The sequence below is a fragment of the Aulonocara sp. 'chitande type north' Nkhata Bay genome, linkage group LG7, assembly GCF_057382095.1.
Source record: "Aulonocara sp. 'chitande type north' Nkhata Bay isolate Kocher_YH1m ecotype deep benthic linkage group LG7, A_spYH_male_GT1.1, whole genome shotgun sequence".
NCBI lineage: Eukaryota > Metazoa > Chordata > Actinopteri > Cichliformes > Cichlidae > Aulonocara > Aulonocara sp. 'chitande type north' Nkhata Bay.
Genome location: NC_141350.1, coordinates 62,259,146 through 62,402,625, shown reverse-complemented (window position 1 = coordinate 62,402,625; position 143,480 = coordinate 62,259,146). Strand labels below are relative to the sequence as shown.

General features: G+C 41.3%; 7 protein-coding genes across 13 annotated transcripts; 5 read left to right on the top strand and 2 right to left on the bottom strand.

The window, feature by feature from the left end:
* Positions 1 to 5,100: 5,100 nt before the first annotated feature.
* Positions 5,101 to 7,266, bottom strand: cryba4 (crystallin, beta A4). Its single transcript, XM_086301837.1, has 6 exons — positions 7,192 to 7,266; positions 6,548 to 6,591; positions 6,076 to 6,194; positions 5,774 to 5,915; positions 5,488 to 5,630; positions 5,101 to 5,340 (listed from the first exon to the last, which is right to left on the bottom strand). The coding sequence occupies exons 2-6, from the start codon at positions 6,584 to 6,586 to the stop codon at positions 5,193 to 5,195; spliced, it is 591 nt and encodes a 196-aa protein (XP_086157963.1). The 5' UTR covers positions 6,587 to 6,591; positions 7,192 to 7,266; the 3' UTR covers positions 5,101 to 5,192.
* Positions 7,267 to 12,106: 4,840 nt separating this feature from the next.
* Positions 12,107 to 15,984, top strand: crybb1 (crystallin, beta B1). The gene is made up of 6 exons (XM_086301838.1): positions 12,107 to 12,260; positions 12,621 to 12,764; positions 13,464 to 13,582; positions 13,752 to 13,884; positions 14,364 to 14,506; positions 15,593 to 15,984. Exons 2-6 carry the CDS (start codon positions 12,642 to 12,644, stop codon positions 15,768 to 15,770), a joined length of 696 nt encoding a protein of 231 aa, XP_086157964.1. The 5' UTR covers positions 12,107 to 12,260; positions 12,621 to 12,641; the 3' UTR covers positions 15,771 to 15,984.
* Positions 15,985 to 22,456: 6,472 nt separating this feature from the next.
* On the top strand, positions 22,457 to 32,213 carry acads (acyl-CoA dehydrogenase short chain). The gene is made up of 10 exons (XM_086301836.1): positions 22,457 to 22,630; positions 24,704 to 24,864; positions 25,188 to 25,337; positions 25,430 to 25,541; positions 26,533 to 26,684; positions 26,768 to 26,938; positions 28,296 to 28,433; positions 29,488 to 29,583; positions 29,661 to 29,717; positions 29,809 to 32,213. The coding sequence occupies exons 1-10, from the start codon at positions 22,603 to 22,605 to the stop codon at positions 29,959 to 29,961; spliced, it is 1,218 nt and encodes a 405-aa protein (XP_086157962.1). The 5' UTR covers positions 22,457 to 22,602; the 3' UTR covers positions 29,962 to 32,213.
* A 1,997-nt stretch (positions 32,214 to 34,210) lies between these two features.
* On the bottom strand, positions 34,211 to 35,689 carry cldn5b (claudin 5b). The gene has a single exon (XM_086301839.1). It carries the CDS (start codon positions 35,566 to 35,568, stop codon positions 34,921 to 34,923), a length of 648 nt encoding a protein of 215 aa, XP_086157965.1. The 5' UTR covers positions 35,569 to 35,689; the 3' UTR covers positions 34,211 to 34,920.
* A 29,994-nt stretch (positions 35,690 to 65,683) lies between these two features.
* septin5b (septin 5b) lies at positions 65,684 to 82,626 on the top strand. Its single transcript, XM_086301835.1, has 12 exons — positions 65,684 to 65,912; positions 66,045 to 66,055; positions 68,797 to 68,887; positions 71,335 to 71,421; positions 71,553 to 71,676; positions 71,991 to 72,125; positions 72,208 to 72,325; positions 77,066 to 77,167; positions 77,418 to 77,514; positions 77,624 to 77,759; positions 78,366 to 78,468; positions 78,658 to 82,626. Exons 1-12 carry the CDS (start codon positions 65,870 to 65,872, stop codon positions 78,718 to 78,720), a joined length of 1,110 nt encoding a protein of 369 aa, XP_086157961.1. The 5' UTR covers positions 65,684 to 65,869; the 3' UTR covers positions 78,721 to 82,626.
* Positions 82,627 to 84,719: 2,093 nt separating this feature from the next.
* mctp1b (multiple C2 domains, transmembrane 1b) lies at positions 84,720 to 127,581 on the top strand. 6 transcript variants are annotated; one of them, XM_086301827.1, is made up of 22 exons: positions 84,720 to 85,376; positions 100,876 to 100,990; positions 101,084 to 101,226; positions 101,330 to 101,409; positions 103,239 to 103,362; positions 105,778 to 105,819; positions 110,203 to 110,241; positions 111,612 to 111,776; positions 111,870 to 112,000; positions 114,714 to 114,900; positions 114,990 to 115,083; positions 115,196 to 115,298; positions 117,932 to 118,034; positions 118,823 to 118,924; positions 119,166 to 119,240; positions 120,395 to 120,514; positions 120,606 to 120,716; positions 120,799 to 120,852; positions 121,423 to 121,532; positions 121,680 to 121,789; positions 122,478 to 122,575; positions 123,387 to 127,581. In XM_086301827.1, exons 1-22 carry the CDS (start codon positions 84,882 to 84,884, stop codon positions 123,456 to 123,458), a joined length of 2,673 nt encoding a protein of 890 aa, XP_086157953.1. In that variant the 5' UTR covers positions 84,720 to 84,881; the 3' UTR covers positions 123,459 to 127,581. The 6 variants fall into 6 exon arrangements, with proteins under 6 accessions (XP_086157953.1, XP_086157952.1, XP_086157955.1 ...); XM_086301826.1 differs by having other exon boundaries at positions 111,609 to 111,776; XM_086301831.1 differs by lacking the exon at positions 84,720 to 85,376 and adding an exon at positions 91,144 to 91,497 and having other exon boundaries at positions 111,609 to 111,776.
* Positions 127,582 to 129,297: 1,716 nt separating this feature from the next.
* Positions 129,298 to 137,932, top strand: LOC147326548 (arrestin domain-containing protein 3-like). Of its 2 annotated transcripts, none has more exons than XM_086301834.1 (8): positions 129,298 to 129,828; positions 132,716 to 132,797; positions 134,286 to 134,433; positions 134,750 to 134,852; positions 134,966 to 135,222; positions 135,701 to 135,854; positions 135,941 to 136,105; positions 136,150 to 136,553. In XM_086301834.1, the coding sequence occupies exons 1-8, from the start codon at positions 129,549 to 129,551 to the stop codon at positions 136,275 to 136,277; spliced, it is 1,317 nt and encodes a 438-aa protein (XP_086157960.1). In that variant the 5' UTR covers positions 129,298 to 129,548; the 3' UTR covers positions 136,278 to 136,553. The 2 variants fall into 2 exon arrangements, with proteins under 2 accessions (XP_086157960.1, XP_086157958.1); XM_086301832.1 differs by lacking the exon at positions 136,150 to 136,553 and adding an exon at positions 136,560 to 137,932 and having other exon boundaries at positions 129,301 to 129,828; positions 135,941 to 136,095.
* The last annotated feature ends 5,548 nt before the right edge of the window (positions 137,933 to 143,480 follow it).

Here is a 143,480-nt window from a genome sequence, read left to right as displayed (position 1 = left end):
TCTCTTAAAGAGGTTAAATTACACCAGAACACCAAAACTGGACTAAAACTCAGTGGCAGCAGGTGTGATGGAGGAACGGATCCAAATTGGAAGTTTTTTGCTTCATATCTTGTCAGTATGTATGGAGGCTGTCAAGAGAGAGGTCCAACAGTGAAAGTCTGCAGTCATCTGAAAAACACGGTGGAGACTGTCATGGTTTGGCGCTGGAGGGCTTGTCAACTTTCAGATTTGCATCCACCATATTATAGCATCTGCAAAATATCTGATCTTTCTTTTTTTCAGCATAAGAGTGGCCCCAAACACTTTTGATTGATTGATTGATTGAATCTTTATTTTGAACATGTTGAAAAAGTATAAAAAAAAAATAGAATTAAAAGAGACAAATGAACAAAGCAAACAAAAGGAAAACGAGCAACCACAACTCCAAATAACGTCCATGTTCAAAAAGGAGCAGGAAGAAGCATAAGCTTATTTAATCCCACCCCTTTTCCACTATCTAGTATCAATAGACTACAGAAATACCTCCTTGTAATTACATTATATGTTATGTGTAATTTTTTTTTTTTTTTTTTTTTTTTTAATATATACACATATATGTTTCTATCTATCCATACCTACGTATATACACACATACGCACATATACACATCTTCAATAACCCCATTAACACCTGAAGGATACACAACCTACAATTTTATATATATTTAATATATATATATATATATATATATATATATATATATATATATATATATATATATATATATATATATATATATATACACACATACATACACACATATATATATATATATACATATATATACATACATATATACATATACATACATACACATATACATATATATACATACATATACACATACACATACACACATATACACATACATACATACATATACACATACATATATACCCATACCAACAAACCCGTGCATGCGCACACACATGAAAATATTAGACAAGAACACCCTATCAAATCTCTACCTTTTCCCTGTACCCTGTAAAAACCATATCCTTAAACCGCTTTTTAAACTGCGCCATGCTTGGACATTGCTTCATATCTTTACTTAGTCTGTTCCACAGCTTCACTCCACACACAGAGATGCAAAAACTTTTTAATGTTGTACGGATACGAGGATGTTTTAAATTTAATTCCCCCCTCAAATTGTATCCCCGTTCCCTTTTAGAAAACATTTTTAGAATATTGTCAGGAAGCAGGTTATTTATTGCTTTATATATAATTTGTGCTGTGAGAAAATGAACCAGATCTGTGAATTTTAGAATTTTTGATTTTAAGAATAGTGGATTTGTATGATCTCTGTAACCAGTTTTATGGATTATCCTTATGGCCCTTTTTTGTAATATAAAGATTGATGATAGCGAACATTTGTAAGTATTGCCCCAAACCTCTGCACAGTAATTCAAATACGGTGCAATCAGGGAACAATAGAGAATGTGGAGTGATTTGTGGTCCAGAATGTGTTTTACTTTACTCAAGATTGAGACACTTCTTGAAATTTTGTTATGTATATGATTTATATGAGACTTCCAGTTTAATTTATCATCTATAATCACACCAAGAAACTTATGTTCAAGTACTCTTTCAATTTCCACACCATCTACATGAATCTGCACTTGTGCATTTCTAAGGGAATTCCCAAATAAGATAATTTTAGTTTTACTTAGATTTAGCGATAGTTTGTTCCTGTTAAACCATTTTTTAATTTTGCACATTTCTGAAGTAATTGTATCCAGCAGCTCCTTTAGATTCCCCCCAGAACAAAAAAATATTTGTGTCATCTGCAAATAATACTAATTTTAATATATCAGATGCCTTACAAATATCATTTATATAAATAATAAATAATTTTGGACCCAGTACAGAGCCTTGTGGAACACCACAAGCAATGTCCAAGCATGATGAGGAATGGACACCCAGCTTCACAAATTGTTTCCGGTCACTTAAATAATTTTTCACCCATTGCAGTACAACCCCCCTAATCCCATACCGTTCCAGTTTATTAATTAATATGTCATGATTGATTGTGTCGAATGCTTTCTTGAGATCCAGAAATACTCCAGCTGCATACTGTTTCTGATCTATAGCATTCGTAATCTCCTCAATTGATTCGATTAATGCCAGAGATGTTGATCTTTTTGATCTGAATCCATATTGACTGTCAGAGAGTAATTTATATTTATCTAAGAATTTGTCTAATCGTTTATTAAACAGGTTTTCTAGGATTTTGGAGAATTGTGGTAGTAAAGAAACAGGCCTGTAATTTGTGAAGTGGCGTCTATCCCCGGTTTTATACAGCGGCACAACTTTAGCTATTTTCATTTTGTTTGGCACTTTTCCCGTCTGAAATGATAAGTTGCAAATATATGTTAGAGGTCCTACAATTCCTTCAATGACCTTCTTGACGATTTTCATGTCAATATCATTACAATCAGTGGATGTTTTATATTTACACATGTGTACAATGTCAATTATTTCTTTTTCCTCCACTGATGTGAGGAACATTGAGTTAGGGTTCCTATCAATCAGGTTTTCACTACATTCTACTGATGGCAGTGACTCAGGAATTTGTTCTGCCAGTTTTGGTCCAATATTTACAAAATAATGATTAAAGCTGTTGACCTTATCAGCAGTGTTTTCCATAATATTGCCATTATCGATAAAGTATTGTGGATCACTTTGTTGTCCAGAATTATTTTTAATGATACCGTTTAAAACATCCCATATTCCTTTCATATTATGTTTATTGTTGTTCAATATTTTACTATAATACTCCTTTCTACATACACGTATAATATTGGTCAACTTATTTTTGTATTTTTTATATTTATTTTCAGCTTCTTTTGTTCTTTGTTTTAGGTATTCCCTATAGAGTGTATTTTTCTTTTTACATGCATTTTGTAAACCCTTAGTGAGCCATGGTCTATCTGAATATTTGTGCTTTCTGTTGTATTTTATTGTTGGACAGTTTTTATCGTACAACTCCATGAATATTCTTAAAAATATGCCATATGCAATATCAATATCAGCTTCTTTGTACACCTTGTCCCAGTCCTGATTTAATAGATCGTTCTTAAATGCAGTCATAGTTTCTTCTGTCCTTACACGTCTGTATCTCAGTTGTTCTTCATGCTGATTTTTCTTATAATTAGTGTCATAAACTGCAAAAACTGGTAGGTGATCACTGATGTCATTAATTAATATTCCGCTCACAATGTTGTTTTCCATATTGTTAGTGAAAATATTGTCAAGTAAGGTGGCACAATGTGGTGTAATTCTGCTAGGCCTGGTTATTTTAGGATGTAAACTCAAACTGTACATAGTGTTTAGGAATTCGTCGGTCATTTTATGCTTTTTTGGATTCAACAGGTCAATATTAAAATCACCACAGATAAACATAACTTTTTGATTTGTTTTAGAGAATATTTCCTCTATGAAGTCATTAAATACTTGAATACTAGAGCCAGGTGTTCTATATATACAGCTAATTATTAAATTTTTTTCTTTTTCCTTATAAATTTCAATTGTTATACATTCTAGTAAATTATCAATTACAGTTGTCATACTTTCTACCACCTTGTAGTTTAGGTTTTTATCCACATACATTTCAAAGCAACGTCAACATTATTGAAGCAGTGTGGGCTCATCCTGGCTGAGAACAGAACAAGAGGCAGAAGAATCCAAAGTAAAGCTTTTTCCTTCAAGAAGGAAACATTCTTGAAGGAAAAAGGAAGGAAACGTTATTTATTATCTATCAATTATCAATCAACTATCAATTATCTATCAATTTATATCTTAAAAGAGATTTTTTTCCCCTTTTTTGGTAAGAATCAGAAAATGGCTTTATCACTTTAAAAACAGATATTTTAATCATTTTTCAATGGCTAAATTCAAATATAATTTAAACCAGGCTATGACTGTCATATTTATTCAATGTATAGACTAATGTCATTGTGATTTTTTTGATTCCTTTTTTTTATCATTTACTTGACAACCACCTTTCCTGTTGGAAGGCGCTCTTAATGCTAAACTATATACAACATGTTTGGAATGTCACGCTGCCATCGAGGCCTCTTTTTAGAGGGTCTTGCTTATTTCAGCAAATTTTGCATGAATTCCAGCAGCACTGTGGTCAAGGTCCCCAGTGGAAACATCTTTGGGAGTTTCCAAACAATGACAAGGTGTATGAGACTGAAGCCAAACAGAGGGGAAAAAGCCCCAGCGTTTTATTTTATTTTCCTCGCTATATAATTCTAATAAATGCAACTGTATTTCTGAGTTTTGCACAATGTCATATGTATAGGCTGAAGGTTGTGTAATTTTCTTGTGTTGAAATGTGGTGAATAAATTAAATGGGCTGTGGTAACCACATAGAAATTTTGAGAGCAGCTGAAAGGACCGTGTTTCACCCCCATGTGCTGGGAGGTGTTGCCTTTTATTCTAAATGAAAATGAATCTTTAAAGCACATTTTGAGCATAAAATCATAACAGTTTCTTCTTCATAGTTCCTTGATAGCTTTCGTGAATTTAAGTTTAAAACTATATTTCAAACATTGGAATACTTACCATTAGTGATTACTGACTTATCAAAACTGATTATTGAATTATCAAAGATAATAAGACAGCAGCATTTGTCCCTCCATAGTGTAGTGGACACAAATCCCCCCTGGAGTTGTGCCAGGAAGGGGGGATTCTGCCAAATCAAACACACGGGGCTGCCCACGGTCACAAAGGAAAGCAGCTTCTTCTTTAATAAGACAGCAATGTTTGATTAGCACATATCTTAGAAAAAGATATGTGAAAGGACTTGCAAATATTTGTTACAGTTTGGTTCACATTTATTAATCTGGTTGACATCGAGCACTTACATAATAAGCTAAAGACTTGGTTCTAAATGACATTTTTTTTCCTCACATTCACCCTTATTAGCAGGTAACCTCTGTACACCGTCATGTGAATTATACAGAGGTGATCGCAATTCAGAGGAAAACACAAGTGTGTGATGTATAAGTGATTTAGTATGTCCATATGATAAGCACATACACTGGTGGAAGTCAGTAAGGTTTAAGAAAAACAGTTTATTTAGCACGGGCAAGCAGCAGGGGTCAAAGGTGAAGGGTCACATGCTCGAAAGGGTTTGGTGTAAGTTATTACTGCTGAATACGGCGGATGGACTGGATCTGAGGGGTCTGGCAGTGAGAGCCAAACTCCCTGAAGTGTTTGTACTCCCCACAGTGACGATCGCACTCCATGATATATTGGTATCCACGATAACCAGGATACTGGTAGCAGACAAATCTGTTGAGAATTGACAGACGTGGAAATGCAAATGTTGTGAAATGTTGCAAAGCATATTGTGAAAATCTGAGTAGGGTTATTTTTTGAACTGCTGAGAGGATGAGGAGGGGGAAATAAGGAGGCAAATAAGCAGCTGGGGACACTCACGCTCCAGAATGGATCCTTAGAGAGCCAACTTCATTGTTGCACCAACCCATGGCCTGGAGGGAGGGGTAATCGTCGCTGAGCTCACCCTTACGGCCCAGGAAGTTCTCACGCTCATAGATAGTCATACGACACTCTCTGTGGTTCTGGAGGTGGGGGAGGTAAAGAAAGAATACATTTGAGTAGTTTTTCAGGTCAGGCAAGTCTACATTATTGATTTGTCCGTCACAGCAGCATTCGCTCACAATGGAGGTTTTTCAGTGGAAAAAAAAGCTGAGAGATAACTTACAGCACAGGCAATGGGTCTGAAGGAGGTCAGTCTCTCAATGTGATAGGCATTGCTACCTCCAAAAGCATCACACTGGGGGTACTCTCCCCGCTCCAGGACAAACTGCTGTCCCTGATAGGAGGCATGCTCATAACCCACCCAGCTGGAAGGAAGCATAGAAAAAAAGAGATTATTCCATCATCCCAAAAGTCCTTAAATCCACTTATACAGAGGTTAATAACATCCTGTCATGTTAACCGTATGTCACTTAATGATGGTTTTCTGCTGCATGTCTATCTGTGCGCACATATCTGTTTACTCACGCTCCACTCTCCACCCTGAGGGAGCGAACGGTCTCAAAGCCAAACTCCATCACATTGCAGCACTCAGAGGTGAACTCATGGCGGCGTCCCTGGAAGCATTCCTCATCGAAGACAATGATCTAATGGGAAAAAGGACATGCAGCTGATGGCTGTACACACCATCCACTTAAACTTGATGTGTGATGTCTGAAATCACTTCAGCAGCTCACCTCAAACATATAAAACTACATTAGCTAAGCTAATCACTCTGAACTGGGAGATAAACCACGTTTAACAAGCCCTAATGCACAACTGTGTGATATTCCAATCCCAATGAAGTCTTTATAGCGTCCTAATGTGGTGTGACTTCATTGGGCACTCTCCCTGATGCTCAACTGTATGAGGTGTTTTACAACAAGCAGCTCCTGGTCACATCTGAGGGAAAATTCAAAGGTGCTGATGAATAAAGCTGCTCTTCCATCTGCAGACTCACCTTCCAGTGGCCGGAGAACTTGGTGCAATGGTGAGTCATCTTGTCTGGAAGGAAGAAAGAATTTTATCCACGAGTGCTAACAATGAATAGACAGCAGTGACAACAGGGAAGCCACACACTCTGAGAGGTAAGCAGTCATTTTATTCTGATGCAGAAACTAGCCAGAAGCTAACCAGTAAAGACAGATGTGTGAACCAGAAATCCAAAAAGTGAAGAGCAGGAGATCGGTTCTATTGTCAGACCTATGAAAAAACAAGTCTGTGTCGCAGGTACAGTGTGTACTTTACACATAATGGGCAGGATACTGAAAGCAGCCTGAACTTGTAATTGCTAGATGGAAAGCACCAGTGTCTATTTATAGTTTGGATACCAAACAGAAGAGGGTCACAGAGGCCACAGGCTTCATTTGGCTACTCTAACTTTTGTCTCTCTCTTTCTAGTTTTTCTGCCCATTTCTAAGATTGTTCCATCATCACCACTGTTCATCGCAGCCACTGGGTGCAGTGATTTCAGCCTGGATGGTGTGTGTTTGGAGTGGGAGTAGATATGGATGTGTGAATATGGGGGATGCTATACCCTGGCTGTGGTACCCTGGCTGACCGTGCTGGATGGCTGTGGCGGCTGGGCGAGGGACAGGAACTCACCTTGCTTGATGCCCTTGGGTTGTCCTGCCGTGAGAGTGAGAGGAGCCACACGCCCCCACCCTTTTAAAGCCTCCCCTGGCAGGGGTCCATGCTGAAAGCCCCGGCTCAGCAGCAGGGAGGGGCTTTTCTTTGTCCCCACCTGACAAAAGCATCGTTAATCTATGGAGGGCCAGAAGTGCAGACACCACATTATCACTGGGGGCAGTGGACACAGAGACCAGGAATATAAGAAATGAAACATAGAGTGCAAGCTGAGAAAATACTGAGAGCCAACGGCATCAGAGAGGGAAGAGAAAAAAGCTGGAGCTGGAAGCTCTTTAACTCTTTATTTCAATTTATGTCTGCAAGTAAAGACCAGTCATTTTCTCAGTTAACTGGTGCTTCATTTTTGCCATTAAATGTGTGAAATTTGCAAATACAATAATGACCTGTCATACCATTAGAATTTGTTGATGATGTGAGACCAACAAACACAGACAGAATAAGCTCTGTGTGCATGCCTGCTCATGTTGGTAATAGCAGTGAAGCGTTGATGGTGATTCAGAGGATGTTTTTTTTTCCACAATATGTTTGAAAATAGTAGAACAGAAAAAAAGTTAAGAGAATCGCAAGATCCGATTTTAGTATGGGACATAAAGACCTTAATTTGTTATATCTATTAAAAAAGGTTGGTACCAGAGTTAAAGCACTAATTGCGCCAAATATGATTTTTTTTTTGCAATGTAGTGTCAGAAAATAGGAAGAGTACTAGATGGCTCTGTCTGATATATAGCTTATTTAGCCTAAAGCTAAGTCTTAAGGCAAAAGACCTCAAGTTTTTAAAACGGTTATAACAAAGGATTTTTATTTGCAAGATCATTACTTGGAATCTGTTCTCAGTCGCTTTGATGTCACTTTCAGGTGAAAAAAAAAACAGAAAAAAAGCAATGTCATGCATGTGTCAAGGCAGATTTTCAGTGCAGATAGTATTCTTATGAAAGCTTCCAATGTGTGCAGTGAGAAATCTAACCAGTGCAGAGGAAGTCCTTCATCCAATTATGGCAAACACTAATACTTACACCAGAATGCTTTCTAACATGAAACACGTCTCCACATCTCAAATCTGATCATTTGAAGTGTTCTAGCAAGAATACGTGGTTGATCACACAGATCATAGCAGCACTCTTTCTTTGTGTGTTTTATTTTTTTTGTCATATTCATAATTACAGTAACAAAGCCTTGTTTTTACGAAATGTTCAACAGTTTAATGAAAAAATGTAAAAAAGCCCTCAATAGTAAAAACAGGTTTAACCTGCATGCTGTAGTGTAATACACTAGCTAGGACTTGTGTGTTAGTGTGTGTGTGTGTGTGTGTGTGTGTGTGTGTGTGTGTGTGTGTTTAAGTGCTTACATAATCAACCACATGTAAACAGGAGCGCAGAGGCACTCGTCCTTATTTCCAGTGAGCCTAAAGGAATTTCAGCTTATCTAAAACTTTTAGACATAATTCACTGCCTCAGATCTTCATATACAAGCCTTGCTTAATCAAAGTTCATTTCTCTGAAATCAAAACAGAAATTGTAGTTCAGAAAGACCAAAAGTCTCAATGAACGTTCAATCATCCAGATCCAGCAAATCCCAAAAAGTTGATCCCGTTCATCTGGATGTATCAGTGGGGAAATGTTTCATCTCTCATCCAAGTGACTTTTCCCCCCATCCTTATAAACAGTGCTTTTGTATAATAACTGAAACTAGCACCATGGACTAACAATGGGCTGTGAGGTCAGTTTCATGATCGTTAAGGTTGGGGAACCCTGCAGTCAGTTGAGAATGAAGAAGTCACTTATAAGAGTGACAAAACATTTTTCCCACTGAAAACACTACGTCCAGATGAACAGAATCAACTTTTTGAACAGAGACCAAAATGTTTCCTGCCTGAAAAGAGTCACATTTCAAAAATATCAAACAGGTTTCCTCATCAGATTTTTTTTTTTCTACACAACACAAGAAAAAAACTGATCGGATTCATCTTACATTAGAAGGACACTGTTCACTTACCAGGGGAATTGTGTAATCAGCCATGATAATGATGAACCCCTCTGAAAGACAGACTAAATATTTTCTTCTTGAGAAAGCCGGGGAGGACTCCTGAGACCCCTGGCAGTCATCAGAAAATGGACATTAGAGAATGAAAGAGCCAAGGGCTGGTCAAAATCAATAGGTTCCTTTCATTTGGCAGGACATTTTGTGGCAGTGTCAGAAGATAAAAATGACAGTGGTCAATGCATTTAAAAGGCCATGTGTGTTTTCTGCCTAAAAGTGTAAAGCAGTGACAACCACTCATCTAATCTTCTTCAGACCTCGCAAGTATCATCATCAAAATCATTATCATCATAAAATGAAGTCACAGATATAAGCTCTTGCTCTCTTTTATTTCCTCCTAATGATGTCAGCAGCACTAACATTAGCTATCATTAGTGAGGAACGCTCACACAATAATTTGTTCTAACTATTAAAGGAACGAATCTCTTTGGTTACAATATTTAAATTAAAGTGTGCTATGCTATGTTGTCAGCTTCACTGGCAAAAGGTACAGGTGTAACACACAGGTACACATACCTGTTAGTAGTAAGAGACTAATAAAATACTAGAATTTCACTCAAGCTTCATGTGTGTGCCATAACACACAGCAAGCCTGAAGTAGTGAAAGTTTCTGCTCCTTACTTCTGCATTTGAAACTTCTGCATTGTGGATCTATAAAGATGCACTTGCTTTTGGTGAAGTCTTTAACATTATTTTTCCCATTTGATGCTAACATGTTTAAAGTCAGCCCTACCAAGTAGGATCATGTCCATTTAGTGACATGTTCGTTTATTACCCCAAACACATTTATTTCAACTAAACTCCACATACTCCATCCTGCTGTCTGAATACTCACTAATGTCAGTCTCCTGTTGTCTTTATCAGTTACTTTGCTAAAAACGCTGGTGACTTTTCTTTCTTACAAATGAAACCATGTCTGTGTAGCATTCTGAAATATCAGGAAAAAGTCTGACTAAGATTAAAAAATCCCTTTCTCAGGAAAGACCTGACCAAGAGGGCAGCAGAAATTACAACAAATATAATCACAGCATGGAAGCCACCCAGATTACACTGCAGGATTAGTTCACATATCAAACGCAATTTAATCCTGCTTCCATCGTGGAAATGATCTCAGCTGAAGTGATATAATCCACACATAATCCATTCGCCATAATCCCATAATTATTACCACCAACAATGACCTTTATTCAACCTCTGAAGATGACCAGGAGGAATTCTCATGCACGGCTGTGTGGCAGTGCTTTTTTGTCTAGATTACCCACCAGTCAAGAACTACTCAATATTATCCCAGCAAATTTAAAGGAAGTGAACATGCTGCATATGCCCCCTTTATCTTTTAAATGTACCGGCTGTAATAATAATAATAATAATGGATTGCATTTATATAGCGCTTTTCAAGGAACCCAAAGCGCTTTACAATACCACTATTCATTCACTCTCACATTCATACACTGGTGGAGGCAGCTACAGTTGTAGCCACAGCCGCCCTGGGGCAGACTGACAGAAGCGAGGCTGCCATATCGCGCCATCGGCCCCATCGGCCAACACCAGTAGGCGGTAGGGTAAAGTGTCTTGTCCAAGGACACAACGACCAGGACAGATAGCCCAGGGATCGAACCGGCGACCTTCCGGTTACAGATGCGATTCCCAACCCCCTGAGCCACGGTCACCCCTACAGTAATGACAGTACTGTAGTTCATGGACAAAATGTAAAGCGTAAGGTTGGGGTGAGGCTAGTAAAACCCAGGCTTCTACCCTACTTGGCTCATCCCATTGCATTGATTTACATTTCTACTGTTGATTTAACACGATACCACAGAATAACTTAAAAAATGCTGCCCATACTCTCTTTGACAAACACCTGCTTTACACGGGCACTGGATTCATAATAAAAGTGTCAAATTGCTGTCAAAGCCCAAATTTATCAGCAGGTTCTCCACAAAAACATCTTAACATGGACACTGCAGAGAGAAACTGTGACAGAGAAAGGAAGATGTCTGGACATTCAGAGTGTTTGTTACACATGAGAAGCTACAGAAACAGCGCGCACAGAACAAAAACTGTTCTGGCTCTTTCCTTACCTATATAAGGTAAGTCTTATTGTCTTTGGTTTCTGGTACAAGAATTAAAGATTTAATATCTGGCTAAACAAACAGGATGCTGGTTTTGGAAAATGTCAGATGCCAAACCTTATGTTGATTGGAAAGATGCTTTTGCGATATGAATGTGTTTATCATCTGTTAAGTAGTTGGCTAACACTAGCCAGAACTAGAAGTAGATATCAGTAGTAAGTGTTAGTGCAGTGCCAAAGCATTTAGTGGAACAGCTCTGGTGAACCTGAATGTCAGTGGGAGAAAGAGAATCTCCAGTAACTCAATTATCTCAAAGTTTAATAATGTTTAAACAGCAAAATGTCCAAAAAACCAAAACACTTCATTTGAAATGCTGTTTGATTCTTTGTATGGAGAACACATAGAAGATCAACATGAACGAATAGATCACTGCCTTTTTTTTGTTTTCTGTCTGTTTCTGTTGTAGTGATTCTCCAAAATCAAGAAATGGCGGTGAGTTAAAGTAGAAAGTCTGAGTTAAAGAATATGTTGTATTTGTGTGTGTGCCTTTTCTGTGTAGGTGACAGAGAGTGTGGATTACCTCTTTGTGTCCTGTGGACCTTTGCATTCCTCAACTCTACATGCGACTACAGCTCACAGGCCTACCAGCCCAACACACAGCAAAGAATGCTGTGTCAGTGGTTTCCTTTGACAGCAAAATGCTTACAGGCAGGCCCGAGGGGCCAGCAGTGTTTCCAGGCTATGCGATGACCTGCTGGCTTTGGTCCAGGCCAACAGTGATGACGAGAGGTTTTCTATTGTGCTGTGAGCCTCTACGTTTGGCCTTTGCCAGAGTATAAAAGCTTGGGTTGAGCGTTGAAGGGACCAGCACGAGCTAGCCTCCCTCATACGGCACTGCAAGCTATACTGACGCAGGTAAGCACACACAGACGCAGACATACAGGCCAGAGCATCCATCATGGTACAGTAGGACACCCACACATCCAGAGCCAGGGCCCACTCCCTGCCCACCGCTCCCAGCTTAAACTCTACCGTCCCAGGGAAAGGCCAAAACAACACCCAAATGAACCTCCAACATAAACTTCAGACTTGTGCTACTAGTCCAAAACCCTCCAAACACTTCTGCCTACCAACCCTCTGTCTATGTTGACACCTTGCCTGGGCCACATTTAACCTCACTTCTCCTTCCCTTTCACTTTCTCCTCTGAAACCCTGTCACTTCAATTTACACCTCTATTTCTGTTCACCCCTTGTCTTCCTCCATCTCTCACCCAGACTCTCCTGAAGCCCCTCACCATGTCTCAGACTGCCAAGTCCGCCTCCAGCCAGGGCACTGATGCCAAGGACAAGGGAGCCCCAGCTCCAGCTGCCTCCAGCAAGGCCACCAAGACTGGCGAGCCTGGCATGGGATCCTTCAGAGTGAGTCATTGCAGAGACAGAATGTGTGCATTTTATTTTTTCCTAAAGGGCAAAGAAAGTAGACTGCATGTTGTCCCATGTGTTTCATCTAGCAGGGCAGTTATATGTTTATTTACTGAAGGTTTGAATTAGACATTAGAATTTCAGATACTATGGAGGTGAATGATAAAGAACAGCAAGAAACTTGGTTAAAAGACCAAAAATAACCACTTTGAATTTAGATACTGATGCTTTGAGCAGTACTTTTTTTTTAAATCCAAAATGTATTGAGGCTATTCTTTCTGATGTGAGTACCTATGTACTTTAGACTCTTTCTGTGAAAGCCACCGCATCACAGGGCTTAAGAAATGTCTCTGAGATGGAGCAAAAATTAAATGACCTCATATACTATAGTCTAGTGAAAAATAATGTATATTTGTAAGCTCATAATCTTTAATACTGGCATCATTTTACACGTAGCCACGTTAAAAGTGACATGTTTCTAAAGTATAAGGTTGTTTTGGAAATCTAAGTGATTAGTAAGTTCAGTCAGTGCTGAGGACTTTAAAGGGGAAATTACAGTTTAAGAAGTTGCCTTTTTTTTCATGCTCCATCCAAAAATGATTCCAAATCCAAAATTTGTTTTAAACCTTCCACATGAACTAAAGCTATAAACATAGTGTAAAGAAACAGCTATGACTCTATGTGTCCTCTGTGCAGATCATGCTGTTCGACCAGGAGAACTTCCAGGGCAGGATGATGGAGGTCCAGAATGAGTGTATGAACGTGTGTGACCGTGGCATGGATAGAGTGCGTAGTATCATTGTGGAGTGTGGCCCGTAAGTGAATACACACACACACACACACACTTGATTTAAGCAGCTGCCTGCATATCTTCTCTATTCATGTATATGTCACTTTTATCTTTCTTCCAATTCTTCTCCTGTGCCTCCCCACTTAACCCTTTTGCCCCCCCCAATCCTGTCCATGGTGTCCCCCGTTCTCCAGCTTTGTTGCCTTTGAGCAGACTAACTTCCGTGGGGAGATGTTCATCCTGGAGAAGGGAGAGTATCCTCGCTGGGATACCTGGAGCAACTCCTACCGCAGCGACTGCCTCATGTCCCTCAGGCCCATCCGAATGGTAAAATGAGCTGTTTTCTTCGTTTGTTTTTTCATAAAATGGGAGAATATAGTGATTCTAAATTCTCAGACCCTACGTTTTGACTGACTAACAGTCCAGAGCTAAACTTACAGCAAAGAAAAGCAGCAAATCAGCAAATATGACGAACTGGAACCAGGAAAAAGTTTGACATATATGCTTGAAAAAGCACTGAAAAGGTTAAGTGACTATCAACACAGTTCCTAAAGAAAAAAAATCAACAATATTTTTCACATGCTGATACTATAGCATATCACATCATCAGCATGACATTAGTAGGCTTTGGCCCCTAATTTAGCACAAAATCCATTCATGGATTCCACTAACTGCTCATGGAAGCAGTTCAACATTGCCACCCACAGACAATTTCTTACAAAATGCAATCAATGAAAAAGCAGAGAATGCACATGTAATGTATGTTGTATAGAGACTACATTTTATTCTTCCTTTCCTACCTGCAGGACAGCATGGAGCACAAGATCTGCCTGTATGAGCTCTCTGACTTCAAGGGCAACAAGATGGAGATCCAGGAGGACGATGTGCCCACACTCTGGGCGCATGGCTTCTGCGACAGAGTGGGCAGCGTGAGGGTGCCAGGAGGAGCGTGAGTAGACACGTTTAGTACTTGTGCTCTCTCACAAAACAAAACACAAATTAGCAGAGTATCACAAATATCATCAACATGCAGGCCTGTGTTAAGGCCTGTGAACACTGTGGAAGTCAATTTTGTAGTACGTCATATTACTATAGTAAAAAGTACATTTTCCATATATAAAATGGACTGCCAACATGGTTTCAGACACACCTAAGAGGATTCCACAGACTTGTTGGATTATACTACAAATAACAAGTGGGATGAGATGTCATTAAAAGGCTTGTCCTTTTGTCTACAAATCTTTTTTTTAGCCAGAAAATTTGCTTCATTTCATTATGTCCTCTAGGTCACCAATACAAATCTGTTCATTTGTATTGCTGACCGAAAGCCTCCAGAACAGCTTCAGTGCCTTTATCATACACCTTGAAAGCCTTTACACTCTGGATTAGATAAATGCCATCCTGACCAGAACATTCACAAATCTAATTCTTCATTATTGGAGTTGGTAATGCTCCCATAAATCCACTTCAGGGGAACTCAGAATCTCCTAGTTACCACTGCAACCCCTTGAAGGACTTCCAGAACATTCTGTCAGACAACTAAAACGTTGTAAAAGAACCCCAGGTTCTCCTAAAAAGAAACTCAGAATCATTTAAGAGATCCCTGGAAGGAGAACCAGGAACCTCACTGACGACTAACTGAACCTCCTTAACCGAACTCTTCAAGCTCCTAAATGTCCACTTAACCCTTAACTTAAGCATTTCTAGAACTCCCTTATGGACTCATCAGAAAACCTCATTAAGACTTGGTATCTCCAATGTCCTCCAGACCTCCTAATTCACTTCTGGTGTCTCCTAGGTGATCAGTAGAATCTTTTCACCACAAGAACTTCAACAGTAAACATTAAACTTCTTAGGACTTAGCATTATAACGGTCTTATTCTCTATTATATTATATCTTATATTCTCTATCATAACCCTATAATTTCATATACCATTTTTTTTTATTTGTATGGATATCAGCCAGTAGTACACTACATGGACATCCTATAATAAACACACAACCATGACCTTTACCTTATCATGTCTCTCTCAGGTGGGTGGGTTACCAGTACCCTGGATACAGAGGCTACCAGTACCTGTTTGAGTGCGGTGACTACAGACACTACAATGACTTCTGCGCCTTCCAGCCCCAGATCCAGTCCATGCGCCGCATCAGGGACATGCAGTTCCACCAGAGAGGATGCTTCACCTTCACCTCCGCCAGCAAGTGAATGACATCTGCTGGCTGCCCGGTGCTGTTGCAGCCATGCAGCCCTCTCAGCTTTTTATCTCTCCAAACAAGCCCTTTCTCCAGTCTCCAGTGCTTTCCTTTATCTCCACATCATCGCTCCATCCCAGAGGAAAGACAGAATGAGAGCAAACACACTGGACAACATTAAGTGACTTTTTATGGTGCTAAAAATAAACATGTTGTGAAAAACCTAACCCTTCCTGCCTATACTATCTTTATTCATTTTTCAGAAAAATGTTCGGATGATGTTGTAACAGAAATATATGAAGCGTAGGCAATTTTGATATGCTAGATTTAACACTGCAATTGAGGGTCCTGTTTGGAGATGGACCATCCGATATTACGTATCGGTATCGGTCCGATACTGACCTAAATTACTGGATCGGATATCGGAGAGAAATAAAAAATGTAATCCGATCCATTAAATATCACAAAAGCAGCTCACAAAACTTGCGACATGGCGTAACTCGGCTCATAACAGTAGCACGTTGGAGCAGTATGTCACGCGATAGAGCAGCTGTGGCCTGCTCTATCAGCGGTCTGGTTGAGCATTTGGAGCCTGGCATTTTATCTCGGAGGAAGTTATCCCAGAGAGAAGTAAAGCAAGTGTGTAAGTTCATCTCTGAATGTTCGTAAAGCATTCCAGCTTTAAGCTTAACAACCGATATATGGAGCAACTGCCTCTTCTCTCCCCTCCCTCTCCTGCTGCTACTTCAATCCAACATGAAACTGATTAATGATCAGCTGATCGGCTTTTCTGTCGTTAGTCCATCTCTCTTCTTTGTTTATCGCCCACTTCGCGCCAGAAAGAGGAAACCAGCGGCTGAACAACAGCTTGATAATCTGTTGTTAGAATTTATTTAATATTACTTTCTACACCAGGATCCTTTTCTAGGCAGCTGACGGCTGGTAACTGTGCAGGGGCGGATCTAGCAAAGTTTAGCCAGGTGGGCCAATAGGGCATTAACAGGGAAAAGGGGGGCACAAAGACATACTTTTCTTTCTTATTCTCATTTAAAATATCTAGCTTTTAATAAATAATTATCTGATAATCATTATTACACCCAAAGTTTTAATCTGATGTAAAAATGTATAGAAGTCCATTACTGTATATAGTAACTATTAAGTCTAGTAAGCTATAGTACTTTTTCCTTTGGGAAGGTACCATCTGTGCAGTCTGCAATTCTGTTGAAGAAAGATGTTGAATCTATTTAATTATCCTTGAAAAATAATTGATTTCTGTGCATTTTTTCACCCTGCATCAAATTAAAGTTGATTATGTCGATTAAGCATCATGAGGTGGGGGGTGGTTCCCTATTTTTTTTTTTTTTTTTTTTTTTTGCTGGGAGTTTGCAACCCTATTAGTTAGGTTGCTTACTCTTTAAAATACCAGAATAGGGAGGATGGAGAAGGTTTAAGTTTATTAGATTGATCAGTTTTGCTGAACTATGAAATATTTTGGGTGCAGTGTATTTTTTGCATACAGGTATAACAGAATAGCTTTAGTGTTTGTTTGTTTTTAAACTTGAGTATGAACTTATACAAAATGCAGCAAGATATTAAAAAAACAGTTTTATTGATTAAAAAACACTATATCGGATTCATATCGGTATCGGCCGATATCCAGATTTATGATATCGGTATCGATATCGGACATAAAAAAGTGGTATCATGCCATCTCTAGTCCTGTTATATAGTTGCACTATTTTTAGATTTCTTTTATTGGCATGGCTTTTTAAATTTTTAAAAAAAGACTCGACAGTATTCAGTTTATTCTCTAATCTTAAAATACAAGAATAAATATAAATGCAGTATAGAAGAAGTGGTAATTGAATTTTACACAAATTAATACCAGGAATACGGATAATTAAAAATAAAGTAACTAGAAGATATTCTTCATAGTAAATAAAGCAATGGGTTTACAAAATAGCTTGCACTGACTTTCAGAGTCAGAATCACCTTTACTGTCATTGCACAGTGTGATAAAAACTGCAGCACAACGAAATTGTCTTGTGCGTCCTTTACATCAGCACCCACATTCACACAGATCTATTTACACAAAAGTTCAGTTTTGTAATGATACTGGGCAAATAAAACTGTTTTGCAACCTGGTGAACGGTAAAATCGAATTAGTTCCCAGAATGTGTCCTGAACAATATTGTTTGCAGAGGCAGCCGGTCATGAAAAGAACACCCAGTGAGGGCAGAGGGAGTCCAATTATATCTTTCAGCAGTTCTTGTTACTCGTTTGAGGGATTTCTTGTGGTTCTCTGTGCAGTCAACGTACCATGCTGTTATAGAGGTTTTGCACATGATGTCATGTGCATGTCGCTTAAGAGCTGTCCGCCATACTGGACATAACGATCACATCCAATCGCTCATAGGTACTTTATATAGAAATTATCATTACTTTTTCCCTGCTTACAATGGCTGTATTCTGCTTTGTGGTTGGGTGCACACAGCAGAATACAGTTTCAATTTAAAAATTGTTACAAAAGCTTTAAAATTAATATGGTGTAACACGCAATATCACCCTTTAGACTCCCACGTGTTTGTTGAAAGTATCACTTCAATGTAAAATCGGACCGCTGCTGTTAGCCTTCAGCAAGTTGTATGATTTAATCAGTCTAGTATATCTGTAATCTGAAATCTCCATATTTTAATGCAACTTCTGGAGGCTTAATGCAGATTTTTTGCTACGTAAAACAAACTGCGGTTTGCATTAATTCAGTGATTACAAGGCCCAGTTCAAAAGACTCTGGTAAATAAAAAGGAAAAAGGGAATCCTTGCACCTGGCAATGCCTAGAAGCAGCAGGTATGCCCCAGTTGAAACTGGGGTAAAGTGGTCACATGTTTTGAATCACACTTCGGAGCAGTGTTTCAAAACCTCTGTGCTTCTGAAGCTCGATACAGTATCGAAACGTCTGTTTCAACCTTCCCATCCCTACAAATGAGTTAAATCTGCAACATATAAAATATAAAGCACCATGTGACTGAGTAGTCATGGCCCAAATGAAGCTTTCTGAAGCATGTATTGAAAAAGGGTTCATTACTTGAAGCTCGTCAACATAGTCCTATATTTGGTGTCTTCTTGTAGCTAAAAGCAAAAGCTGTGTGAAGAGCAGCTTGAAATGAACTGCTTCATTATGATTGCCCATTCTACAGAGCTCAGTTGACAGCATCTGTGTGATATCAGGCTACCAAGGTGGTGCTTTGAACATCTTTTTGTGTTTTTTTGTGTTTCTACAATGGTGTGGTCTCCCATTGTTTGACTCCTTGACAGCACAGTCTTATAATACATTGGGAGTATGCTTGTGCTGTGAGGTCCTCTTTCACCTTTCTTTTGGAACTATCCACTTGTCATACAGATCTCTCATGTCTGTTTTCAACTCTTTAGGTGCCTCACTACCCTCCAGCCTAGTGGAGTGAAATCTGAGTCTGTAAGTCTCCGTACGTATTTGAAATTTTTCAAGAACAGCTTTCTTGACCTTTACATAATCCATAATCTGACCAATGTCTATGGCTACAAAAGCAGCTCATGCCTCACCAGTGAGAAGGGGAGCACATGGTAGTCTTCCAGTGGCTACTGACATCCACTTGGAATCCTTTCAAAAGTTCTTAGGGAATGTTCACTGTCTTCATCCTCATTATAAGGCTGCATTTTAGGACCTTTCCAAACAGACTGTCTCGTTAAACTGGAAGACTGTAGTGCTGCTGTAGTGGCTTTGATGAAATTAGGTTCTGTCTGAGTCAGTGCAGGATGCTCCAAAGTTGGACTAAGATGTATTTCGGTTGCATCTTCCAAATGCAGCTGGTGCTCTCTGCGTTCTGATGGCACTTCCTGCTGGAGCTGAGTGAACTGTGCTGAATCTTTTTTACCAACGCTCTTCTGCCATTGCTTATCCAGTTCCCATCATGCCTTTCTGTCATTTTGCTTCCTTATAAAGCCACGCAGGAGGTTAGAAAGTTAAGTAAGGTTTATGTGGTTCAATGGCTGGCTCTTGCTCTACAGTCTCTAGCTGACTGACATCTGGAGGCTCATCCCTCACAGAATCTATTGGCACTTGGTGCTTTTTTGTCTAGCCCCTTTCTGCATTACTGTCACCATTGCCACCATATGTAAAGTAGTCTGACACCAGTGTCAAGGAAGTTGGCAGGTAAACATACTCAGCAAACATTTTGATAGTGATGGCCAAATAAAGGTTTCTGAAGCATTGACACTTGTATTAAAAAACAGGTAAGAAACACCCCTCCACTTGGTTTACCCTAGTGATATCAGACATGACATCATCAGTACTTGAAAAGCCAGGAAATTCTGGGCGGGCACTTTTCTACAACTGACCTACATGAAGACTCAGAGCAAATGAGCTAAATCTGCAACATGATAAAATATAAAGAACTATCCATCCATCCATCTATCCATCTTCTTCCGCTTTATCCGGGGCTGGGTCGCGGGGGCAGCAGCCTAAGCCTAAGTCTATTTGACTGAATTTTTGATTTAATCTGCTGTATATTTGATTTTGACAGCAACGTAATGCTTAAACAAACAAAGTCGGGATAGTAACCATAGCAATGTTACTTTGGCAATAGTGCTTAATGTGTAAAACGTTCACATTTCTGAGACAAGTGGAGAGTGTACCAGCTGCTCATCCACTTTGTCTTTGTCTGGTTTCTTTGTTGCAAATGTGAAACACTTGGGTTTACGTCATTTAATACATTAACATGCTACAGAGGTGTGCATTAAACAAAGTATTGCATTTTTTATAACCTAATTATTTGAATTACTCGATGAATCATTGCCGCCCTACCTGCCATGGTTGTGTCATCTGCAGTGTTGGGCAAGTAACTTTGAAAATGTAATTAATTATAGTTACTAGTTACTTCTTCAAAAAAAGTAACTGAGTTAGTAACTGAGTTACAAGATTCTAAAAGTAATTAATTACTTGAAAGGTAACTATTGCGTTACTTAAAAAAAAAACCCTCTGGGGTCCAGGGTATAATTGGCCATTTTTGACTACTTTTGATGTTTCCTCTACATTTGACCTTTAAAAACTATTTGCTTTGCCTTGTTTGGTATCATCCTTTTCAGCACAACCTCACGTGTCTGAATTTACAGTTATGTTTTCATTTTGACATACTGTATTAACACAGTCTAAAATCAGACAAAAACATAAAATCTGAGTAGAAAAAGTGATATTTTTTTTACTGTAACAACCACAAACATGTTTAATGAATCATATTTCATAACTTTAAATGCAAATATAAATTGCCAGTTTTAAAGTCATATGCACAAGTTTTGCAAACAACAAAGTTATTTGCATCCATTTACCTTTTACCCTTTCTTAAATAACCATTTCAAACTATTTACAGAACAATCAGCTGTTCTGCATTCAATAAGATGTCACACAAATTATTTGTGCCACTCCAAATATTTCTGTCCACTATAAAGGAGAACATCACAGCCTGATGCCTGCAGGTCTGACAGCAGCAGGTGTGTCACTCCTGTTTTTTACCTGGAGACAGCAGTCGCCTCATTGTTCTGACACACAACACAAAACTATCCACAACACTACACACTAACTACACAAGACAACACATTAACTACACACTCAAAACACGCTAAACATCACAAATCTCTCAAAACTCGATTTCTCTCTTTTTCTGCTGTCTTTCTTTCTCTCTCTCCCTCTCTCTGTTGCTGTCACTCCTAAAACTTCCCCCTCTTACATGGTCGACATGGTGCATTTTTCCACCAAGTGGGCAGTTTTTTTGTTTTGTTGTTTAGACCTCCATGGTCATCCAGGGCCTCCTGTCCCGGTCCCGATATGCAAACCAGGGAAAGATGAAACAAAACCAGATAATTATAGACCAATAGCACTGACTTCTAAAATATGCTAAATAATAGAGAGAATGATTAATGATATATTGGTGTAGAAATACCAGACATTTTAATTGAGATTAAATATGATGGGACTGACAATTAAATTCGTATGGATACCAGCACATTATGGTGTTATTGGCAATGAGGTGACAGATAAAATTGCAAAGAAGGCTGCTAAAGGAGATCCAGTTGATTTAAATATCAGTATTAGTAAAGCTGAAATGAAGAGCATGTAAAACAGAAAATGAGGGAAAGATGGCAACAGCAGTGAGAGGAGGAGGGAGACAGGGAACATGAGAAGCACAGGGAGAACCAGGAGAGAAGAGACAATTATATCTCGATTCAGATTTGGACACGCTGGGTTAAACAGCTCACTATTCATTATAGGGAAACATCAAACAGGGAAATGTAGTCACTGTGGAATTACTGAAACCACTGAACATGGTCTGTTGCACTGTCAAAATTATCAGGAAGGAAGAAGCCAACTAATTCCAAATCCTGGGGAAAAACAAGCTAGATAGAAAGAATTTATTGCAAAGGAACTCCAGTTGTGAAAGTTTTATTGCTTTATTTCAGTTTCTAAAACAGACCAATTTATATGGAAGGCAATTTTTAAATTTTGTTTATTTTCATTTTTATTTATTTTTTGATTATTTGGTATGAGCGAATTTTTGTCCACACTCCAAGGCACTTGGTGGCGGTAATGCACCACATCGTTGTTTGCCAATCGCCAAAAAAAAAACGACGACGACGACGACGAAGAAGAAGAAGAAGAAGAAGAAGAAGAAGAAGAAGAAGAAGAAGTAAAAGGGGTTTAGTGCTTCCCCCGCAATAGTAATAATAGTATCCGACAGTACGTGAATGCAGCAGTGGGCTTCATAACAGTGCTGTTGAACTCGAGGGCTGTGCTTCGAGCAGAGAGGACGGTAACATGGCTGCACTTTTCAAAGCAAGAAGAGGTAGGAACATTATGAAAGAAAAGACCGAACAATGAAGGACTTTCAGAAGAAAATTTACCTGTCACTAGAACACGATATTTCTCTAATGTTAGCTGTGCACGAACGGCAATATCACACCAAGTTAGCTTAGCCCAACACATAACCACTGGTCACACGTTTATGTTATGCCAAGCATATGTTTCCATCATTGAACACTATATATGACACTATATATGGCAGTAAAAATCCACACGTCTGCCAGCTTTGAATAACTGATATAAAAGGCGACGTATCTTAGTGGTAAGCATGTTTGTTACTGTTACTCCTCGGCTAAAAGGGTTACAAGTTTGTCGTCTAGCTATGATCAATAACTCTAACAGCACCGACTCCATTTTCGAGAGGAACTTCTGTGTTATCAGAGTCTGAGTGAGAGAGATTTCTTTCTGTCAGGATTTTTAGAAGTGTCAAACATGCGATGGTGAGCTCGACCTTTTACCTAAATAACGTGACGTTTACTGGTGAGCCGGTGTCCTGTCTTCTTCTTCCGGCTGCTCGCTGTAGGGGTCGCCACAGTGGATCGTCTGCCTACGTCTCACCCTGTTCCAGAATCCTCCTCTATCAGACCAACCCTCTGCATGTCCTCCTTCACTACAATCCCCCCCTGAGAAATTCCTCTTTTCCTCCTGCCTCGCGGCTCCTTCTTCAACATCCTCTGTCCAATGAATTCATTATACGCATGTCGAAAACCATCTCAGCCTTACCTCTTTAACTTTATCTCCACATTGCTCAACCTGTACGGTCCCTCTGATGTCCTCTTTTCTAAGCTTGTCCATCCTGCTCACTCAAAATTAAGATTTGAACATCTTTAGATGAGTGTCCTATCTTTGTGTCAGTGCCACTGTCTCCCAACCATCCTTCTGTCACAAATCCCTGACACTGGTGTCCACCCTGTTCACAGCACTGCATTAAAACAGAGTATGATTCTGTGATGGAAATCAATGCATGGCCCAAGAAGACTTCCAGAAATTGCTGTCTGTGAACACGGCTCACTGTGCTGTCCAAATGCAGAGAAGAAGCCTTTTATCAAAAGTGCTTGTGGAACTGGCAGCTGCTGCACAGGTCTTAAACACAGAAGATGATTCTGAACCACATCCTGCATCTATTCCAACAGCATGTCCTCCCTGGAGTTCAGCCTTTCACCAACTAAAAACATTTGGATGTGAACATGAAACCAGAAATGGGACAAAGTAGACCCAGGACTACTGAGCAGCTAGAATCCTCTGTCAGACAAGAAATGGACAAAGGTCCAGCATCTGCTCTCCTGAGTTCACAGGAAAAAAGAGGGGATTCGAAACAGTGGAAATATAATCCCATCCTAGCTTTTTTTTTTTTTTTTTTTTTTTTGACAAGATTTCCACCAAATTCTGATGCATTAAATAAAATTTAATTGAACAGATGGAATTTGATGTGGCGGTAAGATACCTTCTTCATAATATGGGCATGTTTGAGCTCTTTTTCAGGCTGTTAGGACTGCAATGTTTCCAGAGCTGTGTTATTGAGAGTCTGCTACAACAAGCACTGTTAATGCATCATAGCACTGATGAAATGTCAGTGTAGTTAATGAGCTTTGCACTTTCAGCTGTCCTTTGTCCTGACAGTTCACGTAATAACATAGCAAGAAAACTGAACTTTATGAATCATTACACTTGTAATAATAACATGTCACATCTGGCTCGCCCGGGGTATGTTTGAAGCTGCAGCTGGGGCTCATTATTAAGTCTTACCATCAAACCAATTAATTAAAGGGTCACATGGCTTTTGGAAAACGTGCTTATGTAACTGCTGCTGGCCCTGAATGTCCTTCAAAGTTAGCAGGGTTCATCCTCTGGGGATCATGATGGTTTCTACACTCACTATGAAGTAATTTATTAACTGACTGCTGAATGGCTTAACAGCTTTTGAGGGTTTTCAGTCTGAATCCAAGTGGCTAGTCGGATGATGCTGTCACCTATAGCACACACCACAAGCATGACTAAATATTGATAAAGTTGATTTATTGAGTATTCAAAACCTTTTTCTTCTTCTCTTCCTCAGCTCTCAGCTCGTTTTTCACTGGTTGTCGAAGCCTGTCTCAGCTCGCAGAGTTACCAGAAACTCATCAGATACTCAGACAGACCTGCAGAGACTACGCTGACAGAGAGCTGTCCCCCATCGCTGCCAGACTAGACAAAGAGCATGTTTACCCCGCTAAACAGGTACCCGCACAAAGCTGCACAGTGACTATTATCAGGCAAAATGTGTAGTTCATCATAAGTTTGTGTCTAAAGATACCAACATTTTTTCTCGAATCCTGAAAGTTTCTGAGTTCATCTTTAATATCCATCTGTCCTGGTTCTTAGACTGTGAGTAGGCTGCACTGGGACCAGGAAGTTCATGAAATACACAACTTTTAAAATCATTATAAAACTGAGAAGTGGAAGAACTTTGGAATAATGAAGAAGAATAATAGTGCGAGATAGTAATAGAGATTCAGTGCTTTGGTGAATGCATAGCTGTAAATATTCTTTTGGCCGTCCAGATTCAAGAACTGGGGGCAATGGGTGTGATGGCCATGGAAGTACCAGAGGAGCTGGGTGGAGCTGGGATGGACTACCTGGCGTACAGTCTGGCTATGGAAGAAATCAGTAGAGGCTGTGCCAGCACCGGAGTCGTGGTCTCTGTTAACAATGTGAGTACAATCTGTCAGCAAAGAGAGCCGAGCGTGAACATGGCTGTGTTTGTCTTCTGATTGCTGCCTGTTCTGTGTTATTTGGCCTATAGTCTCTGTACATTGGACCGATACTAAAGTTTGGTACAGAAGAGCAGAAAAAGCAGTGGATCCAGCCGTTCACCACAGGAGAGAAGGTGGGCTGCTTTGCCCTCAGTGAGCCAGGTAAATGCGACCTGTCTGACACAAAAGTCTGCTTTAATTTTGAGTCGTGTAGTAGAAGAAAAACAGCCCAGTCAAAGTCCAGATCTAAATCCAATCGAGAATATGTGGCAAGATCTGAAAACTGCTGTTTACAAACGCTGTCCATCTAATCCATAGGTGTCAAACTCTGGCCCTAATTACATTTGGCCCGCGAAGCCATACCAAATTACTATTAGAGATGGCCTACTGGTATTATACAGCTAATATATATATATTTTTAGTATTAAGCTTTGCTTGTTCCAAATTCAGTTTTTCAGCAAAACTTGTTGGAGTCCATAAGAAAAGATTCATTTTTATATCTGGAGGAAGATTATTATTATTATTATTATTATTTTTAATAAATATTAATGTTAGCCCGCGACTTTGTTCCAGTTTTGAATTTTGGCCCACTGTGTATTTGAGTTTGACACCCCTGCTCTAATCTGACTGAGCTGGAGCTGTTTTGCAAAGAAGAATGGGCAAAGATTTCAGTCTCTAGATGTGCAAAGCTGGTAGAGACAGACCCTAAAAGACTGGCAGCTGTAACTGCAGCAAAAGCTGGTTCTACAAAGTATTGACTCAGGGGGCTGAATAATTACTCACACCCCACTTTTCAGTTATTCATTTGTAAAAAATGTTTGGAATCATGTATGATTTTCCTTCCACTTCTCACGTGTGCACCACTTTGTGTTGGTCTTTCACGTGGAATTCCAATAAAATTGATTCTTGTTTGTGGCTGTAATGTGACAAAATGTGGGAAAGTTCAAGGGGGCCGAATACTTATGCAAGCCACTGTATGTATATATTGTATATACTCAGTTCATTCAGTTCAATTTTATTTGTATAACACCAATTCACAACAACAGCCGCTAATATATGTGGATGTGATATATGTTTAAGGGTTGTCTGGACACATTTTAGCACACATTTTTCTTTCTTTCATCAAACTAAAGTAATTGAATTAAAATTCCAGGCAATGGCAGTGATGCGGGTGCAGCCTCCACCACAGCACATCAGGAGGGAGATGAGTGGGTGGTGAACGGAACCAAAGCTTGGATCACCAACAGCTGGGATGCCTCTGCTGCCATTGTCTTTGCCACCACAGACAAGACACTGAAACACAAGGCATGACGCAGCACATTTCCACGTTCTCACCGCAGAGATGATGTACACCTGTAATGATGGGGAATGCTGTTTCTATTCTGTAGGGAATCAGTGCTTTCCTTGTCCCCATGCCACACCCAGGGCTTTCTCTGGGGAAAAAGGAAGACAAATTGGGCATCAGGGCCTCATCCACTGCTAATATTATCCTGGAGGACTGCAGGATACCACTGGGATACATGCTGGGCCCACGTGGATCAGGATTCAAAATCGCCATGGTTAGCTCTGGATATTTTCTTTGTAGAGATGTAATGAAACAGACAATGATGCTTTTTTTATGTGAAAGGCTGGTGGAGGCAGACTTTGCATTTTTAGAATTTCATTCAGTCATTTTATTCAATCTTACTCGTGACTCCATTTTGGGTCTTCCTCTTTTTCTCCTGCCTAGTAGCACATAACACGCGCATATAACAACTGGGAGACTTGTTTGTGTATATGCTGTCATTACAGTGAGAACAAAGTTTATTTGGACTTGACATACCATATGTATGTTGTGTAGCTAAGTTACTGCTAGCTTGTATTTCCACTAACATGTGTTTGCTGTGAATCATGTTTGCAAACAAGATGGGTTCATTGTCCTGTAACAACAGGAAATGAAGGACAGGCTTTATTAGAAAATACCTGAAATTTCCTGGCTACTGTTAGTTAATGTTAGCTTACCCACTTACACAGCATGGGTAGATGGCAAAAGTTGGTCTACTTACTCACTAATGTTAGCAGCAAAATACTGACTGAAGCCACATCAGTGTTTTTTAAGTTACATTGTAATGTATTCAGATTTGAGCAAAAACCATTCAATACAGGGCTGCAGCTATCAAATATTTTAGTAATTGAGTAATCGATCTATGAATGGAGTAATTGGATAAGAAATACTTTTGCCTTATTAATCAGCAATGATAAATATTCAAAAGATAAAAAATACAGGTCTTTCAAAACAAACTGGTCATTGATTTCCATTTTAGAGATGTTTTTTGTTTCATTCCTCATCTGATTCATTTGTCAAAAAACAAACCCTTTGTGGTTTTTTCTGCAATGTTAAATGTTATTTATTTAATTTTTTTTAGAGAAAACCTTTTCTTAAATGCAAAAATATATACATGCTCTCAAGTAGTGTCAAAGCCAAATAAAATAAGGTAAATATGTAATCTAAAATAAGGCATAAAGCATATCAACATTCTGGAGTTTGCCCTGTGTTTGGAAAGTTTTTGTGCCACTGAAAGCAAGATGTTATGATGGTATTTAATTTTTATATTTTTAAATATGAAAAATATTGGGTGTGGGTGAAATGCTTGCATTTGCATTTCCATGATGAAAGTGGCGCGTACAGAGACGTGCATTAAACACAGCATCGAAACAAGAATTTTTTTTTTTCTTTATAATCGAATTATTGAAAATACTTGATGGATCATTGGAGACCATTGTATATTTGGACATGGTTCCTTGACATGGTTTAATATAAATCAAGGTGAAGGCTTTTCTCTCTTGGCTCATTCAGAATTGTGTGCATTGTTACAGTTTTCCCATTTTATACAGGGGGGGAAAGTAACCGTAACCTCCCATCTTTGTGTTGCACAGCAAACGCTGGACAGCGGGCGGATCGGCATTGCAGCTCAGGCTCTCGGTATCGCTCAGGCTTCTCTGGAATGTGCTGCTGATTACGCACACAGACGAACTGCATTTGGAGCTCCCATTGGCAAGCTGCAAGCCATTCAGGTAACAGGAGAGTTATAACAACTGTTATTTTACTGTATTTAAAACCTTTCTAAGTGATGTTCACTTCTGTTGCTTGCCAGGATGTTGAGAAGTTTATCTTGGGACACATTTCCACACAAAGCCCTGATTTTAGCATGTAGCAGTTGTCTCTGAAAGAACATTTATTCGAGTTCACGGGAAGCCTTGATGTCACGTTTCCTCTGACAGGAAGCTAAAAACACAAAGCTTTTTATTTTAAGATATTCAAAGTAAAGCCAGAAGTATATTTATACTGGAAGACCAGGTTGGACTCATCAACTTTAGATGCTCCATTTCTCATCTAATGTATCGGTCTCTGTTTCCACTGTGTTGTGGATGGTGGGGGCTCATTTATAAGCCTTTTTTATATATGAGAAAGCTGTTGTTCGGAGCTTTATGATTCATATCTCATTCTTTATGGTTCAGGATGTAGTGTCTTATTTGAAAATATCTATACAAGTCTTTAGAGGGGAGTTGGAATTGTTCCTAAATGACTTGAGCTTTGTTTTGTTAGATAATTGATTTATTGTATTAAGGAGATTTGTGCATTTAGCATATTAAAGGTATGATTTTGGAGTATCTCCTGAATTTAGTGCATACACACAAACGCTACACAAGGACTAGATGGGCATTTATTTGCTTGTGATGCTGGGTAGCTAGTGAATCATTTGGGTTAGCAAGTAAGCTAGGATTAGCTAATATAAGTCAGACGAAGGTTTGGTTGCTTACACAAAGAAATCTTCCAGGGTTTTGAGGCAACTGTTGTTAATTGGAGCTATAGAAATAATACTAATTTGAACTGAATTGAAAACAAATTCAGGGCGAAATTAGAAACGGCTTCAGTACAGTATTCTGCTGCTGCAGTCAGATTGCAGGGTTAGACTGGTCCATCTAGTTTCTAGCAAGGCGTAGCTAATAAAGTAGCGTGTGTGCGTATGTGCTGTATACCTTCCTCCCATTCACTGCAGGGCAGTATATATGGTGCTTGGCAGTGTTGTGCTGAATGTAGTTTTCTTGATGCTTTTAATTCATGTAGTTCAAACTGGCAGACATGGCTGTGGCAATAGAGGGCGCTCGGCTGCTCACCTGGAAGGCTGCGCTTCTTCGAGACTCAAAGAAAGCATTCACTAAGGTACCGTCACCTCTGAGTTAAGGTTTGCATTTGATAGAGAATATCAGACATCACTTTTGGCTCTTCTTCTCCTGCAGGAAGCTGCAATGGCCAAACTAGCAGCGTCTGAAGCTGCAACTTTCTGCTCACACCAGGTAACAAAGCGGTTGTAATGCAGAGTCAAGAAATGAACACATACAGACCCTTCTTCTTATCGTCGTATATTCTTTTTGCACTTCAAATCAGGCGATCCAAGTTCTGGGTGGGATGGGTTACGTGACAGACATGCCTGCTGAGAGGCACTACCGTGACGCCCGCATCACGGAGATCTACGAAGGCACCAGCGAGATCCAGAGACTGGTGATCGCTGGCCAGCTGCTGAAAGAATACCAGTTATAAATGGACTGCTATCGCTGTCTGTCTACCTCTGATGTGTGATCAGTCAGCTCAGACTCCACCTCATCCTTTAAGACAAAGAGGCCTTTCTCATCTTACTTGACAGCTTTGAAACAACTTTGACGCCAGTTAGATTGGAGATGACACTTTTCAGGTTATTTTATGCCGTCATGGCTGGAGGAAAAACGGGAACCAGTTCAAATCTACTAATCTGCCCACCTAGCCTGACCTAAGCGTCAGTTCACCCACATTTAAAAGAAGGCTGATAACATACTCGTATCCAATGATAAAAGTAGATCTTCTTCCTAAGTGATTTTAGGATATGAACCACCACAGAGAACCTCATCAAAGCTGCTAAAGGACAGCACTCCCCACCACAGTCAAAAAACAACTGGGGCTCTCTTTTGGATATGAATGCAGTTCCAGAGACTTGGAGAATCCACGCTAAGAAGCATCAAATCTCAAACAGACCTGAAATATAGTAGAAAACTTTGAGCTTCAAATTTCAGGAGAGGAAATGTGGCATTGTAGAGTGGTTTACAAATGCAAATAAAAGTATGAAAATTGCAAAAGACTAAAAATTACAAAATAATTGGTGAAATGAAGAAAGGGAGAGTGTGTTCCAAAAGTATTTTGCTTATAAAGGTTCTTCACTGAGAGATGTGACCCAGAAGTATCTGTGTGGTGGTCATAACACTAAGATCATATACATAATAATACAAATACTAAGGAAAGGAGCTTCCATGCTTCCTTTATTGCTTCCATATGACTGTTCATTAAAACAATTAAAGGCAATCAAATAAGCCCAAACATGGAGGAGGAAACAAGTTCCACTGGATCGCAGCAGGAAAATATAAGAAAATAAGATGCATTCTATTTTATAGGCGTCGCAGGGTGAACCGCTGTAATTTCTATACAAAGATGCAGCCAGTTCACTTCAGTGAAAAGCAGCATTCTGCTTAGAGCATGGAGAGGCCTAGCGACCAGAATAATCCAGTGTGACCTCATGTTTAATACGAGAGCCTCTTTGAAAACAGCCGTCACTGTATTGCTGTGCCATGTGTGTGAAGTAGCTGTGACATACTGGTATTTTTATATGTCACAGACTTTTTCATTCACATTTGCGTGACTCGATTAAAAATTCTCCTGAATGTCAAATTCATACAAATACACAACAAATTCGAAATTTAAATTTGAATTTGGATTTGAAATTCATACAAATACATCTACCGTATGACCGGCCACAAAAATTCTCCTGTTTACAACTGTCAGTCACAAACAGACACAGAGTCTCTTTATTAAACCCAGCAGATTTTTAACGCGTGAAGAAGGCTTTCGTTTTCTGTAGATATTAGTCTGGCACTAAATCTTCCTCCTCCTTGAAATTGCCAACCTTTGTAATCGTGGGATATTTTTCACAGGCTGTTCTGGTTTATTCGACCTCCATAAACAACAGTGTTTGAACACATTGTGGCCATGTAAGGTGCACATTTTGTAATCTATCCTCTGCATATTGCAGTTTCAACATAGCGGACATTCGTCGTCACACTGATGAGGAGAAACAAGCGAAAGGCTGTTCCAATTCTCAGCTCACCAAGCTTCACTTTTCCTGAGTCCATAGCAATTTTCCTACCTTTAAAAAAAGGAAAAGTAGTAGGAAGGAAGAGAGGTTGGGAATAGGAAAAGGAAGGTACTTTTTGAACACACCCCGCACGTATTATGTGTATTGTACGTGTTTGGAACCCTTTTGAGACACATTTCTCTCCCCATACATGACGACCTTTATTGTCATTAGTTACTATTGGGCTTGTCAGTGTGGGTTGGTGCTATGAGCAAACACTGTGTAACGAAACCCTCTGGGATCATGAATATTACCCACCTTTGATGGGGTGTCATACATGAACTGGAGGACAAATGACTCTTTTCTTTGGCCTCCTATGAGGAGGTTAAGCCACCAGTGGGCGACAGAGTGCCTTCATCCGTGGCTCATTAATTACTGATTGAGTCATCAATCACTGCACTATAATCACAGACACAAGATCAGCGAACTCCCACTTGCCGACTACAGTTTTGTCAAGATAAAGGGTTGAAGGAGGTCACTTTTTTGATTTATGTGTGAATGTTAGAGGTTGTGTAATAAAATCCTGTATATCTGCCTCACATACCTCCTGTGCCTCAGTGGCTTGTACATATTTTATCGTAACACATAGTGTGCAGATGTTGATAATAAAGAATTGCTGATGCCATAAAAATGATCTGTGAGTGAATGAAAACTGGAAATTATGTCCCATCACATAAAAGACGTCAGCAACAATGCTCCGGTCGGCTGTGGGGTTTACATGATGCTCAGTTGGTACCAAGGGTACAAAACTGCAACTACTGCCAAAAACGTCCACCCTAAAAGTGAGTCAGTCCCCACAGACTCTCATGTTAGCATGTCCAACTTTAAAATTGAAGCTTCATAGCTCAAAAAAGAGTTGGATCGCAGACGGTTTCAGTTTTTAAATTACTCATATTAAAGTTTGAAGTCAGTCATAATTGTGATCTAGAAGTTATCATGGAGCACAGTGTCCCTGTTTCTTTACGACAGGCCTATGAAACTAATAAATGAAGTCACAGTAGTGATGGAGGACGTGCTAGGGACAGCATGAGATGGAGACAGATGATCTGCTGTGGCAAATGCTGAAGGGAGCAGCTCGAAGACAAAGAAGACGGCTCCATCTTTTATATACAGTCCATATAAACATGCAAAACATTCATGACTGTCTTTGCTCTCTTGGGCTATCGTGAATGCTTTCCGAACACTGAATAATTAGTAGATCCGTGGCAACATGTTGATTGTGCTGAGCTTAGTCCCAGTGTTATCCATGTTTTAGAATGATGTATGGTTGGAAGCACTGGGAATGCAGGAGAATAGTGTTCTTGCCTTGTCATTTCTAGCTTTTATATCATTTGGATAGAATTCTGGCTTTAATGTGCTTAGACGTGTTTAATCAAATAGTTCTTTTTTCAGGTTCTTTTAAAAACAGAACCTTTAAGACTTTTTCAGGTAATTACGTTCAGTTGTCAGGGGTTTGGTTTTTTTTAAAGTTCTGAGCTAACTCCAAGTTTGCACCATTGATCTTCTAGACTTTGTTGTCTAAACACACATGTAGTATTTACAGTGTACTGGGTTTGGCTGCTTTCTCTTTAAGCAACACTAAAACCAAAAACAGGCTTCTTTTTGAAAAGTGGAAGTTGTTGTTCCACTTGCTTGGAATCTCAGTCAGAGGGGAAATGTTCGTGCGATTGGCCACATACTGTGTGTGTGTGTGTGTGCTGTGTGTGTGCTGTGCGGGGTTGTTGTCCTGATGGTGTTTGTGTGCATGTTTTCCTTTTCTGTTTATGCACATGAGGGCACTAATTGCTCCACTCTCCCAGATCTAGGCCAAGCTTCCTGTGGCTGGAGTTGCACCCTTTTGATTGCACAGACCCTAATGATGTGCTGGGTGCACTGTTCAAATGGCTCTCCCATGTACCACTCTGTTAGGGTGCAAGAACCAGGAATCTGATTATTTGCCATTGTTTTTCTATTTTTAGTTTCCTTTACAGACAAACCTGCTGATGACACTGTCACACCTACTTTATGAATGTACCAGAAGGCCAGAAGACCTTTATAAAAGAAGTGAAGCTCATGGTAATATCAGAGAGTGTGGACCATCATGTTAGTACAGTAACAGCAACAGTCTAGATCTTTTTAAAGCACCCACTGAGATGCCTAAACCAACAGCCAGTAAACATCCCATCCCGGGTTAGGCTGCTCTGTGACGGAAAAGGTTGGCTTTGCTATACTCAAGATTCTGGATTGGTTTGTTGGTCCAAATGGGAAACAAAAGACATTAAAGCCCTGAAACTGTGAGTGCTTCAGTGAGAGGGTGTGGTGGCTCTCTTGTGCTGTGGAGGGTATTTTGCTTGTGTGCTTTGGGTTCTCTTGTCCCCCCGAAAAGGAAGCAACACCTTGTATTGGATTTTTCTTCAATGCCTCATCATCTGTTAGCTCTTTCAGTGTGTTTTCTCTATGGGATAAAATTAGAATAGCTAGCAAATATTCTTATAAAACATACTGAGTGTAGTTAGGTGGGGGAGAAAACTGTTGCACCATCTTGTGTTCCAAAGTGGTATTACACGAACACACATCCTGGTCCTAGTTCAGCTTCATTTCTCTTCATCACTCTTGTTTTGGACAGAAATCGGAAGCACTTGTTTTGTCACATTATGTTAATCACTTTATTATGAAAGGTTTTAATTTGCTTTTAAATCACAGCCACTTACAAAACGGACCTTAGAATTTTCTACAACTGAAATAGTTCATATATTTTCCTCACGATTTTTTGATAACAGCAGGCAAATGCGTAGTGATTGATTGACTGAGATATAAATAGTAAAGGCACACAAGTGTTTTTTCTTCTTTATTAGAAAAAGTACTCTAAAAAATACCTGAAGGCATAAGGAGAAATGCAAACTGTCCCCTTGATTAGAGCCTGGGTGCGCAGGGTTTGAATTATTGCCAACCCTGCGAATTCTCACAAACATCGAAATAAGTCCACTGACTGAGAGAGGAAGAGGAAAACATATTTACACTGAAGCCGTTCAGAGGCCGAGGCTCAACATTCAGCCTCAGCAGCCACATGGTTATTAAAAGTTCCTGGCAACACATTCAACATCTTTTCAATCCTAAACGCGTTTCTCAGGAGTGAACTGCTGACTACTTCCGCTATTGGAAAAATACTACACAATATTCAGAGCAGTAACTCACATATGTGACACGATCGTGCTCCGGAGTTACAGTTACAGCTGCATTAAGCGTCAAATGAGCGCCCTCAGTACGTCACATGAGTATGTATAGAGGCACCGCATCTTTCAGAGATTCAAAATAGCAAAACTGCTACAAATCAAAGTGTCCTGTATACAATGTCTTCTAGTTTACACATACAGGTTCTTGTTGAACTCCCCGTTCACTGCGATCGTCTTGGTCGGAGTGTATTTCATGGGATTTGCGCCCCTGACCGTCTGGGAGAAGGAGCAGCACAGCAGGGTCCCGCCGAGCAGCAGCAGCGCGGCGGCCGCCCAGCCCACATAGATTGCCGCTCCGATCTCTCTCTTCTTGGAGGAAGGGATGTTGGGGTTGTTGAAGTCCAGTATGATGCGATGGGCCATCCAGCAGAGCGGGACGAGCACGAAGAGTCCGCTGATGATGTAGATCACTCCCCCGGCGTGAACCACTCTCGCCTTTATCGTCTCATCCCTGATGCAGTTGGTGCACTGCGCTCCGGCCACCGTGACCGCTAGGGCGACGATCCCCAGGACTGCGGAGATGACCGTCAGGGCGCGCGCCGTCTGATGATCCTGCTCGAGAGCCAGCATGGAGTCATGCACTTTGCACTGCATCTGGCCGGTACTCTGCACCACGCAGGACATCCACAGTCCCTCCCAGAGGGTCTGAGCCACCAGGATGTTGGAATCGATGAAGGCGCTCACCCTCCACATGGGCAGCCCGCAGGCGACCATCGCCAGCAGAGAGCCCGTGACGCACAGCGCCAAGCCCAGGACCTCCAAGCAAGCGGTGAGCATGGCTTCTTGTAGCTCTTCTGATGTTCTTTGTGTGGGAGGAGAAGTGAGGGAGTCTTCTGGTTGCTGACTGCTCTCTACCGTCCTGTCCTGACGCCTTTTACAGCGTGCGCTCACAGGCTGCTCTTTTATCACGCTGCTGCTCAGCCTCCTGAAAAAACAGAAGCCGCAAACTTTGAGCCAATCAGCTGCGAATGCATCTTTGTCTCAGCCAATTATAAGCGTGCATCAGCAGGCACGCTCCTGTGTGCAGCGAACCGGAGTTCAGTCTGTGGGATGGCTTAAACTCTAGAACCCATATATTGATACAAATATGCAAATATATTTAATACAACATCTTCAGGAATTACTTGTATGACAACTCGTATGTGTTAATTGAAGGTCTGAATTTGTTGCTTTAACTTAATTAGTCATATTAAAGTTGGGTTGAGCAGTTTAACATTTTGAATTCTGTTGATTCTCTCAAAGTGAACCAAACCTGCCAGTGAAATGACTGAAATGCTTACCCTGGATTCCAATTTTGTCTTTCCTCAAACGCCCTCAGTGAAGTCAAGATTTTAAAACTGACAGTTTCCACCCCATACTTTGACTTCAGTGACATTAAATGAAGACAGATGCCTTCAATAGTCAGAGATGCCTTTATATATTTATGTATCTCACTGCAATTATTATTTTTAATTGTATTATATTGGCTTCACCAAAAAACCCTTTTGCTTCGCATAGGACTGACCTTCATACACTCACCAGTTTATTAGATACAGCTACTACTAATACAAATATCAAATTCCCCATGGTAGTGAGTTAATGGATTTAGTCATAACCACCGGCTGAAGTTCAAAGTGAGCGTCAGAGAAAGTCCTTGCCTCTGATTGGCTATCCCTGCTCTAAACATGGATAGACTCAATCTCTTTAGCAGTCAAATGTGGTCTTAAAAATGATCCCTGAGTTTGCTGTACATTTTACCAAGTATCTTTGTAAATACATCATTCTTCCTACTCTACAAAGATCTTTTTATTTCTAAAATATGAAGCCCAGAAGCAAAGCAGAGACCGTTATTGATTTGTCTTTATCATCTTCTTAATGGGAAAACAGAAGTTAACATACCCTGTGTGTGTGTGCGCGTGTGTGTGCGCGTGTGTGTGTGTGTGTGTTTACTGTAGAGAAAATGATGCATGCTGATAGAAGCTGGACCACACCTATAGTAATTACTCTATCACCAGTGGGGTCCCAGAACATCAGTGTTTTAGGTTTTAGTTATGCCGACATTGCACTGTAGACAGAAGGGGAGCAGTGCTATTAGGGGGGGTAAGAAGGGCTGATTCACTCACTTGTATGCCACACAGTAAATAAACACAAACAGGGTGGAGGTAGGAAAGAGGCATTGTAATAAAGACCTTCTACAAAGCTCCAAACCACTAAAATAGTGACTAACATGATGCAGGGATTTCTGTTCATAATTTTTATGGACAGGATTTCTAGGCACAGCCAAGTGGCGGAGGGCTTTCACTTCGGTGGCCTCAGAATCTCATCTCTGCTTTTCATGGATGATGTGGTTCTGTTGGCTTCATTGGGTGATGGCCTCCAGCTCTCACTGGAACGGTTCGCAGCCGAGTGTGAAGCAGTGGGGATGAGGTCAGCACCTTCAAATCTGAGGCCATGGTTCTCAGCCGGAAAAGGGTGGAGTACCCACTCAGGGTCGGGATGAGTTCCTGCCCCAAGTGGAGGACTTCAAGTATCTCGAGGTCTTGTTCGCGAGTGATGGGAGAAGGGAGCCGGAGATCAACAGACGGATTGGTGCTGCGGCCGCAGTGGACTTTGGTGAAGAGAGAGCTGAGTGTAAAAGTGAAGCTCTCAAGTTACTGGTCGGTCTATGTCCCTACCCTCACCTATGCCTACGAGCTGTGGGTAGTAACCGAAAGAACGAGATATAAGTGGCGGAAATGAGCTTTCATCCGAAGGGTGGCTGGCCTCTCCCTTAGAGATAGGGTGAGAAGTCCAGCCATCCGGGAGGGGCTCAGAGTAGAGCCGTTGCTCCTCCACATCGAAAGGAGCCAGCTGAGGTGGTTCGGGCATCTGACAAGGATGCCTCCTGGGTGCCTCCTGGGTGAGGTGTTTTGGGCATGTCCCACCGGGAGGAGGCCCAGGAGATGGCAGAGGTTAAGCAGAGGCAGAGGTTAAGCAGTTTCCAGATTCTAGCAGTTAAATCTTTTTGTCTCTACCAGCTGTAGTACCGTTACAGACAGGTTCAACCAGAACAGCAGTAAATCAGAGCTATACTGAGGGAGATTAATACATGGGCAAGATGAAAACAGTCAAACAGAAAATGTTTGCTCTTACTGAAAACGTGATGGCCAATTCATGATCACGTTTTCAGATTAAGGGCAGAGGTAGCAGGTGCTACTCCAGCTTGGACGTCAGCATGCCGACAAATGACCCTCCTCAGGAAAAACATAATCAGCTCTCAACCTGGGAAACTCATTACTACAAGAGCTGTTTTCTCTCTCACACATACACACACACACACATGCATATAAAGGAGAAGAGTCATGATGTCACGTAGTAGGTGAGTGGGTCATGAAAACTGGGTTCCTGTTGGATCAACAACACGATAGCAACCGCTGCTCTAATCAAAACTCTGACTGCTGTCCCTGCAGGCAGAAAGAATAGTTATTGAAAAAACTGTGTGTGTGTTTGTGTACATAATGTGTGCAAAATGCACATGTCCTCAGAAAGCCAGATGCTTCCTCCTTTTTTCTGTGTTTACAGCCACACAGAAATACTTCCAGCGAGCATAATTTGCTGATGAATTAACACTGAGATCTACTTTCAGTGAATAAAATCACATTTTGTGAAGATTAGTCCAACATAAGAATTATAAATAAGTCCAAAGATGCCAGGAGACACCGAGGCATCTTAATTGGACTCTGATGATCACAACTCAGGTTACCTGACTGTATTTTTCTGCACTCCTCTCCTTTCTGCTCTATTAAATTCAGCTTAGCATAGCTAAGTAAGGTCTGCATATTTCCACTTCCTTTCACTGCACTGGACTCAGCCCAGCCTCAGATCTTTCCTCTAGGTCACAACTTTTCTCTGTGTGAAGCATGAGGTGGCTTGTGGTTTTGTGAAGTCCACTGTGAACATTTTCTTACTGCTCTTTTATTTAGTCTTTTTTCTATTGCTGGATTTTATTTGTCTTTATTTGATTTGTCTTTGTCTGGGAAGCATGTTGGGTTCACTCCTGTCATTTTAACTGTGCTACAAATAAAACTGACTTGAACTAACTGTCATGGTCCTGAGTCTGAGGACTCAGTGTTTTGTGTTTCCTTATGCTTTTGTTCATTCCGAGTGTGTATTCTGTTGTTATTTTGCCATTTGTTAGGTTTCTGTTCTTTGCCTGCCTGCTCCCACTTCTCTGTGTTCCCTCTGTCTGTCCATGGTGTTATTGTGTCTGCTCATGAGTCTGCCTGTCAAGTTCAGTGTCCTGTCTGGTTCTCTGTCTGTTAATTTCCTGTTTTATTCTGAAGGTTCATGTCTGATGTGAGTGTGTTCAGTTTACATTTCCCCTGTCCCGTCAGCTCTGATTTCTCCCAGCTGTGTTGCCCTCCTGTCTCTTATCCCCTGATTACTGGTGTGTGTATTTAAGCCCTGTGTGTTCTCCTGCCTGTTGCCGGTTCGTCTGTATTACTCCATGTAAGTCCGCGCTTTTCTGCATTCATCTGTGGCTCTCTGCGTTTTTGTATCCTCCGTCAGTCTGCGTCTCTCTGCCTTTCACCCCGTGTCCTGTGGATTTCTAGTTGCTCTTTAGTTTTCCCAGTTTAGGTTTCCGTTAGTTTGTCTCATTATTCGTTTTCTGTTCCTGCCACTGACACCTTGTAAATAAACTCCACTAATCTTTTCATACACTGCTTGCTCTTGGGTCCTTTTTCCAACTCCACACGGCTCGCCTCGGCAGCCGTGACAGTACGAACCGGCCACTATGGACCCAGCAGCAGTCAACCCGCCCGAGGAGCTCCGGGAGGACATTATGTACTCAGTGGACAAATTAATTAACCTATGGCTGGAGCATGAGGGGAGAGAATTCCGCCAAAGCATAGCTGTTCGGCTACAGCGCTTACTTTCTGGTCTTCCCTGGTTGCTCGGCTCACTTCACCCGCTCACACAGAATTTTGTTCTGAACGAGCTTCATCTTCTCCCCCTTGCTACCACCCACCCTGCAACTCATGCTTCACTCCCCGACCCGACGGAGAGTGTCCTGCCCGGCCCGTCGGTCCAGCCTTCAAATGGGGATCAGCACTCACGCCGTCGACGCCCCTCGGATACCTCGGACCCCAGGATATCAGAGCGGCCGACTGAGGTGAGTAGGAAGGATAACAGTTCCAATTCGGACCTTAAGACTTTTTCTTCCGGGATTGTTCGGGGTGTGTCAGTGGGAGCTAATTCGCTAAGCCTACCTACCTTCGTGGTAACCGATCTCTCCCAGGTTGGCATTTTTAAGACTTCAGTGAAAGCAAAGGGCTGTTGTTCTTCTGAAACTGTTAAACCCGTGTCAGCCAACCCAGGGTCTGCTAAAACTGACATATAACCCAGAGACCATTAACACCAGCTCTGATAATACTAGGACTGTTTATTCATTTGAACCGCGGCCTCAAGCTCAGTTAGCCCCGCGGCCTCAAGCTCAGTTAGCCCCGCGGCCTCAAGCTCAGTTAGCCCCGCGGCCTCAAGCTCAGTTAGCCGCGCGGCCTCAAGCTCAGTCTCTAATTCCACCACCGTTGTCATCACAACCACTATGTCAGTCACCCTCAGTTCAGCCTCCTGTTCAGCAGCCACCAGCCCTGCATCCTGTGTCAGTTGTTCCACCTGTAAAACCATACAAGTCAATTCTACCCGAAAGACACTGCTCCTCGCCCATCCACTACAAGCAGAGAGACAAATCTAACAATACTGTCAACAGTCCTCAAAAGCTGGCCAGTTCTGAGACTGCGACACACTCCAGGGCCTCCCCAGAGGCCGGGGTTCAGCCCCCAGCTGATTCTGGATCCCTGGAGGTCAAGAAGCCAGCTGAGGACTGCACCCAGCTGTCACTGCCTAAGCAGAGTCAACGCTCTGGGCAGCTGAAGTCTGCTATGTGTTTGCCAGAGGCCCGTGTGCCTGCTGGTCCTGTTGCGTTCCTGCCAGAGGCCCGTGTGCCTGCTGGTCCTGTTGCGTTCCTGCCAGAGGCCCGTGTGCCTGCTGGTCCTGTTGCGTTCCTGCCAGAGGCCCGTGTGCCTGCTGGTCCTGTTGCGTTCCTGCCAGAGGCCCGGGTGCCTGCTGGTCCTGTTGCGTTCCTGCCAGAGGCCCGGGTGCCTGCTGGTCCTGTTGCGTTCCTGCCAGAGGCCCGGGTGCCTGCTGGTCCTGTTGCGTTCCTGCCAGAGGTCTCCGCACCTGCTGGTTCTGAGACTGTTTTTGCTGGAGGGCCCGAGGAGCCCGTCCAGCCATCTGCCTCGTCAGCTGGGGGGCCCGAGGAGCCCGTCCAGCCACCAGCTGCAGTCTCATCACCAGCTGCAGTCTCATCACCCTCGCCTGCTGCGGCCTCAGAGTCTTCGGCCTCGCCTGGTCCGGTTTCAGCATCTGCTTTGGCTTCATCCGGTCCAGCCTCTGCATCCTCATCATCTTCGTCTGGTCCAGCCTCTGCGTCCTCCTCGTCTGGTCCAGCCTCTGCATCCTCATCATCTTCGTCTGGTCCAGCCTCTGCATCCTCATCATCTTCGTCTGGTCCAGCCTCTGCATCCTCATCATCTTCGTCTGGTCCAGCCTCTGCATCCTCATCATCTTCGTCTGGTCCAGCCTCTGCGTCCTCATCATCTTCGTCTGGTCCAGCCTCTGCGTCCTCCTCGTCTGGTCCAGCCTCTGCGTCCTCCTCGTCTGGTCCAGCCTCTGCGTCCTCCTCGTCTGGTCCAGCCTCTGCGTCCTCCTCGTCTGGTCCAGCCTCTGCGTCCTCCTCGTCTGGTCCAGCCTCCGCTTCGCCTGGGGCTGCAGGGGCCACGCAGCCTTCAGGTCCCCTACTACCACCTCCACATCGTCGGTCATCTGCCAGGCCGCTTGTTGGGCATCTCCGCCACCGTGGACGCCCTCCTGAACGCCCTCCTGAACGCCGCCACTACCTTCCACGTGGCCGGCCTCCGGACTTGTTTCCACGCCGCTGTTGCCGTCCGCACGGTCGGCCCCCAGAACTGTTTCCACACCACTGCCTACTGCGTGGCCGGCCTCCGGACCTGCCCCACTGCCGCTGCCTTTCACACGGTCGGCCCCCGGAACTGAACTGTTTTGGCCTCCGGGTCGGCCCCCTGACCTTGTCCGTCTGGGCCTTTTCGGACTGTGTCCCTCCGTCCTGGACCCCCACCGCCCGCCCTGGTCGGGTCGTTTTCTGTTTTTTGGTTCGTGGGGGGGTTTTTTGGTTTTGGTCCGTTTTTGTGTTTCTGTTGGGCTGTCTGGTGCCAGCCCTTGAGGGGGGGTACTGTCATGGTCCTGAGTCTGAGGACTCAGTGTTTTGTGTTTCCTTATGCTTTTGTTCATTCCGAGTGTGTATTCTGTTGTTATTTTGCCATTTGTTAGGTTTCTGTTCTTTGCCTGCCTGCTCCCACTTCTCTGTGTTCCCTCTGTCTGTCCATGGTGTTATTGTGTCTGCTCATGAGTCTGCCTGTCAAGTTCAGTGTCCTGTCTGGTTCTCTGTCTGTTAATTTCCTGTTTTATTCTGAAGGTTCATGTCTGATGTGAGTGTGTTCAGTTTACATTTCCCCTGTCCCGTCAGCTCTGATTTCTCCCAGCTGTGTTGCCCTCCTGTCTCTTATCCCCTGATTACTGGTGTGTGTATTTAAGCCCTGTGTGTTCTCCTGCCTGTTGCCGGTTCGTCTGTATTACTCCATGTAAGTCCGCGCTTTTCTGCATTCATCTGTGGCTCTCTGCGTTTTTGTATCCTCCGTCAGTCTGCGTCTCTCTGCCTTTCACCCCGTGTCCTGTGGATTTCTAGTTGCTCTTTAGTTTTCCCAGTTTAGGTTTCCGTTAGTTTGTCTCATTATTCGTTTTCTGTTCCTGCCACTGACACCTTGTAAATAAACTCCACTAATCTTTTCATACACTGCTTGCTCTTGGGTCCTTTTTCCAACTCCACACGGCTCGCCTCGGCAGCCGTGACACTAACTAACTATACTTACTCCACTTGCTCCTCACTTTAGTCAGCTCAGCTTCAAAGTCAATTTTGAATTCAACTCTTATTCAGCTGTGCTTGTGCATTTTGTAAATTTTATTTAACACACCTTGTCTTAACTTTGGTTTACATGACTTTAGTTTAATCCATAGATCCCAGCTGAACTCATTTCCAGGTCTGAATTACTTCACTGAACTTGACACATTTCCAACTACAGCTCCAACTCATTTCACTTCACAGGGTGTGTGGAGGCTTGTCTAGAATATAATAACTTGAGCTTAAAAATTCATTCTGAATTTCATCATCTTTACAAGGAGGCATCTTTTTGGGCTTTGTTGTGAGTACTTGTATGCTTTGTCCTGGCAGTATTTTGCTGTGACGTGCTAGCAGCACTAGCACTGTCAGGATATCCTGTCTGTTATCACTTCCCTTTGTTGCTCATTGTTCTCTGAACCATTGTGGGCACTCTCCTCTTTTTCTCTTTAACTGTTTTATAATCCACAATCAAATTAAGCTGCTGTGAGTTTTTGGCACTTTTAGAGGTGTAAGACCTTGGCACACTGTTGTGGTAACTTTGGCATTGTCCTGGTGCCAGTGTTTGCCATGTGAGCCAGCAGTTTGGTTTCTTCAGTTAGTTGGTCATCCTGTGTGTGTGTGTGTGTGTGTGTGTGTGTGTTTTTTGTTTTGGGCATAATTCAGCTCAAAGTATAAACATGAACTGTTTGCCCTGTCTAACAAAAGTTTAAAAAAAAAACCTCAAACTTCCTGGCTCTAGATCCAGATCCGGATCTAAATTTACTCCATCCAATCAGCCCAAATAAAATAACTTCCTTTGCAGAGGTAATTAAAGACATATGAATATCATACAGCAAATTCATGAGAATTAAAATTCTAGTGTTGGGCAATATTAAAGTAAAGTTTTGGTGCTGCTTTCCTCATAAATAACTCCAGTGAGTGTTAGAGGTGGGCAAATTCATACAAATATTGATAGTATCAATAACAATGCTAGTATTGTTATTGGATCAATACTGGTGCTAGTGTGGGAGGATCAATTCTTTGTTTCTATTATCTATGTTTACTGAATTTTGTGGAATTCAAAATGATATATGTCAAACATCCATAATTAAAAATATCTGAACTTTTTTGTGTTGACTGTCAGGTCTATTTGGTTCACAGCTCATTTATAGCTTGTAGCTCATACCCGCTCACATTTCAGGTCTCCAGTTTCTGTGAAAGGCTGAAAGATGTGCTTTTATTGTGTTAACTCATTATTGTAGAATCACAGTGATTTAGTAACAAGTAAAATGTGTTCAGAATTTGCAAACCTATGATGATTCATGCCATAAGTCATGATACACTGCTCTCCCCAAAATCAGCAGTATCGCACACCACTGACTGCTACAATGCAATATTATGGGTGTAACATCCCAGGGTCTCCACTCCATTACATATTCCATATGTATGGGAAATGACCCCCCCAAACCCCACTAAGCAATGACCTCAATGAAAGGTCATTGAGGTCATTGCATGGTGCACCTTAATTCATTTTGTCTTAGGTTATAGTTGTTTATGGCCAAAGAATCCTTGCACTCGGCATTTAAATCTTTACATTTAGATGGCCTTGGTTAGAGCAGTGACGATCAGCCTCTGGACCAATTTTTTCATGCAAATCTCTTTTGATTGCATTTAAGGTAGTTAATCTAATCTACATTTTTATTAACTGTCACCCTCTGGGAAAAGACTGACTCAAAACCTGCTTCTGTTTGATTTCTAGCTTTAAACTCATCGGGCACTCTCCATGGAACACTGTTGGCATCCACATACCCACCTCCAGACTCTCGGGAATACAACTCCCATTTTGTTCTTCAGATTCCCCGCTCTTTACAGCTTGGGTCAGCTGCTTAATTTCTGGGAGGATAAAAAACTTGAAAGGCATTTTTAGGGAACTAGTGCACAGGTTCCTTTCCATTCAGGGGGGAGTCCAGCTCTCAGACTAATCTGCATAAACTAATCATTGAGGTAAGAGTCCTTGGCTTGTGTTATGTCCTGGGGGACATTGCACCCGCTTCAGTCACGCAGGTCCTGACCTTGCCCATTCCTATAAAAATAGATATAATTTCCATGATATGTTTTGGAGGGGTTATGGTCTTACGGGTGGGTACAAATAATGCAAACAAGTTTCACACAGGGGCAGTGAAGTGCAAGCTAACAACCAGAGCATACATGCTAAACTAGCTGGATGCGCACGCTGCAACTAGAAACATTAGCTTGTCAGGCAGTCCAAAACACACAATCTAACATTATTTTTGTCAGTGTAACCTGTCTCTAGTTCTAATGCGTTTGTTATGTTTATGGTCATTACTCCTGTGAGGTTTGTGGTATGTGTTGCAGTGTAAACTGGTGTGTAGATCCAGGATCTGTATCAGTATTTTAAACAGTACAAATGGGTTGGTGCCTGATGCCTAATGCATCCAACCCCCTGTCCCCCATTTCAGCATTTTTCAAAGATCTTACGACCCTATGTTCTTTACCTACTTTCTTTGCAGTGGTGAGGTGACTCTTTATGTTGTGTTTTAGCATGTATCTCCACTCATGACCTCTATTAGCTGCTACAAAACCCCATGCATTACAATAACATTTGCCTGTCGTTTGACTTGTGCTGATATCTATTTAATTTAGTTCTTTGTCCCCCTTTTCTCCCCCACTGTTATCAGACCTAACGTTACAGTCAGCAACACTAAAACCCTCATTTCTTTGATCCCTGCCAATTTCCTCCCTAATCAGGGTGATCGCTGTGGACAATCTTTACTGATGTTGAGTTGTTTGCCCCCTGTTGGATTAGCTATGCTAGACTTTTGTTTCTGTAATTTGAAGTCATCACATTTTTTTATACATTATAAGCACAAAATAACACCTTTACTCTCACTTCCCCACATCTAGTCTTGCTTCCCATCTCACTTGGTGGTCATCATCCCTCCTGCCCTTTTTCCTTTCAGTACAGTCCCGTGCCCAATGTCGGCCCCCACCACAGTTGTAGCGATTTCTAACTGCTTTGTCTTGGCCTTCCCCTGCTTCTTCCTATCCTCTGATTTCCCTGTTTGACATCCAAAAATGGAATTGGAGAGATTAATCTGTTGGCTTGGCAAAGGGTTTTGTATTACAGAGCGTGTGCTGATAGGTGGTGGCTGTGTCCACTGCGGGCAGCTTACTGATAGCAATGGAGATTTTTGTGGTAGAAATAGATGCAATAGGGGAGTTAGTGATTGTTCCTTCACTGTTAACAGGGATGCCAATGGCTGTCTTCCGCTCCAGCCCGGGAAGGATAAGGGCTTCGGCCTGGAGGGGGCTTGTGTAATCATCCTCTTGCTTCCCAAATGCTTGGGTGACGGGAAGATACAGTGTGGGTTGAGATTTTTGTGTGGGCTCAGGTGGGGTCGTATCTCCTCCAGCCTCAGATCGATTTTTGTCCCTGATTTTAGTTTGCTTAAGTTTTTCAGCTTCTTCTAACCATGCAATCATGTGTGCATGTCCAATTTTCTCTAATTTGCTCTTACTTTTGCTGCTTTATATTTCCCACTAACTGTTTACATTTTTCAGCATCTAGCTTCCTCTCAAATCTAAAATCCTTTTTGCGATTAGGGAAAAAGCACAACTGCCCTCAGGTCTCTGTGACACATTAATTCTGTCACCCGGCGTGGAGCACTTCCAGTTTCAGCTTACTGCAATTACTGCAATTATAGCCCATCAACTTCCCTCTCCTTTTTTTTTTGCCTGTCCTGTCCGGCAGTGTAGCTATCAGAATTGTTGTTTGAAGGCCAAAAAAAATGCCCAACAAATATGATGGTGATATTATATTAGTCAAATTATGTGTGTGAGCATACTTGTGTTCATAAGGTTTCTACATTTAAGGGTCTAATAGTGTGTGTAGGGAGCTACAGCCCTGCCCCCCAGGACACGAAGCAGGCATGGACGAGAACGAGAGCCCCAGGAGGACCACCGCTTATCCTGTTTTATTTTATTGTTTATTTTACCTTACCTCAGTATATCTTTACTTTATCTAATGTTTCTGTTTCAGAATCGACTCTGTATTTCAGCTTTTGTTTATTTATTTACTTATCTTATTTATTTAATCGTGACTTTTTAAGCTTTTAGAATTCAGTCAGCCCTTCAGCTGACATGACATAATGTCCAAGTAACTGGTCCTTACAGTGCGATGCGCCGATCAGTTAGCACCGCCAGGATTCACAGGACAGCCACACTGGAGACACTGACACGTGCTTTCCAACCCTCTCTAGCTTTTATTAGAATATTCTTATTATACTATTTTAACGTGCACAACTCAGCGATCCTGGATCGCCATTTTTTTTTAATGGTCCCTGACCATAACACCTAGGGTCCCGGTGTTTTGTTTGTTTTTTTTAAATGAGAATCGCTTTACTTATTTTGATAAACAGTCTTCAGTAAACAGGATTTACAAAGGGGTTATATATAAAATAAATTGCTTGTTTTGCAAGTAGCTTAATGACTGCGTTATTTTATCTACATAATAATCAATCCAGTCCTTTCTACTTAAATTATCTTCATAGAACTAGTGCTATTGTTAATTTCTCCTGCCCTCTTGGGCAGGTCCCTCCTAAAAAAACATTTTCAATGTCAATTGGCTGAAATTACTAATGCTGTTTTACAGCGTGAGGTTAGTTGATGGTTTGTCATAAGCTACTTCACATATGGCCCAAGGGAGTACAGCTTCCATAATAATGACTTTAATTAGTTTAGTCACAGATTTAACAAGTTGGTGACTCACACTGGAGGAAATCCCAGCACTAGAAAGTCACCAACCTGCCCAGATAAGACAGATGTTCTGCACTACTGGGTTTATCGTGCCTTCTGATCCTTTTCATCCTCTGGTTCCACTTGTTTTAACAAAAGGTGGATATGACACATTCATTTAGCTCACAACACACTCATCCTGTAAGAATTCAGCTCGTCTGTATTCTCATGACACCACCACACACCACAAGTACTATAACAAGGCTGCAGTCACGGATGGTTTTGTTTTCTTCAGCTTCTTTATGTTTTCATAGCAGAAAATTGTTTGAAATCTGTTCATAATTTTCATACCCCAAGATGCTGTATTTTCTTTTACGAAACCACCAGTACAAAGTCCAAAGATTTTATAATAAATATAACAATATAGAATAAGAATATTTAAGAAAATAATTCTCCCCTCCTTGCCCCTCCTTGAATCGCTACCTTATCATGGTGGAGGGGTTTGTGTGTCCCAGGGATCCCAGGGGCTTTTTTTTTTTAATGAGTGTACGTGATGTGTTGGTTGTATGTTTGTTGGTTGTTTTGACATACTGCGAATCAATTTCCTATCAGGGACAATAAAGTTACCATTGACCATTGACCATTGATTGACCATGTTGTCTGGGGGCTTTTGCCCCCTGGTAGGGTCTCCCATGGCAAACTGGCCCTGGGTGAGGGACCAGACAAAGAGCGATTCATAAGACCCTTATGAAAAGGACACCGAGGGAACAGTTTACCCTGCCCGGGATAGGGTTACCGGGGCCCCGCCCTGGAGCCAGGCCCGGGGAGGGTGCCCAAGGGCGAGCGTCTGGTGGCCGGGCCTTAGTCCATGGGGCCCGGCCGGGTACAGCCCGAAGAGGAGACATGGTCCCATCCTCCCGCAGGCCCACCACCCGCAGGAGGCGCCATAAGGGTCGGGTGCATTGTGTGCCAGGTGGCGGCCAGGAGCGGAGGCCCTGGCGGACTGACCCCCGGCTGCCAAGACTGGCAATAGGGACATGGAATGTCACCTCTCTGGTGGGGAAGGAGCCTGAGTTAGTGCGTGAGGTTGAGAGGTACCGGCTAGATATAGTCGGGCTCACCTCTACGCATGGCTTGGGCTCTGGAACCAGTCTCCTGGAGAGGGGCTGGACTCTGTCTCAGTCTGGAGTTGCCCCTGGTGAGAGGCGGCGGGCTGGGGTGGGTATTCTAATATCCCCTCGGCTTGCTGCCGGTACGTTGGGGTTTTTCCCGGTGGACGAGAGGGTTTGTTCCCTGCGCCTTAGGGTCGGGGAACGGGTCCTGACTGTCATCTGCGCTTATGCGCCGAGTGGCAGTTCAGAGTACCCAGCCTTCTTAGAGTCCCTGGGGGGGAAGGGGGGGGGGGGCTGGAGGGTGCTCCACCTGGAGACTCTGTTGTCCTGCTGGGAGACTTCAGTGCTCACGTGGGTAACGACAGCGAGACCTGGAGGGGCGTGATTGGGAGGAATGGCCTCCCTGATCTGAACCCGAGCGGTGCTTTGTTATTGGACTTCTGTGCTAATCACAGTTTGGCCATAACGAACACCCTGTTCGAACATAAGAGTGTCCATAAGTGCACGTGGCACCAGGACGCTCTAGGCCGTAGGTCGATGATCGATTTTGTAATCGTATCAGCAGACCTGCAACCATATGTTCTGGACACTCGGGTAAAGAGAGGGGCTGAGCTGTCAACTGATCACCACCTGGTGGTGAGTTGGATCAGGTGGCGGGGGAGGATGCTGGACAGACCTGGTGCACCTAAACGCGTAGTGAGGGTGTGCTGGGAACGTCTAGCAGAGGCCCCAGTCCGCGAGACCTTCAACGCACACCTCCGGCAGAGCTTCAACAGCATTCCGAGGGAGACTGGGGACATTGAGTCCGAATGGACCATGTTCAGCGTCTCCATTGCTGAAGCTGCTGCATTGAGCTGCGGCCGCAAGGTGGTTGGTGCCTGCCGTGGTGATAATCCCCGAACCAAATGGTGGACACCAGAGGTGAAGGGAGCCACCAGGCTGAAGAAGGAGTCCTATCGGGCTTGGTTAGCCTGTGGGACTCCGGAGGCAGCCGACAGGTATCGACAGGCCAAGCGGAATGCGGCTCGGGCAGTGGCTGAAGCAAAAACTCGGGTGTGGGAGGAGTTCGGAGAGGCCATGGAAAAAGACTTTCGGACTGCCTCGAAGAGATTCTGGCAAACCGTCAGACGTCTCAGGAGGGCAAAGCGGTGCTCTACCTGCACTGTGTATAGTGCTGGCGGAGCGCTGCTGACGTCGACTGAGAAAATTGTCAGGCGGTGGAAGGAATACTTCGAGGACCTCCTTAATCCCACTGACACGTCTTCCGAGGAGGAAGCAGAGTCTGGGGATGAGGGGAATGACCCGCCAATTTCCGGGGGCGAGGTCACTGAGGCAGTTAAACAACTCCTTGGTGGCAGAGCCCCTGGTGTTGATGAGGTCCGCCCTGAGTTCCTGAAGGCTCTGGACGTTGTAGGGCTGTCCTGGTTGACACGCCTCTGCAATGTTGCGTGGAGATCAGGGGCAGTACCTGTGGACTGGCAGACCGGGGTGGTGGTCCCCATCTTTAAGAAGGGGGACCGGAGGGTGTGTTCCAACTACAGGGGGATCACACTCCTCAGCCTCCCTGGGAAAGTCTATGCCAGGGTGCTGGAAAGGAGAGTTCGTCCGCTAGTCGAACCTCGGATACAGGAGGAACAATGCGGTTTTCGTCCTGGTCGCGGAACACTGGACCAGCTCTTTATCCTCTCCAGGATACTTGAGGGTGCATGGGAGTTTGCCCAACCAGTCTACATGTGTTTTGTGGACTTGGAGAAGGCATTCGACCATGTCCCTCGGGGTGTCCTGTGGGAGGTGTTGCGGGAATATGGGGTGTCTGGCCCATTGCTACGGGCCATTCGATCCCTATACAACCGTTGCAAGAGCTTGGTTCGCATTGCCGGCAATAAGTCGGACTCGTTCCCAGTGGGTGATGGGCTCCGCCAGGGCTGCCCTTTGTCTCCGGTTCTGTTCATAATTTTTATGGACAGGATTTCTAGGCGCAGCCAAGTGGCGGAGGGCTTTCGCTTTGGTGGCCTCAGAATCTCATCTCTGATTTTTGCAGATGATGTGGTTCTGTTGGCTTCATCGGGTGAAGGCCTCCAGCTCGCACTGGAACGGTTCGCAGCCGAGTGTGAAGCAGCGGGAATGAGGATCAGCACCTCCAAATCTGAGGCCATGGTTCTCAGCCGGAAAAGGGTGGAGTGCCCACTCCGGGTCGGGGATGAGTTCCTGCCCCAAGTGGAGGAGTTCAAGTATCTCGGGGTCTTGTTCGCGAGTGATGGGAGAAGGGAGCCGGAGATCGACAGACGGATTGGGGCTGCAGCTGCAGTAATGCGGACGCTGCACCGGTCCGTCGTGGTGAAGAGGGAGCTGAGTGTAAAAGCGAAGCTCTCAATTTACCGGTCGATCTACGTCCCTACCCTCATCTATGGCCACGAGCTGTGGGTAGTGACCGAAAGAACGAGATCGCGGATACAAGCGGCAGAAATGAGCTTCCTCCGAAGGGTGGCTGGCCTCTCCCTTAGAGATAGGGTGAGAAGTTCGGCCATCCGGGAGGGGCTCAGAGTAGAGCAGCTGCTGCTCCACATCGAAAGGAGCCAGCTGAGGTGGTTCGGGCATCTGACAAGGATGCCCCCTGGGCGCCTCCTGGGTGAGGTGTTCCAGGCATGTCCCACCGGGAGGAGGCCCCGGGGCAGACCCAGGACACGCTGGAGAGATTATATCTCTCGGCTGGCCTGGGAACGCCTTGGTATTCCCCCGGATAAGCTGGAGGAGGTGGCTGGGGAGAGGGAGGTCTGGGCCTCTTTGCTTAGGCTGCTGCCCCCGCGACCCGGCCCCGGATAAAGCGGATGAAGATGGATGGATGGATGGATAAGAAAATAATTATGAATGTTTCCATGATGTAAATAATTTGTTTTCATTGAGTTTTCACAGACTATTCTGGTTGCAAAACAGTCTGTTTATGTATTATTATTGTCATGAACTGTGTGTGGAGCAGGTGAATTGGACCCAAATGCAAACTCGCAGACAGGACTTGAACTCAAAACACAGCTTTTATTGCTAGGGTGTCATAGAAATACAAAACTAACCTAAACTGGGAATACTGAAATCTAAACTAACACACAGCCATGAGTGAGGGAGATCACGACACAGGACAGTGAGATTGAGATGGCAGAAAAGAGAAACAAGACACAAGTCCACACACATAAACACAAACACACACAGAGGGACGCACAGAGGACGGTGGAGAATCTAAATGGACAAGGAACCAAACAGGGAACATAAGAACCTCCAACCAGAACTGTCATGTTTCGGCTGTGTGGCAGGCAGGGATTGGACCCAAACGCAAACTCACTGGAGACAGGATTGAACTCAAAAGGGCAGCTTTTATTGCTGAACACAAACTCTACAAAATCTAAACTGCGAAGACTAACAAAACGCACAGTGAGCTACAGGTCCAAACAAAGCAAAACAAAACAAAGCCACAAAAACAAAATGTCCATCAAAAGCACAGGAGCACAGGGAACGGTTCACAACTCCTCAGGGGGCCGGCCCGGAGGCTGACGGCAACGGCGGCAACATGGAAACAGTTCCGGGGGCCGTCCATGCGGACAGCAACGGCGGCAACATGGAAACGGTTCACCGGGCCACCAGCTCGATGGCGGTGACGTCCAGCTGGTGGCCCGGAAAGTGGCCGGCGATCCCGAGGTGCAGAGGCTGGACCAGGCGTGGCAGAAGCAGAGGCCGAGGCGGGACCAGACTCGGATGAAGACATGGATGAAGCTGAAGCCGGACCAGGCGACGGCGTGGGCGGAGACACGGCTGCTGCAAATGTGGATGAGGCTGCTGGTGGAGCAGCTGGTGGCTGAACGGGCCCCTCGGACCCTCCGGCGGAGCAGCTGGGGGCTGAACGGGCCCCTCGGACCCTCCGGCGGAGCAGCTGGGGAGCTGGCTGAGCTGCACAGTGGGCTAAGGGCTGAGCTAACGGAAACACAGGAAAATGAACTATGGACTGGGCTGCTAACAGAGCTAATGACTGAGCTATAGACTGAAAAGCATGCAGTAGTGATGGTGGCGATGGTTGTGGACTGAACACTCCTGAGCCTCTGGAACACGGGGAGGACTGTTGGGCGGGGTTGCCTGAGCCTTCAGCAGAAACAAGAACGGGTGCAGGCACCTGCCGGACAATAGCCGCTCCCACCCCTGGAGTAGGTACGGGTGCGGAGACGGGCTGTATCCTGGCTGACCTCACCCTGGGGACCGGCATGGGTGCAGGGGTGGACTGGTTCACAGCCCCCCCTCACCCTGGAAGCTGGGACAGGCACCGGCAACGGCTGGGCAACTGCCCTTCTCACCCGAGGAGCTGGTACGGGTGCAGAAACTGACAGAGCCTCAGCCGGCCTGGAAACCAGAGCAGGGACCAACTGGACCTCAGCCTCCCTCACCCGAGGAAATGGTACGGGTGCAGGGGTACGCTGGGCCTGAGCTGCCCTGGCAGCAGAAACACGAACAGGCAAAGGAGCAGGCTCAGAAAAAACAGTCTTAGAATTGGCAGGCTTAGGGTTAATATGTACTGGGTCGACAAAAACAGACCTAGCAAAAATGTATTTTGCATCTTTCCCACCATGTTGTACAGTCTTTGAAGTCCTTGGGTTAACAGTCTTAAAGTGAGCTGACTGAACCAGACTTGACAAAACCTGAACTGACAGAACCTGAACTGTGTGTTTGAGACCTGGTGACATTACTCAGTTTTTCCTTTAACAGCATTTACAGCCTTTGGCGAGTGCTTATTGTCTTTGATTTCTCCCTGTTCAGAGGGAGCAAAATGAAAAAACTTTTCCCAGTCTATGTCATCGTCCAAAAGGGAGATTCCAACAGTGTCTGGGGTGAGTTTATTGTTCTTTTCAGTTATGGCTTCAGGTGGGATGTGTGAAAGGCAGTCATTATAACTCACCCCCGGGAGTTGCTCAGCAAGTGAAAAGTGACAGCGGTATGAGCATCGCTTCCTCTGAGGTGAGGAAGCTGACGGGGCATACAGCTGAGCCTCTGACGTGCGGGATGGCAATGCAGAGGCTGGAGCGTGAGCATCCGAAGAAAAACGGAGCACTCCCACCTGAAGCGGCCGAGGCTAGGGTGCGAGCGGGGCAACAGGCGGAGGCTTTTGGCAACTTCGGGGACCTCCAAAAGCCAGCCGAGTTCCGCGGAATATGTGCTCAAAATCCGGAGCGCGCCACGGCTTCCAGCGGAGCTCCTCCTCCAGCTGGGCGAGGGCTGCCTCCTGGCGCTCATACAGCTCACTGTCTGCTGGAGCCATGTAATGGTCGTAGTCTTCTGTCATGTTTCGGCTGTGTGGCAGGCAGGGATTGGACCCAAACGCAAACTCACTGGAGACAGGATTGAACGCAAAAGGGCAGCTTTTATTGCTGAACACCAAAAACTCTACAAAATCTAAACTGGGACGACTAACAAAACACACAGCATGAGGGAGACTACGACACTGACAAAGAGAAACACAGGGCTTAAATACACAGAGGGATAACGAGGGAATGAGACACAGAAGGAGAGCACAGCTGGGAGTAATCAGGCTGGACGAGACAAGGGAAGCAAAACTAGAAACACTCACATGAGACATGGACTTTCAAAGTAAAACAGGAAACACACTGACTGAACTCTAAACATGCAAACTTAACAGCAACTGGGGAGACAGAACATAGGAACCTGAAACGTGGTACAAAAACGTCACAGTAGACATAACATGGAACACAGGGAAGCCATATGACAAAGCCAAAGAACTAAACCTATGATAACCATAACAGACCTAGGGAAACAAGAAACAGTACAACAAAGGACTCAAAACATAATATAAAAACACAAGATCTCTTCAAAATAAAATAGGAAACATAATGAGACGCAGACATGAAACACATGAAGAGCAGGGGAGACTTAACATGGGTTGGAAACACAAGGGGGAACTAATAAGCAAATGAACATAGGAGACCTAATGAGCTTAAACATACTATCAACATCAAAATGAACTAAAACTCAAAACACTGGGTCATAAGACCCAGGATCGTGACAAGAACAAACTAAAGTCTACTAATACGCCTATACGTTTTCAGCCAGCCAGGTACTCTTTCACAGCATTTGTGCTGTTTGTTTCCTTTGGAGCATTTATAATTAAATTATTGGACTCACTAAAATCATTTGTGTTTTTAGCAGTGTTGGGACTAACGCGTTATTAAGTAACGCGTTACAGTAACTACGTTGTTATTGTGGTAACGAGCACAGTAACTAGTTATTATGCCAAAATCAGGAACGCGTTAGTCGTTACTGGGATTTAGATAGGGTCGTTACTCGTTACTTCGTGTGGTGGCTATCGCGGAGCTTCCACAGATTCAGTAACATCAGTGGTGGAAGCCAGCAGGTGGATGAAGGAAAGGGGACGCAGAAGGAAAAGAGACCCGAGGCGGCCGCCGGTCCAAGTGTGAACTGAACTTCAGGTAAGACCTGCAGTCTCTCTGGGTCAGATATGAACCAAGTTTAGGTGGAGTTTATTTTCGTTATTCTGACTTTTTCCGTACTGCGTGCTAGCTAGCATGACGGAGTTTCTATACAGCTGGGTGGTGCTATGAAGTTAATGATGTTTAACTTTATTTTGTTCATAAGTTATTAGAGTTGTCAACCGTCCTGTCTGGTATTCAGAGAAAATATTACGCGTTTCTTATTGAGGTGAAAAGAAACAGTTTGTCCCGTAATTCAGCTACAATGAAAAAGGCACAAAGCTGGAGTTATTCTGTGTCTTTGCTGCACAGCTGCCTCTTCTTCTTTCATTCTCCCCCTCCCTCTCCCGTTTCTACTTCAATCATGAAACTGATCAATGATCAGCTGATCGGCTCTCTTGTTTGTTTATTGCTCACTTTGCGCCGAAAGAGGAAACCAGCGGATGTCGCGCTAAACAACAGCAGCACTTTTAAGCTTGATCAGCTGTTGTTAGAATTTATTTAATATTACTTTCTATTATCAGCTGATGTTTGCTGGAGCCACAGCTGCAAAAAAGCTGCTGGTCATGATATGGTTTGGTTATCTGGTGAGAGGGAAACATGAAGATGAAACCAGGAGATGTCCTTACTGAATCATCAGAGCTGTGATGGAGAAACAGGTTTACCTTTTAGGTGACATGAATGAGTTGAAGGGAAGTTATGAACTGTTTCTGAGAGACAAATAACCCCAGGATCCTTTTTTAGGTAGCTGACAGCTGGTAACTGTGCAGGTGCGGATCTAGCAAAGTTTTGCCAGGGGGGCAGGTAGGGCATTAACAGGGAGAGGTGGGCGCAAAGAAATACTTTTCTTTCTTATTCTCATTTCAAATGTCTAGCTTTTAAAAAAATAATTATCTGAATCTTACAACAAACGATTGATAGATTGATGCATATATACCATCAAAACAGTGTACATCACTGTCACAATAGTGTTTGTTTTCATTCAAAGGCTTTATGATTTTTCCTATAATGGTGGGCCGGTCTCTAGTCAAAATGCCCGGGATGATTTTTCTGTCCCAGTCCAGCTCTGTGTGCAGCTCATCTGCAGTCTGGTGTTGCCTACATCTTCCTATTCAGAAGGCAGAATTTCCGAGTTCTGAGTACAATCGAAAGCACCACGACTGCAGTTTTTGTGTTGGATGTAAAAGGCGCACATGATGCTGTGACGTAGGCTAGAATCATGGAAGCAGTCAATGACGGTCCAGGCGTGGGATTTCTCTTGTGGAAATATGCACATTATCGTTTCCTTTCTATTGGTAGGTGGCACAGTGCACTGTGGCAAGTAAGCAAGCTAGAAGACTGCAAAGTTATGGAAGAAACACATTAACAAGAGAATTCTGAGTAAAACCAAAGTTACTTTCCCTAGTAACTAGTTACTTTGAAAGTAACGAGTAACTTGAAGTAACTGAGTTACTTTTGAGAGAAGTAACTAGTAATGTAACTAAGTTACTATTTTAAAGTAACTTACCCAACACTGGTTTTTAGTCTGTGAACTGTGAGTCATTTCTAGTGTTTTATTAGTGCATTACTCTGCAATATTAGGTTTGATTCTGCATTTTGGCTCTTTTGGCTCCAAAACCCCCACATAATACTTTCAATTTTTACAATATTGAAAGGTTACTGCCCCAAGTAGAGGAGTTTAAGTATCTTGGGGTCTTGTTCAAGAGTGAGGGGAGAGAGGAGCGAGGGATCGACAGACGGATTGGTGCTGTGGCTGCATGTTGATGTGGACACTGTACCGGTCCATCATGGTGAAGAGAGAGCTGAGTGTAAAAGTGAAGCTCTTGATTTACCAGCTGATCTACGTCCCCATCCTCACTGATGGTCATGAGCTGTGGGTAATGACCAAAAGAAAGAGATTGTGGTGGCTGGCTTTTCCCTCAGATATAGGGTGATGAGTTTGGCCATCCGGGAGGGGCTCAGAGTAGAGCCGCTGCTCCTCCACATCAAAAGGAGTCCGTTGAGGTAGTTTGGACATCTGTAGCATTGCAGCATTATAGAGCATGTGCCTTTTTCAGAATAAAGATCATTTTCAGAGGTTCCCCTGCTATGTGTCCATAAGCAATTGCTTATCCGAGGGTCCAAAAAGGCCAAGAGGCATATAAGAATAGTAAATACTGCCATCATCCACAATTTTAGTACTTAACAGAAGTGAACAATACAGACCTCTGGGTGAAGCAAACCAGTTAGCTCCAGGAAAATGGCACAGGGCCAGACCTAAGCCAGTTAACTCCAGAAGGACAGTGCAGGGCCAGATCTTAGCCAGTTTGCTCCTGTGGGAAGATGCTGGACCGGGCCTAAGCCAATTAGCTCCTGAAGGACGGTGCAGGGCCAGGCCTAAGCCAGTTAACTCATGGGAGATGGTACAAGGCCGGACCTCAACCAGTTAGCTCCACAAGGATAATGCGAGGCCGGTGCTAAACCTGTTAGCTCCACAAGGATGGCACAGGGCCAGGCCTAAGCCAATTGGCTCCTGGAGGATGGTGCAGGGCCAGACCTTAGCCAGTTAGCTCCTGGAAGATGGTGTAGAGCCGGGTCTAGGCCAGTTAACTCCAGAAGGACGGTACAGGGCCAGACTAGGCCTGTTAGCTGGATCTGATCAGGATGCCTCCTGGGTGAGGTGTTCCGAGCATGTCCCACTGGGAGGAGGCCCCGAGGCAGACCCAGGACACTCTGGAGAGAATTTATCTCACAGCTGGACAAGCTGAAGCAGGTGGCTGGGACAGGGAGGTCTGGGCTTCTCTGCTTAGGCTGCTGCCTCATGACATGTTCCTTCATGTCAAGGACAGGGACAAAAATTGTTGGATTGGCAGGATAAAGGGGCGTGGGAAAAATACTGCATAGTCACAATATTTCCAGTGGCAATTTTGGATTAATAGATGGACACCAAATATCATAATTTATATTAAATACATACAAATATTTTGAGAATACTGAGAATACTATGAACATCATCTCCTACACGACCATCCTCAGAGAACATTAGTTGAGCAAACTTAACATTAAATCAGCTCAGCCAAAAACCATCTACACTGGCCACACTCAGTTTCTCAAAGCTACAGCAAAAGGAGGTCACAGTGGATGGATGGGTCTCTCTTTTTTTCTGTCCTGAATGAGACTCAGCTTAGTTCTATGAGCTATCATTTACAAACTTTAACAAATTTTTACTCTTTTGACAATGAAAACAAAGCAACTTTGAACAACTGTATTACTCATGTTATGCAAAAATTGTTATTTGCCCAGTTTTTCCATTTTCTGCTAAAAGTCTGTTTTTTTTAACCACAAATATACAGAACATTTTGTACATTTAAAAAAATTTCCCTTACTCTACAGTCTCTTATTTCTTACTTTTTATTTTCATATTCTTTATTTTTGTCTAAAATTGCATGCTCTATCTGCCTGTCAATTTGCTGCTGTAACACCTTAATTTGTCCAATGAGGACATTGGACATTACAAAGGGGATAAATAGAATAAATAGGAATAAAATAAAAATAAAAATACAAGTGAATTGCACATTTCAAGTATGGAGTCTATTGCACCATTGACTATTAAGAAAAAGTATTGCACAAAAGGTATTGCACGGTGAAGTGAAGAGGCACTACAGCTTAGTTGTTCCCCCCTCCTTTGTCCTCCTGTCTCCCCTCCCTCTCCCCTCCAGAGAGGAGTTAAACAGTTTGATGGCGTGTGGGACAAAGGAGTTTTTAAGTCTGTTGGTTCTTGTCTTTGGGAGAAGCAACCTGTCACTGAACAGACTCTTCTGATTGTTTATGGCCATGTGCAGAGGATGCCCAGCATTGTCCATAATGTCCAGCAGTTTCTTTAGTGTCCTTTTCTCTGCCACTGTCACCAGAGTGTCCAGCTTCATGCCGACCACAGAGCCAGCCTTCCTGATCAGTTTTTCCAGCCTGGATGAGTCCTTCTTTGCTGTGCTGCTCCCCCAGCACACCACAGCATAGAAAAGTACTCCAGCAACACTGACTGGTAAAACATCCTCAGGATGAGCGGGCGGAGGGAGGTTTTGAGTCCCCCCCGTTCTCTGCGGCCTGCTGGAGCGATGGGGTCTGGGAGGAGTTGGCCGTCCGATTGGGGTCTGGAATGTGGGCCTCCCTGCTGCTGCCGAGTCGGGGCAGTCTGCTTCTCTCCACCCCAGAGAAAAGGGTAACACTACCTGGGTCTGGGTGCAGTTTCCCCCTCCAGGGGCAAGGGTATCAAGACCTGGGGTATAGAGTACGCTTGGGGAGTGTGATTGTGTGTACAGTGTCTCTTCATGTCTGTCTCCACGTTGGTTGAGTGTTGAGTAAGTGCATATGAGAGCATGAGGGTGGGAATGGATGTTTGTATCTGTGTGTGCCTGTATGTCTGTGTCTATATGTCAGGTTGGGTATCAGACGCCACCTCTCTGGGCACATCTCAGGCCCTCCAAGGTTTGGAGGCCTTTCTCCCCCACGACTCCCCCTGCCAGTGGCAGACGCCCTCAGACATCAGTGCGTCGGTGGTTCTTTGTGTCCAGGGGTGGGCGTCCAGGTACACACCGGCTCACTCCTTGGCGGCCGCTTATCGGGGCCTGGAGCCTGGGGCTCGCTCGGGCCACTTCGGGGGTGGGGTGCCCTCGGCCTCTCGGCCTGGGGCTCGGTCACTCAGGCACAGCTGGCTGCTGGCGGAGCTCACGGGCATGTCACTGCAGTAAATCCGTTGGGCATCTTTCTTTGCCTTTAGACAATAATTCTGATGGCAAAAGAGCCAAACGGGACAGGCAAAAAAAAAAAATTGTCCAATGAGGGATAATAAAGGACATTTCTCTTCTATTTGATTCTATTCTTTCCTATGTGGCCCGTGAATCACACTATGGGAGTGGTTTCAGATGTTTCTGTGAGCTGTGTCCCCTTCAGCTGTATCTGCCAAGATTTGTTTGGATTTCCGGAGCCTTTATCTATCTCATCAGGTCATTTCCTATGTGTAACAGCACCATTTCCTGCCTCTGTGGAGCACCATCAGCGATTACAGAAAAACCAAACCGTTTCTCCCATTTTCACCTTTGTTTCTCTTTCTATTCATTTTCTTTTCTCCTACTTCTGTTTCTCTCTAATCTTGAAAGATTAAACATTGGTGTGACAAATTAAAAATTAGTCTGTCGCTGTTATTATCAGTGGTTAATCATGGTATTTTGACCCACCTAGTTCCTTTAGAGTGAGCAAGAAACAAAGCTAATTTCTGTATGACCCCCAACATGCTGACCGTAAATCTTAATAAAAAAATGTTCTTGGTATTCCTGCGTCATTTACAAGAAACAAATAAAACTGTTTGCTTCTTGTGGCTATCTCTCCCCTACTCTCTACTGATTCCATTGTCCACCTGCCAGAGAGAGGGCGAAAATACTTGTTCAGAACAATAAGTACTTCCTCCTGCAAAGCGGTTCGCTCAGCAGCATCAGAGGAATCAACAGAAAACATGTGTGATCAGCCATTGTACTGAGCTATGCTCCAGCCTTCCTGCATTAGCCTGTTTCCTAAAGTCGCCGTGTGACCTTGGACTGTAATTCTGTCTGTAAGGAAGAAACACGTATATGCTCACAAAGCTACATACAGTAAATATATGTTCCACCAGCACAAAAAGAAAAGGGAAAAAATGAAATGAACTTTGGTCATAACTTATACATAAATGTTCAGTCAGGGAAAAAATTATTTGAACACCTGCTGATTTTGTAATCAGTCTATATTACAGTAGTAGGTTTAGTTGAACAGTGAGAGACAGAACAAATGAATTTGCATTTTTATGAATGTAATAAGCATTTGATTTGCAAAACGTGCTTTAGTAGGGGAGACCGGGGATAGTTGTAACGTGGGTCAGTTGTAACACTTCAAATTTCTCCAATCAGGGCTAAGTTTCAAATGATGTGACTCATCCTGTGCATGCCCAATTCAGTTCTGCTATCACATGTGAAAAATCAGCACATTTTGTCAAAAACAGACAATTTAACACCAAAAAAAGTAATTTGTATGCCAAAAAGTAAGTTTTTCTACTTTATTTCAATTTCTAATAGCATTATCTGCTTTGCAGTTAAACTCATCAAACTTAAATTATGTTATTTGTATGTCTATGGGGATATATTCTGTGTAGGTCTTTAGTGCTAATGTTTTAGCCGTTGCCTGTAATGTTAGCTAGTTCATGGCTATAGGAGTCTGGGTCAGTTGTAACAGCAACAGTCTGGGTTAGTTGTAACAATAATGCAGATGTTACAACTTACCACACTATTACTTTAACTTATATTAAACAAGTTGGGGCAACGACATCAGCAGAGAGACGTTCACTGGTCGCATTTGTATATCCGGTTAATGCCATTGGCAACACAATTCCTCCACTGTTTGTGTTCCCACACATACATTATGCAGATCACTGTGTCAGAGATGGACCAGTAGGAAGTACTGGTAGTGGAAATAAATCAGGATGAGTGCAAGAAACAGATTTCCTCATCTTTCTGAAGCACTTTGCAAACCACACCAAGGTAAGCCATGATAAAAAGTAATGGAATTGCGATGCTGGTGAACAACTACATTTTTTCAGCTTCATTGTTATGTTCAAAATTGGTGCAAGAGTTGTAGGTTATAATGCCCACTGAGCCAATGAGGCCAAACTCAAGGAAGACCAACCAAAATTAATGAAATATTCAGTTGCAGAAATTTCCATAATTTGTCTTTTTTGGGGGGTTGGAATATGTTCAAAAGCTGGATTTCTGCATTCTGTCACACACACACACAGCTACATAAATGGATGTAAGTGCATTCATGTATTGAATAAACAAAGATTACATGTTAATATTTTGTTAGTACCCTTATTTCATTGTGTTACATTTCACCCCAGGATATGTTACAACTAACCCAGACTATGGGGTTAATTGTAACATTTCACTCTTTGTGTTTGAGACCATACCATGCAATGGGTAATTGTGCTGCAGAGAAAATAGCTGCATTATTTAATAGCAGAGACATGTAAATACTTTGCATTACATTTTGAATCCACTACCTTAAAAGAGCTCCAATTTACAGACAGAAATGTCAAAAATGTTACAACTATCCCCGGTCTCCCCTACTTGGTGGCAAGCCCTTTGTTGGGAATCACAGAGACGTGTCTTGTAGTTGACCACAAGTTTCGCACACATTCCACAAACTTCTGTGTGGAGGGACTGAGAGTTCGAGTTGCCAAACATCAACCATGAAACACTAATGACTTGGAGAGGATCTGCAAAGAGGTGTGGGACAAAATCCCCCCTGTGGCACTCATGAAAATGCATTTTTCTGGATTTTTTAAATTGTTTTTTTGTTATTTTTCTCTCAGTAAGTATAGCTGTGACACCTGACGGTCACTTTAGGCAGTGCCCTATAAGCCATGTGAGCAGTTCAACAGTGCTTTTTGGGAACTGATTCAATTAATATAATAAAATCAATGTAAAGAACTGCCACACAGAACAACAGCATACTCATTCCACTTTGCATTTTAAATGAAAATGCCATTAAAATATAATTAAATGACTGTTTTAAACAAAAAAATGATTTTAATACAAAATGTATTTAAATTTCACTAAACATTAATACAGTTTCTGTGTTCAGTAGCAAACTTATCAGAGGTCTTAGTGGTGCACTTTCAGTTTAGAAGTGTGCGCTCTGTAATGGTATTTTCATGGTATTTTCTTCAAGCAGGGATTAAATCACTGAGCTCTAGGTTATTATGTTGCATCTCTGACCTTAAGGTCAAAATGGTGATCCCCAGTCATTTAAATAATATACAGACACCCCTGGCACAGTAGATGATGAGTGCTAAAAATGAAATTAAAGAAAGGATAAAGCTAAACATATATTGTCAGTGCGCCCCAGGGTGGCTGTGGCTACAATGTAGCTTGCCATCACCAGTGTGTGAATGTGTGCGTGAATGGGTGGATGACTGGATATGTAAAGCACTTTGGGGTCCTTAGGGACTAGTAAAAAGTGCTATATAAATACAGGCCATTTACCATTTACCATTTTCACTACAGTGGTAATCATTTTTCACTTAACTGAAATTCCTAGCATTTCATTAAAAAACAACCCTACAATAAATTACTCCACACTTGGATTTTTTTGTTAGCTTTCTCTCCAGCTGGTCAACCTTGCAGTGATAGGTTTGACCCTTTGAAAGCCTAAATCCCTGGGCTGGGAGCCGCTGCATTTAGGAGGCACAGGTTTGTATTTTGTTCATACCTAGGGTTGCCAACTCCCTGAAAAATAAATAAGGGACACCTCGTGGCCAGGGCCGGGCGACCCAGTTGTCTTCACCCTTCCCAGTGTGGTGAATTTTCTAGCTCTTTTTTTGTGTGTGAAATTATTTTTTTAACCATTTGACTTGAATTTGATTTAAGTAGATGTGTATTCTTTGTGATATGAACACATGTGAAACAAATGATCATTTAGCCATTTATTTTTAGCTCAAAATGACAACATTAACACATAAAACAGGTCTCTTTCTTAAACAGAAGCCTGTCATGCTTAACTTTTGAGAATATAAGTAAATCTTTCTTTAAAAGAACTCTGTCCTGCTTAACTTAAAATAATAGAAAACAATAGAAAGAAAAACGTTCTTGTAACAGTGCACATTTAGTGCATTTAGTACAATTTGCTTCAGCTGAGGTATTATTTCAGCTTTTCTAATGCTAATCAGCTGCTCCCGTTTGAAAACCCGCTTGTTCCCATGATTACGCACCTTAACTCATCATCATTATTCATCTATGTATTACTTTTATGTATTAGTCATCAATTTGTTGTAATCATCTATCCTTGCAGTCGTTTATTACACAAAATAAATTATATTATCACACTTCTGGCCACATAGCGCTGATATTCACTGCACATGCCCATATTAACTTTTTCCAGCCAGGTGTTTTCCTTTTCCCATTCTTCCCTTTCTCTGAGGGGAACAAACATTGCTGCTCTAATGCTGGGCTTACACTGTCCGGTTTTAGGCCCATTTTGAGCCGATTTTTGAGTGATCGGACCGATTTTGGCCTTCATCGTGCATCGTGTAGTATACGTGGAGTAACGAGAAGTGATTAACACCTCACGACCAGCTCCCGATCATCAATCGCTCGTGAGCCGCTCACACTGCTCGCGCGCAAACACGTAAACGCCGTGAAAAAGACGGTGCAGCACAGCTGTGCAGCGTGTGATCTGGACACAAGCGATGGAGGCACAACTTGTAGAACTTTGGAAAGCTCATCCGAGCCTTTTCGATGTGGCCTCACAAAATTATCACGACCACAACAACCGTGAAAATAGTTGGATCTACATCGCTGCTAAATCACAGCTGCCTGATCATGTTTTTCATTAGCAATTTAGCAAAGTTGATGGTGGTGGTGTGTCTGTGTGAGTGAGAGACAGAGAGCGAGCGACAGATTTTCTGTTATAACCTTCATTTTATGGACGCACAGTGTGAGCACTCAGGTCGCATCAGAGCATCGGGCGGTATAGTGTGAGACCCTGCATCGTGACCTACCAACTTCTAACCCCTGCGAGTCAATCGTGCAGTTTGAGCAGGAGCTGAATAACGCGACTGAAAAAATCGCACAGTGTTTGCCCAGCTTTAGGTGTACTGTCGTCCGAGACTTGCACCGCAGTGTCGGCGTTTGTTTCCCTGTTGGCCATGCTTCTTGTTGTGGTCATCTGTTGTCTTCCGGTATTTTCTCCGCAAGCGACCTTTCCTCGACCAATGAGATGAGCGGTAATCTGAATTGTCATACTCGAATTGTCATAAGTGTGCTGTCAGCTCATTGGTCACAAAGCAGGAGAGGGGCTGGGAATTATGTTTTCCAACAAAGCGTTAATTCCATAAACATTTATAGACTACTTTTGATTCTCACTGTATTACGGGACACAGTGCGTCCCTTATTAGCTCAATACGGGACGTGTACTTTTGTTTCTAAATACGGGACGATTCCGTTTTTTAAGGGACGGTTGGCAACCCTATTCATACCTGTTCAATATGCACATTCACACTCCTCCAAGCGAAAGATGCAAAGTAACCTGATATCACACTGACTCACCAACAAAGTGACAATCATTCTTTGAAAGCAGCACAGTCTTTCTGAGAGCATCGATGCATTTAATGCCATCACCCCCCCCCCCCTCTCTTTTTTAACTGTCACGTGATACCTGAGTCTGTTCGTCCAGTAATCAATTGTTTACTGGAGCTGCATTTTCTGTACTCATTTATCACACTGGCCGAAATGTGTAGCCAGTGTCACGTGACTGTGAGTCGCATGTGGGCACAGCAGAGCAGGCTGATCTGCTCACCTGCGCTTGACCCACAAAGGCAGCCTACTCTGCCGGACGTACCTATTAAAAGCAGGGGCACATCATCTCAAAATGTGGGTCAAGGGGACAAATGACAGTGGAATGGGGGACAGATGACATAGAAAGTGACGTTCTTTGCGCAATAATGGGGTTGTGGCGCCTCCCCCTGGGGTTTCACGTGAACTGCAATCCATTTTTTTCCTCTACACAATAAATATGCTGCAAACCTGCGGGAGAGAGAGTAGAACACGACGACAGAGGGTTTTATGTATTTTATGTCTTATGATTTCTTACTTCTGCACATGTCAGAGCTCGTGCTGAAGCCCTCCGCCCACTGAGCTACGGCTCAGACCCTCCTCTCTCATTCACTCCGGACGCATCTTCCACCAGCTGTGTCCAGCATGACTGCCGACAGCAGGTACAAGAGCCGCGCGCCCCAGACAGGTAAGCTTTCTCAGCAAGGCTGCTTAGTGGTGCCTCCATGACGCGCGTGAGCGTTTTAACGTGTGTTTGCTCGGATTCTCTCCTCCTGCCATCCCTGCCTCGTGTCTGATGGAATTTGGCTTCACGTCTCAGATGATGGAGAGGTAAGAGGCACACAGCAGATAAGTGTGTGTGTGTGTGTGTGTGTGTGTGTGTGTGTGTGTTTATATATACATGACTTACAAAATAAAAGCCCTATTCTGCGCAGCACCTGCACGGGTGAAATGCTGTAGTATTTCCTGACGCTTCTTCCTGTCTTAAAGATCAGTGGCATATGCAGCAACGACGCTGCATATTACAGGTCAGCAGTAACAGAGACCCCACTTCTGCATGGGTGCCTCCAGAATTTTTTCACAGAGTGGGGAAAAATAACATAAATAATATAGGGCAGTCTTGGCAGGGAGGGGGGCAGTTTGTAACATCTGCACACATCTGTAAGCATAGCTCTGCTGGACAGCTCTGTGAACACTTTTGGTCTTTTATGCTGGTCTGGTCATCATCTCATTGAGTCCAGCTTCTCAGTATTTGGGCCTTTTTCTTTCTTTCATTGGCAGGGCTGTCAAAGTTTTTAATAAAAATTAAAATGTTTCAGTAATGAGTCAGTCTGTTTAGTCCAGTGACGTCTCCACATCTTGGGCTTTTCCAAGTCTTAAAGATCCCAAGTTAATCCTGAGTGATGTGAAACAGAAAAAAAACAAAAACCAAACCCTTGCACTAAGAAGCTAGAATTACAGAGGTTTTGCCATTTCTGCTTAGAAAACATCCTGTACAACTGGATTAGCTAATTATTTCAGCTAACTATGGTGGTAGTGAATTGAAAAGTTATTTCAGTTTCTTCCCCTTTAACCCACCTTTGTTTAGAGTGCCCCTTGTATAGATAAGTTTTGACAGCATGTGGGTCTAGCGTCTGTGCTCATCCAGAGCTGTGTGACTGAGATGACCATATTAGGAATATCCAGCCCAATCTCCGAACTTGGAAAAATCATCCTATATTGTTCAAACCTCCTTTTTCTAACACACAGTCAATGAAAAGTAAATTAGCTTAAAGGAGGATGTTATGGAGCATCTGGAGGATGAATTCAGTATGAGATAAAGAACAATTTTTATGACCTAGGAATCAAGTTCATTTTTTAGTGTCCAAGCATGAGAGCATAGAGCTAATTTGAGTGGACTACATCCTTAGTCACAAGTCAGAAGATGTGTGTTTTTTTGTAACAAGCTGTTCAAAGCTGAAAAATAGTTAACATAGATGATTTGGATGAAAATTTCATAACATAATCAATGAATTCAACTCCAAAAATGTTTCTTATCACTTTATGTTAGTCTCTTTAGCCACTGTAATATGTTACTGTGAAATTTGGTGCAGTTTGGTAAATGACTGCTTTTCAGAGATTCAGGGAACATTTTTGTAGCATAACGACCTGATACTCAGCCAAAGAGTTGCAGTGATGACAAGTTTATTTACACTATGCACACGAGCACAGTGATTTTCACAGGCCAACAGTGTCTGGCTTATCATCCTGTCTCTCTGTTACTGCTTCCTGCTTACGGCTCAGCACCCCTCTCCAGCATCTACTGTTAGGAGGAAGTAGGAGTCGTGAAATCCCACAATTACTTCCAGGTGTATGTTGACCAGCCTCCCCTAGCCATGCCCCCTGAACTGCCGCTACACCCCTCCCCTGCAGCTGATATTTTCACAAAAAGATATTCTGACAGCTCTTACATACAGCATCCACTCTTCACTCTTTATTTTCAGATTTATATTTACAAAATCCCACGAGTGGTTAATAATTGATTTTTTTTGCCTTCATCCTGCTTCACTGTTTTCTGCTGTGGTGCCATGTTGGACAGCAGCGCTGAGGCTGAGTCAGAGCAGCCGACACAGACGCAGCAGTCTGCATCTCTGTATTTTATGATCTGTGTGTGGGTGTGACTTACAAACACATTCACAGACAAACTGTCAATATGCAAGCAAAACAGTAACACACACACACACACACACACACACACACACACACACACACACACACACACACACACACACACACACACACACACAGAAACATTCTCCAACTTCAGAACCACCTCTGCTCAGTAACACAGCTAATGCACTGTGTATAAGATTTGATATTAAAAGCTTGTAATATCCTCAGATGAAAACATTTGGAGAAAATCTAATGTATGATGGGAGAGCCTGGATTTATATTTGACCTGCTACTGAGTTCATATCAGAGACATCTGTCTCTTTCAAGCCTCTGTTTGAAGGTTCTTGTTCCTTTTCACCCATCTTTCCAGATACGTGTATGCCTCTGCACTGTACACTCTCTCCACCCCCTCCTGTTGTGAAACAACTGCCTGCTATACTGTATTATGAATACTTGGAGATTTTGCACGTATAATAAGACAAGCTACAGTTTGTTCATGTAAATGGGGGATCTTATTCACACACAGATGTCAGTCATGGAGTTCCACAGGGTTCTATGCTGGGGCCATTTCTGTTTTGCTTTATACATGCTTCCCTAAGGAAGTATCAATAAAAGTCATAGCATACATATTTGTTGCTATGCAAATGATACCCAACTTTATCTTTCTATGAAGCTAGATGACATATACCGACTAGTTAAACTATAGGCATATCTTTAAGACATAAAGCATATTGTACTCGTTATTGCCCGAGAAAGATGTTTAAGCCTTTAAATTAAAGCTGAAAAATCTGCACTTCAATCACATCTTGTTTGTTTGAGTTGAAATCCACTGTGTTGGTGTACACAGGTGGTTCTTTGTCAACCAAAGTTTCTGGGTTAACCACTGCTGCTTTGTTTTCTATCTGTGTGGTTGTTTCCAGGAAAAAGAATATGTTGGTTTTGCCACACTGCCCAACCAGTTGCACAGGAAGTCAGTGAAAAAAGGCTTTGACTTCACACTCTTGGTTGCAGGTACGAGGTTTAAAAGGACACAACTTTGTCATGCACCAAAAGTGTCAAACCAAGACAGGATGTCATTACATCAAACTTTCACATTACACTTTCTGCACAGCCTGTTTAAATATGAATTGCCATCTAACAAGCTACATATTATAGGCAAAAGGTTAACAGTAGTCTGTCACATTTTATTTAAAAACTTTGACTAGTTAGTATATATGTGGTCAAAGGAGCTTGCAAAGAAAAGCGTCTGGACTTCTTTAAGTTGCTTGAAGACGTTTCACCTCTCATCTGAGAAGCTTCTTCAGTTCTAAGGTCAAATGGTGGGGAGTCCCAGATTTAAACCTAGTGGGAGTATCCCCCCAAAGAGGGACAAAAGGACCCCCTGATGATCCTCTAATCGCCTGAGCCAAGGTGTGAAATTGCCACCATTTGACCTTAGAACTGAAGAAGCTTCTCGGATGAGAGGTGAAACGTCTTCAAGCAACTTAAAGAAGTCCAGACGCTTTTCTTTGCAAGCTCCTTTGACTACGATGACCTGGATCCTGGATGACTGAGAACCTTCACAGACCTAGTATATATGTGGGCATTTCAGAATATGTCCATCAACATATCAGGGCCAGAACTCACAGCCATCAAAGTTCATGTGAGGTATCATGCACATTGTTGTGGGAGCTTGGTGTAGTAACAGCTTGTTTTTTATTGCTAGCAGTAAGTCAGACTCATTCCCAGTGGTACTGGACTCCACCAAGACTGTCTTCTGTCACCAGTTCTGTTCATCATTTTCAGGTGCAGCCAAGAGGTAGAGGATGTTGGGTTTTGTGGTCTTAATATATCATCTCGACTTATTGGAGATGATGTAGTTCTGTTGGCTTCATTGAACCATGACCTCAGCTTGCACTTGAGAGACTTGCAGCTGAGTGTGAACTGCTGGAATAAGAAGTAGCAGCTTCAAGCGTAAGGCCATCGTTCTAAACTGGAAAAAGGTGGAAAGCTCCCTCTCGGTTGGGGATGAGTTGCTGTTCTTTTCTCAGGGTCTTGTTCATGAGTGAGGTAATGTGGATTGAAGACTGACAGATTGATTGGTGTATCTTCTGCAGTCTGTTGTGGTGATCAATCTACATTTTTACCCATGGCCACAAGCTCAGGGTGGTGAAGAGTAGAAAGAAAGAGATTATGACTACAAGCAGTAGAAAACATCAAAAAGTATATTTGCTCAGCATTAGACAGAGAAGTTGCTACTCCTCCACATTGAAAGGAAATAAGCAAAGTGCTTCAGGTATCTAATGAGAATGCCTCCTGGGCGCCTTATAGACTAGGTGTTGATCCATGTTATCCATGTTGCATGGATATCTGACCCACAGTCCTGTTATTAAGGACAGAGGGAAATTGATATTGCCTGTTAAGGAATAGCTTTGGAGATTACCTGATCAGTTGAGAAATAAATGCTCAATGTGTGTATCGCACAGACTGCAAATAAAAGATGGCTATTGCATTTTTTGGAACCAGAAATGGCCTTATTTGGATAACAGGCTCTTAAGTGCTAGCTTATCAGCTAATGCTAGCAAACTTCAATAGCCACCTGCATCCATAAACTATATGGCTGCAACCCCCTGACGATAAATGATATTTAATGGCAAGTAACTGAGTAATAAAACAGAAAAGTTAATTAATACAAATCTTTTGCTAAAGCCCTTGAGTTAAGGCTGAGAGATTGCCCTTCAATTATATGCTGGATATGCTTGTGTGATTTAACTATCACTTTGGTAATGTGCAGACACACACCAAAATTGGAATGGAAATCGAGAACCGGCTCTTGTAAAGAACCAGTACCCAGTAGTTCAATTTCTTGGAATTGCTAGTCTGTTTGCCTATCGAGCCCGCTTATTGATTCTACTTGTACATGCACTACAATCAACTGAGTTCAGTTTTGTGCTGAAGGAGGTAATAGTGGTGCAGGCTGAGGAAAAGCTGAGGGAATGCTGACCCCAGCCCAGCAACCAGACTGTGAACTTCAAAAGGTAACAACAAACTGATGAGCAGTCGGACTGCATCCTCTGTTTCTACCTGTTTATGTTTCTAAGGTGGAATCACCGTAGTGATCACTTTAAAGTGTCTTTCTGCTGGTTTTTATATTTGCTTTGTGCTATTGACTTTGTTCATACCTACATTCTAAGAGAAAGATCATGCGTGTGTCCTCATTAGGGTAGGGATTTGTTTTGGTGTGCGAGACTATTTGAGGGGTAGATGAGCTGCAAAAAGCGTTGCTGTAAACATGTCAAATCGCAGATTCAAGCACCAGAAATTTCAGTCTTCACAACAATTGGCCCAGATAATCTTTATCCGAGCCACACTAATTAATAACACAAGTTTTACTCCCTTGCTTTAACTGACAATAAAATTAGTTTCCATGTGACAGTGAGCATGTTACACTGATGTAATGATCAATATGTATCCTACAGGTGAGTCTGGCCTAGGTAAATCCACTCTGGTGAACAGCCTTTTCCTCACTGATCTTCATAAAGACAGAAAGCTGCTCAACGCTGAAGGTGAGTGACTAATCTATCAGACGTCTTCACACCATTCTTCTTGTTTCTTTCATCAGTTATACAGTGACTACAGAGTCATTGTATAACTCTCTGGTTTAATATCCATATCTGTTTGTTGTTTTGCCCCGAAGAGCGCATCAGTCAGACAGTGGAAATCACAAAGCACACTGTGGACATTGAGGAAAAGGGGGTGAAATTGAAACTTACAGTTGTGGACACCCCAGGATTTGGAGATGCTGTCAACAACACGGCGTGGTAAGGGTTGAGTTTGTACCGAACAAGATGAGCATGGTGATAAACATCAAATGGAAGAAGCCCTCTTATTTTTCTAAGTAAAGTGGACTTTACTTATTAAGTAAAGTCCACGTAGACTCTCCTTTCATATGGTCAGATTGTCTGCTTTGGACCATGTTTGAGTGAATGAACTGGGTAAGCTAGCTCAGACAGACACAAACCTGCTATTACTGTAAGCTAAGCAAACCACCTTCGAGATCAAAATGACTCTTTAGAAAAGTAGATCAGTTTTTTAGCAAAACATGTAAATATGCAAATATGCCGTTATTTTCTAGCTGGAGGCCCATTACAGATTATATCGACCAGCAGTTTGAACAGTACTTCAGAGATGAGAGCGGACTCAACAGGAAGAACATCCAGGACAACAGAGTGCACTGCTGCCTCTACTTCATACCCCCATTCGGACATGGGTAATATATATATATTTTCTTACACACACATATGCACACATGTATCGTACACAGATTCAGGGAAGTTCGTATCTTCCTGCAGGCTTCATCCTGTTGATATAGAGTTCATGAAGGCCCTGCAGGATAAAGTTAATGTGGTTCCTCTCATCGCTAAAGCTGACTGCCTCACTCCCTTTGAGATAAAGAAACTCAAAGAAAGGGTAAGATCATAAAGACACATGATTTCACTGCAATTATGACAGCTTTATATGTGGAAAATAAAAAGTGAATTTATGCTGAAGTATTTTCACTGTAAAATAAATGAAAAGTCCCAAATTAATGTGAATGCTTGTTTAAAAATTCACATTACTGAGATCCTTAACTAGCACTTAACCAATTCTGCATACTTCATGTTACAGACAAATTAATGGAGAAATCTTTCAATCCTCTTTAAATCCACCCTAACTTATAAGTTACAGTTTAAGTTTTCTGAAGAGTTTCGTTTTTCATGGCATTTTCCCCACCACTGCATGATGTCATTACCTACTGTAAAACAAAATTAAAAACATGATACACAACCTGAATAGGTAATAAAGCAATAGACCTTTCAGCCCAATTCTACTTTTTCTGAATAATCCATCATACAAAATGTAATCAAATGAAAAAGTCTCTTTTTAAAACTTGTTTTATTAGTTTTAATCCTTTAACCTTATGCACATTATCCAGCTGCCTCCCTCTTCCCGCTCCACCACAACCACCCACACATGCAGGGCCTTGGAGTAGGGGTATGTCACCAGGGTGCAGAGGAAGCTACCCCCCCCCCCCCCCCCCCTCTGTCCCCTTCTGGCTGCCTCTGCCTCAATTTTATCCCACAACTTAGACATTCACATTACTCACACTCTCATAACACATACATATAGGATCTTGGGGGTGGGCACAATCACGGAGTCCAAATTACCATCAGGGTGTACACCTCACCCCTGGCGTCGCTGCCCACCTCTCAATTTTAAATACACGTAGACATTGAGGGCTATCAGGAGGGGCTATGCGCTTACCTGCTGCTCTCTGGCAGGTAGCTCCATGCCCTCCTGGGTTTTAAATGCACCTCAGAACACACATGCATCAACACTACAATGAGCGGGTGGAGGGAGGTTTGGAGTCTTCTCTCACCCCCGTTCTCTGCGGCCTGCTGGAGCGGGGGGGCTAGGAGGAGGAGTTGGCCGTCCGACTGCGGTCTGGAGTGTGGGGCCTCCCTGCTGCTGCGGAGTCGGGTGGTCTGCCTCTCCCCACCGCAGGGAAAAGGGTAACACCACCTGGGTCTGGGTGCAGTTCCCCCCTCCAGGGGCAAGGGTACCTAGACCCGGTTTGTAGAGTACGCTTGGGGAGTGTGATCGTGTGTACAGCGTCTCTTTATGTCTGTCTCCACGTTGGTTGAGTGTGGAGTAAGTGCATATGAGAGCATGAGGGTGGGGATGGATGTTTGTATCTGTGTGTGCCTGTATTTCTGTGTCTATATGTCAGGCTGGGTATCAGACGCCACCTCTCTGGGCACATCTCAGGCCCTCCAAGGTTTGGAGGCCTATCTCCCCCACCACTTCCCCTGCCGGTGGCGGACTCCCTTGGATATCGGTGCATTGTAGGTTCTTTGTGGGATGGGCGTCCGGGTACACACCGGCTCACTCCTTGGCGGCCGCTTATCGGGGCCTGGAGCCTGGGGCTCGCTCGGGCCACTTCGGAGGTGGGGTGCCCCCGGCCTGGGGCTCGGTCACTCAGGCGCAGCTGGCTGCCGGCGGAGCTCACGGGCGCGTCACTGCAACCCCCCCTGGCTTCTGCTCCGCGGCTGCTGAGTGAGCCCTCATCTGGGACTCTCCTCAGCTCTTTCTGGGACAGTGGCGCGGCTGCCCCTCTGTTGGTCTTCCTTGGTCTCTTGTGTTCTGGGGGCCTCTGGATGTTTGGAGTTTTGATCTCCTCCATACCTGCTTCATGCCCTGGAGGACGGGGCTGTGGCTCCCCCACACCCTCTAGCACAGAGGTGTCAAACTCTGGCCCGCGGGCCACATTTGGCCCGCAGCCTAATGACATTTGGCCCGCAAAGCCATACCAAATTACTATTGGAGCAGGCCTACTGGTATTATACAGCTAATATATATATTGTTTAGTATTAAGCTTTGTTTGTTCCATATTCAGTTTTTCAGCAAAACTTGTTTGAGTCCATAAGAAAAGATTCATTCTTATATCTAGAGGAAGAATTTTTTTTTTTTTCAATAAATATTAATGTTAGCCCGCGACTTTGTTCCAGTTTAGAATTTTGGCCCACTGGCCCATTTGAGTTTGACACCCCTGCTCTAGCAGATCATTACATGAAGGAACCTTTTAAAAACAAGCGCGTCCATGCTCACAGGTGTACACACGGGTGATCACACACACAAACTACACCCTTTTTGGCTCCTACCTCAAAGCACACTGTGTTCTGTTGATCTTATGTGCTGCACAATAATGTTTAATATTTAGTATTTACTGTCATATTCCCATATATCATTGTGATGTTGTTTATTCTATTACTCTTGTTTTCTTCTGCTTGTTTTCTTTTTTCTTTCTCAACAGGTGATCGATATATGTATTTTTTTTCTCTGCTTATTCTGTTGGTTTTTGTTTTTTGCCCTTCTCCCCCGTCCCTCTTCTCAGCTGTTTTTCTTTCCCTCTTTCTTTCTCCCCTTCTTTCCCCCAGTCAAGTCTGTCCCGTATTCAGCAAATGAAAATAAAATAAACAATAAAAGGTGAATCAAATGGACCATTACGGCAAGGCTGGGATGGTCAATTTGGTAAAGTAAATCCGTTGGGCATCTTTCTTTGCCTTTAGACAATAATTCTGATGGCAAAAGAGCCAAACGGGACAGGCAAAAAACAAAACAAAAACAAAAACAAAAAACCTTATGCACATTGCATCAAGCAAAAATTAAATTATATGCAACAGTCTTTGACTTGAAGAAATTTGTTTAACATTTAAACCTATTTTCTGCATATTCCAGCACATAAAATAAAATAATGTTTTGTGTTTTACTTGCATCTTTCAAATAGATGCAAGTAAAACGCAGTAGAAAATAAATAAAATCAAAGACTCTGCGGCTCTGAGTCCTGTCGCTCTATTTTCTATTTTCTTAATCTATTTTCACCTGTTTAGCAGTCGTGGAGCCAGTGGAGGTTTGCCCGGTGCTGCAGCGGTCATGTCAGTGGGAGTATCCGGGGGTCTCTCTGTGAATTTCACATTCCCGTGGCAGCGTGCTCAGTACTTGCTCAGTTTTTTCGCTGTAAAAAGAAATTTTCTTCCCACGCAGTGAACAGTGGACGCTAATGTTTTTGACACTTTTTACAGAGTCAAACTCAAAGTAATGTCAGCACTTAAGCTTTAAATGCTGCACGGTCGTACTCTCTCCGCACTCTATATATTATCCATTGTTGATCTACACACGTCTGTTACCACGACCGTCGCTTACGTCATTATCATGAGACACTCTCACTAACAAAATCACGGTTCAGTAACGCAGTGACACAGCGTGCTTATGGGAAAGTAACAGTAATTTAATTACTTTTTTTGCAATAGTAATCCCTTTCACATCCATAAATAAACTTTACAAACATGAAAACTGAGTTAATGGAATTTATTCCTCCACTGCATGATGACATCACCTGCTCTAAGAGGGTGGAGAATGATTAAAAAAATGTCTTTCTCTTTCCTTTACACAAATGTAAGCAAATTAAGATTATGTCTGTGAAGGTTCTCAGTCACCCAGGTCATCGTAGTCTTCCTTAGACTACAAATTAAGATTAGTTTGTGTATGTTTTTTTATTTTGTTTAGCACATTTTCAGGTTTTGGTACTCTCGTTTTTTACACTTAAGCTGGCTGATCTTTTGGTAATCTTATGCAATTAAGCTTATTCTGCAAGTTGAGCTTTGAATATTTCAAATATTTTTAAACCTTTCAGGCAAAATCTTCACATTTTCAGCATTCACATTGCATTTTCACTAGGAGATGCTTTTGCTAGTATTATGGCACTGTAATTTTAATGGAGACCAAATATCAACCAAAAACCTAAGAAAAACACACATAAATGTTAAATAAACTGACGTAAAGTATATATTAAATACATAACAAAAAGGAAGTGACATGATTGAGCTCTGTGTTAACCTCATGGCCTCCTCATTGACATATTTTGTGTTTTTCTCATCTGTTCTGACTATTCTGAGTGTCACTCAACCGATGCAACCCTGTTACCCACATTATCAAAAGAATACAAATTTATTTGAACATTTACTTCCCTTATTTATGTGACAGTCCACAGCTAGCATCTTTCTGAAACAATACACATTTTTTTAGCCTAGTGCTAGCATTGCATTATAATATTGTAAGCATAGGAATTAAACAAATATTAAATTGTTAAAAACATATAAAGTACTATTAAACAACATTTCTGTGGCCCTGAATACAAAATTACTCAAAGAAACAGTATTCGTGAAGATATGTATAATCTACGTAGCAAAATAATCAACAATTTCCTAAACAAAATTTTTCAAATTTACTTTTTTATTGGTATTGGGTGCTGCAAGCATAGCACGCAACAGCTACACTGTCTCATAAAAGTGTACCTTTGATGTCTGAGCTGGAAAAATCTTTGTTGTTTTTGATGATTTATTATTTGTTTTTTCTAATACATAACAAAAAATGATAAAATAAAGGATCCATTTTTGTCTCATTTAGCCTAAATTGTGGTCCAGTTCTGTGATGACATGCAAATCTTTTGAAGCTCTTTTTAGCGCAGGATGATTCATACATCTCTCTAAAGCCTTCATATACAGTACAGAAGGGCACTGACTTCTTGCTAAATTTTCTCATTCTGTGGGCGTATGTATGTGTGTGGTTCTGCTGCTATCCATCACATCTCATATGTGTTTTTTCTTCCAGGTGAGGGAAGAGATCGATAAATATGGGATAAAGATCTATCAGTTCCCTCACTGTGACTCGGATGAGGATGAAGAGTTCAAGCAGCAAGATAAAGAGCTGAAGGTGAGCAGGATTCACATTGAATATGTCCAAAACAGCGTCTTTAATTTCCTTCTTTATGGTTTTCTATTTTCAGATGATAGCTGCAACTAACCCCTGCTTCAATACAATCTTACTTCTAGCTGAATAAAAACATGAAATTGAAAACATTTATTTGGAATGAAGTACCACTAAATAAAACAGTAGTATTTGTACTTTTATTCTGACATTAGGAATCTGAATCTTTCCTCTGTGGCTGCTGCTTGTGATGCAGGAGAGCACGCCGTTTGCTGTGATTGGTAGCAACACTGTGGTAGAAGCTCGAGGTCATAGAGTGAGAGGGAGAGTCTACCCCTGGGGCATTGTGGAGGGTAAGCAGCTCTAAACTGGAGGTTGCAGCTGTGCGGCTGTCTTTCCCAATTCTGATTGGCCAACAGTCTGTCTGGATTCACCCTCACGTTCATCCTGTCCTGCGTGCAGTGGAGAACCCGTCTCACTGCGACTTTGTGAAGCTGAGAACCATGCTGATAAGAACCCACATGCACGACCTGAAGGACATCACCAGTGACTGTCACTATGAGAACTACAGGGCACAGTGCATCCAGAACATGACGAGGTGTGAACCTGACAAAACCTACACATGGTCACAAAACATGGTTAATTATGAGTAAAACTGAGATATGGAGAACAAAACCAGGGCGATTAGTAGATCTTTGACATATTCAAAAAGTATGTGACAAAAAGTTCATTTCATTACATTACACTTCTTAAGACCATGATTTTCTTGTAATTTTTTAAAGTTTTCTTGAGCAGTCAGTATATATGTATATTCCAAATGTGAGTATACATTTTTACTTAATAACACAACATTTATTTTTAATCTCATAATTTTGTGTCATTAGTTGCGTAGCCAAATTATGTGACTTTATTACTAAGTCAAAAGTTTGACTTGTTATCTCATCAATTTTACTTTGTAGCCTTGGTTTCTGTTTGCATTTGAATCTACCATCATAATAATTCAAATGAAGTTATTATCAGATAACAATCCTGTTAGTAAAGGCTTTAACACTTTGTGCTTCCATTGCAGACAGAAGAACGAGTTAGCTCATTTTCCTGTCTTGCTGACAAAAAAATCCAGTGTTACTGTGATGGATGACTGCGAAACAAATGGAAGCCGGCAGCCTGTTGTTCTCATCCCTCATGTTTATGTGTCCTGTTACAGTAAGATGAATGCAGATAAGCGTGTGGAGAGCCCCAACCCGATTCTGCCACTGTCTACACCAGATATTGAGGCTGAGAAGCTTATCAAGACGAAAGATGAAGAAGTGAGTGTCAAAAACACGACTCTGTGACTCTGTGATATACCTCAGATGCTCAATAATACATTACAGTGGGTGTTATATAAGCAAGACACTGATGTGAATTGATGACCCATATGTGTTATTATGTAAGCTGTCTTTCATGCTCCTCTTGCTCCCCTGTCTCTGTCTTGTGTTTATCTGGTGTGTCTGTAGCTGAGGAGGATGCAGCAGATGCTTCAGAAGATGCAGCAGCAGATGCATGAACAGGAACTGTGACTCCCCTCTCCCACAGCATCTCTGTCCCTTTATATCTTTATTTAGATGGCAGTGATCCCTCACCGATGCCATGTTTTTAGGGGTTGAGATGAAAAATTCTTCAGTGTCAATATTTCACCTAATTCTTTAAACTCTGGTCACAAAAAATATAGTAGATGAATGACAGCATGATGTTTTTGCCGTTTGATAAAGTACAGTCATTAGCCAAGTGAGTCATGTTAAACAATAGGGAGTAGCTTGCACTTTGTTATTTTTAGACCACAGGCTTAGGGATGGTTAGTTTACTTGAAATGCTCCATGTATGCCCTCAATGAATTAAGTAGTTTATTCACTGATTGTTTGTACTGTACTTGTGGACTGACAAACAGCTGGAACAGCTGCTGGTAATATAATAACAATACTAATAATACTTATTCTGAATGTGGGGTTTTCCTACAATGGTCAGATGATACAGTGAGTGGAACTGAAATGCTGACTGGAGAAACACACTGCTCTTTGAGGTTTAATATCTGCTTAATCAGGCTTAATATAATCAGTGTCCTGATCAGGACTCAGGATCAGGAGTAGTCTAATAACTTATTTCCCATAATACTGAAATTATAATATAAAGTACTTTGTATTTGAGTGGACATGCTGATGTTTTTAAATGGGTTTCTATTAAACCCAGAGATGGTTGGGTGGGGTATTACACATCAAGACTCTTCTGCATTGGCTGAACTTTTCTAACCTGGTGGTGCATCCATATTTTATATAATGTACAGTTAATAAGCACATTACAGTCTCCTACACATCTGTCTGCAGTTGTCTTGCATTGTGAATAATCTAGGCATTTATGAGTAGGAAGAGTAACGTGCAACCTAAAAAGATATCAATCCTAAAAAGTCAAAGGGAACCTATTTTGTTTCAGTGCTGTTATAGTGTTCGATGTTCACACAACTGATTTTATTTATTTAAACATGGCCAGAGGCTCACATGAGCTCTGGTTTTGGCTCTGCATGATGTCAGTGAGAGTGGGTCTTCATAATGTGGTCATCTGGCGCACACAGACGTGAGTACAGAACCACCTCCTACCTGGCCTAGCTGTAGAAAAATAAAAGTAAAGCTGGAAATGAGCAAAATAGGCTCTCTTTAAGGGTTGCCTGGTAAACAAGATAATGCCAAAATGCTTTTTAAATCCATGTATTTAAAGGGGGCATAACTTTTTATGTTGTTATTTTTTTTAAGAATATTTGGTATTTCTACAAACTCACACAAAGAAAAATAAAACCATCTTCATGACATTCACAATGAATGATCAGCGTTGGTCTGCAGCATCAAAACAGGTGAAGCAGTTCCACTGTTTGGCAAAAAGATATACCTGAATGAGCCAACAGAGCCACAAGCAGAGCATGCTGTTCATGCAGTCCTCGTAGTTTGTTGTATGTAACAAATGTTACAATTAGTTTAATCAAATACCAAGTGGCCACTACTATAGAGGGGTAGTCATAAATTGACTTTAAGACCAACTTGAATCCAGTAAGACAAAATCACTTGTGGGTTACCAGGTGTAGGGCTGCTCAATTAATCGAATTTTAATCACGATTACGATCTGGGCTTTCAACGATCATTAAAAATGACTGAGCCGATTATTAGCCCCTCCCTCATTTATCCGCGACACCTTAAAGGCCGGTCCGTGAAAATATTGTCGGGCATAAACCGGTCCGTGGCGCAAAAAAGGTTGGAGACCGCTGATTAAGAGGACCCGAGGGAAGCTCAGAAAGCTAAGCAGAAGTTATTTGGAGAGTGACTGCCGTTGGTTGAAAAGAGTTAAAAAAAAAAAAAAAACTTCAGTGGTGTTGCACACTATTTTATATTATTTTTTTAAAGTCATTGTTAACCCTTTAAAGCCGGTCAGAGCAGCACGCTCCGTTTTGCGTAACTATTTTTAAATCCCTGTAGAACCTGAACCGTGTAAGCTAGCGCAATAATTTGTTTTGCATATGAAACCGGAGGAGTTGTACTTACATCTGATGCCATCAGCTTGTCCTCGGTCACGGTTTCCTTCCACATAAAGCTTTGCAAAAACTGCATAAAAAGCGCTTGCAGGAACAAAAGCATAATATTCCAGAAACACGCTTTGCCGTTCCTATCAGCTGTTCCTAACACTTCCCACAGTGAAATGATGCACATGCTGTTTTCTTTGCAAATTTGCATCATAGGATTGTTTTTTGTTTTTCCTGCAGTATATAAAAATTGCTGTATCTCCAAAATAAAACTATGAAGACACTCAAAATAAATTTCCTGTGGTGGGAAACTATTTTTTGCAACTTTATTGTATTTAAAGTTTTGAGGGATAAACCTCTTAAATTTCTCCAAGTAGAAATATATGTAAACAAAACAAAAGCGATTTTCAATTTTTTTTGTAGTTTATTGCACTTTTTTGCAATTTATGTAATTACTATGCACTTAATGCATACATATTATTAAAATATGGGCTATAACAGTTGTATTGATGTATAGCAACTTGAAATGCTCCCACAAATGGCACTACAGCATGTAAAAAAAATAAATAAAAATAATATAAGCTCTGGTGGACTTGGTTCTATAGTAGGTCTTAAAGGGTTAAATAAATATCGTCAAATAATCGTGATCTCAATTTCAGTGAAAATAATCGTGATTATCATTTTTGCCATAATCGAGCAGCCCTAACCAGGTGTATATTTCATGTTGCCTTTTTGCATTTCAGTGCAAGATAGTTTCTGTTTTATATACAACAGGACTGTTGCAATATCAGATTTCTATTTCATGATTGCTGTGGTAACAAAAAAGTTGCAATATCTATCATAATAATAACAGTAATGGTAATAATAATTACAGCAATAATACTATCAGTCAGATTCATCTGGAACTTTGTTTTATGTATGCATTTAAAGTCAAAATAAATATACATCGAGCTGATGAGACTTTTACTGAAACTGTACAAAAACAATAAAAAGCCATCATATCAGAGCTCTACACTCTTTTTGCAACATGTTCATCAGAGATTTTACATTATAAGGAAGATATATGGAACGAAAGTTTGGAATTCTGAAATCTCCACACAAGATTAAAAATCAGCTTGTATATATTACCATAAATCATTAACATGTAACTCTAATTTATGACAGATGAACACTGTTTCAGTGTGTTTGGCTGTGTAAAAAGATGAAAACAATATGGGAAAAGGGTCAAAGAAATCCCAACAGAATCAACGCTTTGTTTCTCACCAACAGAATATAGTTATAATAAAAACATATATGTTGGTAAACATCAGTCTTTTCAATCCAAAAAGCTATTGTCGTTATTTAAAAAAATCACAGATCAAATGTTACCTGCAGGATAAGACAAGTGATGGCGAACCTTCCAGTGCGAGGAATAATATAAACATTAAAGGAAGAAGGCTCAGTCAGAGTACTTCTTTAAACCAAGCGTCTTTGGCTATAAGTCCTCAACTGAGGATTTAATTTTATGCAAATTGTTTTGGATTTAGAGGAACGCTGTGTTGTTTGGCTTTTTGTGTCTGTTGTTCATCAGTTACTTTTTCTGTTTATATGGATCTTTTGACAACTATTTACTACAACTATGACATTGTCATATGTGCAACAATGACACAGTATTTTAGTTTTAATTTCATGGTTAAATGGCAACATCCTCACTGTGTAAGAAACATTGATGCTTACCATATTACGGATGTTATTTTATGGACTGTCATGTCAGAGGTTTTGAAAATGCTTTAGAGAATATTTCCTGAATTAAAATTGTTCTACATCCCATATTTGTAACATACTAGCTTTATTATGTGGTGATGATACAGTTTTCTTTATAACATAGCCCTTTTCAGGAACAGCGTAACATAGTGATTTGCAGTATAACAAGGCCATAATAGGTACAAATAAAACAATTCTTTTGTGTAAAATTCTTTTGTGTCCGTCTTCTTATTTTACCATGTGTCTGTTATTGCAGACACATGAACTAACTGGCATGCAGTCTGTTTCTGTTGCTCTTTCTCCATACTTTAAACTTTTTCAGCTCAACCAACATCTGGACCCCCTTCGGTTCACTTACCAGCAGTGCTCTGGAGTTAAGGAAACCATCATCTACCTGCTCAATCATGTCTACCTCCATCTAGACCAGCTGGCAAGCACTGTGAGGGTTGTGTTTTTTTACTTTTCCAGTGCATTCAGTACCATCAGGCCTGAAAGCGATGGAGGTACATGCCTCTCACATGTCCTGGATTGTTGATTACCTGACAGGAAAATCACAACATGTGCGCTTTCAGCATTGTGTGTCTCACAAGGTGATCAGCAACATTGGGCGACCACAAGGGACTGTCCTCTCCCCTTTATTATTCTCCCTCTACACCGAGGACTACAGTCGCTGAACAGAGCCCTTCAATCTTCAGAAGTTTTCTGATGACTCTACAGTGGTTGGATGCATTGGTGACGGTGATGAGACAGAGTACTGGACTGTGGTTTACTGCTTTGTTACATGGTGCGAGCAGAATCATCTGCAGCGTGACAAAGACCAAGGAATCTATTGTGGACATTCGGAGGACCAGGAAACCTGTCACCCTGTTTCAATCCAGGTGGTCGATTTGGGCATTGTGGAGGACTATAACTACCTCGGAGTACACACTGATAATAACCTGGACTGAATTTAAAAAACCCTGGACACTGCAGGAAAGGCCAGAGTCCTCTCTATTTTGTGAAGCAGCTGAGGTCTTTTAACATCTGTCAGACAATGTTCAGGATTTTCTATGAGTCTGTTGTGGCCAGAGCCATCCTGCATGCTGTTGCATGCTGGGGAAGCCGGTTGAGGGTCGCAGATGCCAACAGATTCAATAAACTGACCTGCAAGGCCAGTAATGTTATGGGGACGGAGCTGGACTTCCTTACGGTGGTATCGGGGAGGTGAACGCTGTCCAAGATAAGGACAATGCTGGACAATACCTCCCAACCAATTCCTGATGTGCTGGCCAGTCACAGGAGCATGCTCAGTGAGAGACTAAGATTAGTGCACCACTGGACGACATAGGAACCTATTTTGACAAATTGCTGCCCCTCCCTGAGCCTGGTTCTGCCAGAGGTTGGTTCCAGTTTAAATTGAGTTTTCCTTTCCCACTGTTGCCAAAGTGCTTGTCTGAGGGTCATTTGATTGTTTGGGTTTCTCTGTATTATTGTAGGGTCTCCTTACAGTATTAAGTGGCTTTAGGTAACTGTTGTTTGTGATCTGGTGATATATAAAAGGAAGTGAATTGAACTGAAATTGAAATCCATCAAACAAATTTAGATCCTGAAGATGTTTCTTTGCCATTTAAACTTTCATAACGACATGCACTAAAGTCAGGGTTCATGGATGCTTTTTCATCATTTGTTGCTTCATTGCCAACTTTCTTTTGGCACAAGACGAATGTCCCTTTTATCCAGCTGCTTTAGCAGCTTGTGTCTGGTGCTCATCCTGAGGACACCCACTGATCTCGTCGTCTTATCCAAAAAGAGTAATAGGCGTCGTAAACCAGGCTGGTTATTATTTATACTATTACACTGACCCACTGTTTCTAAGGTCCCGTAAAATGAATTTTAATAATTTGATTTCTTTTAAAATAATGCAAATAATGTTCAAAGAAAAAGTTTAAGTTACTCCCAGACTGTGTACAAAGGTTTTTTTCAGTGCAGGAGAGTAAATAATGTAATTTCACTGTATAAAAAGCAAAGAGACTAAATAAAAATATATATTTCTGCTGGGGTTATATATTTTGAGGGTTACGTGTGAGAATATTGTAGCTCATCTCTTTGTTGATGAGGTCTAAACATTTATTCTTCATATACAGTTATATACTTTGTCAATGAAAGACTGGTGTGCAGTTAAACTTTCGTACTACAAATTATCTAAAGTTTAATGGTAAACTGATCTTATTGGTAGACTGTTTGATGGTGCAGGGTAAGGGGCACTACGTCATTAGTTTCAGGTCTTCAGATGAGCTACGCACAGCCCTGTTGGCTGGAGGAAGTATTTCCGTGCTTTTGGGTACAGGTTTCGGCGCGTTTGCAGCCGTCTGATGCGGCGAAATAGTACAAACGGGGTATTTCAGTGGTCCTGTCCACCGATGTGACAGCCTGCCGGAGCTCCGAGTAGAGGCGGGAATGGAGCGGAGCGAGGCGGACGAGAATGAGAGCAGTTCATCCCAACAAAACACGATGTGGAAACAGCTTCAAGCCAAAGCCAAGCCGCTGCTCAGCCCCAAGCTGGGCGCCAGAGAGCCAGAAGACAAGAAGGAGCGAGGCATGTGGATGTTCAAGAAGATGAAGCGGAAGGAAAATGTCGTCCTGGACCGGGTAATCTCCTCCTCGCAGCCCGACCTGCTCTTCTCCTCTCCGGATGATGTGGACATTAAGGAGGCACAGCTCTGCGGCAAAGCAGTCGGCCGGGACAAGCTGCAGTTTTCGATCAAGCACAAGTCCACCAGCCCAAACAAACCCACGGTGTCTCAGCTGGTGCAGTCCCACCACAAGAGCTCCTCTCTGGGGTCTGCGTGCCTGGAGAGGCTGGCCGAGCCTCCGGACGGCGATGGCGGGGGCGACGCAGCAACAGCTGCCGCAGCGGAGAAGACACATCTGGAGAGCAGTGAGGATCAGCTGGTGAGCTCCTGCCTCGATGATTTGGGTTTTCAAATGAATATATGTCTGAGAGAGCCAGTTCTGTAACTATTAGATTAGCCCTCATTCATACTGGCAGGTTAACTATCACAAGTTTTGAGTGTGTGAGCGGAAACAAGCAAGTACATGACAAGATTTGTAACGCGATAAGTGTCAAATGGCATATGCGTCAAAATCTGATAGGTTAACAGATAATGACAAAATAAAAAACTGTTCCGTGATCTCCATTTTACATCACATTACTGTGTTTTAAGTAGTTAAGAGTAGTCATTGTATAAAGTATTTAATTATTGTGTGGTATTCTTATCAGAGAGAGCCCTACCCAGCCAACGTGTGTATATGGGCCCCACCTGGTTTTTGCTTGGGCTGGATGGGTACCATGTGGGCATGGGCTCAAACTGGGCTTTTTGTATGGGGCCTACTTGGGTTTTTCACATTAAACCCATATGGGCAATCCCAAGTGGGCACTTTTAGTAGGTCCTAGCTGGGTCAAACATGGGAAACACTTAACTTGGTCCAAAATGGGAAACACACGTAGGACCCACTTGGGTTTTCCACCTGGGATAGACATGGGCAAACACAGTAATTTAAGGATAGGCTGTTGTTGTGTGCCCCAGGTTGGGCAAAGTGAGGTAATCAATATATTTTTTAGCACTGATGACACAGGTGGGGCCCACCTAATCAAACTATATGGTTGTGGATGTGGATGGTTATAACCATCAGAGTACGAAGAAGCACCAAGCAATCACAGGGTACAAGAACTCCCCTTTAACAGGAAGAGATCTCAGGAGATTTAGTTGGTTGAGGGTGAGGGAAAAGACAGGAACAAAGATGAGTGTAGCAATCAATGTTGGTCAAGTTACTTGAAAAAAGTAATCAGTAACTAATTACTGATTACTTCCCCCAAAAGCAATCCCTGTCATGAACCGAAGTTCCGAGCGCAGGCAGGACCCAGTAGCAGAACACACACACTAGGGTAGGAGCGAATAAAGAAAGTAATTTTTATTGCAACTAAAGGTGTCCCGTGAGGGTAGCCTGAAAAACAACGTATGGAACCAGAAGAAACCGAGGGACCGCGCAGGGAACGCCGAGAGCGGGGCTGTGAGAGGCTGTAAAACAAAAAGAGAGACAGATTACTGGGGTGCGGAAAAAAGGCAGCATACGAGGGAAGGTGGAGTGTGCGTCTCACGGTGATAGCCGGGCCGAGTGAACCAGAGGGGGGTGGAGCTCCAAAAGGGGTCGAGACGGCGAAGCTGATGGTGAACCAAATCTCAGGCGGACAGGTGGACAGGCAGGTGGCTCGTAAACAAAAACACGCCGAGTTGTGATCGCTGAGAGGCGACTACGGACTGGCGTGGAGCAGCAGGTAGGGCAGGATTAAATAGTCCACCTGATGATCGCCTGGGATGGGATGCAGGTGTGGGGTTAGCAGCCACGCTCGTGGGCGTGGACATCCCAGCAGCACCCCGGACGCCGGGCAATCCCGTTACTTTACTGATTACTTATTGTCAAAAGTAATTAATTACTTAGATTTACAACCTGAATAGGTGATAAAGCGATAGATCTTTCAGCCCAATTCTACTTTTTCTGCATAATCCATCATACAAAATGTAATCAAATGGAAAAGTCTCTTTTTAAAACTTGTTTTATTAGTTTTAATCTTTTAAAAAAATTAATTATATGCAACATTCTCTGACTGGGAGAAATTTGTTTAACATTTAAACCTATTTTCTGCACATTCCAGCACATAAAATAAAATATTTTTTTGTGTTTACACTCACTCTTTAAAATAGATGCAAGTAAAACACAGCAGAAAATAAATAAAATCAAAGACTCAGCGGTCCTGTTGCTCTATTTTCACCTGTAAAGCAGGAGTGGGGTAGGCGGAGGTTTGCCCTGGTGCAGGTGTGCCGCAGCCGCTTCGCTGACTGACATTGGAGGTATATAAAATGCAGCATGGGCTACTGATGCATAAATAACTTAAAAAAAAAAAAGACTCATGATGCAACATTTAGTTAGAATAAAGTGGGACCTCCTTTGTGCTTTTATTAAATAGTTAGACCTGTAAATATACATTGTCCACAGACAGTTAAATAGAATAGAATTAGCTTATATTAGTCTCCGCTTGTGGAAGTTAGCATTATTCGTCTTCTGTTGTGCATTTTTGTTGTGCAGATTTAAAAAATAAAATTATTTACATTGTAATAAATAAGTTAAAATATTTGAAAATAATATTAAATAATAGCCATAACCCATAAACTGTGATAATACTCCCAATAAGGGGCTCTGTTTTCATGTAGACTTCTTGTATTTTGAAGGCCTATGAGAGAAATAGATTTCTAGGTCACTTGACAAATACCCACCCATCAGCACGCCATAAGTGAGTGGCATCACTTTAGACTGAATTTACAAAAGTAATATCACATCTCTCATTTAGATCGCTCTCAAATCCTTGCTGGGATCCAGACAACTTTGGCTTCTCTGGGAAAATTATCCCTGTCTTCCCTCCTCTATGAGCTCTATAAACACACGGAAATGATGTTGAGTTTCATTTTGGTCCCTAATAAAGTGAAAAATATAAATAAAGCAGAACATCTTTAGGACTGACCTGCTTCTCATATTTCTGTCACCTTTTTGCTTCTCATACCTGATTTCAAAAACCAAGATGGCAAATCAGTCAGCTAATTGGAGATAAAGTATCTGAAATTCAGGAGCGGGGCCACGCCTCCAAACACGCTCCTTCCGGTTCTCATCTGTATATGTTCCCCCAGTTCTACAAGCTGTTTGTTCTCGTTTACGTGCCCCACCGTCCCTCCCTCCCCGTTTTACTTCTTTAACTTCTTCACTTCTCTAGCCGGACAGGGCCCACCCAGTCCCCTTTGAGGCCTTCCCTAAACCGCAGCTCAATTCATGTCCAAGTCATTCACCTTTATCTACTAAAACGCTATCAAACCTCAAATGAGGACGTGGGCCTAGCAAGTGAAATGCTTTAAATTGGGACGTCACTGTGGTCACATCACACTTTTAAATGAACTGACACTATCACACTAACATCTGCTAAGAACGCTGCTGTTATTTTTGAGAAAACATTTCATTTTGAATTTCACATTTCAAAGCTCACCCAGTTTGTTTCTTTCATGTCAGAAGCATTGCAAAATTTCTGTCTATAATTGTTCTGGTAATGTGTGTCTGCTGTAATGAATATAAGGGCATGTGTTTGACTCTGTGTTTTTATGTTTGAATGTGTGATTCAACAGTGAAGCACTTTGTAACTGTGTATTTTTAAAAAGTGCTATACAAATAATATTATTGCTATTGTTGTATGTGATGACTTGGGAGTGAGAATGGATTGGCTAGAGAGAGGTGCGCCTGGCGGCCTGGTAGCTAGTCAATAGTAACATGTCTAAGTGGACTAAATCAGTAACTCAATGAACCCCAATAAACACATTTGTGTGTCCTCCAAAGTCACACACAAATCATTTTAACATTTGTAAATCTTAGTTTACCATTTGGATCATATTACCCTGCCTACTGTGGTCTGTGTGGTTCCTTGTGCAAGATAGACTCCAAAGTCTCATTTACTTATCCATGTATGTTGAAATTAATATAGTCATTGCAGATAAGAAAAGATTATTGGTAAATCAGATGCTAATGGTTTTCCTTCCCTTTATATATACACTGTTCCACGGACAGATGCTCATTGGTCAAAGGTCAGAGCATGCACAGTTAATCCTTGTGAGCCAAAAGCTCAGGTTTCAAACTGTATTTTTTCTAATCTCATGATTAGTGGATGAATATCACACACACAAGCTCTACCACCTTCTGTTTGCAAGGGGGAGAAATTTTTCTCACGAGAAAGGTGTTCTTAAAGGAACAGGAGGGTTCCTTACTAGGAACTCAGAAATTCTTACTTCAAATGAAACTCACTATTAGTACAAGATTAATAATTAATAAAGCGCTGGATGGACCGAATCAAGGATGATATGAAGGCTGTGAATGTTACACCAGAAGACGCCCTCGATAGGAAGAAGTGGAGGAAGGCATGCAAGATAGCGGACCCTGCGTCGGGTGATATAAACCGCTAGGAAGAAGAAGAAGAGTACAAGATTAATAATTGCTTATTTTAAAATCTGAATTATGCAAATCTCCATTACTACAGTGCAAGAATTAAAAAAAGGGGGCTTGGTTAGATTTTGTGGAGCTGTGTGGGTGTATGTGTGTGTGGTGCTGCTCTCTCGAGGACCCTGCTGCCACTCCTTTTCTCCACCTGGGGTCACTCAACAAAAAGCCCTCCGACATTATAAAGGCGAGATGAGGTCCACGTGCGAGGGTTGTTGCTGGGTGTCTGTCCTGCTCCGTTCACACAGAGTTTTGTTTTTGGAGCACTGTGGATTCCTTTTGTGGATACATGTGAATAGTGTGATCCTGTGGGCAACAGAAGTGCCACTTACTGAGTTTGAGCTGTTTGAGCAACAACACTTGCATTAAGGTGCTTTATGTTGTTGTAAGGTACAAAGAGCAGCCGACTAAGGGAAACCAATCCCCTCAGTAAATGTACCAGCTTCTCAGAACAAGACTAGCTTATGTTGACTCTCCTGTGTGTGCAAGTCAACTGAAGCATGAGAGGACAAGAGTGAAACCGGACTGGCTCTCTATCAGCTAATGTGATACTCATTCTTGTCACACTGTTAGCAGAGGGACTTCAGGGTATTTGTTCAGTTGCTACTGTGCTACGATATATGTATCATTTATATCTGCCCTGGCTCAAGCTAAAAAAAGATCATAATGTCACTTTAGATTAAGGTTGGTCGAATTGATTAAAGGGTGAATACTGCAGGATATCTCTCTCACTGAGGAATTGTTTCTAGTTGAAAACCTTTCATTAATAACAAGTATGATTAGCATTGAATCATACTTTATTAATCTTATCTGTTATTAACCTCTGTCTCTGTTCCACAGCATGTTTTTTTTTCCTGTCTTCCTTCTCTCACTCCAGCTGGTTGTGGCAGATGGCCCCGCCCCTCCGAGAGCCTGGTTCTGTCAGAGGTTTCTTCCTGTTAAAAGGGAGTTTTTCCTTCCTACTGTTGCCAAAGTGCTTGCTCATAGGGGGTCATATGATTGTTGGGTTTCTCTCTGTATGTTTTATTGTAGGGTAATCTTACAATATAAAGCGTCTTAAGGCGACTGTTGTTGTGATTTCACGCTGTATAAATAAAATTGAATTGAATTAAATAAGACATAACAGCATCTGTTAGCAGAGTTCATAAATGTAGGATATATTTAACCTGTTGCAGCTGTGTGTTTGCAGGCTACAGACTGGTATTTTGTCAGTATTCGGTTCAAAGTATTCAACGTGCATGTTTTTACATGAGCATGTCTCCACCATGATTTCAGGGTAAATGCTGGTGCTTTCACTAAAGTTTTAAGGCTTAATTTTTGGCCTTGTCTTTTTAAATCCAGCACTATTGGAATTGACATTCAATATTATTACCAGCCTATTTGTGTAGTTTTATCTCTGAATAATGTTTGAGTGCTTGGCTGTGAGACTTTTTAGTCTTACGTATATTAGTTTAGAGCTGTGCTTTGTGGCCTTAATTTGGTCTGTGACCTTAAGACACCTCTTGTGGTGTTTTCCCTTAGTGTACCTCTTAGTACAGCCATCAGTCAGGCTTATCCACCAGGGAAGGATTACAGGCAAGCCAACCAGGATGATTCTTCACCTTGCTCCCTCCCACTCATGCACTGCTGCTTCTTTCATTCAGCCTCCTCACCTCCTCTACTGCACCTGCTCCTTTTCAGCTGCCACGCTTTTCATGGGAGAAACATTTTTGGTTTTTGAAGTTTGTGCATCTGCCAGGGTAGAATTGCTTCAGAAGTATCCTCAGAGTCCCGGCCTTTGGAGCTTCTCTGTCAGAGTTGCCCTCCCCTCACTCCACCTTTTACCTCCTTGCCTGTATAATCTTCCCGTGACTGCTCGACCCTGGATCGCTTTCTTTGTGAGGCCTCAGTGGCAGAATCCCGTCTAGCGATCCTGGGGTTACTCCGCTGTGCCTCTAGGGATGACTTTTTCCCCCTCATCTCCTCATGTGGACGGCTGCTGTCGGTGAGCTGTTTGAATATGTGCTTCAGTATGTGCGCCATTGTGGATTCTAGTGATGGGATTTCCGGCTCTTTTTAGAGATCCGGCTCGTTCGGTTCGGCTCACTAAAAAGAGCCGGCTCTTTCGGCTCCGAACCAGCTCTTCGGGTTGTTTTTTTGCTTTAATTAATTTATTATTAACAATAATATAAAATTATGCACAAAAGGAATTACTAACGTAAAAAAAAAGTTGGTTTTATTTATATATGTGCGGTGGCCCCTAGAGACAAAACACGTACAAACTCCAAAACACATTTTTAACATGAACTGAACTTCCAAAGCAGAGCTACTAGATCACTTAAATTACACAATTGAAAGCATGTGTGTATTGTTTGTGTATTTATACACAGGCACTCATATATATTCAAATAATTTAAAAAAAAGTTCATTTACCTGTTACTACCACACACCAAATCCGGTCGTTGGTACTTGCTGGCTTGTGTAGCCACTAGGTAACAAAAGCTCAACACTGCGCCCAGCATCCTGGAGCACTTCTGTTGTCTTTTGTACGTGTTTTGAGTTTTTATGTGCTTCAGAGTTCGTACGTGATTTGAAGTTTGTATGTGCTTTGTCTGTAGGGGCCACCGTAAATATACTTTTATTTATTCACTCCACATAAAATGTAATAAATAAATCATATAATACAAAAATCAACTATTCACATTTCAACTTTTAACTATTTAATTTTTCAGCTTTTTCCTTTTACAAATTTAAAGTGAAACAACACAAAACACTGCAAACCACAACACAATTAAACATAAATTAAAATATGAAAACAAAAAGAAGATGCACATTCTCTGTCAAATGGGCCTGCATGAATAAACTTTCAGAATCCTTTATCATCCGCAACTAAAAATAGTTGTGGATGATTACTATACCTTTCTAATGTGACGTTGTTGTCCCTGGCTCTTTCTCTCTCTCTCCCTCTGGCTCTGTTCCTGTGCTACTGAGTGTAACTACCGCCCCTCCCCCCTCTTCCCAGCGTAAAGCACAAGGCTCCGTGCAGAGTGAAGCGGAAAAAAGTGCGAGAGAGAGGCTGAGAGAAAGAAAGCAAAAACCCACGTGACGACTCGCGATAAGGAGCCGGCTCGGGTCGTTCACATCAAAGACCCGGCTCTAAGAGCCATTTCGTTCACGAACGACCCATCACTAGTGGATTCCAGCATTAATACCATCACTTGTTTTTATCCACCTTTCTTTCAGCTCTGTGATTGTGTTTTTTTTTGTGTTTTTGTGGGAATATTAATATTAGTAATAATTCTGACTAGCATTCATTATGTCAATTATTGACTATTTGGGGCAATTGACTTTGAAAAATGAAACAAATAAGGAGAAAGAAACTGGTTCTGAATAATATGATGAGATGAGCTGTGACTCAGGCAGAGACCCAGGCAGTTAGTATTAAGTAATTGTTGGAGAAGCTCGATAGGAACGATACCAGCCACCTGACCAGTGTTACAGACCACTCACCTAAAGAGAGCTCCCTGACAGCTGCAGTCGCTTAAAGCAGACATGAAGGGACTAGAAATACAACCAAACATTTGTCCTGGTCTCATACTCCCCAGATCCCAGTCAGGGCCAAGGATAAACACTGAGGCAACACAGGACAATCCCAGAAGTCCGGCGTCTATGCCCTGGTGTGAGAGATGCTTGATGATGGTTTTAATCTTGTGGGTAACTGGTTTACGCTCCACTAGATATGTCATTTCTCAAAAACAGGAGATAGTAATAATAGTAAGAATTCTGGCTAGCATTCTTAAACTTGAGATTAGCTGCACATTTTTTTGCGTTTAGATTTGCTTGACTGTGTTCCTGGGCATTCAGGTTATTGCAGCATTTATACTGCTGCAAATAGCACAACATTTGGTGGTTCTGCTACCCAGGAAGCAGCCTCATAATTCACAAATCTGCTGTGTGTGTTAGGGGTTACTGAGCGTACGTGAGAAACTGCGTTTGTATGCATTTCTGTGCACACACTCACAGGTGCAACCATTTACTTGGTCACTTTAACCACACAGCGTTGACAACCACGCGATGATGTTAGAGCTCACATATTGAACGCGGCTATAACTTTACTGAATATGAAAGAGTACAACTCACACATTTTCACACGTTTCCTCAGTCCAGCTACTTTGTAGGCGCCGTGAAAAAAAAGTGTAAAGTGAACTCCTTTAGCTCATCTGTGTTCTCTTTGTTGAATCGGGTTTGTTCTCAGCCTTTTAGTTACTGTATTGATCACACAGTCTGTATAAGCAGGGATATTTATGTTATCGGGGACATTAGGTTAAGCCAACATGTTATGGAGGGCTCTGCTGTGGACATGAAGGAGATATAGTGCTGAAGATATTTCCTACCTTGAGTTTTCTGTTGTTTTATTGGATTCATTTTCAGCTTCATGTGACGGTACCTGTAAGCACCATTTAAAAGGTGTCCTATAAACTTACAGTACACACAAAGATTAGATTATTAGCAGTGCCGGGGCATTACAAAGAAGTGTTATACTGTAATTCCATTATATTTTTCTGTAACTCTATGATGTGAAACGTTATTATTAGTAAAAAAAATTCATTAATCACATTACAGTTATTAAACAGTTGAACAGTAATAAGTTGTTCAATTATTTATATAATCCGCAGAGAGAGAAAAAAAATTAAATTAGCCTTTTGACAAACAAAACTGCGCAACAATGAAACTGTTATGGGGAAACAAAATTAGGAGGGCACCCTAGGGTAGACCCAGAACTTATTGGCTTTAACCCTATAACGCCCTTCGTTTCATATTTGATACATGAGTTTCAGAGACCTCTATCTCCTCAACATGATCAATACTTGTCATCATTTCAAAATGTTATGGACAAAACTCTTTCTTTTTTTAATCTAAAATTACCATTGTTGCTAACAAAAACTTGCCAAAAACCAATCCATCCATCCATCCATTCGCTTCCGCTTATCCTTTTCAGGGTCGCCGGGGGTGCTGGAGCCTAGACCAGCTGTCATAGGGTGAGAGGCGGGGTACACCCTGGACAGGTCCCCAGTCTGTCGCAGGGCTAACAAACAGAGACAGACAACCATTCGCGTTCACATTCACTCCTATGGGCAATTTAGACTAATCAATTAACCTATCCCCACAAACTGCATGTCTTTGGACACTATGATCGGACATGTCTTTGCCGATCATACACAACATGATATAGCAAAAAAAAAATGTGGATTTTGTTTTAAGGGTTAATAAACATCTTAGCTCCAAAATAAATCCGAATTTTCTGGCTATTTTTTGATGGGTTGAGTTTTAAAGGGTTAAAATGACCTGGGGGCCTCCAGGGAGAAATTGGAAAATGTTGCTGTATTTTCCCATTTTCTTCGCATAAGTGCAAGAAGGTGAATGGGTGCATTGACGACGCCTCACAGGTTTATTAGTAGGACGATATTGCTGATCATAGCTGTTTGCCCGACAGACTGTATTAACATTCATAACAGTTGATAAATAAAAATGAAAAAGTAAAGAAACAATGTTAAAGAGTGTTTCTTTGACGTTGCATAGTTTGTCCACCAAAGGGCACTCTGCACTTTCCCTGTTGCCAATATGTTTGTAATGCTACAAACACAACAACCAGCTGAGCACAATTGGGTAAACAGAGCGTAAACAAGGACATAACTGCACACATCAAATGGTAGGGAACTTTGTTTATGGTTTTTGTGTCTGAAAGAAAAAAATTTAGATTTTTAAATGATCAGATATTTGTATTAATGTCAAAATATTGCCTATAGTGGTTGGGTTCTATATGGCAGTCGTTACCATATAACTTTACTGATGACAATCCAGAGTTTTGTCGAACAAACCTTCTTTTTTACACATTACAGATCAAACTCTTGTCTGCTTGACAATCAGTAACTGAAAGACTTTCAGATTCATTCAGAGTGAAAATGATGACGGATGTGGTCAGAACCAAAGTGTTATTAAGAACAAAGACAAGCAGTGCTGTTATTGTTATCTATGCGATGTTAATTCATTCTAATAGAAGTATTACACGAGGTTCCTCCTAAGGTAGTTAGTTTAAATTTGGGGTGAAATCTCCTAAAACCAAGAAGTAGCCATTCTACTACGTTAAAGTGAGTATACTCATGTCATCAGAGATGCATTACTACAGACCTTCATACTTGATTATAAAATTAAAATTAATTAGTGAGCTTATAAGTGTATAATAATAGCAATTGTCATGATAGGCTTACTTTACACTAACATCTGCATTACTTTAGATAAAATACTGTATTACAAAAATATGATATCTGTCTGTAGATGTGATGTAGAGGTGAGTGTTTAAACATGGACGTCCAGTCCTAAAATAGGCATGTATCGGTGTAGCTGGGGGTGTTCCCAGCTTGGCGCTTTGCTTCCTGATTTAGTACCACAGGACATTTAAGCCTTTCTTAAGCTGCTTGTTAATTCTGGCAGAACGTGTTAGTCATATAATGTAAACATCCTGATTCAGCCTCGGACTGGGTTTGTGCACTTTTTGGCCTCCATACTCATCTGTTTCGTCTTTCATACCGGCCAAAGTGATAGGCTGCAGGGTGTGCAAAGACGTTTTAATGCTGGGTCACAATGAAGCAGTAAAACCTGTGAGCTGTTGCAATGAAAGCCAAAGTAACACCGCAATAGATGGTTGCTGTTGACTGCCAAGATGAGAGATAACAAACAGCTTCACACAAGAGATGTGACTGGTACATTTTCTAAGAGTCTTCATACCACAGATTTTCTCCAGTCACGCTTTAAAAGCAAAAGTACAATCACCAATGCCACCAAGTGTAAAACTGGCATGAATTCTCACAACTCAAAGGAACAGACATTGGGAATACACTTAATTATTGTTTGTTTGTCTGGGTGTTTAGTAAGTAGCTGAGGCTAGAATCCACTTAGCTTAGCATAATAGTTGAAACAGGGGAAACTGTTGAGGCTTGCGAAAAGATTTCCATATCATTGCATATTCAGTACTGGTGTGGGCTTTGAGCTATGAGTGTGCTTGTTGCCAAATGCAGCGGTATGATTGGTCAGATCTGTTTATCTGAAAAATCAAGCATGACTCCAAAAAAATAAATGCTGCAAATTAATTCTGCAAGAGTTCATGGCCGGTGTAAATGGCTACATTTTATAATAACTACAATAACTGAGAAAAATTTTTATTACACAAAATATTTGCATGAGTTTCAAGTGTTTGGTGTGTAAAGGTCATTAGCTCTTCTGATGCCCAAGGTTTTAAAAGATGATAATAACATGCAAAAGGCTACATTACCAGTGATCCAGTACTTTGATCTGGATCACAGAAAGAATAAAAAATGGACATTTCAGTTTCTGGATCTGAACTCAAAGCCAACGTGGAAGTGCATTAAAGCTGGATTCTGGAAGACATACTGTCTTCCTGTATATTCCTCTAGGCTGTAAACAGACATCTGGTCCTACAGAAGTCAGTGGGAAAACGGCCCTTGGATTTAACCTCTCCAAACACTTTCCCGATGAGTTTATGTGCTCAGTGACTCATTTTGGGGCACACAGTCAATCACTTCCAGCATTGTGAGGTAATTTTAGAGAAAGCCAGGTGATAATAACCCAGAGCTACCTCTGTAGATTACATTTTACACAAGACTGTCCTTTGTACATGACCTGCACATGCTTGTGTTAACCCACACAAATAGTGGGCTCTCATAATGAGTTAAAAAAGAGGCACTCATTCCTAATGTAAACAGGACATGAAACATGGAGCCAAATCCAGACAAGAAAGGCTTAGTATGCAATGTAACCTTATCATGAACGCAACCACTGACAAATGAGCAAAAGGAGGTCTGCATTTCATTCGCTATTCAAAATATATACATAGAAAAACACATACAGTTTATAAGGTAACATAGACTTTGTTTTCTTCTTTGGATGTTCGCTGCCTTTTGGTCGATTCTCTGACAAAATGAACCCACACTGATCTGGGAATAGTTAGAAGGTCAGAGTTAAGTGGTTTGACAAACAACAAGAAAAAGCGATGTCCTGCGAAACTGGACTGAAAGCGAGTGAAAGAGCAGCCAGTGTCTAAAGAAAGACTTTGAAAGACGTTCAGAAAGCTCATGTAAAGATATGAGGAGTGGCTCAAGACTCAGGCACAGTAATTTTACAGTACGTAAAATTGACACAGGAAACTTTATACTCAGACGAGTTGCCTGCTGGTTGGATTTTATCTCTTCATATGTCTTACCCTACTTGTTACATGCAGCTATGGGTGGAGACTAGGCTACATAAGACTTTAACAGCCCTCCTCCAACAATCCAGCCTCCACACAGACAGCTTGACACACTCAGCCTCCTCATGTTACACAGGATAGTCTCACTCACTTTATTATCATGTTTTCTGTTTCCGCCAGTGGAATTTCCACAGCTTGCCAGAGCAGAACTTGGCACACTTCAGAAGTTTCACCCTCAGAAAGCAAGCCTGTGTTTCATAATGTGTCTACCGGATTTATAGCTGGGCAGGAAAGCTGTAAGACTTGATGCTATAAAGCTTTAAAAGTGGTTTATAATTTATGTTGTTACATCACTGCATCAATATAAAATCACACTTTTACCACAGTTTTTTTTGTAAATGTATATTTACATAGTCTTGACTTAAGGTCTTAACTCAGTCACCTTATTTCACCCTCGCTAAAACACAATATGCGAAACCTTCCACCATTAAAAAAACCCCAAAAAACTCTAACCACAAAATCCTAATTTCAAACTATAGTCACAAAATCTCTGACTTATTTGACAAAATTCTTTCTATTCACAGTTTGCTGCAAAATTCAAAGCTGTATCTTACAGCTTTGAAACTCTGAAGCTGTGTGCTACTTCATAATTATGTTTGACAAGACTTCGACTAGCCAAACTAATAAAAAAAACTGATGGTTTGATTTTATTGTACTTTTACTGAATTTATTTTATCCCTTTGCTCTGTGTTAGAGATTTATCTTTAAAGAACAGAAACTCACTCAATCAAATTAAGTGGTCAAACGAGCTGATTGGTGAACCACAGCTCAACCTAGCATCCCTGTACAGCGCTGAGTTGCAGCGCTCTGCTGGTTCAGGTTTTTTTGATGACTCACTCTCTTTGCATAGTGATTTTCAGTTTCTTCCTCTTCTTTCTGGTCCCAAAGTGTAGAACAATAAGGTGTTGGCTTGATGTTCTCTTGTGGCCGCTGGGCTGCTCCCATGGTGGCCCTCTGTGGCCTGGACATCTCCCTTATCGGGGGGGAGGGCTCTGCCGGGTGGTCTGGGGCCCTGGGACCCTGTTTTCAACTCGTATTAGAGGGGTGGTTTTGTCTCTAACAGGTACTGGAGTTGGCGATACATTGTGCATTTCTATTTGTTTCTATCTCCCCGTATCTCTCCTCTACCGCACCACCACCTCCTCTTTTTGCTCTCTTGCCTATAAATGTGATAACTGAAGTAACACAAATAGAAATAAATAAATATTGAAGATTCACAAAAGAAAGAGGAGGCTATAGAGATTCTATATAGCTGTTCTTGCAAAAGCAACATTTGTTTGGTACCACAATACATTCAGATCGCAATTCTGATTACAAAAGCTGCCAGACTTGACAGGATATTTAAAAAAAAGAAATGTAGCACCTGTTTACTGAATTAAATAAAACAGACAATTAGAAAACTTAGATCACAAACTTGTCTGTAGCCAATTTTCTTTCTGCAGTGTGCAGTTTTTTTTCCATTTTATATCATAAATGTAGATATTTTGGTATTTTACAGTGTTTTTCACAGTGTTGTCAAACTGAACCATTAATGAAGACAAATCAAGAAGTTACTCAAAAATCAAAATTAGTTTCAGCTGTCACTACATTATTCAATATATTGCAATGCAAAAATTTATTGTAAGTAGTCTGTGAATATGTGTACAGTACAGTACACATGCTCAGTTTGTTTTCCAGTGAGTCCACTGTAAGGAGCTCATATATAATATCATATTGTAGAAATATTGATCAGAGCATCTCTCTGAGTGGAAGTGCTTGTGTTGACAGGATGCTGCTCTCCCAGCAGAGTAGTTGTGTTACATTTGCAGTGATGGATGCAGATTGATGTTTCATTGTCAGTGATTGCTTACATACATGTTTTCAATGAAGTGTCTTAGCTTTAATATTGCATGGAAATAATTCCAGCAATTAAAAATAAGATGAGTTATACCACCTGTATGGTGTTTTAAGAACACCTAAGAATTAAATGACTCACTGCACATTACATTACATTATCTAATGCGTAAAGTTTTACTGACAGTGGTGAACCCATGGTTGTATTGTGTGTCTCTGTAGTTGTTTTGTGCCTTTCAGTTGTGGATTAGTGACTGAACTCAATAAGCGAATCGTTGCAGGCAGATGCAAACTGGTGGAAGACACAAACATGAGACTGGGTCAGTCTTTAGCATCATTTTAATCATTTATCAGTGCAGGAGCTGGAAAGATGAGGCTTTCTGATGCTGAGAAACTCTTTAATCTTTTACTTCCTGTTTTGATCTTTTCAATGGCTTTACCAGCATTAAGGAAGGGTTTTGTTTTAGTGATGCATAGTGATACCATAACAAAACTGCAGCATGTCACGACACACAGCCAATGCAGGGACCACAAATGAGGTTTATATATCTGTCATTTAGTGTCTCTTTGTATGTAAGTTTTTATAGTCATTTATTGTCTCTAGTTGTGTCGTTCTTATATTAATCTCCCTGATCACAGACTCTGAAACATGTCCCACTGACCCATGGACTGAGCTCCATCTGTGGTCTTTGTAAATATCCATGTATAGTTGATTTTGGCGTGGCAGAGTGCAGATGTCTGTGACAGTTCCACTTTCAATATGTGTAGAAATGTTCAATGAAGTTAAACGGTCCTGTCTCGCAGAAACTGTATAACAGGTATTAAAGCAGCATTAGGCCACTCGTGCCCATGCTGTTACTTATATTCTGTTTCTGCATTGCCACAGAGGTGATCATATTGCAACCGCAATGAAAGTTTTAGGAAATGGAAAACAATTTGCACCTCAGCACTGTGATCAGATAGGAGGAAGGTTCTTTCATGTAATTTCCTGTTAGTAATCACCCCTGGGACAAGATACCAAGCTGAATTAGACACTTTGGTCAGAGGAAGTGTGTAAGCTTAGATGTAGATAGCTACCATGAGTTAGTGAAACTACACTTCAGTGACAGGCTGGAAGAGACTTCTCATAAAAAATGTTGGTGAGTTTAAAGTCAGGATGTGGCTGAGAGGGCTTTTGTAGAGAAGCAGTTTATTGCATGTATTTAATGCATTCATTTGTGCTAACAGGGAATGGGTACTTCATGTCCTTCGGGGTTTTCTTCTGACCAAGCTCGGTCGGGGATGTACAAGCTGGAGATCGAGCTGAAAAGAGGACACAACCTGGCTGTCCGAGACAGAGGAGGTGCAGTGACATCTGTAGTTAATTGCATTTTTCAGCTCTTGCTTTTATGCATGTGTGATAGCTTTATTTGTCTATTTTTATTCGTCGATGTAGGAACAAGTGATCCATATGTCAAGTTCAAGCTTGCTGGCAAAGAGGTTTTTAGGAGCAAAATCATCCATAAAAACCTCAACCCAGTGTGGGATGAGAAGACGACCTTAATCATTGACAGTCTGAATGAACCTCTGTATGTCAAGGTAAAGACTTAGAACTAACACACACACACACACATACACAGCTTTTCCATATAAATTCTTAATGAACATTGGTCAGTGGAGATTGTTTATTTCTCTTCTGCAGGTGTTTGACTATGACTTCGGCCTTCAGGATGACTTCATGGGTTCTGCTTTTCTTTACCTGGAGTCTCTAGAGCAGCAGAGGTATGTCAGATATTAGTGCCAACATTGTGTTCTGAAAAACAAGAACAAAATAATAAAGAAATATTTTAATAATTCTTTGCATGTTTCACGAAATGAAAAAAGACACAGAATAAACACAGATAAAATGTTGTTGTATGTATGTTTTTATTGGTGTGAAAAAATGTTTTCTCCCTTCCTGATTTCCTTTTTTTGTATGTTTTCCACACTTAAATGTTTCAGATCATTGAAGAAATATTAGACAAAGATAGCAGAAGTAAACAAAAAATGCAGTTTCTAAATGGAGGTGCTTAATATTAAGGTGGAAAAAAGTACAAACGTACATGGCCCAGAGTGAAAAAGTGATTAACCCCTAAACCTAATAACTGGTCGTGCAGAGTTGTTGTGATTCAGCCACAGGGTTTTCAAGCATGAACCGCCTTTTTAAGGTCATGCTACAGCATCTCAACTGGATTCAGGTCAGTACTTTGATTAGGCCACCCAAAAATCGTAATTTTGTTTTTCTTAAGCGATTCAGACGTGGACTTGCTGGTCTGTTTTAGATCATTGTCCTTCTGCAGAACCCAAGTGTGCTTCAGCTTGAGGTCACAAACAGATGGCCGGGTTCAAACTGTGGTCATAAATATTTTGTACTTGTAAATCAGACTGCGTAGTTGTGAACTGAGTTATATAACCTTGTAAACCAAAATATCTGAAAATGTTATGTTTGTGCATTCATAGATAACATTTTTTTTGTCTGTTTGTAAAAAATATTTACAGAAGTTACACATTTTTTTCAAGGTCTGGTTACAGATACAAAGCAAAAAACTACATATTTTGGTGACAACAATTTGAGCCCATGTGGATATTTTTCTTCAGGATGTTTTGGTAGACAGCAGACTTCGTGGTTCCATTTATCATGTACCATGCAAGTCTTCCAGGTTCTGAGGCAGGAAAGCGGCCCCAGACCATCACACTACCACCACCATATTTTACTGTTGGTACGATGTTCCTTTTCTGAAATGCTGTTACTTTTTACAATAGATGTAATGGGACACACACCTTCCAAAAAGTTCAGCTTTTATCTCGTCAGTCCACAGAGTATTTGTACAAAGGTCTTGGGGATCAAGGCTTTTGAAGATCTTTTTTTAGGCTTTGTCAGGCAGGTCCTATTCGAGCTGAACTTTCCAAAAGATGTGATACATCACAGTTAATTTATGTTATAATAGGAAGGGGCAATGACTTTTTCATGAAGGGGCATGTAGGATTGTTTTTTTCCCCTCTTAATAATAAACACCTTGATTTACAAACTGCATTTTGTGTTTGCTTGTGTTATCTTTGTCTAATATTTTAATTTGTTTGACGATCTAAAACATTTATGTGTCTTTTTTCCCCCTGAATTTATAAACAGGAAATTAGAGGTCATCCAGGTCTTTATGTCTTTACGCCATTCAAACAGTTTAACTAACCGGTGTGTGTTATCTGGCCTTAATGGAAAGATAAGGTTGGGTGTCATCTGCATAGCAATGAAAAAGTATGCCTTCTGATGATGCTGTGCAAGTGAAGCATGTATAATGTAAACAGAATTGGTCCTAGCACTGAACCCTGTGGAACTCCATAATTAACCTTGGTGTGTGTGAAGAGGACTCTCCATTTACATGAACAATTTGGAGTCTATTTGATAGGTATGATTTGTAGTTACATAGACAGGTACGTTTAATACCGAATGAATTAGGTTGCACCTAATTACTGAACCTAATCATCGTGTAGTGACACTGGCCTTATAAAAAAAAAGCATGCCAGAAAGCAGAGCAGAAAACACACCTGCACATATTCATGACTGTGTGTTCCAGGACGATACCTGTGACTTTAGTGCTGAAGGACCCTCAGTATCCTGATCAGGACCTCGGTACTCTGGAGCTGGCCGTCAACCTGACACCTAAAGACAGTCCCATCGAGGAACGCCGAGACTCAACAGTATGTATGAAGATTATGTCAGCTGATATTTCTCTCACTTGATCTTTTTTTTTAAATCTTATTTTAATTTGACCTGCTTTAGTTAAATAAATGTCAAAAACACCACAACTGATACACTGACATGAGTTAATGCAGTCAGAACTTAGGGGCAGGTTGAAAGGAAATCATTTTTACATGTCAGCTGTGAAATTTGGTTGACATGGTAAAGAGCTTAAACACTCCCGCGTGCACACAGACACACACACAGATACACACACACACACACACACACACACACACACACAGAAAATGTTCTGTTAGAGGAAGTCTGTTAGTGTGAAAAAGTATTAAATGAAAAGTGTTTTATGTAGAAAAACATTCCACTGTTTCTCCTTCTTTCTTGCACTGATGGATAAGCTGAATTGTTGAGGTAGAGCAATTTGTTTTATATAAAGCTGCATCTAATCATGATGTTATATGAAGATCAATTTAGCTAATATTCTTCTAATATCTTTGGCTTATGAATGGCCTAAAGTAACATCCTTGTATTTCTTGTTTTTCAGTTATTCCATTTTCCCATTATGATATCAAATTGTATCACTTGCCTGCAACCCTGATTTTATCTTACTTGTATTGTTGATTTTGCATTCTTAGTTTATTTTTTAAAGTTAGTTTTAGTAAATTTTTAGTAAACATACCATTCTGTGGCATGTGCAGATGCTCTTCGGCTGTTGCTGCATCTTGCACAGAGGAAAACTTCTTATGCAAAAGACCAACTTTCAGAGCGTAGCATATGCTGCTTCCTATGCATGGAATTTCCAACTATGCATCCAACTACTTATCCCACCAACAGTAACTGTCTGTAATCACCTCACAGATGTAACATTATCTAGAGCTACTTTAAGTACCACTGATATTTATTTAGTCTTTTTCTCCATTTGGTCTTTCTCATTTAACTTAAGTAATTACTTCCTCCAAACCATCTAAGTGTCTTTTAGACCCCATTCCTACAAGACTGTTCAAAGAAGTCCCACAGTTAATTAATGCTTCAATCTTAAATATGATCAACTTATCTCTAATAATTGGCTATGTACCACAGGCCTTCAAGCTGGCAGTTGTTAAACCTTTACTTTAAAAGCCATCTCTAGACCCAGCAGTCTTAGCTTATTATAGGCCAGCCTTCATCTCCAACCTTCCTTTCATTTCAAAAATTCTTGAAAGAGTAGTTGTAAAACAGTTATCAGATCATCTGCAGAGGAATGGCTTATTTGAAGAGTATCAGTCAGTTTTCAGAGCTCATCACAGCACAGAAACAGCTTTAGTGAAGGTTATAAATGATCTTCTTATGGCGTCTGACAGTGAACTCATCTCTGTGCTTGTCCTGCTAGACCTTAGTGTTCTATACAGTTGGCCATAATATTTTATTATTTTATTAGCCCTGCAGTGGTTTGTATCATATCTGTCTAATAGACTCCAATTTGTTCATCTCCTTGGTGAGTCCACTTCACACACTAAGGTTATGGAGTTCCACAGGGTTCCATGTTAGGACCAGTTCTGTTTACATTTTACATGCTTCCCTTAGGCAGTATAATCAGAAGGCATAGCATACATTTTCATTGCTATGCAATGACACCCAACTTTATCTATCTATGAAGCCAGATAACGCACACCAATTTGAAACTGCAGGAATGTCTTAAAGACATAAAGACCTGGAAGCAAGATTGAAGTAGAAAATTAGAGGTCTAATTTCCTGCTTCTAAATTCAGATAAAACTGAGGTCATTGTACTCGGCTCTGAAAATCTTAGAAATATGGTATCTAACCAGATTCTTACTCTGGTTGGCATCACCTTGACCTCCAGTAACGCTGTGAGGAACCTTGAAGTTATTATTGACCAGAATATGTCCTTCAATGCACATATTAAACAAATATGTAGAACTGCTTTCTTCCATTTGCACAATCTCTAAAATTAGAAATATGCTGTCTCAGAGTAACGCTTTCTTTCACAGCAAGTCTTTTGTCCTGTCTTCCTTCTCTCACCCCAACTGTTTGCGGCAAATGGTCGCCCCTCACTGAGCCTGGTTCTGCTGGAGATCTCTTCCTGTTAAAAGGGAGTTCTTCCTTCCCACTGTCGCCAAAGTGCTTGCTCATAGGAGGCCATATGATTGTTGGGTTTTTCTCTGTATGTTATTGTAGGGTCTACCTTACAATATAAGCACCTTTAGGCGACTGTTATTGTGATTTTGCATTGTATAAATAAAATTGAATTGAAAAATTGGCATACAGTAGCTTACTAATAATTATGTTATTATTAATAAACCCAAAACATTTAGTTACTTTCCAGGTTTGCACATGTATAGGAAAAAAATCAACTTTGAAGTTGATTTTAGTTTTGTTGTCCTTCAGTAAAGATGGGTCTCTATGTTTCCTGCTGCAGATGGAGGTTAAGAAGTATGGACTAAAACATTATGTGCATAAAGTAAGTGTAGTGGTGATCAGGCTCTTAGTGCTTTTCCATAGTTTCACCTTGATTGACCCTTTCCTAGGTCACCTCTAGTTGAGTAGCTGCTTTGAGTCACGATAGAGAGCACAATGCAGTAGAGTCATCTGTCAGACTTGTATAGGCTAGTAATAACTTTTGTGCAGTCAGTTTGTCTTTGTAGCTTTCGATGTTTACTTTCAGGTTTCTCAAAGCATTTTCTCAATTTTTTTATCTTCATCTTTTGGCTCCATGTTTTCTCAGCACCCCTTATGAATAAAATAAAATCAGCATGAATTATAAACACTGTTACTATATTTTCCTGCACCAGTGATCAAAAGGCTAAGATGAAATTCTTCCTGGGTCTTTACATAAACGTTATTTTGAAGCAAACTTTTAATCTCAAATTGCAAACGGGTAGCATCTTTTCTGATATATCTGCTGGCTGTTAAATTTCAACATTTTTAACACCACAAACATATGGTTGTTTCACTTGGGATTATAGAGAACAAATATCTTAGTTCCTAATCCGACTTTATGGATGAGTCTTTGCAGGCTGATTGGCTCTCGCAATAATCAGAAAACTGACTATAGTAAGGCAAATATGTGGAGCCTCATCAAAGTAGGCTTGATTTTCTGACATATAAATACTGTCACAGTTGTTGTTTCGATGAGACACCAAAAACTCCACTGAAAGACAAAAACTCTCGAAATGAATGAAACACCACTGAAACACAATTTTTTGTGTTTTTTCTAGTCATATGGAGTTCTGTGATTTATTTCCACATAATCACTCAATATTTACAGTGCTCTGATTTTAGAGCCTACCAATCCCTGAGGGCGATAATGATCTCCTTAGCTACATGCTGCTCCACTACTTTTTTTGGACTGCAGACACTTTCTACATACAGTCAGGAAAAAAAGATTAAAACCTCAAATAGCCATACCTTTGAATGGTAGGTTTATTTGAACAGTGAGAGACAAAACAATATATATTAAAAAAAATCCAGAAAAATGCATTTCAAAAAAGTTATAAATTAATTAGCATTTTCATGAAGGAAATAAGTATTTGATCCCTTTGCAAATTTCTGCTTTAAAGCTTTAGTACTTGGTGGCAAAACCTTTGATGGCAATCACAGATGTCAGACATATCTTGTAGGTCAAGTTTTGCACACATTTTGTCCCATTCCTCTTTGCAGATCCTCTCCAAGTCATTAATGTTTCATGGCTGATGTTTGGCAACTCAAACCTTCAGCTCTCTCCACAGATTTTCTATGGGATTAAGGCCTGGAGACTGACTAGGCCACTCCAAGACCTTAATATGCTTCTTCTTGAGCCAATCCATGTTGGCTTGCCCATGTGTTTTGGATCATTGTCATGCTGGAATACCCACCCATGACACATTTTTAATACCCTGGCTGAGGGAAGAAGGTTGTCACCCAACATGTGACGGAACATGGGCCCATCCATACTCCCTTTGATGCAGTGCACTTGTCCTCTCCCCTTGGCAGAAAAACTCCCGAAGCATGATGTTTTCAACTTCATGTTTGACGGTGACGACGGTGTTCTTGGAGTCGTAGGCAGCAATTCATCCTCCTTCAAACACGGCAAGTTGAGCTGATGCTAAATAGCTCAATTTTGGTCTCATCTGACCACAACACTTTCACGGGTGGCTGTAGCTCAGGTGGCAGAGCAGGTCAGCCACTAATCACTGGATTACTGGATGTAGTGTAAAGCGCTTTGGGGTCCTTAGGGATTGAGTAAAGTGCTATACAAATGCAGGCCATTTACCATTTACCCAGTCCTCCTCTGAATCATTGAGATGTTCAGTAGCAGCTTCAAATGGTGCCCTTGCGGGCTGTGCAGGATTTCAGTCCTTCACAGCATACTGTGTTACCAACTGTTGGTAACTATGGTCCCAGCTGCTTTGAGATCATTGACAAGTTCCTCCTGAGTAGTTCTGGGCTGGTTCCACACTGTTCTCATTATCATTGAAACTCCAGACCGAGGGAGATTGGCAGTTATTTTATGATTCTTCCATTTGTGAATAATCACACCAATTGTTTTCACCTTCTCACCCAGCTGCTTGGCGATGGTCTTGTAGCCCATTCCAGCCTTGTGTAGGTCCACTATCTTGACCCTAACATCCTTGGAAAACTCTTTGGTCTTGGCCGTGGTGCAGAGTTTGGAATCTGGATAGATTGATTGGTTCTATGGACAGCTGTCTTTTATACAGGTAACAAGTTGAGGCTCCCAATATCAGCTCATTACCTCTATAAAATACACCTGGGAGCCAGAAATCTTGCTGATTGATAGGGAGGCCTTAAATACTTATTTCCTTCATGAAAATGCAAATTAATTTATAACTTTTTGGAAATGAATTTTTCTGGATTTTTTTGTTATTGTTCTGTCTCTCACTGTTCAAATAAACCTACCATTGAAATTATAGACTGACCTTTCATTGTTAGTGGGCAAACATATTAGATTAAAATTAATACTAATAATTAAGAAATAAGAATAAGAATAATATTAAGAAAATGTATTTTATTAATAAAATAAATAAAATAAAATAAAAGCACAGCATAAACTCTGAGGCAGCTTTCTTCAGAAAGGAGCCTTCAGAAAGCCATAGTTTTCCAGGCTTCTTGAAGGACATTTAAGGCGTTTCTTTTTTATATATTTCTGCCTTTTCTTCTGTTTTCTATATGGATCATTCCATACTACTTCAATACTGCTTAGGTTCAGACTCTGGGGAGACCAGTGCATGAGTAATAGTGTACCACTGTGTGTCTTTTTTTCCCCATCCAGGTAAACTCTCACTGTGTTGGCAGTGTGTTTTAGTTAATTACTGTGCTGAAAAAAAAAGTGTTGCTGATTAGATGCTTTCCAGGTAGTATTGTGTCTGATGGATCAAAATTCATCAATATTTACAAGATCCCCAAAATCTGGGTGAAGTTCAACCCCAAACCCCAACATCTAGCATTTCCATAGATTCAATTAAAGAACAAAGAAGAAAGTTTGTGAAAATGTAGCCAAAATCAGTGAAAAACTTTGAAAGACCTCCAGAAAGCTGTAGAACAGAGATCATTGCAAACAAAATGTAACAAATTAAAGGGAGGTATTTTTGCACAGTTCGGTTGCTAGAGTTACATATCAGCATCCCCATCTAGGCTTGTCTTTCCGCTCAGCAGCCAGCTCAGTTTTTATTCATGAAAATTCCCTTAAATGTTTCAAAAATGTGGTGACATTGCCCCACAATGTTTCACAATGAATGGATTCCGTATTATTTAAAAAGCAAAAGTTTAACTTTGTGAAACGTTGTCCACAGCACTAGTTGACTCTTGCTGCAATCGGGTCGGCCGTGTGAGATGCGAGTGCCCATTTCTGTATTACATTAGGTGGAGCTGTCTTGACATTCATCTTTATATATTACTTGTGTTTCAGAAAAGCAGTGTATAATATGATTATAACACGATAATAACATATTGTTTTCTCTTTCTGTACTGACTTCCTAACATTGCTATACTGTCCAACTCTGCAAACAAAACCTTGCCCTATAATACTTGATATGAAATGAATCAAGTTGCTCAACTTGACAGGGCTAACCTTTAACATAACCCAATACAAAGAAGTGTAGTAGGATGGCTTTGGAGAGAACTCTTTAAACAGCTGCATACAGCAGACATAGACTGCACTGTATTGAATAAACTCAGTAATTCTATTTATTTTGGTCTGCTTAGCTGTGATTATAGTTTCTGCTCAGTTAAATGGAGCTGCATGAAGAGATGGTTTCCAACTGTATCCTCAGCTCTGAGATATTAAAAACAGCACATCTTGTTCATGTTTAATTCAACACATAAATTCATAATAGGCCAAGTCTGAATTTGTTCTCCAGCTGCAGCCAGAGATACAGATACAGAGAAACAGCAGTAAAAAGAGAGTTGGAGGGAGACGGAGAGAAAGGAAGACAACAAACAACAACAGACAGAAAACCATGACACTCAAATCAAAGCTTGGACAGGTCAAAGTCTCATTGGCTCTAACTGGCACACTGCTGAGGCTGAGATAATGAATGCTCAGTTCTGGTGAAGATCTTTTTTTTTTGGTAGACTCTTTTTTTGGTGCCTTATTTATAAAGCTTAATTGAAGCAGGACACCTCCCCTTAGTTTTATTTCCCATTTAGTTAACAGAACCCCATCCTACAGCTTCCCCTAGTGGCTTAAACACAATGGTACCCTATTTAAATGAAAGAGGTTTTGGCTGTTTTCATATTATTTAATAAAAATGCAGACACACTTTGCAGCCCTTTAGTTACAGCTATCCATTCAACTTTTCCACCCTGCATAAGTCAGTAGAAATAATCCATTTTTATGTATATTCAGACTATGCTGCTCAGGAGGTCCTGGAAACGATCCACTAAGGTAAATAATCACCATGCCCATCATCATCATCATCATCATCATCTGTGCATGCAGTAACAGCTTTCCTTAAACTGTCCTTACAGCTTTATGCTTATCACTCTGCTCTTCACTTTATTGTGTCTTTACCTTGACAGCCTTGTTACCATCTTGTGTCAGAGATTTTTTTTCCCTACTGAGTTCATATTTTTATCACGAGAGATATTTTGCTCTTGCTGCTGTCATTTCCACCCACTATCTGCCACCAGGGCTCTGTTCTTCATCCATGTTAACATGGTGTTATCAGGCCAAGCTAATTCTCTTCCTTACTTCTTCAAATAAAAGTTGGATGATTTACTAATCTTTAATCATGTCCCCAATAAATGCTCTGTCTCCTGTTTGAATAAACTTTACTAATCAAAGATGCCCATAAAAGGAGCAAACAAAGAAAAGTTGAAGAATGTGAAGAGACTTGTGAGCAGGAAGAGTGGAAAGGCAGTTTGTACAGATGGCATACCGGCGTAGGCAATGTCTAGACATTGTACAGTAACTGCCTCCTATGAGGTTTATGAGAGGAATCGAATAACTTTCAGTTCAAATGATCGTATTATTTTACATTATTTAGCCATATTTCTATATTATATATAGAAATAAGGAGGACAATATTATTTTCCCAAGATCAAGGAAATGCAAACCCCTTTGGCATCATCTACCATTTAAAAGGTTGGTGGATTTTGTGTGAAAGCAATACAAAGTGCTTATGTAGATAAAAGGCCTGTATGAATGTGTGTTCTTGATTGGTGGAATGGGATTTGTAATAGAAAGTGCTTTAACTGCTCAAATTCAGTAGAAAGGTGTTACTAGAAGTACCTGACATGAGTATGTCCAGCAGTTTGTCCTCCTGACATAAACAAAAGGATCTGCTCAGAGAAAACATTTCTGCATTTCTCTATTGGGTTTGAACTCAGCTGAGTAAACTTGTGTAGTAAAGACATAAAAAGCACATGTGCTGAACACAAAATTTTATTTTGCTACTGCAGCACTAAAATATTCTAATTGTGCAATAAAATGTTCATAAAGTGAATTAAAAAACAGAGTCAGTTTTCAAGAAATTCACTTTATGGATCCTTTATGTATGGCCTGATAACATACAAAAATCTTAAATAAATATCTATTTTTCTCCAATCCCAAGGCTGTTGGACTTTATCGACTTATCTACTTTACCTCTATTCTGGCAGTTTTTTTAATTTTTGTATTTACCTCAGAGCAACATGATTCGAGGTTTGATTGATCATCATCTTTTAGAGCAGGAACAACAGAGCCCTGCATTGTGTTCTTGTTGTTACTATGTGGCAAATAAAGTTGTGTATGTGTGTGTGTGTGTGGCCCAGCAGCAGCAGTCTATACGTCTGTCAGAGCTACATCGAAAAGCCCAGCTCTGGCGAGGGATAGTCAGCATCGCACTAATCGAGGGTCGAAACCTCATGCCCATGGATCCCAACGGTCTGAGTGACCCATATGTCAAGTTCAGACTCGGGCCCCAGAAATACAAGAGCAAGGTACAGCATGTGCAACTAAGGTCATACTTTCATGTTTGAAGCCCAGCTCTTTCAAATGAGGAGATGTGTCAGTATTTGTGTGTGTGTGTCTAGACAGTGCCAAAGACCCTGAGCCCACAGTGGAGGGAGCAGTTTGACCTGCATCTGTATGAAGAGACAGGTGGGGTGCTAGAGATCACGGTGTGGGACAAAGACACTGGAAGAAGGGACGATTTCATTGGGCGGTCAGTCTCTACTTATGTTTGGGTGATTTCTGTGTGAATTCAACTTTATTTATATAGCGTTATCAAAGTAAATACCCTATATTATTGCAGACAGAAACCTAACAAGCCAACAGTCCCCTAGGAGAAAACAGATGGCAAAAGTGATGGAGAAAAAACTGTCTTTTAATAGGTGTTAGTGAGGTGGCATTAGTTAGGTGGTGTTTAATGTTCTGTCTGTGTTCTCATTCTTGGACACAAGCTTCAGAAATGTGTGCTATTATTTTATTGGGAGAAAGGATTTTGATTTCTAATTCATGTTGAACATTTGACATTTCACAAATGCTAGTGTTTAAGTGTAATGTCATTTCTCTCAGTTTGAAAGTGGATTTTATTTTACCCATGTGTCAGTGCTTAACACATGGATCCTGGAATGCCTAGAACTATTCAAGATCAACAGGACCCTAAGAGCATTCAACGAGGATGTGGTGAACAATACTAGAGTTCAACTTCAAACCAAACCAAGTCACCATCAAGTGTGGGATTTACCAAGAAGATGCTCTGTCCCCACTGCTGTTCTGCATAGGCCTAAACCCTCTCAGCCAGAACATCAGCAAGCCTAACTATGGATACTGCTACAGAAAAGAGGAGTCATTAGTCACCTCCTCTACATGGATGACATCAAGCTGTATCACAGGAACGAACGAGATACTGATACTGGAAGCTCAAAGGCAAATGGGAACCATGAAGAGACTGCTAGGAAAAACTCAACCACCAAACACCTCCAGAGAGTAAGGCAAGTCCTGAGGAGTCAGCTGAATCGGTAGGACAAGATCCAGACAATCAGCACTTACGCCCTGCCAGTCATCAGATACCCTGCTGGGTTAATAAGGCCGCCAAAGGAGGAGAGGGAAACCACTGACATCAAGACAAGGAAGCTCCTTACCATGCATGAAGGGTTTCACCCCAAGTCCAGCAGATAAAACAGCAAAAATCCATGAATACATCAGGATGATGGCCACAAATGATCATGTGCTTATAGGGCTGCTCGATTATGGCAAAAATGATAATCACGATTATTTTCACTGAAATTGAGATCACGATTATTTGACGATATTTATTTAACCCTTTAAGACCTACTATAGAACCAAGTCCACCAGAGCTTATATTAGTTTTATTTATTTTTTTTACATGCTGTAGTGCCATTTGTGGGAGCATTTCAAGTTGCTATACATCAATACAACTGTTATAGCCCATATTTTAATAATATGTATGCATTAAGTGCATAGTAATTACATAAATTGCAAAAAAGTGCAATAAACTACAAAAAAAATTGAAAATCGCTTTTGTTTTGTTTACATATATTTCTACTTGGAGAAATTTAAGAGGTTTATCCCTCAAAACTTTAAATACAATAAAGTTGCAAAAAATAGTTTCCCACCACAGGAAATTTATTTTGAGTGTCTTCATAGTTTTATTTTGGAGATACAGCAATTTTTATATACTGCAGGAAAAACAAAAAACAATCCTATGATGCAAATTTGCAAAGAAAACAGCATGTGCATCATTTCACTGTGGGAAGTGTTACGAACAGCTGATGGATCGGCAAAGCGTGTTTCTGGAATATTATGCTTTTGTTCCTGCAAGCGCTTTTTATGCAGTTTTTGCAAAGCTTTATGTGGAAGGAAACCGTGACCGAGGACAAGCTGATGGCATCAGATGTAAGTACAACTCCTCCGGTTTCATATGCAAAACAAATTATTGCGCTAGCTTACACGGTTCAGGTTCTACAGGGATTTAAAAATAGTTACGCAAAACGGAGCGTGCTGCTCTGACCGGCTTTAAAGGGTTAACAATGACTTTAAAAAAATAATATAAAATAGTGTGCAACACCACTGAAGTTTTTTTTTTTTTTTTTTTAACTCTTTTCAACCAACGGCAGTCACTCTCCAAATAACTTCTGCTTAGCTTTCCGAGCTTCCCTCGGGTCCTCTTAATCAGCGGTCTCCAACCTTTTTTGCGCCACGGACCGGTTTATGCCCGACAATATTTTCACGGACCGGCCTTTAAGGTGTCGCGGATAAATGAGGGAGGGGCTAATAATCGGCTCAGTCATTTTTAATGATCGTTGAAAGCCCAGATCGTAATCGTGATTAAAATTCGATTAATTGAGCAGCCCTATGTGCTTAGTGAATACCTCAGGTATCAGAAACCTGAGAAAGAACAGGAAAAGAGAAAGAACCATCATGAAAGGATAGGCCCCTGCCTGCATGTACCACTGACAGACAGAAGAAGAGGCTGATATCAAGAAATCCTACCAGAGGTCAAAGCAGGACACGCCTCCTAGGGTGGTTGAGAATGTCCGAGCTTTCAGATGCAGATGGTGATGGCTAACCAACTGGACATGTTTGTGGTGGAGAATCAGATAAGGAAGATACATGTAACTATACCAAGTGAGAGCAACATCAGGCATAGGAACATTACAATGTTGAGAAATACCAAGGGGTGAAGGAAGTGGTCAGTGACAGTGGTACCTGTGCTGATCGGAGCACTCGGGGGCAATGCCCCCCAATCTGTCTGTTTGTCTGTCTGTGTGTTGATAGATAGATAGATAGATAGATAGATAGATAGATAGATAGATAGATAGATAGATAGCAACAGTTTTTGGTTCAAACTTCATTTTTACTTAAATGTTCAGCTCATTAGCTCGGTGTGTTTTGTTTTGAATGTGGTTCAGCTGCCAGTTGGACCTCTCCACTCTTGCTAAGGAGCAGACGCATCACCTGGAGCTGCCACTAGAGGAGTCTCAAGGCTTTGTTGTGCTGCTGGTCACACTAACCGCTTCGGCTGCTGTCTCTATCGCCGACCTCTCTGTGACCCCGCTAGATGACCCACAGGAGCGTAGAGAGATACTCCAACGATATGTAAGCAGCACGCTGAGGGCAACTCAGATGAAATAACTACACCATCTTAACACACATATTACACTGTTGTGCTCAATTTTCTTGTGCAGGGTGTGACGAAGTCATTCTTTAACTTAAAAGATGTGGGCATAGTACAGGTGAAGGTGATGAGAGCAGAAGGTCTCATGGTTGCAGATGTAACCGGTAAATGAAAAAATGACTCTGATTTCTTGCCTTTGCTTGCTCATAATACTTTGCATTATTCTTCATTCTTACTGTGATTCATCCATTATCATTATCTTGATTGGTCGCTCAGGTAAAAGTGACCCTTTCTGTGTGCTGGAGCTGAACAATGACAGGCTGCAGACACACACCGTTTACAAGAACCTCAATCCAGAGTGGAACAAAGTCTTCACCTTGTGAGTTGACATTTATCAGTGAAAACCAGGAAAAAAGCAAACCATTTCCTTTGTTTCAACTCCTTGTATTAAAAATATATATGCATGAAAATTGCCACTTTGCTGTATTTTATTGGTTATGGTTTTCTAGTAACTGTTCTGTGTGTTGCTACTAAATTAGGTAGTAGAAGAACCTGGACCTTTAGCTGTTACTGAAGCCTTAGTGACTTCACGGCAATTTTGTGACTTCATGAATCTTTGCTCAGTGCAGATAAGCTGTTAACAAATCAAGCTCATTAAAAAGCAGGTGACACAGATGATGATTATTGAGTTGGATGCTTTTTGTGATACATATATAGCCTTCTTGGCTGTCAGAGGAAAAAGTTTATGGATGAGTAGAATGAGGAGGGGTGGGTTTTAAAAAATCGACTCAAATCGATTTTAATTTGAAGAATGTGATTTTTAAATATGAATGTAATTTTGCCAGTAAAGCCAGAATCTCAGGTTAAAGCTCAGGAAATCATTTCAACAACCACCAAACAGCTAAAACAGCAAATGATTAAAGAGCCAGTAAGCAGATTCAGCACAAAGATGGAAACACAAAGTGTGAATCCCCATGTTAATATGGTGGCACGTACACAGACACACCATAGCGTGCTGAAAGAGGCATCTCACAGATTCTGATGCTGCAGGTTTCGTCACTCCCACCCAATTCACTGAACCAGCAGCAAAAGAAGGTCAAAACTGCGCTTCACAAAAAAACATTGTCGTGAATTTACCAGTTTACCATAAAAAATCTCTATTTTCTGCATTATTCGCTTGTTTATTACGCACCAGTTTCCCGTTGTGTTCAGTGCTGTCGGCCCCAGTTTTGTTTTTTTCCCTTTTTTAAAAAAATGACCTCCAATAAGAAAGCCTAATTTCTGCTGTTTAATACCAAAGAAATGTAAACTTTTACAAATCATGCCAAACTACAAAATGCTAGGCTGTGTCTCTAATAAAACCTCTGTAACTTGTAACCAGCATCAGGTAATGTTCATATATTGATTCATGGTTTTTCTCTGTTTTTGATTGTTAAGGTTCAAAATTGTGTCTCGTCCTCAAATGCTCTTTCTCAATTCACCTGTTGCACTTCTGAGCTTTCACTAGACCAGAGGCTCACTGAGACTATGTGTATGTCTTCTACTAAATAAATGTTTTAACCAAGAACCTCTACTTAAAAGCTTAATATAAAATGATCTGATATATAAGTGTTTTGTAAGCATGTATTGCAATTCCTTCTATGGCTCCAAGTCACTTGCACAATAGATTGTCCGAACATCGCGCCGAACAAAGCTTCCGACCCCCAATTAATTGACCGAGCTCCAACTCTTTAATAAGCACAGATATGCATTGTGTATAAAATAGTCATAACTGCTTAAGGCCTTCTTAAAGCTGTCTGTTACATTGTTAAAGCCTCGTCTTAGCCTGCTGCTCAAAATAACTTCCTGCTTCTGCAACTCTCTGCAAGCCTGTTTCCTGTCAGCCTGTGACTTTTTAGCCTTTCTGAAAGACACACACTGTTCAACCCCTGAATGCAATATAAACTCCAGATTATATTATTAATGCAATGGTAATGATGACAATTATTTAACAATAGCAGTAAAATAATTTCCCTGCTCCACATGATCTACTGCAGAATATTTTTAACGGGGTTATCTGCTATAACAAGCCAGGCCAGGAAAATCTCCTTTATGTTTTTGTGTTTTATCCTCAGTTACTTCGACACAAAGGCATCTACTGTGATGCTTACGCCTCTGTGGAAGTCTCATAAGTGTCAGCTTTGTTTTTATACATAGATATAAAATATGGATATGTGCTGATAAATAATCAAATTATAATATTTTTGACTGTCTGAGTCAAAACTGAATCTAACTGAATTGAATCGCATTGGCCATCAGTTATAGAAATCAGAGCCGATACCCAGCCCTAAGAATGAGTATCTCTGTATGAGCTTCTCCACGAGCGATGTATGAAGTAGAGCCAAACCGACTGGTGATTTCTGAGGTGGATGCCAATAGAAGTGGAACTAGCGCTGCTTTTGAAAGCCTCCTGTAGCCAATCAGAAACAAAACAAAATCTGATTTTCAGTCAGACACATCAATCAACAGGACGTCAGCCATTTCCTCTGGCCTTGTTGTCTTTCATTCTGACAGAGCTCTTAGATAACTTTTTGTTTTAGCGTACTCACAGTTGACATCAGGATCAAAGCTGTGGTACACAGCATTATATTAAGGGTGAAGGATGGGTTTATTAATTTCAAGAAAAGTTATAGTGTTCATAGATAGTTTTTCTTAAGCTGCAGGGGATGCCACTTCCCAAATATTGAATACATTTCCACATATGAACTGTTCCGTCTTTCTCTTCCCCATCTACATGCCAAATATCCTTGGGCAAGATACTAACCCCAAGATGCTGTCTGATGCATCTGTCTCTATATGAATGTGTGTGAATGTTAGATAGAAAGCACTTACATAGTAAGAGCATAGAAAAAAGTGCGTGTATGAATGGGTGAATGAGCCAAGTTGTATAAAGGGCTTTGAGTGCTGAGTTAGAGTAGAAAAGCACTATATAAGAACCAGTCCATTTACCATACTTTTCCCCTTTTTCCTCAGTAATGTCAAAGACATTCACTCTGTGTTGGAGGTGACAGTGTTTGATGAAGACAGAGACAGGAGTGCAGACTTCCTGGGAAAAGTGGCAATTCCATTATTGAATGTGAGTGTAATAAAAGTATATGAAAGACACACGATGTGTATGTGTGTAAAGTGCTAACATGTTTGGTTGTTGAGTTGCATCCAGCTGTATGGGTGTAATGAACAGACACTAGGCAAATTGTGCAAACGATTCAGACAAAGAAAATATTGGAATTTCTCCAAATCTATAGCACACAGTTCTTAGAGTGGTAGCACCACATAGCAAGCCATATTATGTGTTTGATCATTTCATTAAAGGGGTTAAGAAGCCATCAACACAGAAACTCTGAGACTTAGAGAACAGCAATAAGCTACAGCTGGCTGAGTTGGCACAAGTACCAACGTTACGATGCTCCTATCTTTAAGATATAAAACAAACCCAGACAGGCTTTGAAAAGAAAAAGAGTTCATTCTTGTAGTAGCTATTTTGCGGATGTTTAGTATACTAAACTTATTCAGAAACTCAAATGATCAAAATGTCATGTGTGTAGCTGGACTGTTATTATTGCTTGTAGTACCTTGAATAGCAGCATGAAAACTGAAAGCTTACAAGGTGCTTAAAAAAACAGAGAATGCCCATTAGATTGGTCTTACATGCATCCACTGAGCATGTAAAAGTCTTTTTGAATCACAGAGAATCAGTTCAGTTTCAATTCACTTTTATTTATATAGCACCAAATCACAACAAAAGTCGCTTTAAGGCGCTTTGTATTGTAAGGTAAAGCGACTACATTAATACAGACAAACCCCTACAATCGATAACCAGTTAAAGTAACTAAAGCCAAACCCAATTATGTTTTTGTGTTTTAGGTTCGTAATGGCGAGCAGAAGGGATACCTGTTGAAAAATAAGGAGCTGACAGCACCGACCAAAGGGTGCATCTACCTAGAGATTGATGTCATCTACAACGCTGTGAGAGTCACGCTGTGCTGTGAATGCTCATTTTAGAACTAAGCAAAGCAAGACTTTAGGCTGGCTTTTGTTGTGGTTTTACATAGTTCTTCAGGACATTTATGTCAAGAAGGTTTTTGGCTTCTAAATGTAATCAATAAAAATGTAAAACCTCTACAATACGTACATCCACTTTTTACAAACTCCTGGACCAGATAGAAAATGTTATGCCAGACCGTATTGTGTGTTTCTCTTTTTTAAGGTTAAAGCTGCTTTGAGGACTGTGGTTCCTGCAGAACAGAAATATATTGAAGAAGAACCAAAAGTCTCCAAGCAAGTATGTATCAGTATTTCCTGCTGATGTTTTTTCAAACCGGTGACAAAACTTATCATTCTTCTATAACTTGAGACTAAAAAACAACCAGCCAGTACAATACAAATATGAGTAAAGGTTCTGAAAAGGGTCATAGATTTCAAGATTTCTGGTGTTAAGAGGAAAACTTTCCAAAGTGCCAAGGGATCTGTCATTTTCCCAATGTTTAGGTTAGTTTGGGTTGGGGGGGAAGGATGTAGAAATGAACAAGGTTCAAGAGATGTTGAGTGAGGAGGAGAGAGACTTTGTTGTGATCTTGTGTCTTTGTGATACTTTAGTGGGAGCCAGTCTAGATACAGGACTTCATATGTGAGTGTTTGTGAACCATGACTGCAGAGTCACTGGGACTGTCAGGACTTCCAGTAGAAAGGACAATGTGAAAGGAAAGTGAAGGCCAACTATGTGCTAAAAGTATATATTTGTATCTATATCAGAATCAGAATACTTTAATAATCCCTAAGGAAATTGTGTAATATATAATATATTTGTACATTTTTTTAATTATCCTAATCAGCTGCATATTTCTTTGAATCTGAATATGCTATTTTTAATAGCTGTACAGTATTTTTTTATGTTGTAAATTTGCTCCGTACAGTCTCTTGTTTCTTGTTTTTTTTTTTTAAATTAATCTTTGTGTGATTTTGCGTGCTCCGTCTGCCTGTCTCTTTGCTGAATTTCTGAATTTCCCCAATGAGGGACAATAACGCATATTTCTTTTCTATTCTATATTGTTATGTTGGTCACAAGAGCACTCCAGGATGATGCTCAGAGTGTGGACCATTGTTGGTAACCATAGACGTAGCCTTTAACTAGACGAACTAGAAGAGGTAAATCTAATTCTGAAGCATTGCCACAACCAGGAGCTCTATATTGTTGGTGTTTACATCCTAAGGACATTTAATAAGTGAAGAGGGATCAAGGGGGTTGCTAGGCAGAGCGTTTGGTAGTTATATAGAGCTGCTAATCGTCTGCACAGAAGAGGAAGTTAAGCCATGGTTGAGGATTATCTGTGACAGTATGTAAATGATGAACACGAGTGGTCCAAGCATACATCCTCGGGGGAACAGCTTAGGTCATGTAACAACTGAAATGTTTAGAAACATCTTTGTGTCTTTCAGTTGCTCCAGCAGAACTTCAACAGAGTCAAGCGCTGCATTATGGTGCTGATTAGCTGGGGAAGTTTCATCAACAGCTGCTTTGAATGGGAGTCTGCACAGAGAAGCATTGTCTCCTTTGTGGTATGAAAGGCACTAATGCACACACACACATCCCTGTACACATGACCGATGAATGATCTACTGAGTGTCATGTTGTTTTGCTTTCTATTAGCTGTTTGTGGTGGTGGTGTGGAATTTTGAGCTCTACATGCTGCCACTAGCCTTGCTGCTTCTACTTGTGTGGAACTACTTCTTCTGCTCCAGCAGGGATGGAGCTGATGTGGTGAGAAAACAAGTAAAACGCAGGCCTTCTATAAGCGCTCCTCTTTCAGACAACGTTATAATCGCTTCATTTTCTGTTGTAGTCCATGGATGGCATGTTTGAATGGGAAGTTGATGAAGATGATAAAGAGGAAAAGGTAATGATGTTTTAAAACTATAAACATTAATATGTAATATTAACCAAGAGACTTCTTAATAGAGGAACACAGGTGTTTGGCTTATCCCAGATTGCCTTTTAGGCCTTCAAAGATAAAAATGTGTTTCTGCCTATCTGCATGCTCAGTATTACATTATATAATATTAGTTTCCTAAAAAATATGAAGGCAAATATGCAAAAGTAGCATCTGGCATTCTTGTGACCATTAACCTCGTAATAATAATAATAGCTCTTTGTTAGAAATTTATGTAGTACAAGTGTTTCAAACATTTAAGAAAAAGTTTTTTTGTGTACAGTCTTACAAAGTTCAAGTCCTTAAAGAGTTTAAGGTCTTTAGGGCTTTTATTTTGAAGGTTTAGATGCTGCTGACTGACATTTTAGAAAGAACAACTAGCTAGCTGTCTCAGGTTCCTCAAAACCAAGATAAGGCTTCCAAAGTCAAGATGTGTTTTCCTACACAAACACACGGAAAGATTACTTCACAATCACCATCTGGACAGTCATGCCTATGATGCCTATGTATTCATGATGTTTCTCCTGTCCCTGTCAGGACTCAGAGCCCAAAGGCTTTATGGATAAACTGTACGCCATTCAGGACGTGTTTATCAGTGTTCAGAATGCTCTGGATGAGGTGGCGTCCTTTGGAGAGAGAGTGAAGAAGTATGTTTTCTGGGTTAACAAGTTTCCTCTCTGATTCCTTTTTGCAGCTGTTTGTTGTGAAGCTGTTAGGTGTGACTTGTGATTTTTCACATACATCCAGTTGAATGTTTTTTTTTAATGAGCTCTTTTGTCCTTTTCTACCCGCAGCACTTTTAACTGGACCGTGCCTTTTCTAAGCTGGTTGGCAATCACTGCCTTGTGTTTGGCCACATTTCTTCTCTACCTCATACCTTTACGATACCTCGTACTTGCATGGGGTGAGTCTTGATTTCACAACACACAGACGACTACACACACAGACAAAAAAATGTTACGCTATGTTGGTGTAGAGCTGGTGCACGAGAAAGGGAGTTTCAGTTACATTTTTGTGAGGCTCCAGATCGTTTACCTCAAAATTATGAAATATGGTCCTGGCTTTAGGGGGATGAGGTCTCTGCCCTTCTAGATGTTTAATGAAATACTTAGTGCTCATATTTTATTTTTATTTTTTAAGGTTGTGGGTAAACTTGTAACTAATCTAATGGGAATCCAATTAGATAAACATCCACCTGTTTCTATCTTCTGGGCTCTATGTTCTAAATGATTTATGCTCACCATGTTGGTTTTTGGACCATATTTGTGAGAGTAGAGTTAGCTTTTAAAGCAAGCAGTTTCCTGGAAGAGAAACCTGCTACTTATTGCCAGGTAACACAGTAATAGAATAAAAACTATATTAGTTATGGCATTCTTTAAAATACCAGGCTGCAACCATCTTAATTCATAGTGCAAATGAGCATTTTTACATGGGACTTTATCAAAGCAACTTGATTTGATGGTTACCAAAAAGATCTTGTAGATCTTGCCTTAGTGTTGTTGTATTTATATCATGTAATGAACCATGGTGACTCAGTCTCAGCTTGGACTGCTTGGTCTCTGCTAGTCCTCAAACAGTTGTTTTTTCTGCAGGTGTGAATAAGTTCACCAAGAAACTTCGTGATCCATACATGATCGACAACAACGAGCTTCTTGACTTCCTTTCCAGAGTCCCCTCTGATGTTCAAGTGGTGGGTAATTTTGTAATCCATGAAGAATGCATGTAAATAGAGGTACATCGTATGTAGGAGAACTTCAGAACAGGATGTTTCACAAAACGAATCCTCAGGCTACAGCGGCTGTCATTCACGAGGCATTCACGCCTCAGTCCCTGAGTTCTCAGTCAGTGTACTGCATGGACACAGTTAATACTGGAAATGTTTCCTTTTCAACATATTGGAAGAACAGTATTTAAGTGAATCACACAGCTGTCATTTACTGTGTTTGCATTTTCATTAAAGTCATAGAAAAGCATTTTAAAGTCACATTTATATGATAGATGAAGCACATAGTCCTGTTTGCTGTCGACAGCTGCCTGAGCATTAGTGTTGTGTGTGGCTTTAATAAACACCTACAGGTATCACGCAGCAGATAACATGAGACCTGCTCATACACACACATGTAACCTGATTAAAAGCACATCAGTAATTTATATTCTGTGGTCGTTTGTACAGGTGTGGTTAGAAACAGATTTCAGGTTTATGTGGTGGTTTTTCAGAAGGAGACTTTCCTGGATTTTCTTGTGCTCCATCTAAGCTCTTAGGAATCATTCAGAGAATGAATTTCCTGATCCTGCCCAGCTGCCCTCAACCTCTGACTGCGCATTTCCCCTTCACGCTGTTTCCAGAGAGAAAGCTCAGTGTTTTCTCTGTAAGAAAGTGAAGCTGGGCCTGTGTTGTTAGATTAGGTCACTGGTGCTGCTCTAGGTAGATTCTATACTGTATGAACCAGAGCTGGAGTCTGTCTGTTGTCACAGTATTATCTGTTTGTGTTGATGGACAGATGCAGTATCACGAGCTGAAAGTTGACCCCGGGCAGAGCCCCAGCAAACGCCGGAGGACAAACCTGAGCTAGCTGTAAACAATGTAAACTATCTTGTTTATATGTTTCTTGTAAATTTTAATTATTATGAGAAGTTGTAACTGTTAAGTGTTTTCTTTTTGTTACTGAGGAAGGACACTGATTTTCTAAATCTTTTAAAAGACAAGACGAAGCTGTTCATGTTTTTTAATCTCTCTCATTTCTCATAAGAACTCTGCACACAAACTAAGTAACTGTGGTAATAATAATGATTGTCATGAGTATACATGTATAGTGTGTCCCAGAGTCTGCATGTAATGAAGATGTGCTTCTGTTTGCATGTAAGCATTGCATCTCCAGCTTTTTGATTTCTCTCAACATGTTTGTGCCATTTCAAACGGGATGCCAGCGTCCCATGCTATGTTGAAGATAGAGCTGCATGCATTTATACACCTACAGTAAATAAAATCTCCTATTTGGAAATATTATCTTTTTCAGGAAACATTTCTTTCTAAAGATGAAATACTAACATCTCAGCTCAGTGGGTTTTTTTTCTTTTTGTCTGCTTCTCACTTCTTCCAGTTTGCTTTCTCTGTTTCTTTTTGTTTTTTGCCTTTTTGGACCACATCTTAGTGTTACTCGACTTACTCGTCATCTGTTCTTTTTAATCACTCGTGTTTTCATGATGTGATCTGCATGTCTGCGTAAGCTGCTGGTTGTATGTGTTTTGCATGACTGAAATTATATGCAAGGTGCTGAATGTGTTTATCTCTGCAAACTGCACTGACCTGATACTGTTTACTCTTACCACCAGATCATTACGTCTGTCGCGCTGCACATTATCTCTCTCTGTTTCCTGTTGCACTGTCTGTAATTACTGTGGTTGGAATGAAGCCAAAAGTAGGACAGACTGTATCAAGTGTGTAGCATTCCTCTGGCAAAATATATTTCTACACAGACCCACATGGCTTTCTGTGTCTGATATGCAGTTTACAAAGTGAGCTTGAGCAGATCCCTTAGAAAGATTCATTATATTTCCAAAGGTGGTAAGTAGTGTCTACATAGAGGGACTCATGAATAGGGCTTACTGGGAACAGGCCTGGGGGAGCTGGATTCTCTCTGGTCAAATTAAAACAGCCTAAACCATGAAGCCGACAGATTTACACCCTTCCTGTTCACTTCTTGTGAAACAGTGACTGCCTGCAGTGTGTCAGTGATGATAATGTTTGACAGACTAAATAAATCCATTGAGTTCTTTTAACTTTAAGTAAATTAGCACAAGGGAAAAAAAAGTGTTAATGAGAAAAGTGAATTTTAAATTCAGAGTAAAGTAGAAGATTTGAATTTCAAAGATTTGTGTTGCATGTAAAATTTTTGTTTTTAAGCTGTAGTCTTCTGACTTTTTATTGCAAATTTTTGCTTATGAAATTAATTCAGCGATTTCTTTTTATTAAGTAGTTCACTGTAGCACAAAGAAACACTGGGGTAGGATTGTAACTCAAACATCCAACTAAAAGATTACTTTCAAAATTTACTTTCACTGATAAATGGATGGCGGCAGTTAGCACTACCATCTCAATACTCCAGCAACAAGGTTCTGAGTTTTAACTCCCTTTGCCAGTAACGGCTTTGTATTTATCTACCAGCAGGGGGACCCCTTAAGTCATGGTGGATGGTAGAAGATGCCTTGGGGTCAATTTAACAAGAAGTATCAGTTGACTTCTAGTTGACTAAAACTGAACTAAATGTGCTAACATTTTAAATTCACTAGCATAACAAAAGCTACATTTTTAGAATAAAGTGGGAGCTAACTGAAACATCATTATATACTCTCAACTTCACCTGAAAGAAAATCAATGTATACAGGAAATGTTTTTAGTTCAGTTTGTCAGTCTGATCAAATCTTCTCACAGCCTGTCTGATGAGATTTTAGTGCAAAATTTGAGACATGGGATGTGAGCATGATTGCCTTCGCAAGGTGTTGTGTGCCTTGTGTTTAAAGTTTGAAAAGGAGGAAAAAAGGAGACTTGAAATGACTGAAAACTGCTGAAAGACTTAAAATGGCCAGGAATTTAATTATTTGGCCTTCACTTTGTGTGCCATGTCTGGAGAAAACCGTGGCACTGCACTTCTGAGAAAGCTGAAGGTCAGAGATTATTATATTTCAGTTTTACGTTTTTAAGAAAATCTTGTTGTTATAATTCAGGGTGTGAAATGTGAAAAAACAGTGGATTTAAGCTGTTTCAACAGAAGCCTGCACCATACCAATATGCAAGAAAGTTATGTGAATATCGCTTCCATGCAAACTAGTTTAGAAAGCATACAGACACATGCTGAATGAGGAAGTACCAAAACAGGCAAAACTGTGCAAAGCCAGATTTTAACTGATGTCTTTTCTTTGCTCTCTGCCCATCTATTTGAGCTCAGTTTTATATAGCACCAAAATATTGAATGTCAGGCCACTTTGAACTGTGAGATCAAGACTGGATTAGACAGAAACCCCAACAATCCCCTATGAGGATGGTGAGAAGAGAGAGGGAGACCGTGGTGAGAAGGAAATCTCTTTTCATGAACAGAAGATCCCAGAAGTGACCAGTTTGGGGGTGAGGAGGAAGAGAAAACAAACAGAGAATGGGATGTTTTTTGTTTTTTTTTATCTTACCATTATGAAAGACGTAAAACTTTTATTTCTTGTGCTTTTGAATTGACAGACTTAGTTTTATCTTCATGTCAAGCATTTAGAAGACTTTTACATGGCAAGAAAGGCCCTGTGATGAATCTTTCCAGCGTGACAGATTGGGAGCGTCCTTTCATGTCTTTGACCCGCTATTGATCTTCTGATTAATCACATGAGTTAAGGTGTGAAAACAGGTGTGGGTCACTCGAAGAGGAGTGAAAGAAGCCATCTATGTAATAATGTAATAGTTGATATACTTCATATGAGTCCTTTGATACTCTTTTCAAAGTAATGTCTGAATTGGAGATATAAGAAGAAATCTTGATGAGGAACTTCACATCTGTCTGAGATGATTTTAGTATCGATAATATATAAAGTCTGTCTTTATTAGAAAGGCCACTGTGTGAACATCTGCAGTGGCCTGCCTAATAAAGACAGCTCTATGAGTTTCCTGTTTTCTGACTCCATCAAAGTATAACAGTTTTATGTGTGCTGATAAATAATAGTCTTTGGTAAGCCCATCCCTCCCTCATTGTGTCATACTGGAGAGCTTATAATTCACGCCAGGAAATTTACCTTTCCAAATAAATCTATTTATCACTTTGTCTCATTCTCTAAACTGGTAATCACGGATGTGGATAAGCAAAACTAGAACAAACAGAGCAGTCTGGGCAAGATATTAGTTTTTCCCACCATTATTCTGCTCAAGTTCTAATGGCAGGAGAGCCCATCTATCAAGAGCCTTGTTTCTCTTTTTATTGATATGTGCATAATTTTCAATAGAAATTTACTACATTCATAATCTTATACCCAAATAACATATAGAAGTAGCTCCCAAGGTCTCCTAGTATTTCATAGCTTGAGAGACTAGGGGAAGTTTAAACATTAATATTAAGAGTATACCCTGCATCTGCAACAAGTTAATTAATCTAGAAACTCCTCGTTCTGAATTCTGATCATGGTATTGTCTGCCTGAAGAAAAATGTTATACTCCGTTTCCCTTATTGTAATAACATTGAGCTCTAAATGCGGATTGATCCTCATCAATTAAAAAGGGCATCACTTCCTCCAGTCTTTTTGTTAGAATGGTATATTTGTGTATATTTTTTTAAATCCTGGCTCGTTACACTGACTGGTCAATATGCGGCACACATTGGTATGCTATAGGTCAAAGTCTGTGGGACCAACTGGCAGGGATCCTCACCAGGTTGTTCAACCTCTCCCTGACTCACGCCACCATTCCCACCTGTCTGAAGGCCTCCAGCATCACTCCCAACAACAAAAAGACTAGAATAGACAGCCTCAATGACTACACAACTATAGCCTCACAAACAGCTTCTTCTCCTGGGCCACTTGGACAGTTAACAAACATTAGCACCCCACACCCAAACCCTGCCTACAAATCTGGGCCATGGTCTGAATAACTCCCATCACTCAGGGTACTCACACACAGACTCTGTTTAGACCAGCTCTTGGGAATAACCAAAATGACTGCCTCACTCTGGGGGTATGGACTCTTTGTTTTGAAGTATAATTAAAAATCTTTTGCAATAATGGTACCAATTCTTCCCTCAGTACTTATAACACTCTCCTGGGAATCTGTCATTCCCCGTCAATTAGAGTAAAAGAAGAAGACATAAGCCTGTTAATTCATGAGCTGCTCTTTCTTTTGTAAATTTATCATTGTGCAATCTCCCAGCGGAGGGCAGGTCTCGCTTAACAAGAAAGTGTTCTACTACTTACTTTCTTAAAAGTAATGGATTATGTTACTTAAGTACTCCCAGGAGAAAGTAATTCATTAATTCTTGTTACATTACTTTCTGGTTTCTCTGTAAAATGACCTGTTGTTGTGAAAAAGCAACTGTTGCTGTGACTTTGCACACTTAATTCAGCTGATTGTAGTGCATGTGCAAGTGGAATCAATAAGCAGGATAGATAGGCAGGCAGGCTAACACTTCCAACGAATAGAACTACTGGGAACTGGCTCTCTACAAGCACCGGTTCTTGATTCCCATCCCTAGATACATCTGAACAAACCACAAGATTTCTGGAATAACGAGACCAAAGTGGAGATGTTTGTCGAGAGTGCACAGCAGCACCTTTGGAGAAAACCAAAAAGCACAAACACCTCAGACCAACTGTCAGCTTGCTGGTGAAGGGATGATGATTTGGGCACCTTGCAGTCACTGAGTGGAGCATAAACTCCTCTGCATACAAAAGTGTTCTAGAGTCAAATGTGAGGCCATCTGTTTGACAGCTAAAGCCTGGATAAAACTGGGTCATCAACAGGACAATAGTTTATTTATTTAAAAGGGACAGTGGATAAATGTAAATATTCTAGAATTAGCTAAAAGTCTACTTTGCATCTGCAGTCCCTGGCAGGTCAGACAAACACAATAAATAAGGAATTTAGCACGCCATCAGGCAATGTACAACAATCTAATCCAGACAACAAATACATAAAATTACAACAAAGAATGTTATAATACAATGAAACAGAAAACAACAAATAAATAAAAACATACAACATTAAAGATAACACATATTAATATCAAGCTAGTGATCATGAATCTGATTCCTCTTTAGCCATCGTTTGAGATTAGTTTTAAATGTGTTGAAGGCAGCACATTCTCTTATTACAGCTCAAATATTGTTCCAAATCTCACTACCTTTCACTGATAACACCTGTTTACTGAATGTCGTTTGTCTAAAAGGTATTGCACAATCCCCTCTGGATACTCTTCCATTGATATTGCATTTAAACACAAACTCCACCTTATAAACAGAAAAAGCTAACTTAAATATTTTACAGTTTTTAACACTTTTTTTTAAGATTTTTTTTTTTTTAGATAAAGTAAAACTATAGCTTTTAAATCGCCATTTGATACCTCAGTAAATATGGCCTATGCCTGTTGCAGCAGTCACTTAATCGTCTAAGTAACAATACGTCACATTAATAAGGAACTGGGAGCATTAAAACAGTTTATTCAATTCTTTATTGCACACTGTGCCTGTGTGTTTCCACAAACCGTCTTATCGTTCCAAGATTATTTTTAAAAACTCTCATTTTGTGACAAACCCTGTGGGGACAAGTTGGCAAACGTCTTGTCTGTAAGTCGTATTATGTCAGCGGCGGAGGCTGAGCCGTGCTCCTTTCTGTGTAAGCAGGCTGGCCAGTTCGTGCGCACATGCGCACGAACTGGCCAGCTTTAAGCTTTAAGAGCGCAGCGCTGGAAGCAGACGCCAGCAAAGATCGGTAGAGAAGCACAGGCGCACTCGGAGGAGGAGGGCGCAGATCTCCTGCGGACCATCAGCTACCAGATGAGCCATCACTGACAGCCGCAGACCCGGCTCTGCGCTGGGCACCCGGAGCGAGGCGCATGCATTTGTGCCACACGGCTCTACTCACAACTTGTTCTCCATAGACACTTTTCCTCATCCTGTTTACTTGTCCATTCGTTGTCATCATGGTACTGGGCAAAGTGAGGGCCTTGGCGATCTACTTTGACAGTGTGAATGAGAACAACCTGCCGGTGTTCTCCGGAGGAGACCTGGTGTCGGGGAGGGTTGTTGTGGAGGTCACTGGGGATGTGCGGGTCAAGAGCTTGGACATAACCGCGAGAGGAGTCGCCAAGGTCCGGTGGACAGAGTCGAGAAACGCCGGAGCAAACACGGCTTATACTCAGAACTACACAGAGGAGGTGGAATACCTGCATCATTACGACACCTTGATAGGAGAGGAGAGAGGTAAGGAGTTGCTCCTTTTTCTTCTGCTGTTTCGTGATCTGTGTGAAGTGATGCGGCGCAACTGATCACTGCAAACTTTTGACAGAAGCTCGTCCCCAAACTTTCTTACCGCGGAGTGCGTAATCGTGTGCCAGAGCCACAGAACACCGGGACCCTCCGCGCAGTGGTACTGATGCAGCAGCTGTAGGCGCGATCCATCCTCACTTAAAACCAATTATTAAAGCAAACGTTTGATACGCGAAGGGATGAGGGAGTCTGCTTTTACATGCGGACTGTCTGGATGTTGACATCACAGGGAGGAGGGAAAAAGTTGAAATCTTCCAGTGAAACACTTGATGAAAAAGAGCAAAATCGAAAACATGGCGCTTCGTATTTTAGAGCAACATTTTGGTTGAACTAATGGCACAAGGACCTTTTTACTGATGACATATTCAACTAGGCTAGCACAGGCAACTCCCTTTGTTAGAAGCGGTTCAAACCTGTTCAGAAACTGCCAGCGAGAGAGGGAGGGGGAGGACCAGGCTGACGCTCAGCGCGTGTTGTAAAATCAGCTGCTGCTCCTAACACTTGTATACCTGTGTTGGAGGACCAGATGATTTGGGTAAGAGTAAAACATGTCACATCAAGGATTTAGGTCACACGTGAACTGTCTGTTCAGCAGGTTTTTTTGAATTATTAGAGGTTGGGAAGATGAATAATCTCAAAACTGAAACGATGCAGCCTGCAGGAGTCTGGTCTGTGGACAGAGCTTCTTTTCCCAGCAGTCTAGAGGCACAGCTTTTGCTCTTTGTTTACTCAACGATGGATGGTGGAAAGGTCAATAAGAAAAGACACAATTTCACAGGTCTTGCAGAGTATTTAGACTTAAACAAAGTGCTGCATCCACCTGGTGGCTGTCTCTGAAGACTTCCAAAAAATCTCATGAGCTTCCAGGAGATGCAGCTTGGCTCTTTGTTGTAAGTTGAAGACATCTTTACAACATCCTGGAGTTCCTTGCAGATCTCACTTTGACCAAATCACAGTACAATAATGTGACAACACAAAAAGTAACACATTTTCAAAAGTCCGAGCCTTGAAGTATCAGAAATTTGCAATTTTTTAAGTTTAACTGATTGACTTACCATTAATAGTCGTTGTATGTTTTTAAAGGTCTGTCAGTATTTTTGAACAAATGCAATTTTTTAATCAGTAGATAGAAAACTCAATTTAAGTGGCTTATTTGTCATTTCATTCATTAAAATAAAAATTCTTTTGGGCAGATGATGGAAGGGCAGAATATTCCACATATCTCCTGTTAAAAAATTCATCATTGTCATCCTTTGCTCAGTTGAATAATGACTGTTACAGTTTACATCAACCAAACCAGAACATATCCAGCGTCTAATGATGTAACCACTCGCATTTAAAAGGTGACTTTGGAGACATATCATCATTTTTGCTTGCTAAAAGTACTTTAAGTATTATTTCAGCTCAGCTGGTAAAATTAACTTGAAGGTCATGTTTGGACCCTTTCAAAAACCTCAACACTAAACTCTCACTCACTCTGCTTCTACGTGGGTCATATCTCTTTTCTCTAAGCACAGAAGTGCCTGTAAGAAAAGAAAGATGAAACTAGCTGGGTGTCTTCTGATAACAGGGCATGACTGTAGAAGAGGACGTTTTTCCTTCATCCGTTCAGTGGTTTCAGAGTTTGCGTGAGAGCGGCAGGTTACCTGGAGTTTGCTGTCACTGTGTCTATAACACCCTTCCTCTCTACCTCCCCCACCTTCTCCTCTTTCATGCCACACACCACATGGCTGGGCTAATTGTGGGCAGGGGCTTGCCGGGGCTGAACCAATCAGAGCGAGACTTGCAAATTCATGTCACGTTGTCCACCAATGGGAGGACGAGTTGTAATGCCTGCGTTGGAGTTTCCAGCTGAAGGAAGCTGCTCAGTCTGGTTCATACCGGTCTACTCCTGCTTGCTCCGTGTTGCCGGTGACTTGACAGGGCGCACGCTTATACGCGCACTGACATACACACACACACTGGCCGTTGATGACAGTTCTCATAGCAAACACAGACATACATAAACAGCAGAGACTGAGGACGAAGCAGAACTGAGGTGGAAAGAAGCTGAAGTTCAGCAGGAGCATTTAGACGCAATATCACACACAAACAATAAGAGATGAAATGAGGAAGTGCTGCTTCTCCCACAGGGTGTGTTGCTTTGGCAGCCCTCTGACACCGCAAACAAGCTGCTTTTTCGCATTCAGGCAAAACAACTGTTACTAGAGTTTCTCAAATGAATTTTGTGACAGTAGAGAGAAGACTGGATGTGAGTGCTTCCCAAAAAGTGTAAGATATAGCCAACAACCCATTTTTTAGGGCATAACCTCATAAAATTCAGAAGGTCGCCAGGGTGGCATCTTTAATTCTTGTTGTGATTGACCAACAAAGCAAATATATTAAGTATAAAAGACCAATCCAATTTTATTTATCTAGAAGTACGGTTGGCTCATGGTGCTTTATATTGTAAATACCCTACAGGCACAGGTAAAGCAGGGCTTGTTTGTTTCAGAGGCTGAAAACTGCTGATAGCAAAGTTTAATATGACAAAGAGCAGCATATCTCCAATTGTGCCATTTTTTTTTATCTCCAAACCTTTTTGTCCTCGTGATCAAATGCCTTTCTTTGTGTGTGTGTGTGTGTGTGTGTGTGTGTGTGTGTGTGTGTGTGTGTGTGTGTGTGTGTGTGTGTGTGTGTGTTTAATAATCCCTCTGAGGTGAATTGGAGTTCATTGTGTAATAAGGCTACCTGACATTGTGCATCCATAGCTTGTACCAAAATGTAGGAGGCTAGGTGCAGTGTGCAGGTGTACTCAGTCTCAGTGTTCTCTGTCTTTCAGACGAGGACTGTCCAGAGGAGGGCGTGACTGTCCTGCACCCAGGCTTACATGAGTTTGCTTTCAGCTTCAACCTGCCTCAGATGTGAGTACACGTACACCTACACGTACATGAGAATTTCATCATTAATTCTTCCCTTCACTGCATTTCTCTTTATTTTCATCAGAGCTGAGGTTTTACAATTTTACAGTCTTGAGAAGAAACATTTGAAGATTAAACCTAAGATTTAGAACTATTGTCCTGTTACAATAAAACAATCTTTTGTTGTTGCCTCATGTCAGTGAACTAGTTATTCCACACAGTTTTATTTAAAAGTCTAATCACCTGATTTTAGGTAATTTAATTACATAATTTGCATTAAAACTGTATTGAAAACTCACCAAATTGTTTTTATAATCAGAATTTAACAAAAGGATTAAAAAAAATTCTCAAAGATCAACAAGAAGAAATGTGATGTGAAAACATGTTCATGACATGGTTGCTGACATGACTGTGAAGAAATAAATGCATACATTAATAAAGAAAACTGAATGCTCTCTACTTCCTGTTTTGTTTTTTTTATATATTTTCTGCTGGAACTTAAATGTAACGCAGCACAGAGAAAAATGTGTTTGTGAGGAGCTGTTTTCTATTTTATTCCCACATTTTCCAAAATTGACATTTAGTTTCTTCACTGGACATTTTTGCAAATGAGTGCTTCCACATCGTGGACCAGATTATGTATAATTAACATTTTTAAGCTAATATGTTCTTGTTGTAATACAAAAATATACAAAATATACATAAAACTAATCAGTCTTATTTCGGTACGATCTACACTAACCTAACTGCTGTCTCCACTCTTGATGTTGTCTCATTAAAAACATATCTTCCACAGATACTACCTTCTAATATTCACATAACCAAAGTAATTGAGAGATACATCAATCTTGTTGATGATGTAAAAAATCTGAAACTTGGATAACAAAACATTTGTAATCAGACAAATGTATCTGATGAAATACAAAATTAGGAAAATAAGGGGGTGGAGCGGGTATGGATAAATAAATAGTATCAGTATAGAGGCACAATAATGCGGTTACTGTTTACCTTGTAAAGAAAGATTTCGCTTACGACTATGAACCTGCTCCGTGACCTGTGTAACTGTAGCTGAGGCTTCATGTTTCAGATGTCTATAAGCAAATTTTACTAAAGTAACTGTTGCCGTCTGTATTTGTCACATGGTTTTGTTTATATAACTGTTTGAAGGCCCAGACAGGTACAGTTACCTAAATTTTTTTTTTTTTTGAAGATTAAACAAAGATTAGAGACAGATTTGTATACCAGGACCCTGAGTTTTACCTTGTGAACCTTTGGAGGTATTTGACCCCTAGGTTTTGATAGTATATTTAAAAATGAGGGACAGCAGTAAGAGACGCTGACCTTCAGTTATTTTTTTTCTGAGTACCAGGACTTGTTGTACTGGTTCTTGTTCTGAAGGAAAGGATGTTGAACTTGCACACAGAGCATAACCACAGACCACCCACACTTTTTAATCGTCCTCCCTTCCCGTCTTTTCTTTTTCTTTCTCAGGGCTCTGGCGACTTCCTTTGAAGGGAAGCATGGCAGTGTGAGGTACTGGGTGAAAGCTGAACTGCACCGTCCATGGCTGCTCCCCGTCAAAGTGAAGAAGGAGTTCATTGTGTTTGAACACATCGACATCAACACCCCCCTGCTGCTGGTAAGCCTGTTCACTTTACGAGGAACCGTATGACTCCTAGTGCACTGCAGCTGTGTAGCTTAGCTTAGCACTAAGACTGGAAACATTGCTAACACATCTACAAGTAACATGTTATTTATCCACACAAATAAAAAGATAGACAGCTTTTATTGTGGTGTTACTCTTAGTTCTTCTTCCATTGCTGCATTGTTCTCATGCTGAAAACAGTGGTTTTAAAAATGTCAAACTGCTCCTTTAAAGGGTCCAGGTTCTGAGTTGAATGCTGTTTCTTTAAAATCTTTTGCCAGCAGTTTAAAGAGATCATATGTGTTAACAGGCCCCTCAGGCTGGTACAAAGGAGAAAACGCTGTGCTGCTGGTTCTGTGCTTCAGGCCCCATCTCCCTCAGTGCCAAAATAGAGCGAAAGGGCTACACACCAGGTAAGCCACACCTCCTACAACTTCCCCCAGGTGTTCTCTTCTATTTTTGGGAATTCACTTATCTTGCTTCTCTCTCAGTCTGACAGACTGATTTCTTCTCCCCTCTTTCCAAGGTGAGTCAATCCAAATTTTTGCTGAGGTGGAGAACTGTTCATCACGCGTTGTGGTCCCTAAGGCCGCGCTTTACCAGACTCAGACCTTCTTCGCTAAGGGGAAGGGGAAAGAGATCCAGCAGCTGGTGTCCAATGTGCGAGGAGATCCTCTGCCACAAGGGAAGAGCCAGAGCTGGGAGGGAAAACTGCTCAAAATCCCTCCTGTGTCCCCCTCCATCCTGGACTGTCCCATCATCAAAGTAGAATACGCCCTTGTGGTGAGTTCACATGTTTTTTCATATGTTAAATGAAATATGATGCCAAGCTTCCCTTTGCTGATTTTATTCAGGGACACTGACAGGAGCATAAAACAAAGGATTCAGAATACAGGATATTTGCAAGGTTACATTTGTCTGATAAAACTGCATTCAAAGTCAACTTGATAAATACGTTGGACTATTTTAAATCCAATGAAAAATGCCTTCGAAAAATAAAAGAAAACAAAAGAAAAACAATTATTTGCTACTGACATCTGATTAACTGATTATATGAACTGATTATCTGATTAACTGACTAACCTTTTTATAATACCCTAGCACTATTTGGCTAATAAGCTGGTACAAAAACAAAAGACATATTACTTCCTTGTGATGTACAGATAGCCTTAAACAATAATAAACTCATCATAAACCTGCTTTTAAAACACTAAAACATTCATTCACTTGTCTCCTTTGCATGTTTGCTTCCTGCTTGCAGGTGTACGTGGACATTCCAGGTGGTTTGAATTTGTCACTCTCATTGCCGTTGGTGATAGGAACCATACCTCTTCATGCTTGCACCACCCGCACCTCCAGCATCAGCAGCAACTGCAGCACTTTGAGCTGGCTGGGCCTGCCAGAGAGACCTGAGGGTATGTACTGTAAATGCAGATGCTTGCATGCATGTTTATGTGCACAGGGTACAGAATGTCAACTTACGCCTGTTTGTTTATTGCAGCTCCACCAAGCTACAGTGAGCTGGCCATATCAGAGTCTCACAGGCAGGATTATCTGCAGGGATGTGATAGGTCTGACGCGGAGGGTGAGGACCGCGGATCTCTGCTAACATACATCACAGAGTTCAGATATCTGCCTCCGCCACTGTATTCGGAGGTACTTTTATCACACACACACACACACACACACACACACACACACACACACACACACACACACACACACACACACACACACACACACACACACAGGAAAAGTGCCCAAACAACATAAACAGACCTAGAATGAAGTCCAGTCTTTGTACAAAAAATATCCAGACAAGACACAAAAACATCTAAAATAACATGTCATTCAGTGAACCCAAATCACAAATAGAATTTGAACCACTTTTATGATTTTCAGACCTATCCAAAACAAAGTGAAATCACTGACAAACAGAATTAGGAAGCAGCACCTGTATGGGTACAAGATTTAGACGCAACTAATAAAGGCTAATGACACACAAAAATACATTTGCCTCACAAAAACAAACTTCACCTTTTTTCAGTGTTATAGTTATCACTTCACGAGGATCCTGTAGTCATAAAGCTGTGTTTTCCCCTTCCACCCCTTCCCTCTAGGTCGATCCTTATCCTGACCCCTTGGAGGTGCAAGGGACTGTGGAGGTCAGGAGACCTGACACCTGTCCCTCCCGCTGAGGAGAGTCCGGGATCGCTGAAGCCTGTGCACAAAAAGACAGAGCTGCTCTCAGCCACCTGGCCCACACAGCCAGCTTCTCACCAGATTATATATCACCGTAAATAAGGCTGGACTCTGCCTGACCCGGGGAAAATCAGCTGAGAGAGTATTTGGTGACCATTGAAGTGATGGACCAGGGATTTCATGCCGTGCTGGATCCGCCATATCGTGTGCTCAAGACATGGCAAAAAAAGACAGTTTTTTAACACCACTTTATGACTCTGACAAGGCAGAGAACAAAGACTACTCCAAGTGGTCAGAAGAAGCCTCCTCCTGCCTCACAGTGAATTTTGCACATGCCGTTATTACTGTTTTACTATCAGTGGTTTTCTATACTGCAGATTGCCGCAGGCCTATATGCTACAGTATATATATATGTATATGTATACATAGAATATTTCACTCTAAATGGGCACATTAGTGACAGGATAAGAGCTATCTGCAGTAGTTCAGATGGCTGAACTTGTGACTGTGGCCTGAAGCTGCCACTGTCCCCCCTGAACAAAGATGAAAATTCATTGAGATTCAAAAAAAAAAAAAAAAAAAAAAGACAGATGGCATCACTGATGCAGAAATGTGTCACATCAACGACCACCTCGAGCGTTTAGAGCTCACGTAGTGTGTGTGTGTGTGTGTGTGTGTGTGTGTGTGTGTGTGTGTGTGTGTGTGTGTGTGTGTGTGTGTGTGTGTGTGTGTGTGTGTGAGTGAGGGAAAGAAAGTTTAGAGACCAGGTGTAAACCCCAACTGGGTCCACAGAAAAAGCACAACTGCAACTAACTAAGATAAAATACCGCAAGTCGCCTGCTGGTTTCAGCTCTAAACTAGAGCTTCTCTTGCTGTAGATTTATCCAGAAGCTTTGTGCTTGCAAAAAAGAGAAAAAAGAAAAAGGCAAAGCATAAAAGGTAAATGTTTACAGTTGCATATATCAAATTGAGAATGTTGTCCAAACATGACTTCTTCCACGTAAAATTTCAGATTACCAAGTGCAATATATTTTTGTATTTGTGATTTTTCTTTTGCACTAGTTTTTCATATACTCTGTTGCTGTCTATTCCATTTGCGCATTATATTGTTGTCATGATCAACTTTTGATAAAATAAAAGATTTATTTTATAACATAAGACGGTGGATCTGAGTATTTGTTATCATTCTTATATGTTGCAATAACACCCAGGAAACTACTGCAGTGGGTCAGTGATTACAAACTGCAAAAATCAAGCTTAGCATCACGGGCAGGGAATTCTCCAGGAATTTAAAACATTAATCAAAAAGCAGTACAGTACAAAACATTTCCTAAATTTTAGCGTTATGTACGAGGAGGCATGTCTGCTCACCATTTAAGAAGTTCAAACAATAAAAATAAGAATAATATAACAAAAAATTATTATTTAAATTCAGACATGTAGACAACCAATAATGCCTAAATTCTGGTTTAATTGTAAATAATAAGTTTTCTTATCTTTTCTCGACACATGTAACTTACCGTTCTGGTTCAAGATGCTCAAGTCAAAGTGCAGCAATTTGATAATTCTGCCTGATCTCAGCCTGCTTTTGTTTGGAGACGTAACCTGCTTAAAGGTACATGTCACGACTTGGTTTCAGAACTTTTATTAAAGAAAAATAATGTGGCGTGTGGCTCTTCCATTGGAGGTAAAGCTCTCCAACTTGTGTTGATTTGACTTCTTTATCAAGTGGTAGTACAAATACTTACTGCTATCTTATTTATATATTTCAGGAGTTTAAAAGAACACTGCTAAGGAGAAGAGGCCTTCATCACTGAGTAATGGTGTAAAATGCAAAAATGTGTCACATTAATAGAAACAAAAAACAAAAAAGGGAGGTAGCACCACTGTGTAAAAATCTTTGTTACACCCTGTGATTTGTTACTGCAGCTGAAGATTCCTCTCCAGCAAGCAGCCTGCTGGAGATGTAGCAAAGCAGATGTAGGACAGAGCTCACATGAGCTGCTGACCTAGTTCCCCACTGCACACTGGCAAACAGCAAGGAGGGAAAAACAGAGTCAAGCTTTTGCTTAATGCTGTTTTCACTCGAGCTGTGGCATAGCTTCGCAGGGAAAAAGATGTAAATAGAAATGTTGGAGAATACTTTTCTGTTCCATTCTCTCAGAAACAGTCTTGTATGTATTATTGTAGGGTCAACCTTACAATATAAAGCGCCTTGAGGCGACTGTTGTTGTGATTTGGCGCTGTGTTACTAAATTGAATTGAATTGAAAAACTGGTCTTACGCTGGTTGTACACTCTTACTTACATGAAAAAATAGAGTGTTTGTGTGTAGAGGGTAAACACTCATTTATTCTGTGTGAAATAACTCATGGAATCCCCACAGAAACACCTCATAGCCTTTGGCTGACATTCTTTTGATGACTTTTGCTGCTGTATCACAGCCTGCAGTGATAAGATTGTCTGTCAGCTGCTGAAAACATGCAGAGCAGGATTTCAGATGATGAACTCAGTCAATTTTTAAGGTCAGAGCTGCACTTCTTAGAATGCCCACTTGACTTTGGCGACAGATAAGAAACCAATGCTAAGAAAGACAACTTGATAGCATTTAAAAGCATGCTAACAATGTAGTACAATCAAAGGGCCTGATCAGCTGTGTCTGGCCGACCTGTTACCAGTGTTGAGTGTAATGCAGGACATATGTCAAATCTAAAAATAGGTGTGAATTACAAAACATACCGAAGTAAAGCGATCTCCTTTGATCTCAGAGAGCACGCTCATAAAGCATCTTGCCTGTTTGCATCCATGTGCTGTAAAGACAGTACTGCCATCTTGTAGCTGCAGTCAGCAACAGCTAAAAAGAAGTAATTTGGGGGAACATAGTAGATATTTAACTGTAGGAGTAATAGTATTTTACAATTCTTCAGCCTTCAGCCTTTTAATCTAATCCAGTGTAGCTTGTTATAATGTTAAATACTAGAGAAAGGTGTGTGTGTTATGTTATGTTGAAACCAAGCACACCATTGTTTTTCTTGTGACATTACCAATAAGTTTGATGTGTCACATGGCCCTCTTCCTATTGAAAAAACAAAAGTTGTATCCAAGATGGCCGACTTCTAAATGGCCACCATGGTCACCACCCATCTTGAGGAGTTTGCCCCCTCACATATACTAATGTGCCACAAATAGGACTTTAATATCACCAACCATTCCCATTTTATTACGGTGTATCCATATAAATGGCCCACCCTGTACAATGAGCTGATTTCAGTTCCTGCACAGAGAGGAGAAACAGTGGGTCTACAGCTTTTGAGGAGTGTAGCTAAGGATATTACCTTGATTTTTATTGCACAAAAGACAAGAGTGTGATGCTGTAATGCAAGCTCTGTCCAGGACAGACACAGCTTCGTTGAAACTACTAACACCTATTCTTGTAGAGCAGTGGTTCTCAACCTGGGTTCGATCGAACCCTAGGGGTTTGGTGAGTCGGTCTCAGGGGTTCGGCAGAGCCTCCGCCGTGACATGCACGGCTCATTTTGTGCATCAGTAAAAAACATATCTATGTCTTGAATTTGAAAAAAATCACATTTTATTTTTCAGTAAAGAGGGCTTCAGTAAATGCGCATATGAAACTGGTGGGGTTCGGTACCTCCAACAAGGTTAAGAACCACTGTTGTAGAGTCTTTAAAGTCACTTTGGACTGGTTTAAGGTTTTCGTTTTTGCTTTTTGTTGTTTGTTTTGTTCTCATATGTTTGTGTCCTCATTAAGATAGTTAATATTATTCACTGGTATTTATGTAACAATGCGTTTTAATCTATATGTGTATGTAATGAGTAGTGCAAAAAGCAATTATGTAATTGCTGACTTATTTTAAGGAAAGTCACAAGTAATGTGGAATATATTACTTTTTTGAGTTGCAACACTCCCATCCAACACTTTCCACATCTGTGATTCAAAGCACAGGAAGGTCTTAGAACAGAGCCATGCAGCCACTGAAACACCTACATCAGTGACAGAGAAGGTTTATTGCACAACAAGAACTTTATCCATCCATCCATCCATCCATCCATCTTCATCCGCTTTGTCCGGGGCCGGGTCGCGGGGGCAGCAGCCTAAGCAAAGAGGCCCAGACCTCCCTCTCCCCAGCCACCTCCTCCAGCTTATCCGGGGGAACACCAAGGCGTTCCCAGGCCAGCCGAGAGATATAATCTCTCCAGCGTGTCCTGGGTCTGCCCCGGGGCCTCCTCCCGGTGGGACATGCCTGGAACACCTCACCCAGGAGGCGCCCAGGGGGCATCCTTGTCAGATGCCCGAACCACCTCAGCTGGCTCCTTTCGATGTGGAGCAGCAGCTGCTCTACTCTGAGCCCCTCCCGGATGGCCGAACTTCTCACCCTATCTCTAAGGGAGAGGCCAGCCACCCTTCGGAGGAAGCTCATTTCTGCCGCTTGTATCCGCGATCTCGTTCTTTCGGTCACTACCAACTTTAATTCTGATAAAATATCACTCATATATCTAATTTCTAGCTCAAGGTCACAGGGTGATTGGAACCTATCCAAGCTGTGACTGGGAGACAAGCAGAGCACACCTTGGATAATAATATTTTACGACAATTCAACTTCATTCTGATCCAACTAGTTCTGACTTAGAATTAAAGATTTGCCAACCACCTTTTGGGAAGGAGTCTTCAGTCTTGAGCTCCTGCATGCTTAGAACAGGCTGTTCTTCCTCATCTACTGTGAAAAACAAACTGTGTATGAGGGCTGCGCCTCTGTTCACTCAGTTTTACCTTGAATCTAACTACACAAGACTTTCACATAACAACACACACACACACACACACACACACACACACACACACACACACACACACGAAACAACCCCACCCACCCAGTACACAATGATGAGAGGTCACATGAATAGTGTTTTGGCTTCCGCTATACAGGCGGCTTCTGTCCGGCTGATAAACAGAAACTGGTTTGAACTGGATGAAGAAACACAGGCAGAGACAACGCAGGGCATGTGCCAAGAGACAGACATACAGATAGGCTTTACATTTTTAAAAGGACCTGATCGTGTTGCCATGAAAGATGAATCTTACTTTGTTATTTGACTTGAAATGTTGCCTTTTTCAGTGTCTGGCTGACTAAAACAGTATACTATATTGAAAGTACTGAAGATAATTCCAACTTTAGTCACATGTTAGTTAGCCTGGCAGGACTGCTTTAAAAGAAAACGGGTTTGTTTTAAGACCATTTTCAAACGCACAAACAGGTATAAGTGCAACATTACGATTCTGGCGCTGCAGTTTTAGTGTGTGGCAGCTCAGCACAGTTTAAGAGAACACAGGTAAAAACAAAGTACAAAGAAATGTGCATCAATCTAATAACACAAAATACTCCTAAATATGAGAAGCAAATAAAGAAACTCAAATCCTACAAATCTCTTACTGTGTAATTGGTCCCCCCCAAATTAAAAAAAACACACACACAACAAAGTCATGCAAGATGTAGCAAATACAGATATGTGAAAAAAATATCTTGTGGCTACACTGATCTCAGCACAGCTGATGGTTTCTCTCAACTAAGTGGAGGATCTCTTTGTTACCTTGTGTCCAATGCCTCTGAACAGACATCTTTCTAATATGAATAATTAAAGTGTAACTTTGGTTAAGCTGTCTGTTCATTGTGCAGCACACAAACATGAAGCCCTGTTTTCTGCTGTGTCTGCGTGTTTTAGCAAGTTGCGTATGTTGCAGACAGTGAAGTCCAGGCACTCGTGTACACATTCATGCAAAGTGCTTGACAGGAATCTGGGCTGTTGGCCAATTGGCAGGCTGTCCTTGATGACTTCTAAACACAGCTGAGGTTTGCTGGGTGAGATCTGTGTGTTTTAAACTGCTTCTGAACCTGCCCAAAAAGGTTACCACATGGACTAACATACGTTTTAATCTTTGAGCTAATGTGCACAGTGGCTCATTTTATTTCCAATGAATTTATCTTACTTCAAGTATGAAACGTACTGGAACCTTTGACCTTTATTGTAGAATCCTGCTCACCTGCGGATGACCAACAAGCTAAGCCAGACTGCCAAAATGAGACACAAGGAGACAGAGTTCACACTGAAGCTGTGATGCAGAATTTATTCAGCCACACAAGCAGCAAACATGTCAAGCATTAATATGTAGTTATGTTGATGCAAAATTTACTGGCGTTGATCTGGGTCTATAAACAGTGGCATAAAATATGCTCATATTACCATATTACCGCTGCTGAAATCAGTGACTGGCTTATTGGAAAAGGTTTGGCCTGTTTAGAGGAACTGAACTGGGCCAAGGTACAATAACACATTGGCTGTTGTTAATGCAAGCATGTACTTTTTAAACAGTGCCTTAAATGTCATTGTTAATGGTGTATGCCTTACAGACATTGTTAGTATCATTGCTCATGATTGTTTTCCTGGAGGGCAGGAATCACTTGCTTAGAGTCAAGAGAATAGTGAAGCAAGGTACACTTTAGGGAATGGTAAATGGACTGGTTCTTATGTAGCACTCCTCTACTCTATCTGAGCACTCAAAGAGCTTTATACAACTAATTCATTCACCCAATCACACAAGCACTTTTTCTAAGGTGTTAGTGCCTATCTAACATACACATTCACACTCCAATGGATGTATCGGAGAGCAACATGGGGTTAGTATCTTGCCCAAGGATTTTTGGCATGCAGATTAGGGGGAAGCCAGGAATCGAACCACCAACCTTCCGATTAGTAGATGACCTGCTCTACCGCACGAGCTACGAGCTAAATGTAGGGACTGCATTTTGATTGAAGGAAGACATT

Coding starts and splice junctions, on each gene's coding strand:
- cryba4 (XM_086301837.1), bottom strand. CDS start 6,586: ATGACTCACCATTGCACCAAGTTCTCCGGCCACTGGAAG. Junction 6,195..6,547: donor AGTTCTCCGGCCACTGGAAG/GTGAGTCTGCAG, acceptor TTTTCCCATTAG/ATCATTGTCTTCGATGAGGA. Junction 5,631..5,773: donor TCAGACCCATTGCCTGTGCT/GTAAGTTATCTC, acceptor CCCCACCTCCAG/AACCACAGAGAGTGTCGTAT.
- crybb1 (XM_086301838.1), top strand. CDS start 12,642: ATGTCTCAGACTGCCAAGTCCGCCTCCAGCCAGGGCACTGATGCCAAG. Junction 12,765..13,463: donor CTGGCATGGGATCCTTCAGA/GTGAGTCATTGC, acceptor TCCTCTGTGCAG/ATCATGCTGTTCGACCAGGA. Junction 13,885..14,363: donor CCCTCAGGCCCATCCGAATG/GTAAAATGAGCT, acceptor TCCTACCTGCAG/GACAGCATGGAGCACAAGAT.
- acads (XM_086301836.1), top strand. CDS start 22,603: ATGGCTGCACTTTTCAAAGCAAGAAGAG. Junction 25,542..26,532: donor CTTTGCCCTCAGTGAGCCAG/GTAAATGCGACC, acceptor TTAAAATTCCAG/GCAATGGCAGTGATGCGGGT. Junction 28,434..29,487: donor GCAAGCTGCAAGCCATTCAG/GTAACAGGAGAG, acceptor TAATTCATGTAG/TTCAAACTGGCAGACATGGC.
- cldn5b (XM_086301839.1), bottom strand. CDS start 35,568: ATGCTCACCGCTTGCTTGGAGGTCCTGGGCTTGGCGCTGTGCGTCACG.
- septin5b (XM_086301835.1), top strand. CDS start 65,870: ATGACTGCCGACAGCAGGTACAAGAGCCGCGCGCCCCAGACAG. Junction 68,888..71,334: donor CTTCACACTCTTGGTTGCAG/GTACGAGGTTTA, acceptor TGTATCCTACAG/GTGAGTCTGGCCTAGGTAAA. Junction 77,760..78,365: donor TGCATCCAGAACATGACGAG/GTGTGAACCTGA, acceptor GTCCTGTTACAG/TAAGATGAATGCAGATAAGC.
- mctp1b (XM_086301826.1), top strand. CDS start 84,882: ATGGAGCGGAGCGAGGCGGACGAGAATGAGAGCAGTTCATCCCAACAA. Junction 101,410..103,238: donor GAGTCTCTAGAGCAGCAGAG/GTATGTCAGATA, acceptor TGTGTGTTCCAG/GACGATACCTGTGACTTTAG. Junction 118,035..118,822: donor TGGCAATTCCATTATTGAAT/GTGAGTGTAATA, acceptor TTTGTGTTTTAG/GTTCGTAATGGCGAGCAGAA.
- LOC147326548 (XM_086301834.1), top strand. CDS start 129,549: ATGGTACTGGGCAAAGTGAGGGCCTTGGCGATCTACTTTGACAGTGTG. Junction 134,434..134,749: donor TCAACACCCCCCTGCTGCTG/GTAAGCCTGTTC, acceptor ATGTGTTAACAG/GCCCCTCAGGCTGGTACAAA. Junction 135,855..135,940: donor CCTGCCAGAGAGACCTGAGG/GTATGTACTGTA, acceptor TGTTTATTGCAG/CTCCACCAAGCTACAGTGAG.